A 144179-nucleotide genomic window follows, 5' to 3' on the forward strand; every position below is an offset into this window, starting at 1 on the left:
GTTTATTCTCTTTGTTTTAAATGCTGCCAGCCGTATATGATGTAAAGACGCAAGCGCGGTACGCTACTCGTTATATATTGATAGTTGGTACTTAATATTTGATTTTGTTCTCTACAACAATTAGGCTACCTATTAAAATTTAACTGGGTCGTTGCATTTTGACGATTACGGCAGACTTAGACTTAACGACTTCACTAACTATTTGTGTAAGATGAGCGATCTACCAGGCGTTAGCGCATGGCTAGAAAACTAACTGTAGAACAATGAGCATTATCTGACCATACCGGTGTAGCCTTCACACAAGCCATCAAGACTTTTTCAACCAACAAATGTTTCTCGATAGTAAAATGCTTAAAAATTGACAGCGATAGACACGTGTTTTGCTTATAAGGTTGGACTTTTCAGCAGTAGGCTACTGTTGACAGGAGAGTCCAGGGGGCACTTTTGGACACGGCTGGGATGAAATTAACTGCTCGTAACATTTCCAAAAGGCCCAGGACCTTGAAGAAACCACCACATGGCACATAGTTCTTGAATATAGCGCATTTTTCATAGAAGTGTCATAATTTGGGGTCGAGGGTTTCATTCGTACCAGGCCTAAATTATCCTTTCAACGGCCCTGTTTATCAGTGTCGCAAATATACTTGCTACATTAAACTGCCGAGAAACAATTAACTATTTGATATATTTTCTTGCCAAAAATTGCCCTGCTCATAAAAAATCCTTCTTCAGGCCTAGCAGGTAGTAGGCTGTAGCTTACCAACCTACACTTGTAGGCCTAAGTGTTTAAATGCATCAAAACGTCATTTGACGCTACTACAATTGAAATCCAAAAATACGTCAAGTGAAAAAAAGTTCATTGTACAACGTGGCGCTCTTAAATAATCTCTTAGATTTCTGCAATAGTAGAACACACTTTCCGCTGCAAATTTGTGTTTCCAAACAAGATTTCTACCCTAAGACGAATTAGTTTCGTATTTCGAAGACGAGCTAACCCCCTCATCATTTAGCCTATACTTTTAAATCTTTTAATCAGAGTGACCAGGACAGGACCTCAGTCAAATTTGTAGTTTTCCACTAGATTAAAGCTACAACTGTTGAGTAGCACTGCAATGTAGAATAATTGATGTTGACACTTGAAAAATAATTTTAGTTTCAATTCGTGCAAGCATATTCCGTGGACTACTTAGCCTATCCGTTTAAAAGTCTGCGTAACATAGACTTAACTCAAGCCAACGTAACACTGGTTAGAGTTGAACTAATGTTAAGAATTGGCCTGTTTTGCTTAGAACATCGTTTTTAAAGCACTTTCTGTGCTTACAAACAATTATCTGCTCCTGCAAACAACGACCTCACAAAGCTGTAATAAGGTAAGGTTACGTGGCCGACGCTTAAAACTGTTAAAATAAGTGTTTTTCTCCATTTTATCAGCTTTACTATACCAAACCATGCCTGATAGCTTATATAGCTTATATACAGCGTATATAAAGCGTAAAGACCGTGCACATAAAAAAAAAATGATTTGCAGACTATCTTGCTGAATATGGAAGTATGTGTGAGTTGCGTAGGGTATCATTTTTTACTTAATATGGAAGCGTAGGTGTTAGTTAGACAAAACACCAGCCTGTTGTGGAAACAGACCAATTCAACCTTGCTTTATGGCATCTTGCGCAAGTTACGTATCAACTCTACCAAATATGGCAGTGTGTACAAGCTAAACATTAGCTAAATATTTATCCAACTTAATTCACCAATGAAATCAGCGCTCTTTTCAATATTTGATTTTCAATGAGAATCAAACTTAATGGTGGGTTACTTATGCTACAATATATACGCGCTGCAGTAATCGGTAAAAAACAAATATTCAAAACACGCCTTGCCTTGGTAGATATCCCTCCACTAAATATTTTTATTTTTTTTTGCGGGCGCGTATTGAGCAAAGAGATGCTATCACGAGCGAATTTTATTGAAGTGAATTTTTCTGGTATGGTATTTCGTTTCGGTGGGATAATTAGCTTATCCTACCTGCATTCACAGCATGCAACAGTCCAAAAATTACTAAATCAGCTAAGTGTTCAATGTATGTTTTACTAGTTTTCATAAAAAGGCACGATTGGCACTATTTTAAAAATAAAAATAAACAGTAGGCTGATGCTTATTTATTAATTCATTATTGAAATCACTAGAATCTATTGAGAATTGTGGAGTGCTTATATCTTAAACAAAACAAGAATCTTATGTCGTTTACTTTTCGGCGTGGGCTTCGGAATCGCTTGTCTATAGCAACAGCAAATTTGTTTAGTTGCCTACTTGCATTACAGATCAAATATTACGAGAAAAGTCTACTGTTTGACAATGCCATACTACTGCAGACTATAGCTAGGCTATCTGCTGCCACGCGTTTAAGGTTGGTTGGTTTTGAATCTTTATCCTCGGACTGACAAAGCCTTGAATGGTTATTCCTGGTAGTTTCGCATACTTGTAGAGGCTCTTGACGCAGGGCCGGTTACCGAGATTGGTAGGGTGAAGTTTTCCGATTGTTGAAGTATTGTTGCCGGGGAATTATTCCATTCTCTAGGTGCCGTTGAATGGAGAGCAGGATTGAAGTGCGTTGCTCAAGCGCACAATCCGAAAGTCGAACCAGCGCCGCGTGATCTTGAGCCGGGCGCGCAACCACTGAGCTAGCCTATTCAGCAGGGAGTCGAACCGTTTCATTTTTCCGGTTCGGGTCCGGTTCTGGTTCAAAGATTGTTTCAAAATTTGGTTCAGTTCCGGTTCAGGTTCGAAGAAACTTAAAACCGGTTTTATAAGTTCCGGTTCGGGTCCGATAAAATTAGGCCTAGGCCTACTATTGCCCAACTAGGCCTACTAACTAGCCCAATTGGGCGTGAAAACCGCAAGGTTGGCAACACTGATCTCAACACTGCTTTGCTCAATTAACTCGCCTTTGTTGTTTGTTGCACAAGTTACAATCAAACTATATTGTCTATGATGTCACAGAACAGAAGTTGTTTACCTCAAAAAATTCCTCTCCAAAGCATCGATGTTAGTGGATCGTGTGTTACGGAATAGGCTATAATTCATCCGTACAATGTGGCCTCCAAAATAACAACATGCTACGTGCAACTTCACTTACCACAATGCGAACAATGACGTTATGCTGGAGTGAACCGCTTTTTTCAACCGGTTCGGGTTCGGTTAGGGTTTAAGCTAATTCAAATTTTCGGTTCAGTTCCGGTTAAGGTTCAGACAAAATCGCACCAAAACCGGTTTACAAAAATCCGGTTTGGGTTCGGTTCGACTCCCTGCTATTCAGTTTGCCTGAAATTGCAGTTCATAAATCATCAATAACCGCTATACTAAGAAGGGAGGGAGGGAGTAGTCGGCTTTTTATTGAAACCCAAATTTAGTCCTGGTTTTAGAATACAACAGATCATTTTAAGACCTCTGGAAAAAATTGAAATCTCCGTCCAAAAACTCCCCTTACAATGAAAATAACTTTTCGCATTTATTGTATGGACGTCACGTTTTGTTCATGGCATTGAAAGTTTAAAAATTCTTTACTACTGTTCTATAACACATTAAATATGTTGCAAGACTGTCGTAAACGCTTTTCTGGTCTTGGTTTCATTGTAAAACATGGGAAAGTAGTCACTTTGGTTTGTGCGCATAACTACGCGCATGCACAAAATGATGACTTTCACCAATGACCTATCTCCAAAAACTACTTTTCAAAAAATAAAGTCGCTTTTAGCTTGATAGTTATGATAACTGATGAAACGTCTTTGGCTTCTGTCAGCAAAAATTTACTTTGCATTTTCGATTCAAACCCTCATTCTGAGATTTTCTGTCAATCTGTTTCCACCTACTTGTCTGTTTTATCTGCTGATTTTAGTGTAATCACGTAGATTGACTTGCCTTTGGTATGCTTCTGCTGCAACAACCAATTGAAAACTTTAGGCTGACAACAGCTTGCTCAAGATGCTTCTCAACAGCAAGTTGTTGTAATGGATTGTTTGTCGACGTTGAGGTGGTTGTTAGAAAGCTCCATCAAAATGACACTAGAACTAGACAATGCACTGATTCACCAGACAACTTTCAGAAAGTCTTTCCTTAAATTCCCTTAGAATACACGGCTTTGTATTTGAGGCAAGAAAAGGCAGCACTAATGAACGAACTGTTTTTTTTTTAAACTTACCCTTTGTTTTTTGACCCACAAGCCAAATATGCATTGGCACTACTGTAGAGCTTTAGCACTAGGCCTACTGTTTTGGTTAACCTGTAAGCTACACCTCTGGAAAGCCCAGCCAACTTGACCCTATATCTAAAGCTCAACCAGCCATGGATATTGATTACCTTGACCCTGTATTCATAGATGCACTTTTGACTTGTTTTATAATAACAAGTAGGCGATTGCCATCACTATCTGTTTTAGCAATAGTAGCAACCATCGCTAATTTACGTACTGTTCCAGGCCTTCTCCTGAACATCACCTTGACTACCGGTACAACAGATTTTGTCATTCAACTTTTCACAGTGTCTGAAAAGTAATTTTTGATAGGCTACAACATATAATTAGGCCTACCATATTTTCATCGCCTAAAAAGAGGACACGTTTCGCAAGCAAGTAGAATTTTACGCTTGAAGAATCGTTTACATTATTTTAGATCAGGGGTTCTTAACCAGGGGTGCACGCACCACTAAGGGGTGCGAGATCTGTGCCTAGGCGGTGCGGGGATGCTGAATTATCAAGGTTAGTTATAATACGTATGAAGCAAAGTTGTTTTTATCAGGTTTCAACAAAAATTTCAAACTGTAAGCGACTGTTAGGCTAAATATCAGCCAATCCTAGGAGGGGGAGCTGCGATAACTGGTTGGCAATTTCAAGGTGGTGCGGACAAGGCAAAAGGTTAAGAACCGCTGTTTTAGATCGTTACAGTAGGCTATAGGTCTACGCAGCATAAGTTACCGAAAAAGAACAAGAAAACATATTGACTGAACGTTTAATTTATTTTTTTCTCATTTTTAGTGCTTCCTTAAGACAACTTACATGATTGTAAACGTATATTATTAAGAATCAGCAAAAAATGAAAAAAATACCTAATTTTTAGACAGTTTCAGTCAGACAGTCATGATCGCAAAAATCTGCAAAATGTGACAAATCAAGCACGATCTCCAGGTAGCCAAGCCTTAACTTTTTTCAACAAGTAATGGTCAGCTTTAACGAAATTGTAAAATTACTTGCAAGAAATATGATTAAAACAGTAGGCTGCACATTAGGGTGGGGTGAAAAAGTACTAATTTTGGATTTGAGCATTCTCTCGCAGATATTTCTTGTGGAGGTTTGAGAAAACATCACACAAAAAATTTCAGCGATTTTTGACAACAGGAACCTACCCACTTTTTGAGTTGAAATTTCATAATATTTCAAAATATCCCTAAAATTTCAAAGTTTTTTTCGCATTATTTGAAGTTGATATAATATTGTAATATTTCTTTTTATACCTAAAACTATTAGTTTACTAATGTGTTTTTCCCAATATGGGGCCAATAGATGCAAATTAAAGTAGGGAAATGAATCATAAAAGTGTAAAAATCTTGGATTTTTTCTAAAAATTTACCAAAGTCAAAGTTACACTATCTAGTTTTGTATAGGCCAATAATTCCCGCATTCAATAGTTTCCTCGTCGAATAGGGCCTCGTCGAAAAGTGCCGCGTCGAATAGTCGTTTACCCTTTTGTGATTGTCTGACAATTTGATAGAGACGGTCTTCTTCTTTCGTTTGAAACTAGATCAAATTTCAGGGCAGGTGGTGGAGAGCCAGGTGAGTGTAGCTTCGTCCAGCGTTGCTATTCCATGCGTTCCATTTGGTGCCTTGTAGATGGGACATTCGAGAACGACATGGTCAGCAGTTTGTTCCTCCGCGCCGCATTCGCAGGCCGGTGAGGGAGCCAAACCCCACTTGTGCATGTTGGAATGGAAGCGACCGACTCCGGTTCGGATTCTGTTGAGCTTGACCCAAGTCGGCCGAGGCAGGTCCATACCAGGGGGGCGCGCCACCGGGTGAGGTATAAAACGATGTAATTTCGTGTCGGTGGCACACCACGCTGCATTCCAAGTATCTTCCATGAAGTGTGCTGCGCTGATTGCATGATCGCTGAATGGATGTAGTAATTCAACAGCAGCTGGCACAAAGGGGTGTTTTGACTTTAGTTGCCGGGGAGATTCCTGAGGTGGGATGTTGAGTTTTGCATGGAGCAAGTGGTTAGGATCCCCCGCCCGGCGAGCCAGGTGTATTATGGCTCCCATTCGGCGGAGTTCAGCAGGTTGGATGACTGCAAGGATTGGTAAGTACTCTATTGGAGTTGGGCGCAGGCATTCAGTCACAGTTCGCAATGCGTCGTTGATTGGGCTGTCGATGAGGCGGGTGTGGGCACTGCGGCACCAGGCAGGGGCGCAGTATTCAGCAGTGGAGTGAACCAGAGCCAGGGTTGCAGTGCGCAAGGTGTCAGCACCTGCACCCCAAGTTGTGCCTGCCAGACGTCTCAGCAGGGCGACGCGAGATGTCAGCTTTTTGCGTAGTGACTGCAAACGGTATGTGAGTGACCTGTCAAGTGTAACCCCAAGGTATGTTGGTTCTGGGCAGGGCGGCAGAATTTTGCCGTTAACGGTCACTTTCAGGTCACGTTTTGCCTCCCTGTTGTTGACATGGAAGACTGCCGTCACAGTTTTACTTTCGCTGAGCTTCAGTTTTTATTGATGAAGGTATCCAGATATGGTCGTCATGTCTTGGCTCAACGTCGTTTGTAATGATTGCCAGTCTTTCGCAGAGTACAAGATGGCCAAGTCATCAGCATATGCATATTTGTCAGATGTTGTTGATGGTAGGTCGTGCGTATAGACGTTGAAAAGGATGGGAGCCAAGACTGATCCCTGTGGGACACCGTTTTTGAGTCGCCGCAGTCTACTTGGTTTTCCGGTGGCAAGGGTAAAACTCCTGTTGTGGATGAGTTCCATGATCATTTTGACCATGTGCCTGTCAGGGAGTAGGCGGAGTATCTTGTCGACTAGGCCACGGTGCCAAACAGTGTCATAGGCTGCTGTTAGGTGGATAAAACAGCGCCCGCTTTCTTTTTTGCCGAGAAGCTCTCCTCAATATCTTAAGTTAGTAGTGTGACTTGGTCTACAGTTGACCTCCGGTGTCGGAAACCAACTTGTTCTTTGGGAAACAGTGGGTCAATTATTGGTTCGACACGTGCGTAGATCAGTCTCTCAAGGATCTTGAAAGGGATGCAGAGCAAGGAAATGGGGCGATTTGCATCGTCTAGTGGTTTGTTTGGCTTAATGGCTTAGGGATTGCGACGACCAGAGATCTTCTCCATACTTTAGGAATCTTGAGGCGGCACAGGCAGGACGACAGGAAATTGCATAACCAGGACTTTAGAACATAACCAGCGTGCATGATAAGCTCTGGACCTATCCTACCTGGACCAGAGGCCTTACCAGGTTTTAGGTGCTTGAGGGCAGCATTGAATTCGCTCCGTGAGAAGGAGCTAGAAATGCTCTCCTGGTCTGGTGTGTTGATCTCCCAAAGCTTTGTCACTTTTTTGGTAACAAACCGATCGGAGATATGGTTACACGGCTTAGATATCCCCTTTTTTATTACCTGCGATGCGATCTTATTTGCAGGAATGGGACATTGTCGGGGTGATTGTCTTGATCGTCCCGTAAGGTTATTGAGTGTGCTCTACGCTGTACGGCTTGAGTGCGAGAGATTGGATGATCTCTGTCCAGCGTTCTTTTCTTTTTGCATCGAGTCTTTCCAGAAGAGCCTTGGCGGCTGAGGGTGTTGTTTGACCATCTGAAGAGCTAACAAAAGATTGGTAGAGGCGCTCGCACTCTGCATCCCTAACACGGAGTGTAGTTACTTCTACGACCGCAGCACACTCTGAAAATGTGATAATGGCAATGCTTGCGGATGACACCAGAAAAGTTCGACAAAATGCAGTCATGGCAATATTGAAAATTCGCAATGGGGCAAATATTGGTGATAGATCCGTTCGGAAGTTTGTTGTTCCAACGATAAATTATGAGGCCAACCATTATTCCGACATCACCGTATATTTATGTTATGAACCTATCTTCACAACCACAATTACATCATCTCTTATCGTGAAAGCAAAATAGAAGTGAAAAGCTATCCAAACCACTCCCAATCAGTAGAAAGAGTTGTGAAAATGGTGACTGATGCATCGTACAAAGTGTGTGGGTTTGATAGAAGACATGGATTCATCCGTGCTGGTATAGCTTCCAGGAATCTGATTCCTGCTGCAGATACAAAGGCGCACTACAGCCAAGCACATTTGTAGATACTGTTAACACTAAAATCAAGTGCTAGTATATTTGTGTTACAATTGAATTAGTGACTGTTGAATCCAATTGATTTTGCATGACTGTCATTTTATATTCCCAAAACTGATTTTAAAATGCAATAGTAGGCTATTCGATTTTTGAAAAAAATTGCATGTTTTTGCAAAAAAATTAAAGCAATCGAATCTCAAAACCTAAACAAAACTTGTATTAGAAGCTAGTCCAAGTCATTATTAGTGCAATGTAAAATAGTATATTGAACATAGCCAAAAAAAGTGTCTTTAAAGTTCTATTTTCATAAGCATATGTTTTGCATATTTTTCGAAAAAGGCAGAATTTTCAACCCAAAAAGTGGGTAGGTTCCCAAGGTCAAAATTTCCTCAAATTCGGTTTCTGGTCGTTTTATGTTGTTCCACAAGAAATATCAACGAGACAAAGCAAAATTTTTGGTTCACCCCACCCTACTGCACATAACCGTTAAGATGCTAAAAACGGCGTGAACTAAAAATCTGTCCCTTTCCTTGCAAAGCTGTAGTCCTGTCCATGCCACGATTTCTTTTGCTGGAGGCAGGGGCGCCGGAACGGTTTTTGACTGGGGGAGGGGGGCAGGATTATGAAAAAAAGGCACTTTTGTTGCTGAAAGGCCAAATTTTTTTAAACTTTTAAGATAAGATATAGCAATAATGCTCATCTATCAGCTTATCATCGAGTAATGAAACAAGTGTCCGGTATGCAAAGAACAATGGCACAGAAGGGCATCATGCTATGTTGTAATTTTGTGTCGTGCGTATTATTTTGAGGCAGAAATGAAAGATTATGATTAGGCTGAAAGCGAATAGCTGAAATTGTTATATCGTATTGCAAAATGCGCAGTAGCTTACATGACCTTAAAAGGGCACCATTGCTCTTCCTGCCCCCCTCCATCCACAGAAAAATTGAGGGCAGGGGGCATCCGCCCCCCCCCGCTTCCGGCGCCCCTAGCTGAAGGTTAGGTGTTACACACATTTCACTTATAGACACTCGTTTCGATTTGTTTCAAGTAACAAAGGAATCAAACTGAGTTGATAATCAACAATGTTTACAACCGTTCTATCAATATAAAACGTACAGTATGTAGGTAAAAGAATAATGTTTTGTGAAAGTGTGAGCATGGCTTTTAAAATGTCATTTAATATCTTACAGTGAACCAGGCAATGAACGTTCAATGACAGTTCCATAAAATGCGCCAATTTCTTGTAGAATTTATAAATTAGCATGTTACATTGGTATACAAAATGTTTAGATAACAAATAGCCTACAAGTCGTCGCTGAAACGTCATCAAGCAATATAATCCCGTTGAAAATATAAGCAAGAAAACCCAAACTGTCAATAAAGAGGACACATGAGCATTTTTTAGTGTCCTCGGAGGACAGTTCATTTTTTTTTGAAAAAAGAGGACAAATCCTCTTAAAAGAGGACGTATGGTAGCCCTACATATAATATCATTAAACGGCTGTAGTTTTAAAAAAAAATTCCTAATAGAAAATCCGACGTTGTTGTAGGAAAATTACTTAGGGCCTCAAAGTAGGCTGTTTTTATCGTGGGAGAAAGGGTTGCATAGGCTAGGCCGATTATAATTATGCTACCGTCACGGACTTTAATCTGGAGTAAATTTTTACATGTAGGCTAGCCTATTCCCACAAAAACAATGTAAGCCTGCAGAATTATTTATGCTCTACACAACAGACCAAAAAGGCTGTGAAAGTTTTGAAATGGATTTTAAGTGGATATGGTTATAGGCTATTTTTTTTTTTTTTGTTAATTTGGCCATCTCAATACAAAATTCGAAAATAAAACTTCGTAAATGAACTTTTCAATCTTCTTTTAAATTTACCGTTTTGGACGGAAATTTCAATTTTTTCTAAAGGTCTTAGATTTTTGTTTTGTAACTTAAAATCAGGGCTAAAGTTGAAATTAAAATTAACCACCCCCTCTTTCTACCTATAGCCTACACTCAATTCTAGTTTTGTCGGTAGCCTACAGTTAAAAAATTCAAAATAAAGCAAAAGGAAGTTGCTCACAGGACTGTGAAGTTGGAGCAGAAATACCTGAGCGTTTTTTGAAACGTGTCAGGAACCGACTTCCAGCACGTCAAAGTCATTCCTTCTTCACATTCCTGATTATGCATTCCTTCTTAAAAATATTTGTGATGAAACAATTTATTTTTTCGTATTTTGCAAAAAATTATCGCTATCTCTGTTTTCTCAATAAGATTCGTATGCTTCAGCACTTGGTTATTAATATTGTTGTTAGTATAAAGTAGACAAACTAGCATGAAACGATAACAAAAGCGGTAGCATACTGAAGGGGTAGCAGCAATAAGCTTACCAGTAGTAGAAGATCTTGTGTTAATAGAACACTCCTTGACGATATACAGTAATATTGACATTACAAACACTGAAATCCTTTGTCTTTTTATTTGCAAACGCTTTAAAGCAATCATTGAAATCATTGAACAGCAACTTATCAATCAAAACAGCCAGGCATAATGGCATCAAAACAAAATATATAGGCTACTTTTTGTGTCACCAAACATCTTGTGCTTTCCCGCTTTTAACTTGCTTAATGACAGATGCAAGTTTTCTGGTGCTAAAGGGGCTGACAAATGGCTATCTGCCCCAGGGGCGCTCCAGAGCCTGCTTCACTGCAAGGGCGTGTTTCTTAGTTGCCACTTTACATTTGCTATTGGCTTGAAGCTGTTGTGCTATGGTTTTAGCAGTTACAGGGCATTATTTAGAATTGGAGTTGCGGCCTGCAAGACGATTGAAAGTTTTCCATGCAGCTCTGCTTGAGTTGGTGATTCTATTAATTAAACACATTTAAGTAAAGAATGATTTTGTGTTAAGTTGTTTGATACTCCTTCAATTAGTGTAGAGACCATGACGCAACCGATTAGTATGAAGAAATATAATGGCATACATACATCGCTAAAAAAACTTTGTTTGACCGATCAAAAACTTTTTTTTCAACGTAGACTATTTTGTGCTTTTTACATGCAATCTTAAGTGTACCAAAGTGAACCATTGCAAAAAATTGCCAGAATAATTGTATGGTAGACGTGGTCGTATTTCTATTGTCACAGGTCTTCCCATTTTCCAATCTGGATCAACTGCTCAAGTTGAAGATGAAACGCCTCACTTTTAATCAGACCGAAACCCACTGAATGTTAAGCGCGGGTCCACACTAAAGCCTATTCATTCATTGTTTGTCACGTCAGTCTAAGAGCCAGATAAGAGCATTGTCTGTAATGTTTTTAGGTCATTATTGTCACAGGAAAGGCTAAGGGGGAAGTTGGTGAGGATGTGCTTCATCGTCTGATTGTCTAAGCCACAATCACACATTGGATCGAGAGTCATCTTCCATCGAAAAAGATTGCTTTTAATTCTTCCGACTTTGCAGCGGGCTCTACTAAGCAACACCACTTTTTTTCTCTCAAGGATGAGAGCTTTGTTGAAAGCTTTCGGAAGGATTTGGGATAACATGATGTTGTGTTCCCTATAGCCTATAGGCAACTCATCTGTCTGATCCGTGATCATATTCACCATTGTTGTTGATTTTATTCTGGTACGATGGACAATATCAATATACATCCTTGGTCTGACAAAGCTTTTTTTATAACTTAATCTTGACAGTTCTGCATGCGTTGCACCGCATTCTTAAATCTTGTTTTAAATATGTTTCTTTCTCAAAGTCTTGAACATGACTAACTGTTAGGCAGGATTGCTGTGAGAGTAATTTGCCCTGGTAGGCTACGAAGGAGACTCCTGGATACGTAGGCTAAAGCAACGTGCTTTCAAAAACCAAAAAACCAAAGCACCTATAAAAAAAACTATTTAGGTTGGTTTCTAAAATGAAAATAGATTGGTTGCAAACGTGGCCTATTAGAGTATTATCAGTGCTACTGCTAGCAGTCACGGTCATTCTTTGAAGAACTTAGCCATCAACTCAAGCTAAGGCTAGGACGGTTCATGTTCAAATTACTGACACAAAGTCGTCCGCCCGATAGCTCTGCTGGTTAGCGCGTGACTTTGTGAACGAAGAAGCTTCAAGATCAAGCGGCGCTGGTTCGAACCTCGGGGTGTGCGCATGAGTAACGCATTCTAAGATCTTCTCTCCATTCAACGGCACCTAATGGATGGAATAATTCCCCAGCAACAACACTTCAACAATCGGAAATTTCACTCTGTCAATCTCGATAACCGGCCCTGAGCTTCTAGGCCTACAAGTCAAAAGCTTCTACAAGTATGCGAAACTACCAGGATTAACCTACAGTATCAAGGCTTTGTCAGCCTGAGGATGAAAATTTAAAGCCAAACGAAAGCACAAAGCTTTCTCACTGAAGTTGAAAGTTGGTAGTTGCTACTTGTAGCGGTGCTACTTAATAGTTATCTTATCCACTAGATGGGAGTAGATGAATCATTGTGTTAGCAGTGAGTTGCTCAACTACACACATCGTCAGTGGCGGTTCGTGCCATGGGGCTGCAGCCCCACCTGAAAGAAAGAGAGGAGGGAAAATATGTTTTCCTCTGTGTTTGTCCGACCCGGTTACTTTTTTCACTAAAGAATTGCGGATTGAAAATTAAAATATTAGAAGTTTCGTTGGGCAACACCGATTTTGGGCAAACTTCTTTGCAGACCGAGATTCTGGATTTCACGCGGTCTGATTTTCTAAAAATTATCCTTGAAGCTCCACCTCTTTTGGTATTTTACAGCAATTTTTGAATCTGTTGGGGCTGCATAGAAAACAGCCCCACCTAACCGAATAACTCCACAGACTTTTTAAAGTTAGTTTTTATTTCGCAGAGTGGCGATGAGCCATGAATGTAGAAGTGTTAGCTGTAGAGTTAGGGTATTCAACAGGATATAGGAAGTGCTAGGGCATCTCAAAATAACTTGAACCTTGTATGCAAGGGCTAGGCTAGTCAAGATTAAGCTCAATACTACTAAAGTTTGTCTCCGAAGCAATGCTGTTAGTTTTTTTAAATAAAGCTTAGAAATACATCAACTTTTCAACAAAGTTTGAATGCATTTTTTCAAAATTTTGGGTAAAAACATGCTTAGAACGCACCAAATTTAATGCGATTTTTCTGTGGGGAGACCCACCAGACTCCCCCCGGGAAGTCGTTTGCAGCCCCACTGCTCACAAACAGCACCAGCCGCCACTGCACACCGTAACCGACCTTACATCACTTTTCGCCTTATGTCAGTTCTCAGAACCAGATGTCAGTTATTTTAATTATCGGACAATGGTAGCTTATACAGTACATACATGTTTTTATTCCTCCATGAATGATGTTCCATCTCCATCTTACCGTTTTAAGTAATTTGAGAAATTTTATTCCGAAACAATGAATAATTGGCCAACAGCTAAACTGCTCTTAAGAAAGTCTTCTATTTACTTATCTAGAATAAAAAAAACTACTTTTTGACAACAATTTTTATATTTATTGCTTGCAGTGTGAATAATAATAATAATAATTAATAAATACAACGATTTAAGTAGCTCACGTCATGTGTACGGGGGCAATGGCATGTAACGTTAAGCAAAAGCTACAGTGGTTTGGAGTAAAGTGGACTTTGTTTTAATAGATTAAAATAAATTGAAGTTAACTACTGTTATATACTAGTTATATCGAGGAGATAAATCAGGAGATAAATCAAGGAGACAGTAACCAGGAGACAAATCTGTTTTTTGTTGTATAATAGTAACCTACTCATTAGCATCGTCATTAATGCCCTGATTTAATAGCCTACTACAGCTAACTAGGCTACATGAAATCATCGCCCCGAATTGAAATTGAGAATTGTTGTGCAGCGACCTAATCTAAATCAATCTTAAATGAATATGAAAAAACTACGATGTTTCATCAAGCATCGGTTCTATATCTTTCATCCACAATTTGAAACGATTTGAAGCCAATCCTTTCTTGACAGAACAAGGTTGTTGAACCGACAAATAGGTTTGTTCGTCAACCGAGTACATAGGCCATTCTACGGATACCTTAGAACCTCTGCTGGGATTCCTAAACAAAAGCATGATTGTTGACGTAAATGTGTAACCGTAGGCAATTTGTTGTCGTTGATGCTGTTATATTCACGGCAGTGGAACCAATCAGTTAGCCTACTGACTTCAAGAATAAACAAAAGAGCAGGTGTTTTGGCTGCATGCTTTGAAATATCGAGATAGTTTAATAGGTTATTTCAAGACTGAATAGAAATTAAAATAAAGAAGACTATATGTACTGAAAACATTCTTACATTTAGACCTATTGAAAGGAAACTTAGATGCAGCCGAAGCTATTGGTATGGCCAGCGAAATTGTAGCCTAGTATTTAAACTTTTTTCTATAAACAAATTCAGTGGCCAAATATATGCGCCTAATGACAAGTTACCCGGTTTTTGCAAAGTTGGTCAGATACGTCATCCATTCTTTGCTGAGCTGTTTTTCATCCTCGGTAAACTTCACGTCGAGTGAAAGTTTTCCTTCATCTAATGGCACTCCAAAAGTAAAAAAGATGTCTTCACCGTGATCGCATTCACAAAATGAAGCTTTTATCATTTTTTCTTGACCGTATTCCAAGTCGTGAAAGCAGCGCAGCGACTGCGTCATGTTATAAAGGTAGGTGGGATGATTAAATTCTGCAATGCAACAATAGTAGGCTATTTTATAGGATACGTTTTTTCAAAATAACGTTCTAATCTTTGACAAAATAATAATTCAAAACTTGATGGCGTATGGTTATTTGAGTAGGCCTATAGTTGTGAAATCGTCGACAACTGATTTGATGGCTTTTTTATTTGGTTCAGGCATACCGGTATGCACAGTGTTTGAAGATGTAGATTAATAAGTTAGTGAAAATTATAGGATTGTTTACATACTTGCATGGTAGTTTGCGGTTTCAATAGTAGGAAAGACAAACATTCGATCTCCAAGCGCCTTCCCATACATTTTACTCCACCTCAGTTTGTCATCACTTGTGACTTCATCAGCGTAATGTTTCTTAATTTGGTCTACAACCGAATCAGGAAACTTAGTCTGGAATTGTAAAAACTGTAAATTATAAACTCTGTGCGGAGAGTATTGTAAGCAACATAGCCTCCACACTGTAGGCCTACAGTAGGCTATATACTGTATATAGTAAACTGCTGATAGAACCACTTGAAAACTAGTTGGTCAAAGTTATTGCGCTCAATTTGTTAGTGGGTAAATGTGATATTTTTCATTGTTGTCACATATCATATACAGGCGTATTTGTGTTTGTTTTTGCAGTTGTAGGCTACGATCGATTACACTTTCCTGATGAGGACATACGTAGAGTTTTGCCGAAGAATGTTTGGACTTATAATGTACTATTTTGACCAAAATAATCAAAATCGGGTAAACGAGAAAAGAAAAATTAATTTTTCATCGCGGCGATCTTCATTCTGGCCGAAGAAAACATTAACTGGCAGCCCTGTGCCGTGTTATATTTTTGATTAACACCTTACCCTGACCATGTATTCAAGAGTTGGCTTTATTGATGCAGAGAAAATTTCTTCACTGATCCCGTCAGCAAATCCAGCTGGCTGCATAACAGTCATGACACCGCAGAATTCTGTGTTGTTGCAACCAATGATCAATGGGACGGGGGACGTATTTCCTTCTTGCAACAGTTTTTGAGGAGAATCCGGTAAAAACTTTCCATCAATGCTTGGTGTAAAAAATGCACCTTTCTAGTTCAACAAGAACAATTGATTAAGCTTTGAACAAGTGATATATTGTATGAATTCATATTGTACTTAAATCAGACTATAGTTACTTTCAACAAGCCATTTCATTGAGTGATGTCACATCTTTTGAGTTGTTTAACTCTAATTGTGTAGAAAAAGTGAAAGGAACTTTGATGCCCTTCATAACTGGCTGATGTATGCACTTTATCACTGGTAAAATACGCAACTTTTTCATGGCTTCAGATAAAAACACGTTTTATTTTTTATTTTGTGCTTGCTTTATACAAATTTAACTTCATCTTTTTCAATAGAAAATGCACAACTCATGCATGTTCTTCTCTGGTCGTATAAAGTTGTTTCACGTGACAAACTGTGATGTCATTTTAAACGTCCTGTAAAGCTGTTTTATGCGACAAATTGTGATGAGAGCCAAACAAAATCCAAGCTGGATTCTGTCATAAATTCAATTTTAATTTATCAATTAGGCAACACAATGAAAATTGAGCACTTTTAACGGACTTCCTGGAAACGTATAGCGGACCTCTGGGAATCTGAGGACTTAAGGCTCTAAACCATATCAACAGAACAGCAGTCACTTGTTTACAATGCGTTAACCCATAACTTGCCTTCATTACATCTTCTTCTAGTTTAGTCAGTTCGTCAGCAGAAAGAGACTTTAGCTTTGCCACAGTGTCGGCCTGAGAGGTTTCTTTTATATTCAATGCTTCTAGGAATGCAGACATAACAGGAGCGTTATCTCCACATGGGTAACCTTTAACACATAAGGACAATTCGAGCATGTAATCATTGCTGATTTATCGATTTAAAATTAATTGTCATTCCTACTTAGCTGGTGAAATTAGCTACTTCTTCTTTAGTGCTCTATTTTTTTCAAGACGTGAGCAATGATTTTTCCAAAATTCTCTATTTATAGCAAACCTCAACATATCCATCTCGGAACACGACGTCATGCTTTTATCGTTCAACAAGCTGCACAGTCTTACTAAACAGAGAGATCACCTTTCTTTTCCCAGCATTTCTCCGATTTTTCCAGGCCAAAACAGCTCCTCCAGACCCCCCCCCCCCCTTCCGTACGAAGCGCCTCAATAACCTTATCTGACTTTGTCGTATATGCTTTTCACCAAGGTTCGGCTTGTCTTTTTTTTGTTTTTTTTCAATACTTCTTCATTAGATATTTTTTCTTTCTATGTTATTAACCTACATTTAAGCATTCTAGATTAACCTACATTAAGTTTCTCCGTTTCTGAAGGCAATGTCCATGTTAAGCAGTCATAAATATACCTCTAGTGTCTAAAAAAAATCAACTGTAGGTTACTTCACTTTTTGTTGTTTTGTCATCGTTTGACAGTTTGGAGTAGAGAATCTATAGCCTTTTAAAGTAACATCACTGATTGGGTACATCACTAGTAGGGTTTAAAAAGGCGAAAGCATCTGGTCTTTGGCCTTACTGTCCAAGACATCAAATCTCAAGTACCTACTAAATATTAGAAGTAGTAAAATGTTTATGTAGTACAAACATTTTATTTAAAAGAAGTTAGTATTGGCCATACATACGTAAAATAATATTTAGATTTATGAAAATAAGTTGGTCTTAGCCTACCACGTATCCAAGATGTTATATTAACATATAAGTTAAAAGCTGAATAAAACTTTAAATTACCTTTAGAAGATACGGTGCCACTGTGAGCGATAGCGCGATGAAATAATCCACGTGACAGTGGAGAAATCATGTGAAAGCAGACCGACATACTTCCAGCACTTTCACCAAATATAGTTACATTGTTGGGATTTCCTCCAAATTCGCTGATGTGTTCTTTCACCCACCTGGAGAGATTTGTGATTTTATCAAAATTCAGTGTGTGTGTTCTCACAGTAAATGATGCTTAAGCTGCATGGCCCAGTGGTGAAAAAATTGGTACGATTCTCATAAGGGTGCAGATTAGGGTGCGGCTGGTGCCCCCCAAATTATAAAAACTTGAAAAAACCAAGATTACTTTTTAGTATGGGTGAGGTTATGCTTAAGAAGCATAAATATGAAGTTTCAAGTAATTCGGGTAACGTTTAGGACCACCTCCCCCTCGTCGAAAATATTACGAAAACCATTACAATGAAAATGGTGTATTGGCATGTTTTAAACAACAAATAAAGTCACTTTTTTGAATCACAACGTTAAAAACCAAGACTTTGAGGGCTTGCTATGGTGTCGCTAATTAGGTGCTTCGTTTCGATTGTTCTCCACCACTTGCAGCACATTTTGATACCGTTTTTCCATTTTTGCGGTAGACAGGAAGTCAGTGGCCAATTTTACCCCTTTTTCTGCACTATCATTAACAACATGGATGTTTTTAATAATTTCCTTTCCTGCTGAGTACGATGGAATATCATCCCATTGCTCTACAGGAAAACTGAAAAAATCAGTTGGAATATTCAGCAAGTTGAAAAATTGCCAGGTTGAACTGCCAACAAGTGAGACAAGAGTGGAACTTTCTGTGACAGTGGGCAAAATTGGCTTCCCAAATCCAATTCCATGTTGTTTTGAAAAAAACAGTTACTTTTTCGAAAGTGTCCACAATTTTCTTGTTTTCTTCTTTTCATCATTGTGCACTTGGTTGCTGAACAGAGAAAGCCCTACTAGTTCCTCAGTAAGATAACAGGTGTGATTTGGCAAAGAACGAATTGCAAACTTGGATACATCTTGATCAGAATGTTGGTTACATGCATTCCACAGTGTCAAGTCATTGTGTGGGGCATCTTCAAAAAACTGAGCAGTATACCACCATGGCAAGTAAGTAAAAGTAACGAACTCCATAAACCGATTGATCTTTTCAACTTGATGACTTGCAAATATTGCTCCTTTCCGCAACTCAGTGATAATTTTCTCCTCAAAAATGATCATTTTTAAACAATATAATACAAAATTTTACACATCCAACGTGCCTTATGGAGGGCACCAGGACTTTGGATGGTGAATTGCATATTTCCACCATCCAGATACAAAATCACTAGTTCCAATAATTCTTTGTAATCACCTCTTACTGGAGATTTGCTTTGAAGTATCTTGTTGAATAATTGAATGATTTGAGGAGATCGTTCGTCTCGTGGAGCATAATTAAAGTTAGTTGAGTCACCGGCTGTTAATGATCGAAAGTTTTCTCTGAATCTTGCAAATACCAAAATTTCAGGACTCTTTGATATTTCAATTTTAAATCAATCCATATGTGGCTTAATACAACTTCCCTAATGTGGTGACGACATGCACACCAAAGAAATTGCCGATTAAACTTTTCCTGAATGGAAATGCTGCCAGCCGTTAAATGCCCAGTATTTACAGAACTTATGTCGAAAACCATGCACTTAATACAATCTGTGCATTTCCATTGGTCCAATAGATTACATGTTGCATCCGCAATCAACTTCCCAGCTCGGTCAGTACTGTGCCTCGGCAAACTGGGAACACCCAGCAGTTTTATGCCACCTTGTCCTGGATGAAAACAACATATATATGAATACAGGTGTTACAGATAGCTTTATCACTGGAAAAATTAAATGCACAAGCTGATTACCAGACACTAGAACTGGAAGTCTATCATCAATATCATATTCGGATACCAAAGAGGTGTTTAGCTTTCCATCCCAATGTACTGTAAGTTTCCTGTGGTTGGAGGAACCCATGATTTTTTAATGTTCTCAACTGTGCTATCAATGCATTCAACACGATATCTGCAGAAGCAAAATAAGTTAATGTGACCATACTGATGAGAATTGATAATTCAGAATATTATAAACTATATTTCTTTAGTTGTCTACTATACAGAATACAGTAGTACAAGTTAAAGTAATTTCGCCTGAATGATTGCGTTGCATCAAGATTAAATTTGGTAACATCTCCGTCGCAGCTACTAATAAGTGATATCACAACTGACGATAGTTTTACAGCCCTGGGCAAGTTCATTCCTTACTGCAGAAGAAACTAACTTTCGACATTTCAGCACATCATGAGGAATTAAAAGCCATTCACCTGGAGCACAGTGTGAATTTTTACAGAAATTACATTTAATATGATTTAGGCATATTGCTAAATTGCATTCATTTTCTATTTACAGCAGTATATGAGCTTATTCACTAAAATTACTAACCTGTTTTCTTCATACGGCGATGTTTTCTTTGTGAAGGGCTGAAGGCCCAAGTGAAAATTTTTCCTCTTCATTGGGTTCATTAAAATGTTCTAGCTGTAAACTACTATCTTTTTCCAGCGTACTCCTGGCTACTTCAATGTTCACTCGCTTTTGTGCCGCATTGCGTCTTACTGCTGCATTTTTATTTGGTTAAGATTTTTGTCAACACCAGCCATGACTGCCAATCTGTCTGTCTGCATTGATATAAGAAATTGTCTGTCCTCATCATTTCGGAGTGTTTCAGAGCATTTTTGGGCCAGAATGGCATTGTTTTTTCCACTGATTCTTTGTAATTGTCAATCCTTTAGGTTTTCCTGAATCGCGTATTTTGCTGGTATTTTCAACAAACTTTGCATATCCTCATACAGTTTCACTATACTGTATAGGCTACTGTGCCATTTTATTATTGGCTATAATCGGTATTCTTGCACAATTGTATATGGGGACGATATAGTGTATGACGTATAGGCTCCAATTTGAGTATTTTAATTGGGATGAGGTGGTCCTAAACATCAACTATTTTAGCTGAAACTTCATATTTTTGTTATTTGAGTAGAACCTCACCACCAAAAAAAAGTAATCAGAAAAATATTTATATGGGGGCACCAGCCACACCCTAGTGCAGATTCGATGCCGCTCAAGAGCGTGATGCGGCTGTGTCTTTGGCAGGATTCCTGATGACATGCTTGAAGGTGGACTCGAAGATTGGCTTTCTTGTCTTGCCATTTACTCGTAACTCAACTTAAATTTTCAACTACTTAGCGTAAGCCTGGATAGGACAAAAAGTGCTACACAAACCGTAAATAGGCTATGCGCTGTTTGCCAGCCATATACAATCTATAATTGTCTGCCAGTAAAATACCGTATGCAGAATTTACCCTCCCGACGTAAAAGTTGCTCTACTTGTCGAAATCCCTTTGTAAGGGCACTACAATATGGTTTCTAGAAGGCATTTGCAACATTTTTAGACCCTTCCCCCTTTCATCTGGAGTGCTTTCCAAAGAGGGTGCTGCACCTATTGTTATACTTAGCGTGTTTCTATCCTGATTTACGGAATTAGGCTACAAGATTTAATATCAGAATATCCCTGTCGTGTCTTCCTTAAGCAAGTAAATAAATTCTATAAAAGCTAAAATTAGTTTTATTTGGATTGTTCCCCGATGTCAACGGAGTAATTCTTCATTCATGCGTTGCGGTGATGACACAATATATGTAGGCTACGATTTGTCCACGGTTCCTTTATGTTCATTTGTTGAGTCGTCGTGGTATGTGTATTATTGATAACCAATGCGCCTTTGCTGATTAGACGTTGAGCTGTTGAAACGAAGAAAATTAAGTAGGCTACATAAAATTTATTCAACTCAAACGATATGTTTTAACCTATTTGCAGAGATGTACGTATAGGCCGCAAATTCTACTTTTTTTACAAGTTGCGTTGGCGCATACGGCGTATGGTTTTTCGAACGTTTGCGTTAACGCTGACGGCGTCAATACTTTTTGTATGCGCGTACATCACTGCCTATTTGTGGCCTAGAAATTTTTACTTTAACGCCATAACTTGATCCAACAGCCCCACATTTCCTGGATAATTGGAGTCTTTTCCCATACAAAGAAATCCAAAGATTCCAACTCTATAATTGGGCACAACAACCACAACGTCATGGAGTCCACTTAGTATGTGTCCATTGTAACCAAATTGAGAACCAAAAATAAATCCTCCTCCATAAATCCAAAACAAAACCTAAATTCAAACAGACATAGCTAAAAACAATTGGTTGGTTTAGAATATTTATCCTCGGAATTAAGTTATTTTTGGAAGTTTCGTATACTTGTAAAGGCCTTTGACCTCTGACGCAGAGTCCATTACCAAGATTGGCAGAGTGAAGTTCCCACTTGTTGTTGCTGGAGAATTATTCCATCTACTGGGTTTCGTTCAATGGAGAGCAGTCATTTAAACTGCGTTGCTAAAGCGCACACCTCAAGAAACGAACTAGCGACGCTTTGATGAGTAAACCACTGAGCAAATGGAGCGGAAAAGTATTTTGTCCAAAATGCCTGATTATTATATTTTACAAATACCGGTAAATTTGCTGATTTCGAAGGATTGGTTGTGAAAACTCTCAAGTGCAGACAATCTTCATCGACTTCACCATGTTTTGCATCTAGTTCTGTGTTAAACATGAAATACTTTGCAAGATTGTTTTCCATTTCCCGGCTTTGTTGAGGACCCGGTGATTTCTTTTCCCCATCACGAATGCCTGTCCATGGCTCGGGTCTGTGTGTTGAATAAAATAAATTCATTACTAAATAATGTTTAAATATCTTTGTTTGGGGAGTCTCCTCGTTTTGAATAGCTTTCTCTAATGTTGTCTACAGGTTAATTTGAATGAGTCTGCTTTGACGAGTAACCAATACTAAATTCGACTAACCAACACCTGAAAGGATTTTAAACAACTATCGACACCACGCCGACGTTGATGTTGTTGTTTGAACCTTTGGTTCTGTTCATAGCCTTTTCCACTCGATTTTATCTTTTTTTTTCGAATTGTAGCCTACTGAGAGACATCTTCAAGCCATCTGGTCTTTGATCTCTTCCAGATGTCGATAAGCAAAACTCTTTAGTCACAAAAAAACACTCCCCTCTACATTTTTTAAAGAAAGACATTGGCTTCCTTGCCTTCCTAGGTCTTTAAATGATCAGTAGTGTTGTCAAGGAGGTCAAGGGGATACTTCTAGACACAGGGGAAAAAAATCACCTCGTATTGTTTGCAGTTCTAATAATTTTTGGGTGTCTTGCTTTGGAGGCCCGTGATTTTCATTAGTACCCGGCCTAAATTATCCACTTTTGTATTGAATTGTTTTTTTATTGATCCGAGTTACAAAATCAATTGTTTATTTAGCTGATAGATTACAATTATCACAATCTTTGGGGCTATAATAGGCTATAAGCAAATTGTTTCGTTTCGAAATTAAAAAAAAAAGATACGGTAAATGCTTTATTTTGAAATTAAAAAAAAAATTTCCTCTAAATGAAACATTTTATTTTATTTTAAACTGATTTTCACAACAAACCGCTTACGGTACATCCCTACCACACGTAAAATAATTTCTTCAATCATTTTGTTGTAATAAAATATTTTTACATAGCTCAAAATGTTTTAAAATATTTGGCGCTCACTTGCCAGGAGGCTCGAACCGCAATTCTCCGACTGGTGGTTTTGCAAATGGCAAGTTGTTGTAAATGTAAACTTGTTTGCCTTCAGGTTGTATGTGAAGTGTACGACCTTTCACTTTCCCAAGCTTTGTTTCAACCACAGGACAAGTGCCTGCCATTGTTGCAAGGTAACGTCAAAGTTTTACGAACTATCGACACTCTACTAAATAGCCAATGCAGTGTTACGGTATTATTTATTGTCACTCTATAACTGCCGAGGTCTTTTAACAACAGGATTCATTTTCAATTTTTTTATCAGATCTAAGATGTTATCACAATAATACCCGACTCATCCTCACTGCGTTATACAAGAAAGAACACAGTCGGTACCGTTTAAAAGTCTTCGGTTTGACCCGACCTGGAATTGATCTCAGACCTACCAGCACTACAACCAAAGGCGAAACCTCTCGCCACTGAGATGGTAATACTACTTCCACTGTATTGTAGCCTGCTCGTATGTATTGTACACTTGGCACAAGTCGCAAAATTAAAAATCGTTGGCTGCAAGTTTTAATATTGATAAGTGCGTTTAAGCATACATCAGACTGACAATTACAATATGTTGGCTTCTCTAACGTAGTCTAGTCAGTGCTTAAATAACCTATAATAGGGGACGACTCACTTCTACTGTACAGCAGCTGCCAATTCTTTCGAGAACTCATTATGGGATAAAAAAAATCTAAATTAAAAAGGATAATCTTAGACACAAGAGAGCAGCAAAATATTCCCAATTGCACAGTGGATATACACTTAGCCTGACGAAAAAAGGACAAGGCCAAGCAACGACTGTCTAACTCTAGGAGAGTGTGCTTGATCAATGCATTTCAAAACCAACTCCCTCACAAGTCTACAAGTATGAGACACTGACAGTCTTAATTTTCCAAAAATACTTTTTCAGATTGAAAGACACCGATCTGAATATAAATAAACATGAAACCTTCAGTCTACACAGTCTACAGTTCCTTAGAAAGTCTCTCAGTTCTTGTCTGCCAGTGATATAGAAGCAATGCATAGATTCAAACATGCTTTAGCGGTAGAATACTCAGCCCACCCATTGAGAATGCAGAAAAACCTCAAAGATTGAGTGCTTCAACTTTTCAGATCTACACGTTTACAAGTAAAATGGAATATTGTCTGTTTTCCTAAGGCAAACAGCCTTCCTAAAGCAACCTTAGCAGTTTGCAGCCTAAAAGCAAACATGGTGAATCATAAAACTACCGGTAGCCTACACTGATTAAACTAGTGCGTTAAACTTCTTTTCAATTGAAGTTTGTTTGATGTAATTTAGCTTACCGCTTCACTGTTTGAATGATTCAGTAGTCTATGCAGTCTCAAAGCAGGCCCGGATTTAGGGGGGGGCAGAGGGGGCAGGTGCCCCGGGCCCCCCGACTTTTGAAGGGCCCCTCTACGTGTAAAAAATGTGATTTTGTGTTATTTTTTCTTCCTTTCAGCCTTTGAAGTTTCTGCAAAATGCTGTGCAGTGCTGGATTGATGCTGCTGTAGACGCAGAGGTATTTTTTCGCGCCGTAGGCGCGAAAATTTTTTTTGCAGGGGGCCTCCCTATCTAAAAGTGCCCCGGGCCCCCCATCAGCTAAATCCGGCCCTGTCTCAAAGTATAAAACATTAAAATTTTACCCAACGATTCAACAAATTTGTAAAAAATCAATTCAGGCTAACTGATATTTTAAGGTGTGTAGGGCTGTAGGCCTTTAGCCTACTGTGTAACCTCAAGTCCCACATCAATCTCAATGAATAGGTTGTCCAATACAGTCTAAGGCTACTAAATATGAGTCTCCTACAAGTCAGCAGTTGTCAACTGAGCTAGAAACATTTCACCAAGTGGCTGAAATTGGTAAATGATGAAACTGTGCAAGCCGAAACTTGAAATGTCACAAGTCAGTGAAATCAGTTTGACAAGCGATTACCAAGCAAGACCGAAATGAGGACTTACCCAGCCAGCTAGTCCGACGAGGACCCAATAAAAATTCAAGTGGGCACACAATGTGTGTTATTTATGGGTCACAAATGGGTTTACAAGTCCAGTTTTTCATGTTTGTTTAATAAATTGCCCCAAACTGAGCCACATCTCTTAATTTTAACTTCTTATTATTTTATTTTAGTTTGAAAAAGAAACCAAACTTTTTCATACTGGTCTGCCCAAATCGGTAGGAACTTGAGCCCGAGGACAAATATAATTGAGACCCAATCGGGCAGCCCCTTTGGTACCCAAAAGGACCCCAGTTGTCATTTCTGGCTGGGTAAATCTCATTTGCTGACTTGGCAGTAGCTGAAGTGTAGCCTACTTGCTGAGTTGTCGCATGCCGAGTGGTCCGACGACCACTAAATACGGCAGTGTAAGCAAGTTACGTGTAGATTTTTTCTTAATGAAACTGCGTGTAAGTTATACATCAACCAAATGATTGCTTACGAAACTGACTAATGAAAGGTTCGCCTAATCAAAAGCACTGATAACTTTTTAAAACAAATTGAACTTTACTCCTCCGCTTAAAATCTCAATAATTTTTTTTTTCTCCAAATTCTTGCCATATTGGGTCATAAGCTTACTTATACGCTTTTACCAGTTCAAAGTTCAACAACCTATTTTGGAAACATACAAGGTGCGTAAAAAAGTAATTCATGAATCATTGAATAGCAAATAATTCACTCAATTCAACATACGCTTGGACATTCAAAACAATGAACAGGGAAGGATCCCGTCTTTCTGTAAAATTTCTTTATTTTGTTAATGTTTCTTTGTTCTGCCATTTAGATGCCTATCAGGCAGTTTTTGCTTGTTTCGACCCGTTTGATAAAATCAGCCATGCTGACTGACAAAACGTCGAAAATAAGGCTGGTTATTATTCTCAACATCTTGTGGTAGCCTAATTGGCAGTCACTACATAATTACAAAATATTATTTTGTAATTAAATGCCTGGTAAACAGTCTTATTCTGTATTTAAACACAAGAAAGCTACCTGTCGACCTCTAAAATCGTACCACACAAAGTCAAGTGTGCATACATTTCCAAGCCTAATCCAATCACATTAAAACACGCAGAGCCATGTTGTTCATATTGTGAAATGTAAAATCTGTGACTTAAATTTTGATTTTTTGAGAGGTTTTCAATAAGAGAGGGATCAACCAGATCTTCACTGACAGAATATTATCTCAATTAAAGTCTAACTACATAAAATTTTAAATCTAAACTTGCCTACAAGAAGTAGGCTACTCTATAATTAATATGAAATGTTAGAAAAATAAGATTTTTCCTCTGAAGTCAGGGATTGATTTTCAAACTTTACAAATAGACTATGTTTTTTACTATGTGCGTAGCTATCGTATGCTAACAAAACACTCCTGGTCGATAACATACCACAATTGCATGACAAACATTGAACATGTTTCCCTTTTTATTTGAGATCTTTTCGAAGTTACTCATTGATGTGCAGTTTACCAATTAACTGCCAGGCTCAATAGTCGAAAACAATTTTGTCTTCTTTCTTGTGAGAAAACTGATGATTTGAAAGAAAAACATTTTTGTCGATTGAAAAATGCAATGAAATTGTTCAGTAGGTTTGTGAAAAAAATAGGAGAGGGTGGGGTAAGATGAACCTTTTAGCTTACGCCGCTTTTGCAAAACAAAGGTTTGCTTTGAAATTGTTTAAAAGAGTGGGCTTGAAGCACTAGAGGATTAGCTACATTTTAGATTGAGTTTGATCACCTTGTGATTTATATATTTTTTTATATCTATACTTATATGCGTATTGCTCAACTTACTCCAGTAATAAAAATGGGGTAAATTAAACAATGATCTAGGGTAAGTTGAGCAATTTCAATAAGCTGAAGGATTTCTCTGTCAGAATTTTGGTATAATGGCAGAGCATTTTGCTTTCGAACATAGGCTAGCATTGTTTTTTTTTTATCCAATAAAGCTAAAAAAAAACAAATTCAACAATTTAAACATTAAGGAAGCTAAAGTTATTTATTTTGAGTAAGTTGAGAAACTGCTCCAAGAAAGTCTACTTTAACTACTATTGCACACTTACAGCATCATGATTTTTGCGACAAAATTAAAAATAGGCCTATTTAAAAAACTAAATGTCTAACCAATCTAAACTTTTTTAGAATATCCACCCCTTTTATAACTATCAACTTTTTTTTATTTATATAGTATAGTGCGTAACAACAAAATTATTATTATTTAGTTTTGTGTAACAAAAAAAAGTTAAAATTTTCGACATAAACAATACTGTATAACTTAATTGTCTGTAATTATAATATGCGATTCTCACGGGACATAGCAAATATATTGACTGAAGTGGTATTATGAGTGATATATTCAAGACAAAGTAAAAATAAATTCCACCGACTTGTTTATCTAAAAACATGGGTTGCTCATCTTACCCCGTTGCAAACTTTACCCTAGTCTCTCCTATCTTTCTAGCAAAGAAAACAGGTCATTTGTTGTAAGCCTACTGTATGCTCAATTGCTCATTCTACAGCTTGAATGTTCAAGATGTAAATCCTTAATAAACCATGCAGCTTACTTTATTCATAAGTCCGAAGAAGAAAAAAACATTCTTTCAACTTTTGGCAAGTTGCAATTCTCTGTCAGGATTTTTGTATTCACCTGTATGAAAGTTTTTTTGCAAAATACACTCAGAGATCTCAAAATCGAGCAACCATAGTTCCACTCTCAAGTTGCTCGCTCAAGCAACACACTTTAAATAAAACATTCAATTTAGCGGCACCTCACTGGATAGAATAGCTTACAAGTAACAACACTTCAAAATTAAGTGGAAACTTTACACTGTCAAACGCAAATACTGGACCTGAGTTCTTGGTGAAAGCTCTTAGCTTGCAAGTATCCAAACCTTTATAGACCATTTTCTAAAGAGGTATTTTCAATGCGAGAATAGCGATAATATCTACAATCATTCAACAATAAAGGAAACTGATAAGTGATAATTATTGCCCGTTGGTACCACCGGTAATAAACCCATGGCTCTATTAGCCTATGTAACTTATTAAGCTCTAGGCCTACAGCAAAGAACACTTGGTCCACCATACAAAGGTAAGTCACTTTTTCTGCCAATACAAATTCTGGGTTTTAAATAAATTAAATAAACCTTACTAACCAACGAATCAGCCATTGGCACAAGACAAGGTATAATATGTAGCCTAAAACCTGTTTCAATTGTTTTATGTCTTATGAGCATGACTTAATCGCCTAAGAAAAGACGAGCAAAGCAAAATTACTTTGCACTGAAAGTAAATCATTTTTACAGTATAGCAACGTCTTTTTGCCTTGGCAAATTGCTGTGATATACATTAATTTGTGCCGTGAACCAATTGCTTCTTTGTAGCCTATTTAAGGCGCGGCGCTGGTTCAACACTACGCAAGAGCATGTGACCAGCTCAGTAGCCGAGTGGTTTCGCCTTCGGCTCTGGTGCTGGTAGATCTGAGATCGATTCCAGGTCGGGTCAAACCGAAGACTTTAAAAACGGTACCGATTGTGTTCTATCCTGCATAGCGCAGTGAGAATGAGTCGGGTAATAATGTGATAACATCGTAAACCTGATACAAATTAAAAATGAGCCCTGTCGCTAAAAGACCTTAGCTGTTGTAGAGCGACAATAAATAAAACCATAACATTATTATTATCAAGAGCATGTGGCTGTGTTTTTGACAAAAGCATGCCGTCGATTGCATAGTGGTGTCTCTTAGACTATAGCCGTTTACTTCTCTCATGATAATGAACAGTATATGTTGCTCCAGAGAAAAATTCTTACGGTCCTTCTTAGGGCTATGGCCTAGTGAACTGAACTGTACTTATACTGCAACAATATTTTACAGCAAGTGCAAAACGTTGAATTTCTGTATTATCAGACTGATTGTAAAACGCTAACTGTAGCTTCACGATCAGTAAACAGGCCACTACATTTAAACTGAAAGTCAAAAGATCATAGCGCTGGTGTATTGAAAACGCAACCAATGAACATAATTGTAATAACACTTCATTAATGTCTTGAGTCCATATCACTTAATTAAAAATCAATTGTATTTATTAGCTATTCCAAAAAGTTTTTGGCTTGCTGGAGTGGGTCCAAATACAAATCATATGTATATCCCATTGGGATTGAACAAGTAATTGATGCAAAATTCCAAAAATTCAATCAAGTGCTCAAAACTTGATTTGAATAGACAATGCAAATATGTTAAAACAACTCCCATAGATGGGCTGTACATTTACAAAATAATGCATCAAAAATGTTTGAAGAAAATTACAGTCTACCACAGTTTCAAAATAAGTTACGTAAAATCTGATAGTAACGAGATGTATTTCGTAACATTCAAGAGGATTTTTGTTTAATTCAGTCTTGACAATTTCTTTGATCTCAGCAGAACCGGACTAAGACTTCCACAAGCAAAGAAACTGTCTAAGTCGAGGTTATATGAACGTATCTCTGGGTTGCATGAAGCAGTGTGGAGGATTATTGACAAGCATTCTTTATTTAAACGTAACCTGTATAAAGAATAAAAGAGCAATAAGAATCATATTTCAAAGAGGAAAGTAAGAATTTTGGGCCTTATCAAGATCAGTATGCAACTCGAACTCCACGATTGCTTGGAACAGAGCTACAGCATAATTTGCCCTGTCGTCACAGCGCCAATAGATTCTAAGACGCAGCCTAAAGACCGTGCCGCATAAACTCGTTCATGATCTAATCGCCGTCGACGCCGCACTGCACCATTTACAACAGCCGTGCTTTCGTAAGTGGGGTTTATTCAGTTAAGAAACTCAGAGCGATGTGTGGTTTCTTAATGGTAACTTCTTAGTGTGTTCTGTAGGTTTTGTTAAGGACAGTACCATAGTAATTTCCAACTTCGTTTGCTTAACATTACCGGTTATTTGTTTATCCATTAATTTAAAAGTAGGCTATGTCTAGATTCTTTAGAGTTAACACTAAATAACTTAAATACCACTCGTTTCTAGCACTAGTTGCAACGTTCATCTGATGAAATTGAAAGTAAAAGCAACAATAAACAGGTTGTTTTATTGCTTCACTGACGTTTCACGCACCATGACAATGCGCATCCTCAGAGTGAATAACTGAGAATAAGTTGACAATTTTTGAGAACCTTTTTGATATACAGTAGCTATACAAGGACTCAGATCGATTTTCTTATTTGAAAACCTTCAAAAAGTAATTAATTTTGTTTTGTCCTATTCGTACTTCAAAAATATACAATTTACCGCTTGAAATAAGCTTTTCTACTACGAAGTATCCATATGAATCCTTCGGCCTACGTGGCCAAAAAGCACAGATGTAAACAGCATAACGAAAAATAAAGAAAGATAGCTAAAAATGCTACCAATTTACTTGTATGCTTTATCGCAGTAAAAGTTAGCTTTTGTGCATCTTACAAAAGAAAATCCTTTATTTAACAACGCCTAAGCAAACAAACAAAAAAATCAAATATTACCTTTGTGGGCCAAAGGATCCATATGGATCTCTTACGTCACTGCCAAAGACAATGACGTCATCACAAATTTTGTGAGTGAAATGTGTGTAGGGGTTCGTTAATATTGTTATACCGAAAATCAAATATTTTGCAAGTGTTTTTCTATGAGTGGCCCCTATAGAGTAGCCTACTTGAGACTATACCTGAAGACTACTATGAGTGGCCCCTAAAGAGTAGCCTACCTGAAGACTACTACAGTACTACATAAATAACAGGATGATGTATCACAAAGGTGATAATCGAACTTTCTTCTTCGATAACCATTTTCTTGAATGAAGCTCTGCTTTGATTAATCGGCTTATTTTACGATAGTTATCATCATTCAAACATCAGTACCGTACGCAAGTTTCCGCATTGCTGAGATAAAAATGAATTAAAACACCCATGAGAGTAAGCTCACATTTAATAAAATCAGGATATTTTGAATATCCGAGTACTAGACTTTCGAATTATTTTTTGTTTTAAACAACTCCAACTGCAGTTTAAGTTGTATAAGAACATATTACTCAAAACCGAAATCAAATATAGCTACGAATCTCTCACAAACTTTAACAGTCTGTTCACTCTCATTAGGATCTTCGTATAATCCTCAAGTACAATAAGGACTTAGTAATAATTTAAATACTATATTTTTAATTGAATAAGAACCTGAAAAATCCCAATAAGAGTGAAACAAGCTGTTAAGGTTTTTAGAGGATAAAGCGGATAGTGCATTTGATATCATTTGCTCAAATTGGCTTTATTGCTTGTCTTAAGCACAATTTTGTAGTATTGGACACGGTTGAATTAAATAGTATTGATAGAAGCCCATGGTATACCTGTAGCTTACCTTGGGAAAAGCCATCGAAAATTTGTTTAAACAACCAACAAAGAAACCTGCTGACAAAACTGTGCCTATAAACAAAACATAATTAAAATTTTTTTACCCAGTGTGTGCTACTGATCAATTTATCCGAAAAATATCCTTCAAACATTATGGTCATTATAATATTTATAGTCTGTTACGTCACAAATATGTGGATGTCACAGACAGGGAAATGTGCGGTTGTCACCTTTTGAAGCTTCACATTTTCGAAATTTATGAAGTTTCTATTTCAATTCTAAATTCTTTTACAAATATGGTTTGTTAATTAGGGCTGTTCGAAATATTTTTCTATAAAGAAGAGAAAATATTCCTGCTGATAAGCTCGACTCAATATCAGACAAAACAAAACTAAGGAGTTTTGGCTTCGAAACAAAGTAATTCGAAATTGCTAAAGATTTTTGTTTATAACATCCGTAGTCAGAAATGGATGTTAAAGGCTATTTTTATCACTTTGAAGTTATTGTATCTAAAGAGATTTTACACAATCATCAACGCTGTAAAAGATGCAACAAGCCACTTTTTGCTACTGTGTACGTTACTGTAGGGTATTGCAATTTGTTTCATGTTCACACACACACAGCATGCAACATCATCATTATCATCATATTCATAATGTTCCTTCCTCGTATTGAGTGTTGGATTCAATGCGCCATTTTATCTAATGTTCATGGAACAGGAGGATGTATAAATTATGGTTCAGTTGACGAAAGAACAGTGAATCTTTTTATTAGATTTCTATGTTGAGGAAAGCGGCGAAATAGTTCTTCTCTGCTTGGATGTGCTTCATCAGATGGCAAGAACGCTGGAAACGAATGTGCAACCAATATCGAGTAGCTATCTGAGCGAGGGTGCCGCATCCGAAAGGCAACCAAATAATCTGAAATATAACATACTGTATGATATAACTTTATTAAAAATGCAAAGAAATTTATTTTCACACGAGTCAGTTCAATCATATAAAGCTAAAAATCGATTTCAATCAGCTAGAAGCTAAATCATCTTCAGTTAAGCTTATTCAAATCTTCTTGAACTTTATTAGTATATTCTTCACTATCATCATTATCGCCTCGGGTATACCCCGACACCGTTATCATAATGCTTCCAAACATGCTTACGTTTTTGCACTCCAGTATCATGTTGTAAGTGGTGGGAAAAAGTTTTTCTCATTTAAAAAATAATAATCAGCTGAGAAGAAGAAGCATCTTGCCATGCATCTCAAGGCATATGTTTACACTGTCATCTGCAGCTTACCTTGTGGAATTGCTAATGCAAGCACTTCCTTCCTAAAGCCCATTACAGTATGCGTCAAATTTCCACTGATGTTGTCAATCAGATAGAAATCGATAGGACGCCCTCGGATGAAAACGTATGTATGTGCGGGAAGAACGGAATAGAAAGTGTGTGAGGTTTGGTTTTTCTGCATTGAGAAAACAATACACACCTGATTTAGACTATAGCTGTTCATTTCACCATCATTTAGTGATTTTTATATCAACTAAAAAGAATTAAAAGTTGAAAATGCCTTCATCATCTTTTATGTGTTAGCTCAATTTTAGACGTCGTTGAAATGCTGTAACAGCTTCTGAACAACGTTGAAGATCTTGGAATAAGTGCGGCACACTGGACGAACTACATGGAACACGGAGTGGCAAAACAACACCTCCCGACTCCGTGATTTCCTACCCGACGTCGATCCCCACCCTCCGGAATGTCCTTCGCAAGACTTGCGTGGGTCCGGCTTAACCGCCTACGAACCGGCGTCGGTCGCTTTCGTTCAGACATATGCAGATGTGGCCTGGCTCCCTCACCGGGATGCGAGTATGGTGCCACAGACCAGACAGTAGACCATGTCGTCCATGACTGCCCAATCCATCAACCACCACATCGAACGCTTGGACTGAAGGCCCTGGATGATGAGACTGTCGAGTGGCTGATGACCTCATGCCCGAACATATAGTCCGGAAGAAGGCAGCTCATACGACGAAGAAGAAGCTTTATTTTGAAAAATTGTGGAAAATTATTTGTATACAATAGAATGTAGCTACTGCATAGAAACCGATGTAGCTTAAATACTGATCACACAAATGTTTATTTCATAGTTTCATAAAACATTCAACATTGTATGTAAAGTTTCCTTTTTCTTGATCTTAGCAAACCTGAGGTTATCTTGAATAATTTTTTTATTATGAAATTGACAAGACTTTGTAAACTAATTCGTTAAGTTGAGAGGTTTAATTTTACAAATTATAGGTCTTTTGTTTTACACGCGTTGATGTTTCCATTTTGTTGTAACTCTCATTATTTACACTTTGGTAGAGATTAATGATTTGCCCAAATAAATGGTATTGCCCTTTTCCAAGGGAGGGTTCAGCTTTAAATTAAACTGATATGTACAAACAATGGTATAAAATTATGTATCAAAAAAGATTTCTTTCGTTTGATTATCACTTACCGCAAACAAAACATACTGGATCGAAGCTATATGTCTTTTAGTTCCTGGAAGAAAGTTGTCCGATACATCAGATGTCACATTTCCATAAGTTCTCTGCAAGGAATAGAATGGCTCCTGGGGGCCCAAGTTTAAAAAAGGTCCAAGTTGCTTGAACCAATAATTCACGTCCTGCATTATAAAAAAAGACAACCTTAACATTTATTTTTGTTACCTTTTTCCTTCAGCTGTTTCTTAGTCCGGACGCTTCTCAAACTGAGTGTCACGACGTCCAATAAATGATATTATTTCTGAAATATCTATCATTTGATGCGTCGCAAGTCCAGTCTGGCAAGATTTTCCAATGCGTCGCAACGAAAAAAGTTTGAGAACCACTGGCCTACTCAATTCCCGTATAAATTTGAAAACGTGTAAATTTTTAAGATTTTATTAATTTAGTTATTGTTTGAATAATTTTTTTTGGCACACTTTTTTGTTATTGTCAATCGCCAGTCTTATATGGTGCAACAAAAGTGGACTTAAGGTAGGTAAAAAAAGACTGCGCGGAAGCATGTATAGAATAACTGGCGATTGGTTTCAAGCTTGAAGATGTATATTACTTACTATTTGTTCAGAAATTCTTAAATAAAATCTTTGAACCTAAGATTTTGAATTTCACTTAAAACAATGATTCCTCAACGTATCTCACAAGGATAAAAACGTTTTCAATTTAAGATATTTTTCGGCTAAGTAATATACTAACTTACCAAACACAGGCAATTGCTGAATCCAACGGCAATAAGAAAAATTTTAATACAAGTAAAGTTCATTGTAACTTCTTTTCGATAAATATTTTACTTATCTTACAAAAAATAAACCTGCAAATAAAGAGCAAATGTTTCATAATCAACAAGGATGAATAAGTGAAATTTAATAGTATTTTATCTGTAAGTAACTTGTGTAGTCAATGCACAAAACACTTTGCATATTGCAGTATATAATTTGCAGCATATAATAAAAATCGCACTTTACTGCATCGAGATAGCAAAAGCTAAAAAAATAAAGTTTTTTGAACAGAATGAACTCGAATGCACAAAACTGCGCAAAACAAAGTTGTTCATGTTTATTGTAAGGAATGCCAGATATATAACTCAATGATTTTATGACTGTTAATAAATGTGAATCTCACAAAGCTTGTCTGAAATACATTTGATGGGCGACTAGCCATAGCCATTCGTAAGTTAAGCAATCACAAAATTATGCAACGAAAAGTTGTGAAACGTGCAGTCAGGAAAACGATACATTTTATATCGAAACATTATATTCACTGTTTGCAACCACAATTTTGATATCAAGCTTCATCAAGAACGATAAAGGTTCAAGATATTTTTAAACCCAAATCCACTTATAACAGTTTTTTCTTATGCATATGATGGAGAAGTAAATTTTTCAATGATTCTGGCGTGCTGTGGATAATCACGCGCAAGACTTTTTCTGTTTAGAAGAATTCTGTCAGCTATGCGGTAGCTCGGATAAGTTGTCGCAGTCATAAGAGAATAAAAGCGGAAGTTTGGTTTGAGATTTCTCCAGCCGAAGGCTGTGATTGAGCCTGTAATATGAAAGAGCGTGTCGAAAAATTCGGTGCACAAGTTTTAGTGTTACGAGTTTTGTAGATTATAGCTAGGCCTACATGATGCTATACACTCAGTAGCATGTGGCTTTCGTATGCAACTTCTTATATCATTTATTTAGTTTAAAAACAGTATAATTGCATTACTAAAACAATTTTGTTTTTATAATTTAATTGTTGGCCGCTATACAACTTTAAGGGAGAACAACTACATCCGGTGTACCTAGCTTATGTGCTCACGAAAACGTATTTTTAATAAAGAGACTTAACTTTATTTTTCTCTTTTCGAGTTTAGTAACATAACATACTGTAATATAATAAACTATATATAAGCATATATGTAATATGTAGCCTATAGTATATAATAACAAAGCATCTTATTTTAAAAGCACGAAATTGAACAACGCATCAACACATTGAACAACACATCAATCAATCAATCAATCAACACAAATTCTGATGAGTGAAACCTGCTGGAATTGGAAATACAAAATCATCTCTCCCTACACCAAGCGTTGTTTTTGTCAAGGTACCATTCATTTTGTTTATCATGTAAAAATCAACCGGGTGACCTCGAATAAAAACGTAAGCCTGAGTTGCAAGGTGTGTATGAAAAGGGTGCCACGTGTGATTTCCCTGCAAGAAGAAAATAAGTACGGTAGCATAAACCGATAAAAATATTGTTAAATTGCATAAAAGTATTCTAGGTTTTAATTTATTGTGGTAAAAAAGTCCTTTCTCACGAGTAGTGCATTGTACCAAATGGATTACTAACTGAGGGTGTTATTACATAATAGAATGTAAGCCTTGTGAATTATATAGATATAGTTTTCCACATTGACTCAATTTTTTTTTAGCATTGCCAATTCATATGTATATTAAATATTACTTTGATTAATTTTTGAAACAAGGTTTAAAGCAGTGGTTCTCAACGTTTTTGTTTTGGCGGACCCCTTTGGCACCTTCGAAGCGGTTGCGAAGCCTTAAAAAAAATTTTATCTGAAATTTTGGTATATCGCTTCTCCTATAATGGAATCAAATGTTTCATAAGTTTCGAAGCGACACACTTAGAAGAATTTGTTGAACTTGCAACGAACTAATGACGATTGATGACATTGACGAAGTTATGTTATGAATTAGGCTTTATGTTGGCACACAGCATCAAAAATTAGTAATCTATATTATGTTGATTTGATGTTTTTCAATAAATTTTATCAAAAATCAATAGAATTTTGAGACCGTTACAAACAATCTCCCCCTTTTTTCATTTCTCATCAATAGTAATTCGTTATAATCTTTTTCATTGTAAAACTGTGAGTGGTGATAGACTGCTGACTAACGTTTGCATTTCTAAGTTAAGCATTGATCAATAGACTGCTGTCTCAAAAGAATTAAGTTGAACAAAGTCTTATTAAAAAATTAATTCATTTATATGATCAAGAAAATGAAGTATCTTCTGACAGGTGTCAAACTCACAACAAATATCAATTTATATGATATTTTTTTCGTTAAGATACCAAACGTTTGTGTAAACCTTTAAACTTTCAAAGGACATCGCACAAGTTCGTTGGGAAGTACAGTTGCAAAATTACGGTAATACACAAATAAAGCACAACCATGGCCATCTGGAGATGCGGCCTGATTTGTCACATTTTGCAGATTTTGATTACAGCTACTGCTAGTGCTTGACTGATATTTTTTGAGATGTTCTTACTTTTTGCGGTTTCCTAATGACATAAAACTTTTTTGTTGCCTTGGGGAAGCAGTAGCAAATGAGAAAAAGTAAGTTGAAAAACGCAAAATCAGACTGTTATTGAAAATTAACAGTCTGACCAAAATCTTCGAAATCAAATTTTCTTTGTTTTTCAACATGTGAGGATGTTAAAACCTATTGTGTCATCTGAGGAAAACAGTAAAGAAAGCGTAAAAATCTAATTTTTAGAAAAATTTATTTAAACCTTGGCCCAAAGTTAGAAAAACCCGGAAAATTCTGCAAAATGTGACAAATCAGGCCGTATCTTTAGGTGGCCATGGCACAACCAACCAATTTTTAAATTTCGTAATTTATCAATCATGCTGCAAACTCAGAAACTTTCACAGACCCCCTGAAATCGCTTAGCGGACCCCCAGTTTAGAACCACTGGTTTAAAGTAACCGGGCAAAGTTACGCAGCATAACATGCTTCATCTCCAATTTCTTTTATTCACTTCCTATTAAACTACGCAAGCTTGCAAATATTTCATAAAAAAATCATAATAAGCTAATCATTTTTTAAAAAAGTTTGTGCATATTAAAAACTCTGCATTTTTACATCAGGAACTAAAAAGCTGCATAAAAAAATTTATAAAAAAACACTGTTTACCGTAACCAAGCAGTATTGCGTTGAACTAGCATATGAAAACCTATCATCGCGATTAGGATCAAACCCTGACGGTAACTCTAGTTCCCCAAACGGAATTGAACTGGTGTAAAATGGCCTCGGCGGAACGGGATCAAGGTACTTGTATTTGTTCCTCCAATATTTTGCGTCCTGTACCAAATGAAACGCTTAAAAACTTATTTTTTATGCTATTAAAATGTTTTAATAACAACAAAAACGATAAGTTTTTGTAGTTTTTGTTTTGTCTAAGCACAAATTTATATTTGATGATAAAGATTTAAGTGAAAATAAAGATTCAAATGCCAAGGCAAGGCAAAGAAATACACTTTTAAGTTAAATAGAGTAATACCAAAAATAATTTATGCTCTTCGAAAACTTTTTTTATAGAAACATTACTGTATATGCCCACCATAGTTGTGGAGCAAATAATAATTCTTGAATTTAATCAGACCTTTCCCGTTTGAGCCAGTTAACCACAATAATTCCAAGTACAAACTTAACTTGATGTTCTCTGAGATGTATACTTATACAGCAAAGTGATATATCATTGATTTTGATATAAGCTAAAACCGTTCTTAAGTTTTATCGCTATAATCAAATGTTGTTTATAGCAACAATTTTTTTAATAAAATAAACTTACCAGCTTTTGACATACGACTTCATGGGCAACACAAAATAAAACCAACCCATGAAAAGCAGTAGAAACCTTCATTTTCGTTCTTGCAAACTGTATGTTTGCAGCCGCGCTATCTGTCTTTCATTAATACTGCTAAGATGATTGATACTCAGTGGAACAGATTTGTCATATCTTGATGGGCAATGCGCATGTATGATGGATTATAGACTTTACAAAGGGTTGTGGTTATAATGTCCATCCGCTTACAATCGATTCAAAAACTTATTTTGGCAAATAAGCGCTCAGAAGTAAACCTGTTGATTAATAATATTAAATATCATAACACATTGAAAAATTTTTTTTTTTTTGCATTGGCGTCGGCACTTGTCCTTGTCTACTTTCGGAGAGTTGAATTCTAATAGCCTAACGTAGGCTCTGTGTAGTTGTTGTTTTCTTAAAACTACGTTTTGCTTTACAACTCGACATTTTTTTAGTAAACTTTGCAATCTTACTACAAAATAGCATGGTTTGTATTATAATAATCATAAGCTGCAGTTTACAACAAAAGACCCTTACATCAATCGTAACTACAGGACATACAAGGAATTATATGCATGTCAACATTCTGTAGGCCCATTAACAAATTTAAGACATGTCGATAGGCCGCAACATTAACGTTTGAGGTTGCGATTGTCCCTCAAACCGCCAGTGTTGCCACAGCCATTTTAAAATACAATAAAATGAGGTTTGTAGGTTAACCAATGCAGCATGGGTACGTTTGTTGAAAATTTTTAATAATACAGGACCTTTGAGCTGATGGCCTACGTGTTTATCCATGAAAATGCAGTCTTTATGTTGTATAAACCGAGTGTGCTAAATTAGTCTACTGCTGTATATGTGCTACTTGTAACTGCAGACAGTGCACAACGTTTCGGCCTGCTCAGTGTAGTAGGTACGCTGGGTATGGCCACGGAGATATATACTTCCGTGTGACGTTTTCCCACTTGTGGAACCTAAGCTCCAAAAATGGTACCACTGCCAACCTTGCCAAAGTGCTCAAACTGTAAGTAGTGAGCTTTGCGCAATGCACAGCAAGGTGCCTCCAGTAAAGTGCTCAATCGGCATAAGCCAAGAGCGTCTATATAACTGCAGACAGTGCACACCGTTTCGGCCTTCAGGCCTTATCATGCAGTGCAGTAGGTATACTGGATACTTGTATAATGTAGGCTATATATGTTGCTACCTAGGTCAGCACCTAGATGGCTTGACAGACCAAGTTTTCGAGCACAGCATGTGGCCTTGTTTTGTAATTCTTTACAAGGCATAGTCTGAATCTTTTAAAACTATTATGTAACAAATGAAATTTTGCACAAACTGTTTTTTTATAAAAATGGCCCAAAATTGTTTTACTTGCTCCGAAAATTTAAGTTGTTACCACGTAACTATAATGTAAAGGCGAGCAAGATCTACAAAAAAACGATTTTGTCTGTCTAAAGGCGAAAAGATACAACATCCAGCCAAGCTCTGTAGAAGCAAAGGGTCTTGCTATATGAGCACCTTGTGCGCTTTATGAAGTTATCGTACTTCATGACAATCACTCGTTATGATTCAGCAAGATTTGTGTTTGTCTCACCATCTGTAGAAGATGCTCCATGGTGGTGAGTTGCTTACTGAATTGTCTAATTTTTCCTACCTTTAGTCCACCCCGTTAGCTCAGTAGTTACGCGCCCGTGTCACCGTGTTCACCGATTTAAACTTTGTCAAAAACTAGTTCTATAATATCCAAAATAATCTCAGGGTATGCACTTGAGCAACATATTTTAAGGTTTGCACTCCATCCAGAAGTACCTAATGAAATATTTCTTAGACAACAACAACGATTCAAAACTTCACTTTGTTAATCTCGGTAACCGGCCCGCGTCAGTGGTTCAAAGCCTGTACAAGTATGCAAAACCGCTAGGAATAACCTATCAGAAGCTTTCCCAGTCAGAGAATAAAGATTTACAAACTAGCCAACCAAAGTAACACTTCGAAAAAGTAATAAGACTCTCAGAGATAGTAAGACCTCTAGTCTAAGGGTTGTGCTTTTACACTAACAGTTAATTATTTATGAGGCGTTTGTTTGTCTGTTTGTCGTATCCAGGCTTACACACGGTGGTTGAAGATTTAGAGTGGATGGGAAGGCAAGGAAGCCAATCTTCGTGACCACCTTCAGGTATGCCTTCAAGTGTCCATTTATGAGGCGTTCAATCTAAGTTATGTACGAATGCGGTTTGACACTCTCATGTGGCGTTTCAGTGAGACGCAGATAAACTGAAACATTAAACACTATCTCGAGTGCTTTATGTACAACTCGTCTACTGAGAGGCTTGGTACCACAACGCTACTCGAAACCACGCTGGCTTGGCTTGTCACCATGTACTTTTTGAAATTTATCAACTTATCTGAAACTAAAAAAGAAAAAATCTACTAACTAACTTGACGCAAAAAAAAAAAACATAAACAGGAATCTAAAAAGTTTCGTCAAAGATATAATTTGCTTCGAAAACAAAAAAACACTTCACAAACGTTAATATTTGCAAACATATCAAGTAACATTTCAATCAACTTTAAACGCTTTGTCACATAAACATAACTGTGCAATGTATTGCCACAATGAAGATAACCTATAGATAGTGAATAAAATGTTAAGATGAAGTAATTTTTGTTTCTAAAAATCATGAGTAGCCGAATTCGGTTTTACAAGGCTTTGTTCGTAACTGGTAAAATCACATTTGCAAACACACGTCTATTGGGTAGGAGCAAAATGGTTGGAACGCCTAGATAATCTATTCAAAAAATAAAAAGCCCAAATGTGGATACTAAGTTTCGAAAACTACATTAATTGCCTTCATCTTCAGCGCAATAAATGTTATATTTACGTGTATAAATACATGTATATTATGTATAAATATAACATTTATTGCGCTGAAGATGAAGGCAGTTGTTAACCACACAATAGGCTATAATTTTCAAAACGTTTGTTTGCTGAACATGAGTTTTGTATCTATGACTATTCTTTTTTTCGAACATCTTCCATGTGCTTTATTAAGTCTGTAATGAGATATCTATCCAGAATTTTAGAAGCAGTGACCAATCCCCCAAAGCTTGCACCAGCAAGGCCACAACCAAAGATATCCTGCCCGGTAAGGTATAGACCTGGAATCGCAGTTTCTGGTCTAAACTTCATAGCTTGTTTCAATTGAAATCGTTCTTTGTTGTGATGAATACCATAAATTTCTCCATGCATGCTGTTTAAATAGTGGTGATGTGATAACGGTGTGCCGCCATCAATATTAGCTACTTTATCTTTAAGATGAGGAAAAAGCTTCAAAACTTGGTTCCAGGCTTGATTGACAAAGCAAGATTTCAGGTTGTCATACACTTGTCCTCGATGGTTTACTTTTTCGTCTTTCCATTCTTCAAACCAAGAAAATGAAGCCAAAGTTACAATAACACAAGTTGTTTTGTTTGGAAATCTTTCATTCCAAGTTGGATCTTTGGAAGAAGGAAAAGATAGGAAAAGAAGAGGAATATCAATGTTAGCAGCATCTTCTCGTGACATTGCTAAATATTCTTCAGTAGCTTTTCCAGGATCATCAGATGTAAAGATCCAATAATTTTGATTGGTCAATCCCAACTGTTCTTTTGTCCCGTTTAAGCCAATCATCACTTGTATACAACTCACACCAGGTTCAACACAGTCCAAACCTTTTCTTAGACCAAACTTTTCACAGATTTGCTTGGGCACAAGTGACTCCAACGTGTTGTATATCCCAGCATCAGATATCACAATAGGAGCACTCAACAAATGCTCAGAGCCAGGATTGGATGTTTTATGCAAACGCACACCACAAGCTCGCCCATTTTCAATAACAACTTCTGTCACAGACGCACCAGCCAAGACAGCTCCTCCAGATTTTTCGATGCCAGGAATTATTTGAAAAGCTATTTCACTTGCTCCTCCCTGGGGATAATAACCTCCACTGCTCAGAAAATGATTAAGCAAGTTTCCGTGGATAAAAATAGAAGTTTGGGATGGCAGTGCTCCATTGTTACCGAAGCAATATGCTATGACAGTTTTTAAGTCTTTGTTGTCAGTCAAGTCATTCAAAACTTCTTCGAGCGAGGTTTGTGAAAGGTAGTTGTAGTCCTTGAAAAAGAGTTTGTCGAAGCCTAATGCAAAACCAATCTTGAGAATTGATTTAGGTAAAATCTTAATTAACATAAAAGCGCTGGAATTAGCTTTACAAAGTTCTAAAAGCTCAAAGAAGCGATTTATTCCTTTTTCTTCTTCAGGAAAGTATTCCAGCAATCGTTGTTTGAAATTGTTGATTCCTTTGGTGTAATTGTACTTCCTAACTTCCTTTCCTGGTTCGTCAATAACCACTGTATCAAATTCGTCCTTCAGAGGAACCCACTTAAGTTGATTATCTGTCAATAGATCCATAAAGCATCGATAAACTTCACCATGTTCCATTTCCCCAACATAGTGAATACCAATGTCGTATTCAAATCCTTTAGTTTTGTATGTGTGTGTTGCTCCACCAGCCCTGTCGTGTTTTTCAAGAACAAGAACTCGTTTTCCGGATCGGGCAAGCAGACCAGCACAAGCTAGTCCTCCAATCCCGCTACCGATGATGATTGCGTCCAAATTTTCCGGAACAAGGTCAGGTTTGAACATTTTCTTCAAAACTTTTTTTCGTTCCTTTCTGTCGGTAACAAAAGGACGCTCTATAGTACAGGCAGCATCAAATGGGTTTTTGGACTTCGGTTTTCTAAATCGTGCCACAATGAGCATGATTAAATACACGACACAAGCCAAACCAACAGCACATGTTGCTATGAACATCAAGTCCATAACGCCAATGATTTATTAAATTTTTTTCTATTTTTCCAATTATCAAAGAATCTGAAAAGCAAACTCTAGTTTTCAACAACATCAAGGCTAGAACAACATCTTGAACAAACTAAGGATAGCCACGTTTGCAAATCGTAAGAAGGAAGCAGTACTTTAAAGTGAACACTTAGTCCGAATAGGAATTTGAGATGAGATCTGTTCGTAACAAAACTGATTTCATGACAATAGAAATACTATAGTTAGGTATAGGCTGTATACCAAAATTAATTATGCAAAAATCTGTTGCAATTGAGATAAATTTCATCAACAAAGAAGTTCAACAGGTCAAAAGGACGCTGGCTATACGTGGCATTTAGGCTACAGTTAAGAACACTTAGATTCAACCACCACCGTCGAATTACTGTATTTTAATGACCTTTTCTTTGGAAGCAAAGCTGCATGCATAACAAATGGACTTTGTTGGAGCTTTAGTTTCTTTTTTGTTCAGTTACGCATAAACAAGATGCCAACCTCTCTTTACTACAAATGCAGTGCTGAGGTAGGCGACAAGCCGAAACTGCAACTTCCAATTTTTTTGATCTTTTATAATTTTTGCTGTGTTGGAACTTTGTGGTGCTGTCGTTCCAATATATTCTCAAATCCACTACTGTAGCCTATCTCGGATCTGTGTTTTACAAAGAATAACATTTTGTATAATTTGCGTAGGCCTAAGCCTTTTTTCATCTCATTTGCTATGTTGCATTTGAAATCAAACTTATTTCGGGCTTGAAAATATTTTGTAATTCATGCTTCGCTTGACAACACTATACACCATAACTTGTCAATCCACTATTAAATCTGCTGTAGAAACTACGCTGTCACTTCATGACTGCGTGTGTTTATTTACAGTCCGATGAAAGTGTGATACAACACCACCAATTGAATAACTAAAAACTGAAATTAATTGCAGTATTTTTTGAGGAAAGTAATGATTTTTCATTGGCATTCTCAGCAACTTTTTGAAATTGACAACGCGCATGGATAATTTGTCTGTTTAAATTTCCGCGCCGTTGTTTTGCAATGGCTGTGCATTCCGAAAATGCTGCGAATTCCAAAAATGCCGTACCAATACATAAGTAAATAATATGCCCATGTTTTTGCATCAAAGCGCAGTAAGCTATGCAACACCATTTCTGCCTTCCCTATCATCACAACTACAATCGCTGATGATAAAAATCCTGGCTTACAGAAATACTGTTTTAAGAAGTAGTTGCGTTTTACAACAAATGGGTGCCAACAGCAACTATTTGAAACTGCAGCAACTATTTGAAACTGCAGCAACTATTTGAAACCGGTTCTAGTAAACGCTCTAGCGGGCACGTACGCAAACAAACAAACTTGTTTATCTCTGCATCTTTTTTCTCATTTAGCGAAGTCAGCTAAAACCGCATAAAAATTTGTGGTCAAAATCACACAATTGAGCATTCTGCGTGCAAATAGAAACGCATAATTTTGATGTTGCTCACTTTCATGATATGAACGCCACTCACATTTTAATTGCAGCAGACACGTTTTCAGCTTCTCTTTTCTTTCAGTCATGAGTAACTTTTCACAGGCGCGCTAATTACAAATGTATCAATTTTAATTTACATGCCTAGGCTACAGTGGTATTTTTTGTCAAAGTACAGCGATTTAAAGAAGTTTATTTATTCCAGCTTAGAAACATATGTAAATCTTGCAACAACTTGTAGAAAATTTATGAATAAGTTGGTTAAAAATCAAACTAATAAATTTATTTGCACTTGTTCATTTACATCTCAAGGTGATTTTCGTGTTTGTTTGTTATTATTGTTTTGACAAGAGTTCATATTATTCAAAGAAAATGAAAGGGTGTTCCAGCGAACATCTATAAGATTATTGCTTAGCACAACTTTTCTCAAAAAAATCACACTTTCTAATTGGCGGTAAAATTACGTTTCGCTGCTGTAGTCCAAAATTAAAAATTAAATCAATTCTCATTGGCTTATTAAAATCACTGTAAGAAACCATCATCTCAAAACTTCAAGACCACTTTTCACTTTCATTTTACTGCGCTGAAGAGATCGGAAGATTGAAACATTGGCCACTGTCCTTCGTTACTTTTAATAATGTCTTTTAGACGTTATTTTTTAAAGAAATAGAAAAGGGTCAAAAGTCATGCAAATTTCACTTTGTATGGAGCTACATGTACTTGAGATTTTACTGTTATTTTTTATTCACTTTCATATTATTGTTTATGAAAATGTATAGTACGCTATCGATTCAAATGTTGTTAGTATTTTACTGAAATTAATTCAAAAACCACAATGCCACTATTTTTCACAGCATTATCTTGTGTTGAAAACCTGAAACAGCACGAAAACATAAGTAAGTTTAATTGCCTTATGTGAAGATGATAGGACAACCCTGTCTATTTAACATGAAAATAAAACATTTGTTATGGATTATTAAAAATTTTCTTTCATCGGAAAGACAAATTTTGAGTCATAAAATAATAACGTGGTTTCCTCTAAAACGCAATAGGCCTACTTTCTCCTGGCCTTATATAGCCTACATTAAAAATTACTGTAACTTGCAAGGTATTGCGTTGTTCAAAAGTGTTTTTTCTTGTCAGGCTGTTATTTTATCTTGGTTGTAATTTCCTCTACATGTTCGAATCAAATGCCATCTATTCACCGTTTTCAATTTTATCAAAAACCATTTCTCTATAATATCTGAAAAAGATCTTAGTATGTGTACTTGAGCAACGCATTTCAAGGACTGCACTCCATCCAGCGGTACCGTTTATGAAATATTTTAGACAACACAACAACCATCGGAAACTTCATTCTGCTAAACTCGTCAACCGGGCCTACGCCAGGGATTCAAAGCATCTACAAGTATGCGAAACTGCTAAGAAATTCTATCAGAATCTTCCTATCAGAAAATCCTTTCAGTGGAGGATAATGATTCTCAAACAAATCAGCAAACAGTAAGACCTCTAAGATTGTAATAAAACTTCTTAAATATAATACAACCTCTAAAGGTTGTGCAGCACAACTTGGCCAGACTCTGAGCGATTTGTAAAGATGGGCTCGCAGTCCAGAGCCTGCATGTTCGACTCCAGCCACCCACACTTGCTGTTGTTTCTCTGGGCAAGAAACTTTACGATAATTGCCTCTACCCAGTGATCGATTTCGAGTAATGGGTAGCCTACCAAATTTAAGTCATAAGTAGAGTAGACAACCGGAAACAGACATTGCAGTCGGCTGCAGCGTGGGTCAGGTGTACGTCGGAAGGCGTACACCGATGCATAGCGCTCAAGTCCGCTTTCCCGCAATGCAGGATAAAGATATTAAAAACAAACAAACAAACTTTAACAGTAACGGTTCATTTTTGATGATTTGTTCGATTTGTAAAGTCATGCTCAAACTTGGTTTGGCACTCTCAGTGTCGTTTCATTGCGGTGCAGTGCAACTAAACAGAATTAAACGCTATCCCAAGTGCTTCATTTGCAATGCACCTGATGAAATGCTTGGTAGGCTATACTCTAACGTTAATCAAAAACTCACTGGTCTGGCTTGTCACCATGCGCTTTAAAGTTTATAAATCTATCTTACATCAAAAAAGAAAGAATTTACTATAACTAACCTAACAAAAAAAAGCAAATCAGGAAAAGAGAGCTAAAGTGTTCAATCAAAGATAACGTTTAATGCGAAAACAAAAACACACTTCACATATGTTGTTATTTACAAACAAAAATTATCAATTCTAATTTATCTCAAACACGTTGTCACAAAAACTTAATTACACAATTTATTGTCACACTCAGGATAAGATACAGTAAAGCAATACGTTTTACAAACTAAAGACCCTTCTGGCATAGAAAGGTCTTCAAAAAGTTATTTTAGATTCCACAAACATGAAAAGTCAATTCAACTTTGCAAACCCTTTTTGTAGATTGTAGTGTATATCAAAGTTGCAGACACACACCTATTGTTTTTTTCGGACGTCTTCCATGTGCTTCGCTAAGTCGACCATTAGATTTCTATCCAAGATTTTGGAAGCAGTCAACAATCCCCCAAAGCTTGCACCAGAAATGCCACAAGTAAGGATATCTTGCCCGGTGAGGTACAGCCCTGGTATCGCAGTTTCTGGTCTAAAATGCATGGCTTGCTGCAATTGGAATCTTTCTTTGTTGTGATAAATACCATAAATTTCTCCATGCATGCTGTTTAAGTAGTGGTGATGTGATAACGGTGTGCCGCCATCAACATTAGCTACTTTATCTTTAAGGTGAGGAAAAAGCTTCAAAACTTGGTTCCATGCTTGATTGACAAAGCAAGATTTCAGGTTGTCATATACTTGTCCTCGCTGGTTTACTTTTTCGTCTTTCCATTCTTCAAACCAAGAAAATGAAGCCAAAGCCATAATCGCGCAAGTCGTTTTGTTTGGAAATCTTTCATTCCAAGTTTGATCTTTGGAAGAAGGGAAAGTCAAAAAGAGAAAAGGTATTTCAGTGTTAGCAGCATCTTCTCGTGACATTGCTAAATATTCTTCAGTCACTTTTCCAGGATCGTCAGATGTAAAGATCCAATAGTTTTGATTGGTCAATCCCAACTGTTCTTTTGTCCCGTTTAAGCCAATCATCACTTGTATACAACTTACACCAGGTTCAATACAGTTTAAACCTTTTTTTAGACCAAACTTTTCACAGATTGGCTTGGGCACAAGTGACTCCAACGTGTTGTATATCCCAGCATCAGATATCACAATAGGAGCACGCAGCAAATGCTCAGAACCAGGATTGGATGTTTTATGCAAACGCACACCACAAGCTCCCCCATTTTCAATAACAACTTCTGTCACAGACGCACCAGCCAAGACAGCTCCTCCAGCTTTTTCAATGCCAGGAATTATTTGAAAAGCTATTTCACTTGCTCCGCCTATGGGATAATAACCTCCACTACTGAAAAAGTGGTTGATCAACGTGCCGTGCATAAAAAAGCAAGTTTTGGATGGCAATGCCCCATAGGTACCGAAGCAATATGCGATGACAGTTTTCAAATCTTTGTTGTCAGTTAAGTCATTCAAGACTTCCTTGAGCGAGTTTTGCGAAATGTAGTTGTAGTCTTTGCAAAAAAGTTTGTCAAGGCCCAATGCAAAACCAATCTTGAGAATCGGTTTAGGTAAAATCTTAACAAGCCAAAAAAGTTTTCCACCTGATTTGCAAAATCCTAAAAGCTCAAAGAAACGATTTATTCCTTTTTCTTCATCGGGAAAGTATTCCAGCAACCGTTGTTTGAAATTGTTTGTTCCTTTGATGTAATTGTACTTCCTGACTTCCTTTCCTGGTTCGTCAATAACCACTGTATCAAATTCGTCCTTCAGAGGAACCCACTTAAGTTGATTATCTGTCAATAGATCCATGAAGCACCTAACAATTTCACCATGTTTCATTTCTCCAACATAGTGGATACCAACGTCGTGTTCAAAGCCTTTAGTTTTGTATGTGTGTGTTGTCCCACCAGCCCTGTCGTGTTTTTCAAGGACAAGAACTCGTTTTCCAGATCGCGCAAGCAGACCAGCACAAGCTAGTCCTCCAATCCCGCTACCAATAATGATCGCGTCCAAATTGTCTGGAACAAGATCAGGTTTAAACACTTTCTTCAAAACTTTTTTTCGTTCCTTTCTGTCGGTAACAAAAGGACGCTCTATAGTACAAGCAGCATCAAATGGATTTTTGGACTTCGGCTTTCGAAATCGTGAGAAAATGAGCATGAACACGTACAGGACACAAATCAGGCTAAGGGCACATGTTGCTATGAACGGCAAGTCCATAACTCAAACAATTTACTGAAAAACTTTCTATTTCACCGATTACCAAAAATCTGAAAAGCAAACTCTAATTTTCAAGAACATCAAGGATAGAATAATATTATGAACAAACTCAGGATGGTCCACGTTTTTGAGCAGCTAGAATGTAACATTGCTTAATACTGTAAACTCGTAGACGCAAATAGAGTATTTAGGATTAGGGGCGTTCTAAACGAAAAGATTGAAAAGAATTCACGGCAATAAAAATTCCCTAAAGCACATTTAGGAATAAACTATGCAAAAAATCTGTCACGATTGCAAGTGAATCAGTTGCGTTTTACATACAGAAAAGTTCCGGCCGCCAAAAAGCTGCTTGATCAAAATGGCCCACAGGCCGCAGGACTATCTTTAAATATAATCGCTACTACTGTCAAATTCTTTTTGTGATAAAAAATGTGTATTTGGAGATAAAGCTGCATAGTATATGGCAGATAAACTTTGTTAGAGTTTAGTTCAATCCTCTCGTTCGATTATGCACAAACGAAAGTGATAACCTCCTTTTACTACAAGTATAGCGCTGAGGTCGCAAGTCGAAAACTGGATTTACTTAGACCATGCAACTGTAAGAAACCATAGAACTGTAAGAAACATAAGACCATAGAACTGTAAGAAACATAAGACCATAGAACTGTAAGAGACGTGTTTGTTAGCTGGAGTAAATGTAAATGTAAAAATGCAAAATTAATGCAAATTTTATCATATTGTAGGCTCTTTGGGTAGCCCAAGTAACTTCATTTTTTGTTTGTGAAAATGCTCTACACCAGTAGGTTCTGCAACACTTGCTTGAATAATTAAAAGTTGATTTAGGATAATTTCAATTGACGTTTGATGGCCACTGGACAATAACTTTACTTTGCATGAAAGTAATTATAAAACTTTATGTTGTCCTTTGCATAAAAAGAAATGAAAGACAAAGAGTATCAACTTGATATCTGCAGAAAAACGATAGGAATTAGAAAAATAATGATTGAAATTTTGTTTGAGCTTGCTAGGGTTAAAGTTCAATGCACTGAGATTAATTTGGTATCTGCAGAAACGACCTACGTTTGAGAACTCTCGAAGGGAAGTTATATACTCAACATCGACTTAGTTTAACTGGTGTTCTAGAATAAATTTAACAACAAGCTATGTTACTACTTTTTAGCAATTGCTTTTCTACTTCAAGGTATTACCATTTCTGCCTCCCCTATCACCGCAGCCTCCAACTGCTGATAATGAAAATGCTAACATTTAGAAATACTGCTAGAAGTGCATTATACAACACTTGGCCTGCCAACATGCAATACTTCATATTTGAAACAAATTCTAGCAAACGCTCTAATAGGCACGTACGCAAACAAATAATCGTTGTTTATCTCTGCATCGTTTTTCTTATTCAGCTAAGTCAGCTAAAACCACTTAAATTTGTGGTCAAAATCACACGATTGAGCATGCTACGTGCAAATAGAAACGCCTAATTTTGATGTTGCTCACTTTCATGATATGAACGCCACTCACATTTTGATTGCAGTAGGCACGTTTTCAGCTTCTTTTTGCAATTTTCATTTATTGTTTGTTGACTAAACCAGTTTTGTTTATCATTTTTACTGGCGCGCATTTCAAAGTGCAGTGATTTCACCATTAAATAAGTTTATTTAATGCAGTTCACGAAACGTGTGTAGGACAACTTACTACTTACCACTTACTTACTACTTATTTACCATTTACTACTTACCACTTACTTACTACTTATTTACCATTTACTACTTACCACTTACTTACTACTTATTTACCATTTACTACTTACCACTTATTCACTATACTTATTTACCATTTACTACTTACCAATTACTCACTATACTTATTTACCATTTACTACTTACCACTTACTTACTACTTATTTACCATTTACTACTTACCGGTACAGAAAATCTGCGAATACGTTGATTGAAAATCAGAAACATAAAGTTTGTTTAGTCTACATCCTTCAATCACACGTTATTGCGATTTCAGTGATTCTTTATTATTCTTGATGCGAGCGTTTCATATTATTGTTGATAAAAATGGACTTTAAACCTACATACTGTACAATACATTGCTATTAGGCTATTTTAGTTTTTATGATTCAAATACACATATCGGCCACAAAATCTTGAAGTCATTGTTAGTGTTACCGCATTATCATGTTCAAAACCTGAAACAGGACAAGAACGAAAATAATTTTAATCGCTTTAGATAAAGATGGTATTGAATCCTTATCTATTTATCATAAAATATATAACATATGTTACAGCTTGTTAAAGCTATAGGCTACTGCCATCGCAAACATTAACTATGCATTATAAAATAATAATTTAGCTTTCTGTAAAACACTATCGGCCTACTTTCTTTCTTCTACGCCTTTTTAGGGCTACGGTCTTTCGCACTCTTTCATTGGATGCTTTATGTTTATTGTTTATGTTTATTTCATTGGATGCTCATTGGATACTTTATGTTTTTGTTTTGTTTTGCATCGAAACAAAAATAAACAACACCACGTCAGAATATTAAATCAAAAAATATTAATTTACAACTTCAAACATTTGTAACTTTAAATAATTGAACGAGTGCAATGAAATCGAGCGGAAATGTGTGAGGTCAAGATCCTACGAGAAAAAAATGAGAACAGTACAGACAACACGATGCGACAGCTGGCAATCACAAATTAAAAAAGAAAGATATGAAGAAGAAGCAAAAATGAAAATCTTGGGAAACGATGAAGTTGAGATGGGATGAGGTATAGAACAAAGTACGATGTGAAAGACGAGGGAGAAACCATTCAAAATGGAATTTAATTCAGTAGAGAATTTTACACTGTGGGTTGGAAAATAATCCAAACAAGCCTGCGTGTAGTTTAAATGTGTCTATTGAGTTAAACGAGTCCATAAAAGTTTGTGGTACCGGTAGCAACTTTGATGTTTTCTTGTCTTCAGGTATCCATACAAATATATTACTTTTGATGTTACATTACGTTGATATGACGCATTTTTTAGTTTAAAATAAAAGCGTGCCTCTTCCAGCCCACTAAGTCAAATAGGTCAGGAATAGTAAAATTATAAATAATAGAGAAAAATACAATTTTGAGATCATGTGAGCCAATACAACTTTTTTGACAAGTTCTCATATCGATCTCTTCAGAACCTACTTTCTTATCTTTATGACAAACTAGGACTACTTCACTTTACAGTGAAAATAAATTACAGATAAACAAGCTCTTCATTTTGTGGTCAAGCGATGTATCACATGTAAGTATAGCCTACCATGGTTGAAGTCATATATCATATAATCCAACATTTGAGTATGTTTAAGAATTAGCCTAATGACAAACCTAGTAAAGCTTAAGATATAGCTTGTTTCGCAAAGTCGTATACATGAACTAGGCCTTTTGTTGAAAATTACTTATGATCTTATATGTAGGCTAGACGTTCCAACTACCCATCAGCCTACAATAAGTTTATCTGCATCATTAACCTACAATAAGACCTGTATTGAAAATCCGGTAATCCTATTTTGAAGCATCTCGTTCCATTTGGATGTTCACTTTTTTAAAATGCTTTATAAACTTCATAATTTATAATGCTATAATCAACGGTGTTATGTACGATTTGTTTGACGCTAGTAGCCTAACTAGCAGTTTCAACAAAGAGTTTTAGAGGGGTAAAAGCGTTTTTTGAGCACCGATTATTTTCAATGGTTGAAGAAAAAGCAGCCTCTTAAAAACAATTGCATTAGAATAAAAATGTTTTATACTTTCGGAAACGATAGTATTGCGGGAAGGCTTCCATGCTCTCAAGTCCACTGCGGCAGGGATTGGGTTCCGCCAGTGGTCACTATTGTTCTACTTACGATTTCAATACATGCAGTTAATTCTGGAAACCGTGTCTTATGATGATGTAAAAGTAAAAATACTTGAATCACGTTAATTCTGCAATCTTTCTAAATAGCTGCACGAAAATTGATCTCGAGCAATATCTCGTTTTGTCATATTCTGTTTTAAAAAAATGTATTATCACGGTGACTTGAACTTCTAAACTAGCTTGAAGATGCAAGATGGGTTGTAAGTAGGCCTACACATGCACATTCACATGCAAGCAGGACCGGCGCTTCCATTAGGCGAGCTAGGCAGTCGCCTAGGGCACAGCCTCGAAGGGAGCGTAGAACTTTCTTTTTCAGAATTTTGTAACTTCTTTGCAGTCATTCTGTTTAACAAAGATTTTGTGTTTAAAAATATTGTCGCGCGAACTGCAGGCCTACACGTTATGAGATAATAAATGAGAAAGCTGCTCTGATGTTTTAGCCGCAAGCTTGGTGGGTTCATCTAGATTCTAGAAATTAATACAGACTTGCATTTGCAAAGTCGTTGCAAGAGCTTTGAAATTGTTGCAGTTTGTTCAAACCATTAGTACAATTAAGCAGGCACATTGGCACAGATAAGTTGAACTGTGAACTAACAGCATAACTAAAAAATCCTGAAATCTGTGACACCTGAAGATGTGCTACCATTTTTGCTACAATAAAAACTTTGAGACAATATACTAAATGCTTCAATGCTTTGCAAATTCCAATGACGTTTCCAGCATAAGTGGCAAACGCTAAACGAAGCTTTTTAAAGCTAAAACTCATCAAAACGATTCTACGCTCTACAATGGTAGACTTCAGGATAGGCGCCCAGTCAGCAAATTTGTTCTTTTTTACATTGATTCAACGTTTGAAAACAGGATATCAATTTAAAAAATAACAGATTTTCTGTTTAAACGATGGCTTACAGTAACCTAGTTACACTGAGGGCCGGTGAGATAACTAGTCGGGTCGAGTGTAATTCCGGACCTTCTCTGAAAAAGTAAGATATTTCTAAAAAGAGTTTTCTGAGAAAAATTATGTGTTTGGTACCTCAGCCATTATACTGCAAAAATGAGGACATTTATAAAACTTCTCGGGCCTTTCAGCAAGTTTCTAGGCACCTAAAATGCTCTCAGGCCCCGGTCCAAAAGCAAGCTACTCAATGAACAACCAATGTCAACGTTAGTGGCTACGATGTACATCGAGCCTAGCTATGCTTTCGCGATCAACATGGTGGAATTGGTAACAAGACTTGCATATAAAAAAAGTAAGTATGAGAAGTAAGACTGTGACTCAAGCTGTATTAGTGTAGGCCTACCAGTATTGTGTAAATTTTGACTATCATTTATTTTTTAAATACTACTTACTACTGCAAAGTAACTTAACCAACAACATTTTGAGTTACAATAACCAAAATAAATTGCACCTTTATTTTTTACTTATTCCAGTAAAATGTTGAGCAAGAGGGCATAGAAATTGAAGCTTACCTAGGGTGCAAAATAGCCTTGCACCGGTTCAGCATGCAGGTTATAGTTTGATGTGTGCAATGTTTTATGCATTGATTTGGCTTGTAAGGTTACGTAATAGTTAAAATGCTCAAAGTGCCAGTTTAATAATGATTAAAAAAACAAAAAAAAATTTTTTTTTATAACGCTGTTTATCATTTGCATTTGGTCCGATTGCCTTATGTCGTAGCAAACTCGTTGTATTATTTTATTAAACATATTCGTGAATTACTGTAAAATTGCTTTAGACATTACTTCACAAATCACTTTTGTTTTTAACTGACTTTTAAACCTTTGTATGTTCGTTTAAAAGAAAAATACTCATTTTGTTGTATTTTGTTTTCTTGGCATTACTAGGAATGTGCATAAACATAAAAAGTTGTATTTCTGGAATAACGTGTTTTATTAAAAAAATGCACTTGGTGCTCAAAACTGTGGCTTTTCGTCATTGAAAGGTACCTCTCGCTCAGCGAAGTTACGTGAAATTCAAAAAGAATTACCTTGCCAAATTCTTTTTTTTTGATCAACAACGACGTCAAAATGATGTACAACGTCTTATTAATGACCTGGTGGTACATTCACGACAAAACAGTATTTTTCTTTCGCTCCAAGTGCAATTTTCGTGTATTTTCTGTTTTCAGGGTTGAGCAGATACACGTGAACAGGGCTGCCACGGACATGAGTGATTGTTGATTCTCCAGGATATTTACTGAAGCGAGCTTTACAACCTGCCTGAAAAAGCAAATGCATAAATTCAGACTTTATAACTGAAGGCACACCTACCGTTCTACTATCTGTTTTTGTTTAAATATTAACAGTTTTACATACAAGAATACTAAAATCTGCAGTAGGCCAATCCACAAGTTCGTCTTTCAAACACAAGTGTTAGAAATTGTGCTGATGCAAGCTGCAACTGGATCATTGGGCAAGCAATTAAGATAAACTAGGAACATAACAAATCTACATTATTGGGCTTTTGGCGACGTAACCCACGTAGGCTAATAGGAAAAGATACAAGCTTCTTCTAATTTGTTCTTTAACAAAGCAAAATTTTTAAATTTTTTTCGTTTGTTTAGCCTAAATCATCAAATTAAAATTGTGAAACCATTAAATTGTTTCTATTTTGTTTTCTGATAAAGCAAACTTATACGAGTAACCAAGGATTCTATTTTAAATTTAACAAACTTTTTGTAATTTTTAGCACTAAGTCTTTTAGCTGCTCGAAATAAAAAATATATTTTTATTCAAAAACGAATTTTTCTGTAAAGAACATTGTGCGATTTCTAATTTGCAGTAGGCTATGTCTAACTGGAACCATTTGATTTTAGCTTCAATGCTTACAGGCTTTATTCTTATAACTTGTTGTTTCACTTATTTATACATTTGGTTGTAGATACACAGTACAGTTAACCTTATTCAATTAAACACGTTCAAAAGAGAAATAGAACTGTTAAGTAGCTTTGTACCCGCCGTGCCTTGAATTTAATTAACTTTTTGTTCACACCATCACGTGTCGTTCCTATATCCGTTTTGTTACGTAATCATTTCCAGCATTTCCGGTTTCAAGGGAGCAGGGAGCAGTTAGATTAGATGACTATATGTCACTTCGCTGCTTCCTGTCGTCTGTTGTATCGCATCTGTGATCGCAGCAGTGCACTGTTTGTTATCGCAATGGGCGCAAATAAAGCACTATTAATATTATTATGCTAGTATCTACATTTTGAAGTAAGCAACGATCATGCTGCTAAAAGCGAAAATCAATCTACTGCATACCTGGTATACGTTTCATTATCTGGTTGACTTTCAATAAAACATATTTTCGTATGAATGTCTTCTGGCCAGAAAGATCCTTTACTATACTGCTTGTCTTCCTATGGTTTTGCACATACAAAAGCCAACATGGTTGTAAACTACACCCAATACTGTGCCATATGTATTAATTCCATAACTTCAACAAATTTTTCAATCAGAGACTTGGCTCTTGCAAAAGTCTAAATCATGTTCTAGGCTTAAGCCTCCGTACGACATTCTAATGAAAATAGTTGTGTCTAAATTAAGAGCAGACTCTCGAACTAAAGATAGATCACGTTTGTTTGGAATAAAACTCATATCATATCAGATGTTGTTGGCTTAACACGAGGTTTCTACCTCATTAAAATGTAGTTTGGAAACCATGAAATGCAATTTCATAGAAAAACATTAATTCTCTAGTAATGCACCAGATGTATGCAAATGTAGCCTACACTACCATTAAAGCCAATCATGTACACTTCCAAACGATTGTATTACCATTGGCGATAATAGAATTATGTGCTAAATTTACTTTTGTCAAACATGCATTACCTTTTTGTACATCTTATATGTTTCCAATTCCTCTATGAGCAGTGAGCACATGCGCTGAGTAGTCATGTCTTTGCTTACAGTAACCTTAAAATTTAAATAAATTAAATTTCAGGCTTCTGAGTTTATGAGGTATTGGAATTTTCGCTTCCATATTCAACAAAGCAACAAAAGTTCTACTTCAAAACTGAATAATTAATTTGTGCAAAAGATACCTGTGTGTGTGGTTGGTTGTTGTGGTTGTTGTATGTACGTTGATTCCAACGTAAATTTTCATGAAAGACAATAATAAGAATTGTGTTTTAATTTGCGCCCATTGCGATAACATACAGTATCCTGCAATCACAGATTACAACAGATGCAACAGACGACAGGATGCAGCGAAGTGACATATAGTCTTCGAGTCTGCCCTTATTTTGGCTTGCCATTAAGTGTCTTTGCAAAGACACAGCCGCGTGCTCTGGAGCGGTGTTGAACCCACGTCCTTTCGAATGTCGAGCAGACGTTCACACCGCTCGGTTACGCAACAATCGATAGCCTATTTAAATTTCAAGTCATTAGGATTTCTTTGTTTAGTTTTGTACTAAATATTCCACAAACATAACTTTTGATATATTTAATGACTCTGATCCACACATCTACGTAATGTTGAACTTACAAAAAAGGAACTCTGTAGGGACACATGCGACCACATTTTTTCAATATTTTATTTTAATCTTCTATACTGTATTATGTTAAGTCGTAGGAACATAAGCGATACACTGCGAAATTTAATCAAACCATCTTAAAAAGTTGAGTGATATAAGAAAAACTAACCAAGTGCAGCTTTAAGATAAGTTAAATGAAAAAAAAAAAGAAGATAAAAAAATGATCTGATAATAATAAAGTGAAATTGTTTTTAAAAGTCGACAAACCTCTTTTTCAATTCTCTTTTCAATGCATGCTAATGGTTTATAAATTGAGCAAAACTTGTATTGGTTGGTTTTGTTTTTGAATTTTTATCCGCGGACTGACAAGGCCTTGATTGGTTATTCCTGGTAGTTTCGCATACTTGTAGAGGCTCTTGACGTAGGGCCGGTTACCGAGATTGGCAGAGTGAAGTTTTCCGATTGTTGAAGTGTTGTTGGTGGGAAATTATTCTATACACTAGATGCCGCTGAATGGAGAGCAGTCCTGAAATGGTTGCTCAAGCGCACACCCCGAGAGTCGAACCAGAGCAGCGTGATCTTGAGCCGGGCGAGTAACCACTGAGCTAACAGGGCGGATATCCCCTGTGTATGATCAGGTGTGTCACAGTAGCCTAACTTTATATATACCGAAATTGACAGAGTGAAGTTTTCTGATTGTTGATTGTTGTTTTGATTATTGTTGATTGATTGTTTGATTGTTGTAATGATTTAATAATGATAATAATACAATTCTTTCCTCCACACTTGCTTGGTTTCCTGTGTGTAGTGCAAGAACAAACAGCGAAATTCTATGAAAATCTTCGTACTCATGTTATCGTAAGTCGTTTATTGTTTCATTTTTTTTCCACTAACCAGTTGAAGAGTTTTTACTAAACAGTCTTAGTGTACATTATGTTAACATGACACTAAAACATGTAGGAGGCTATTTATTGCATGGAAGAAAAAACAAGAACGAAAAAAAACGAAGGTTTGAACGTGTTTTATCACGACCATCAAAGCTTACAACTTTGATATTTGAATTAGACAACAATGCAGCCGCAACTGTTTAATCACTATTATTGGCCTTTCCAATCGTGAAACAAAGTTACACGTCCTAGCTTCATAATGCTTTTTGTAGAATCATTGGCATCTTGCCATCCTATTACAACTTTGAAAGGAGACTTTTGACATGTCGATATGAGCTCATTTTATACACTTAATCGTGTACCTTCACATAAGGCAACCAAGCAAATCTTTACAATAGACATGTTATGGTATGACTGTGCAGTCTTTGAGTATAAGATATTTATGTAGCCTATACTTCATGCAGTTATACAGTACTGTACCTTTGCTACTTTTTGTTTCTTGGCTCAAACTGCATTCTGCAACATAATTGCAGAAAAGAATTAAGTTTTCAAATTGTTCTTAAAATGAATGAAAAAGTAATTGATTACGCTCGTTCTGTGAATAATCTGACCAACTGAGATTGCCAGTTTCTTTGGATTGAATTCAAAATGTCTGTTTTTACCAATTATGTTTTTAAAAGTCCCAGTAGCCCATTTCTTTTGTTGGTATATTTGTTTGGCAATAGTTACAATGTATTTCCGCAACGCTAATACAATCAAAGCAACTAATGTCTGTACAAAATGTCAACAATGTTTTGAAATCTAATTGAATTTAATACAAAAACTGCCTGATTTCAAAAACCGAGCTAAACTTAGCTGTCAAATTATTATATTTTTTATGCTGATTAATTGATTAATAATGGTATGTAGACTAATAGGAAGTGACAATTAGTATCTTATTACATTGAAAGGTGGAAATAAAAGAGTTGCAGTCTAGACTTAGACTCAGTAAATAGACCATTTCATATTGGCTTTAGAACGTGTTTGAAATATTTTTTACACTTAGTAATTTCAAGACAAATGCAAGAGTAGGCTACAGCAGGGCTTCCCAAACTGGGGATCGCGTAACGAACTGTCATGCTGGACAGGTAGTCATTACCTGATCTAGCTCCCTAAAGAAGTCAATCGTATCTGACTGGCAAAACTTTGGAACAAGTAAAAATTATTACACGAAACACCTTGTGATAGCTTAGCTTAGTTTACACCAGGAGCGTATCATTTTATTAAACTATAGCAAAATGTTTTCCTTGTGATGCGCTTTCATACGAAAAAAAAACTACTAAGCATGATCATTTGATTTAAATTCGTTCAAATCATCTTTGTTTAGGGCTCTATAAGGTTATATTTCTACTCAGTACGGTATTTTTTTATAAAGTGTATGGAGAATCAGCAGATATGGCATATGCATTTCGCTCTATTACTGTAGAGCTCTACTACTCTACAGTCGTTGAGCGAATGCATAAATAGGGCTCTGCTGATTCTACATGCACTTTTAAATAAAAGAATACCGCGCTGAATAGATAGTTGATGGAGATTCGCCGACCTGCTGCTTCTTAGTCAGGAGATCCCCTATCCTTAACGCAACCCAATAAATGTATTATATTTCTATATTTTTACTACTCCAGATTATCGATATTTTCGAGATGTCGCCGAAAGCCTATCCATGAGAGAAGCCTCACTTTGGTCTCATCATTTCACTTTTAAACAGGCAAACTTTTTGGCAACTTTATAGACGGAGAATAGTAGGCTATATTGGTTATTGATTCGGTTTTCTCCTAGAGCCACTCTCCTATGAAGATATCAGTTCCCATCACTGCGTAATTGAGCGGAATAGCTTGACGACAGTATCAAAACAACTGGTATGCATTTCCCCTGTCTTTTAAAGAATATGTCGACTGGATGGGGCTGTTAAGAAAGAATGTAGCTTCACTGTATTTTATACCTATTTTGCTTTCTATTTGCATTTCGTCTGAGAAGCAGCGGATACTTTTTTTCTGTCAGTTTTACTGAAGAGAATCTGAGCTTCTCGTTAAATGAATAATTGTAATGTGTAATTGTAATTCTACTCTTATAATGTGTAGGCCATAAAGCGACACAATTTGCTACACTTAGTTATTATACTGGTTGTTTTTGACTCTTGATCCTCGAGCTGACAAAGCCTTAATAGGTTATTCCTGGTAGTTTCGCATACTTGTAGAGGCTTTTGACACAAGGCCGGTTTACCGAGGAATTATTCCATACACTATAGGCGCCACAAAATGGAGAGCAGTCCTTAGAATACGTTGCTCAAGTGTGTCAGTATTTTATTTCCACAAAAGTTGGTTTCATTGTTGCAAATTTATATTTAAGTCAGACTACAAATCCGTTCAAAATATCGCTTGTTACATAAACTCGTGGTTTAATTTGCTTTTAACAAAGTCATGGTTTTAGATTACTGTTAAATTAACAAAATCCTAAAAGTTACAAAGTTTACAGAAAAAAATTGAGAAATTTCAACCCTCAATAAGCTAAGAAACTTGCTGAAGAAATGATTATGGTTAACATTTAAAAAAAAGTGGCCACCACTGTATCACGACTTTACTTTAACGCAGTTCTGAAACATTTATTAAAGCAAGTGGAGTACTATAGGCTAAAGCTAGCAAAAAATTGGTTAAAGCGATTGTTGGAAATTGATTGCTTCACTGCAGTGCTGTAATTGGGTAAAATAGCTGGAATATGTTGCATATTGAAACCAAGAAAGTAAACATTTCATGATTTAAACACTCTTGAATCAAATAAAGAAGTTTTTGCAAATAAATTGAAATTTAAAACGTATCAACATTTCAAAAAAATTACATTCTATCATCGTTATCATGTGATCATTCTGGGTAGGCCTGTTGAGATTCTATCTTCCTTCGTAAGTTAGCTTTCGAACTGTTCGCCGGTCTAGCTTTGAAGTTCCTCTTGGCATGTCACTTCTGCTGAACAGCGCAACATCACCGAAGTCCGGCGCTGGTGTAGTCGTCATTGTAAGCAAAGCGTAAGGATTCGTTGATCCTGGTCTCTTCAAGCGTATAGCCATGTAGAAGCCTACATTATAGATGAATTGGCTGTAAAACCTAATGAGTTAGGCTATTTGCTATACCATAAACAGATGACTGGCAATACAGTAATCTGATGGAATAACAATATTCAAGTATGACATAACAATGCTACAAAATAATCTGTTCCACCCTACACTGTTTGGTTGACAGTCATCTACGTATATGAAAAATCCTATTTATTTTTCTTCCCAAATACTTTAACATATTGTGGATATTTTTAATGAACGCTTAATTAGACTATCGGAAAAGTCAAGTTGAGCAAAACCAAAAGATACAATCTTCAGTATCGTTCCAAGCCTTTGCAAACTAGAAGAACGTGGCACTCCTTTAAGACGTGCAATATTAACTATGGAAATCGTATGTTTTTATTCATGGTACGCTTTGCAATATATGGAAAACATCCCAAGAAGTTAACAGTGTTTTTCAAGCTACCAAGGGTCGTCACTCACTATTATTCTGCTGAATTGTTTATAAATCTTTTTACGTAAAGTGTACAAGGGTTTACTCTATCAAAAGCCATTTCGGAGGTTATAAGGGCCGCTCTAATACAGACGAGTGACGAGAAATCGTTTAGAAAGACACCACGTTCTTTTCCTCTTTATTTATCCGGTAGATTTTGCCATGCATTTTAAAGTAACAAAATATTGCGAAGATAACGTTTGCGAGGTAATGTGAAGCCGGCAGGTTTAACCTGAAGAATCCGTGATCTGTTTCAATGCAGACACACTCCACGACCTTTGGCGCACCGAAGATCGGACGGGAACGCAATGTATTGAGAAACAACATGTTCAAATTTTCCTTTTGAAAGACGCTTAAACGTGTTATTAATCTTTGATATTATTAAGCTGTGTGTTTTACTATTGTTTTTGTCATCAGCTTACTAGTCGAGTCTGTTGTTCGGTGGTATGGATAAAATTTTAATCAAAAAGCTTTACTATGAGATACTTTTTAATGGTTATTTTTTATAATGAATTATAAATTTCACAGAAGAATTAGCTACAGGAAATCTTTTTACAATTTGTTGAAGCGGGTGGGAGTTTTTAATTAACTTTGATGTTTTTTTTCCACACGATTTTCACATTGGCCTGATTGGAAGAGTGCCCTACTGTGATAATACAAACAAATAGTTATCTCCTTTATTGCAATAAGTTGACTAACAACAATTTAGGATTTACAAAAAAAAATATCTTAATACATGCCTGCTGGAACAACTACAGCAAAGGTGCTGCCTCTTGGACCAATCGTTGTCTTAGTTAGCCTTCCGCTTTGTGGGTCCAAAACATACACGTTCACGATTCGTCCTCTCACATGGTTAATGATGCGATAACCAGAAAATTTTGAAAAATATTCTTTATTGCTGCCCTAAAAACAGAAGTTATGCTATAAAGATAACTTCTAATTTCACACACTATTTTTAATTTTACTAAATTAGCGTTTCACTTTGATACTGCACATTTATGATCTAACCAGGTTAAATTTGTTAGAGTAGATGTATTCAATCAACCAATCAATCAATCAATCAATCAATCAATCAATCAATTAATCAATCAATCAATCAATCAATTAGTGGTTTATTTCTCAGAAATTAGAGCATAATACATGTTTGAAATATGCAAGTAATATACACATTACACAACGCAAAAGTAGCACATGTTCCCATAATCACAGGGAACAACGAGACGACCATATCATGTTGACCCATTTCAAATTTTGATATTTTCTCACTTCTAAAAGAATGTACGACCACGACCCATATTGTCTAGTCTCTCCTGGAAGGTAAGTGTCCGGCAATGCATCCGTGAGGCTTCCGAATTCTTCTGGTTGAGAGACGTATGATCCATTTTCTAAAAGTTGAGATGTCAGTCCCAGCTCACTTATCCAATGCTCTGCTGTCTGAAATGCAAACAAAGAAGAATCTCCTTTTATTTTTGTCGTCGATTTGGGAGTGAGCATACGTCATTTGAAACGATTTTGTACATACAGTATGTTTTTACTAGTCAATTGACTGACTTAGTCTCTCGTGGTAGAATTGAAAGTTTAATGCTTTTAAAGCAATCGGCTATGCAGTAGCCTACGTTTATCTAACCGTTTCTACGAATGCTTGGAAATAAAACCTAACCTTGATATCACTACGCGACTACCCTAGAAACTCCGTTTCATTGGTTACCATATTCAGTAGTCAAACTATTGCGAAATCGTTTGTACAAAAATTATAAATTACTTGATGTATGTATCAATACAAACTAAAACATTGCAATTTTCGAATTCTTTTTTTTTTAAAACAAATCAAACAACGCTTACTTGCAGGTGTCGGTTAAATTTACATCTGACATTTGATGACCAAATATGCTGAGATTTTTAAAGAAACTTTAAGCTGATAATTTGTTTAAAAAATTAAAAAATCTTACTAGATCAGATAAATCTGTGGTTAGGTCATCACCGGACTCCACGGCAGACAAGAAATATGCAAAGAAAAACAAACAAATCAACTTCATTCTGGTACAATAAAAAAACTTGTCAATAACAGATACGTACTGGTCCACACTGCGACAACTCTATGACAGGTAATAGCCGGAACTCAACAATCCACCGCTTTTAAGCTGTAACTACTTAAAAATGCTAGTAATGAAAAACGTGAATTACTAATAACACGAGGTATGTGCTCTGACATTAGCGCATAATTCTTCACTCACTAAACGCAAAAAGTACAACATTTTTCTGTTACGAGAAAAAGTTTAAAACATGTTTTCCACTTCATGGAAGTTGCAGATAAAGTCGCACTTACGCACAGAAATGTTAAACAGCATTGCTTCTTTACTTCCAAAGAGCATACATTTTCTCAAGCATTAGCTATGTATTCAATCACCAGTTTTTCAATCATACTGAATTTTTGCTTGTTCTGTACAGTTGTACAGTATACTGTAGTTCTTCGTCGTGCAAGGATATCGACAAGGATATTGCAACAGTGGTTACATTTCTCCCAGCTATTTGTACAATGCGACTGTTATAAGACTACTTAAAGTTTAGTATCGCCTGACAACAAGTGAAATGCATTGTCTCTGTTTGTAATGATGTAATCTGACGGAATTGAATCTAAGTTGATCCGACAAACATCGCAAATACCGCACAAAGTTGTTTGGAATTGGAACTATTTAGGTTCAAACCTAAAGTTGTTAATGCCGATAAATTACTATCTTTTATGGCACTTATGTTTTAAAAAAATCATGTTGGTAAATTGTATGTGGAATTTATTATTCTTAATGAAAAATCACTCGAAAAAGTATCGCATTTGTACATACATATAAATATAGTCATAGGCTACTAAAATTTAACTGCACATGGGTCTTAAAAAAGGAAAAGGTTACCATGGTTCAGATTGTGTTGGATGGTCGGTGCACTAAAGGTCGTTGGAGTGTGTCTGCATTGAAACAGATCACCGATTCTTCAGGTCAAACTGGCTGGCTTCAGATTGCCTTGCAAACGTTATCTTTGCAATATTTTATCTCTTTAAAATATGTGGCAAAATCTACAAAAAGAAAAAGAAAATGCAAAGTAAGAGAACGTGTTATATTGAATGATTTCTCGGAACTCTTCTGTACTAGAGCGACCTTTGCAGCCTCCGAAATAGCCTTTGATTGAGTAAACTTTTGCTCGTTTGACGTGAAAAGACTCATGAATGATTCTGTAAAATAATCGTGAATGACAACTCTTGGTAGCTTAAAAATGAGTTAAAAACAATGAATGATGGCTACCAGGTAGCAGTCAGACCGTTTAGTTTCATCATCCAAGACACACAGACCATCATCTTCTTTTGTCGGAAGGGCGATGGCGCAATCGTTTAATAGCTCATCAATTGGCATCATTTGACGCGTGATTTCATGACTGCACACACCACGTAGAAATGAAATTTCCATCAATGTACAGGTGTAGCGCTTTAAAAAAAAATCATTTTGCACAAACAAATAAGTGCATAGAGCAGACATTTAAAATAAATATCGCAATATTATTTTAAGTATTTTGCCAATACACAAATTATAACATTTTATTACGTTAAAAATGCTAGATAGAAAATACGACACTCAATTGCTTTTTTGTCAATTTTAACTTGTGCATTCTGTGCATTGTGCATTTATTCTATCATACACAAAAACTGAACAGATAAAAGTAGCCTATGGCTGGATAACTATCTTTGCAATTAAGTTTGGTGTTGAGGAATAAATGTGTTGGATCCGGTTGTATTTCTTTGCTTTCAACAGCAGAGCTTTCATGACTGTGTGACCAAGCCCATGATGCGAAAAAATTTGCTTTCTTCATTGAAACTCACCAGCAGAAAGCTGAAAACAAACCTTATCGTTAAACATTAGCAAGATCCATCAAACTTTCCATCTGAAATTCAGAAATTTTTAAACGAAATACAATACTACATCAATCTAATTATTCTGGTGCCATCAATAAATACATGTGGTATTTTGTGTGTTATTTTTAAACTATTGATCAGATTATTGATCAAATATGGACTAAAAATAAACATCAACAAAACTAAAACTCTGGCAGTCTCGAAACGTCTTCCTGAACCAACAATTTGCGAGTACTGCAATGATAACAAAATTGAACAGGTTTAAAAATTCAATTATTTGGGCTCAAAACGTAATCCAAGCACCAGATGTGAAGAAGAAATTAGACGACGCATTGCATTATCAAAGACATGTTTCAACACCATGGCAAAAATATTTAAAGATCGAAAGCTCTCCAAAACCTTAAAAATTCGTTTGTTAAAATGCTTTGTTTGGTCAATTTTGATGTACGGATGTGAAACCTGGACGCTAACGGCAAAAACCCGAAAAAAGCTTGAAGCTGCAGAAATGTGGTTTTACCGAAGAATTCTTAAAATTCCATGGACAGCTTTTCGAACCAACAGAGCAGTTCTCCAACAGATGGGCCAGGAGCAGCAGATAATGAGATCTTTAGAAATGCGGCAGCTGAAGTTCTTGGGTCACATCATAAGGAAAGGCGAACTTGAAGACTTATCTTTAAGTGGAAAAATACTAGGAAAACAGTCAAGAGGAGCTCAAAGATTCACATTTTTGCACAATTTTCAACTACATATCAAAAACCCTACTAAAATTTGGCAAAACGCACGAAATCGATCAAACTGGAACATCATTGTACATCGAGGGCTGTATCAGCTATGATACCTACACAGAGAGAAAGATTGCTCAGATTAAATTTCATCAATCCATTTTAATTAGCCTATAGCTAGATTTTGAACTAGGTTTGATGGCCATGCCAAATTTGTATTCATCTACACACATACTTTCGATCTACTAACAGTAGCCTACAGTACATCGTATGGCGCTGGTTTGTCTCTCAATCTGTGCGCTTGAGCAACGCTTTTCGAGGACAGCTCCCTATTCCCAAGAGCCACCTAGTAGGAGATGGGATTATTCTCAGACAGAAGCACTTTAACAATCGGACACTTCACTCTGTCAAATCTCAGTAACCGGGCCTGCGTCAATACTTAAAGCCTTTACAAGTATGCCTAACTGCAAAGAATATCATATCAGTTACTTTCTCAGTCTTAGGATAAAGATTCAAACCAATCAACTAGTGAGTACGTCTTTACCACTAAGATTTTGCAAGCTTTGGTTTTGTTTTTTACAACATTGTTTGTTTTGCATTCCGACAAAGAAAGGCAGATTGAATTGAGCAAAATATCATAAAAAATGAAGAGAACGGATGTGTTAGTGGAAAATTAGTAGGCTACGGTTCGCCGAGACGTTTCAGATAAGTTTAAGAAAACAGTACTTGATTTTGCAAAACAGTACATCACTTAAAATCGTGATTTTACACAACGTAGCGCCAAGTCTTTTGTGTCAATAACAGAAATGACTCCGTAATGTTACGTGCAATTGCTTACAAAAATCCGCGTGCCAGCTTCCTATCAATACCATCTTTGTGCTTTTATATCAAGGATACGCTTCATGGTGGTGCACCACTTTGTAAAAGCAAGCTTTGAGTCAAAATGATTGCCAGCACAATGAAAGCGATTGGGTTTCTTTTCATAGTTATGCGGCTTCATTTGATGCAATATGCAGAAGCTAAGAGTAAAGAAGAACTGGTAAGAAGTTAACTTGTTGAAAAAGACTTGATGTTGTCTGCTTTGCTTTGGTATAGGCCCTACTATCATATGGCCTAAGCATATAACAGTCTTGTAATTCGTAATACATAATCAAGTGACTATTTCGGAAAGCCCATATTTTTGTCTGAGCAGCTGAAATTCGAATTAAAAAAATTATTCTCAGTTGCAGTGAAAATTTCTTTTATACATAAAAAATTAAGCTTGCAGTAAACTCTTCATAGTTGCTTTTCCGTCTCTACGTGTTGCCTAAGTCTATATGACTATTACTATATTCACATATAGACACAATCAAGATAGGCTGCCATTCTGCATTTTTAATTTAATGTTTAAACAACTGTCAATATACATGATTTTCTTCATCAATACCAAAACTTCGAAGGGCTAATGTCGTCTTCAATAGAAGATATTATAAAAAGGTAAAACTAAAAATTAAAAATATTTACTTCTTGCGTAGGATGGAAAGTATTGGATTGATCAATTTGACATGGTCCCACAAGGGAGCGACGATGAGCCCCATATATCACCACTGACACGTTTTGGTGGGCTCACCAGCAACCTCCCAGACACCTACCCACCCAATGCAACTAGATACGTTGGCTCTTGGTCTTATGCTTTGTTTCAGGTAAAAAGTTAATAAATCTGTGCATGATTGAGTTGCTCTATGTTCATTCATTTTATTTTTCGTCATTAACGCGTCCGGGACGAAAAAGATACTAACTACAAAAATCGATATAAACCTACCAGCACGTTAACGAACGGGAAAAGATGGCAAAACCTTGAAAGGTTTGTTTCAGGTGAAAAGTTAATAAATGTTGACCTTTGCTACTTTGCTAAGAGGTCGGTAAATACATGTGAGGTTGAATATGATTCAATGGAATATTAAAATCTTAGTGACTATTTAGTTTAGATGGTTGATTTTGAATCTTTATTCTCGGATTGACAAAGCCTTGATAGGTTATTCCTGGTAGATTCGCATACTCGTAGAGGCTCTTGACGCAGAGCCGGTTACCGAGATTGGTAGAGTGAAGTTTTTCGATTGTTGAAGTGATGTTGTCGGGGAATTTGGTTCCGCTAAATAGAGAGTAATTCTGAAATGTGTTGCTCAAGCGCACACCCCGAGAGTCGAACCAGCGCCGCGTGATCTTGAGCCGGCGCGTAACCACTGAGCAATCGGGGCGGACGTTTATTGTCTTTTATTCTCATTGAATAGTAAAATTTTTGACAATGAAAGGTACCTTCAAGACAACCGTATAGGCTACTTTAAACGTAACAGATGTCTTAATAAGATATGGTGTTCAATATTGTATTAAAATATGATGGTATGAAGATTTCATTACAAATCTTGCAAGAGTTAAAGGTCACATAGGCGTTCTGTGGTTTACACCAGCGGTCCCAAACCTGTTTTTGATCACGCAGCGGTTTTGAAATAAAAATAAACTCGAAGACTTATGTAAAAAAATAAGTAACTTAATATGAATTATGTAAAAAATTAAGGTTTTTTTATTCCTGTTCTACCTGATTTGCATGTACGAAGTGCCTTCAATTCAATCGGACGACGTACTCATGCGGAAGCGCATAATGCATGAAAGATTATCTGAAATATTAACTCCACATTATAAGACAATAATTCAGGTATTTTGTAAAGGAAAATGACACCGCTCCGTTTGTCTCTTTTCCTGGTCGCTTGGTGATTACACTTTTACGCGATCGTCCGTTGGAAGTGTACGTGATCGACCCTGTCTCTGGAAACCTTACAACAACTACGATCGGTATAAGGATGCCTGATGGCTTTGCTGCCATAATACCGAAAGGTAAACACACAACGGGTTGTGCTCAACTTTTAATATTGATGCAATTGAGAACACTCGCAGAAAAACAACCCCACTAAGCTGTGCAAACTACATCAGGTGTGGTAAACTCTCGGCTACGATGTAATTAAAAGTTAGTTAGGTGGTATTAAATTCTTTTTTGACCTGCCCTGCAAATATGCTGCACCATTAAGTTGTAACCAACAATACACTTGCATAAACTAATGAAACAATACTAAGATCAAATTATAATACAATTATGGTAAAGAGGTGACTTTCTTCAACCATAGACAGATAAAACCAAGCAACCACAGGGCATTTAACATAATATATTAAACTGAACATAAACTATAAACTACGAACGTTTTCGGCCATACACAATTACACATGTTAGCCCTTTTCAAGTAACGAAAAAATGACTGATTTTACATCTACATTGAAATAAATAACTGATCTACACAATAAACTGAAAACGAAATGCATAAGAATGAAACGGATCAAAATATAATACTGTACAATGTTTTGCAGGTTGTCGTTAAAAACGTTAGTTTTTGATTTAACAATTGAAAGTTTCTTGAAACAAACTTTGCAATAAATAAATTGATTAGTCTGACTGCGAATTGTACCGATTAATTATTTTTGATTTTGGTAAAAATGTGCATGTGGGTTTGGCACCTTTGATAAACAATCATTTATTTATGTTTTGATTTTAAGATTCTAGAAAAACAAAGGCTGCGGTTTACCAACTCAGAAAATCAAACATCGGTAAAAGACCTTTCAATCTACTTAATTAAAAAAAAAACTATCTTAAAGACAGTGCCTTGGCTTCCATTCTTTCCTGTTCTTAATCTAATTCTTCCATCGGGCGTCAGACCAAAAAAAATGAGACCAAAAAAATATGACAATTTGCATTACAGGATCCTATTTCGGTTTGAGATTAAAAAGACGCATACTTCCCGGAGGTCAAGCTCTTGTTGGCTATACTGCATTTCCTGAATTGAATCCTGATGATGTTACTACTCTAGATCCTAAAAAGCTGATGAAGAGGTTCTCAGAACATAAGCGAGCCATCCGCCGAGTCAGTAAACCAACAAAATGAACTTCAAATCTCAATGAATTCTTTAAAGTTTGAAGCTTTAAGAACTGACATCGTTTCGTTTAAGCCATCAACTTATCAGGCAATAACAGCAAATCACCTTTAATCCTGTTTTGGATGATCGTTTGTTGCATCATTAATTTGATAAAGGAATTCACCTTGAAAAAATATACAATCATAAGTTCATAACAATAATACAGCGCAATTTGTAATTAACATCGTTTTAAAGGTGGTTGATGCTGTGGAAATATGACTTTGCTGATTTTGTTTGAGTATCATTTATATTGCAAATAAATGCATTTACTGCTTTACATTGCGATCATTCATTTGGCCAGACACTCAGATATTGCTCAGTAAAGGTGACAGACAAAAAGATCTCTTGCTTTTCAAACAGAACACAAAAGGAAAGCAAAATTAAGAAGAAGTACAGTCAGGCCCCATTCTTTCTTCATCACACCCCAATGACACGTTCCTTTCAAAACACGGATAAATGCATATTCTATCAAACGTTTTAATACTGGCGTCAAGCTATTCCGCTTTACAGTAGGGGAGACTGGGGTAAAGTGTGCAATGGGGTAAGATGAGCAACCCCTGTTTTTGGAAAAACGAGTCGGCGGAATTTTTTTATTTTTATTCTGAATGTATCACTCATAATGCCACTTCATTCAATGTATTTGTTATGTCCACTGAGAATTGCATTTTACAATGGCACGCAATTATATCAGATTATATTGCTTATGTCGAAAATTCGAAATTTTTATTTTTTTGCCAAAAACTGAATAACTTTATTGTTACACTATGTAAATCAAATCTGTTTTTTTGTATTGGTAAGCATAAAGTGTGAGGATATTCAAAAAAAGGTTCAGGTTGGTTAGTCTTGTAGTTTTTTAAATATTTGTAATTTTGTCACAAAAATCAGGATGGGGTAAAGTGTGCAATGCTAGTTGAAGTACTGTATGTTGGAGCAGTTGCTCAACTTACCCCAAAAGAAATAGCCTTAGCTTATTTAATGTTTGAACTGTTGAATTTGTGTCTTTTTAGGTTCGTATTGGATAAAAAAACAGTGTTGTGTTGTGAAGCATAATGCCTCGCAATTATACAAACAAACTGACAGGGGAATGCTTCAACTTAATCGAATTGCTCAACTTACCCCAGGTCATTGCTCAATTTACCCCATACAATTCATGCCGGGGTAAGTTGAGCAACTCGCGAATAAGTATCAATATAAAAAAATATAAAAATCGCAAGGTGGTAAAACTCAATCTAAAATGTAGCTGATTCATTAGTGCTTTAAGTTCACCCAAATAAAATTTTCCAAAACAAACCGTTCTTTTGTAAAAGCGACTTAAGCAAAAAGATGCTCATCTTACCCCACCCTCCCCTACTCACCAATGTGAACTGACATCTTCGTGGGAGGGTGGCACCAAGGAAGAGAAACCAAAAATCAAATTATCAATCAGAATAGCCTACTAGTCACCCTCCATAAGTTGCCAAGAGTTTTGCCAATTTAAAAGTTAAATGAAAAGATCAAAATGATGCTTCTCTCTTGGAAACTTTCGGTGTCATCTCAGGAAATATCGACAATCTGCTGGAGTGGTAAAAATATAGATCTATAGCTTTAGTTAGAGTCTCAAATAAAGACCATTTGAATGTGTTCAAATTGAATGATCATTTTTTTCTTACATGAAAGTAGGCTATATCGCGAAGCAAAATAATTTGTGATAGCGTCTGACTTTAACTTTGAAAACGATTCTAGTTATAAGAAACCTGTAATATTAAAGTGTCGTTGGTACTAAGTCAGAGCATCTTTCAACAGAAATGGCTTTCCGCTTTTTTCTGTTGTTACTTTAGCTTGCACAAGTGAGGCTTTTACGCTCTTGCAGTCATGCCAAAACCAATTAGGGTAAACCATGTTTCAAGCACGTTCGCCACTTACGTGAAGGTCTTCCTACTACACCTTAGTTCTGAGTACAAAAACAGACGGCGAGAACTTTTTCATTTCCACTTGAGTAATTATGTACCAAATGTCTCTTCGTATTTGTCTACTACACCATTTTCATTGATTAATCAGCAGCACAAGAAATATAATTATTTGTCAGCTATATTTAGCTCGGCTCAAGAAACTTTGTAACTTTTGCAGTTAATTCAATTAGATTAAAAAAAGTGTTGACATTTTGAACAGAGTACAGACATTAGGCTAGTTGGTTTGGTTGTATTAGTGTTGTGAAAATACATTGCAACTATTGCCAAACAAATATACCAACAAAAGAAGTAGGCTAGTGGAACTTCTAAAAACATAATTGGCAAAACAGACATTTTGAATTCAACCCAAAGAAACTGGCAATCCCAGTTGGTTAGATTATTCACAGAACGAGCACAATCAATTACTTTTTCATTATTTTAAGAACAAATTAAAATCGTAATTCTTTTCTGGAATTATGTTGCAGAAAGCAGTTTGAGCCAAGAAACAAAAAACTAGCAAAAGTGTAACTGCAGATACTAATATCTTACTCAAAGTCTGCACAGTCATGTCGTGACATGTCTATTGCACAGATTGGCTGGTTGCTTTAAATTAAGGTACGCCATTAAGTGTATGAAATGAGCTCAAATCTGTCAAAAGTCTCCTTACAAAGTTGTAATAGGATGGCAAGATGCCAATGATTCTACAAACCACATTATAAAGGTACTAACGTGTCATTGTGTTTCACGATTGGAAAGACCAATAATAATGATAAAACAGTTGCGGCTGTATTGTTGTCTAATTTAAATATTAATATTCTAAGCTTCGGTGGTCGTGAGGAAACACGTTTAAAAAACCTTTTTTTTTTTCTTGCATGCAATAAGTAGCCCAACTCTTTAAAGTGTCATGTTAACATGATGTAAGACTGTGCTGTATGGACATCTTCAACTGGAAAGTGAATTAAAACTGAAACAATCAACAACTTACGATAACATGGATACGAAGATTTTCATAGAACTTTCACTGTTTGTTCTTGCACTACGCATAGGAAACCAAGCAAGTGTGGAGGGAAGAATTGTGAGTTGTTTTTTTTGCATAACTTTAGCAACATAGAAAAAGGCATATAGTAAGATTTTGCAGGCTATAATTTTTTATTTAAAATTTATTTTTTTTACTTTCCATAGATATGTTGTAGGTTATTCTATAGTTTATATTGAAAAAATGGCTGAATAAAAATTTAAATAGAGAAAAACAGTAAAAGAACGTTAAATAGGAAATATTCGAGAAAAACCACGTGGTTGCAGAAAAAGAAAATTGTCTCCTTGTAGCACTGCAGAAAACAACTTTTTATCTCATGATTTAGCCATAGAGAGCTTGTCAGCGTGTTTAACCTTAATGTCATCGCAAGCCTTTTCGCAGCGCAGAAATCACTACAAAGAGTGAACGACTTAATTACAGTACATCAGTGTTGAAACTCGTTCATTTGCAGTGTGAGAGCTAATGCAAACTGACGACACCAACTGAGACAGTTTTATCATCTTTATCATAAAAAAGTGTAAAACTAAAACTCCCACAAGCTGATTTCTTGCAGTAGATGAAATTAACCAGTTGCAGTAGGCTAGTTTATAAAGATTTTGCTGTCGTAAGAGAGGCTTTCTCTACATTTTATTCCAACCTATAATAAAGAAAACCGTTTGAACGGTGGCACAAGCGTTACAACAAGTAAATTGTACAAGTCGCTGAAAGCGTTTGATCTTACTTGTTTGGTTGCATTTTCATTCCGGAAAGTGAACGTACAGCAGGCTTATCGCCCTTGACCGCTGAGAACCCAGAATCAAGGTTAGGAGACCTAAGATTGATCTTTGAATGCTGAGGATGCGCATTGTCATAGTGCACGAAATGTCATTGAAGGAATGAATTAACCTGTTCGTCCTTGCTTTTACTTTCACTTTTATCAGATGAACGTTGCAATTAGTGTTAGAAACGAGGTTGTACTTTATTCCTGAAAATATATTTAAATAGTAGCCTACTCTTTAGTAGTAGGCTACAACCACTTTATAACAAAGAGTTTGAACGAAAAGAAGATTGAGAGATCACTCGATGTCATCTTGGCAACACTCTCTCAAATGAAGTGTTTCAACATGGACACTAGTTCCTGCTTAACATGTTAGAAACAAACACATTACCAACATATTTCTGTCTGTTCCATTAAAATTATCAAATCATAACTTTTACTAACATTGCATTGTACTGTATAATAACAACATTACAAAATTTCTTTGCTAAAAGTTATTTTAAATGTTTCAGGTGGCATCAGACCTCATAGAAAGTCTCCATCTTGTGTCAAAAGGACCACGTCGACCCTACGTGTCTGGTGTCAGTGGTTTTGGAAATTGGACAAGCAATCTACCTGAAATGTTCTTTCCTGGCTCCGTAAGAAGACAAGGAGCAGTATCATACACGCTGCTCATGGTGAATACATTGATTTAAGTTCAAGCATAGACAAACTATTAGATTACAACAACCAACAATTAGCTTCCAAACGTTTTTTGGTGATCACTTCTAAAATTAATTTAAAACAGCAATTTTTTTTATCTGAAATGATGAGAAAAATAAAATCAACTTTTTCGAGTTTTGAACGACCAATTTTGAAGTGCACGTGTGACCGGTGGTATTTGCTTCTACAGGCAGGTTGTAAAGCTCGCTTCAGTAAATATCCTGGAGAACTAACAATCACTCATGTCCGTGGCAGCCCTGTTCACGTGTATCTGCTCAACCCTGAAAGCAGAAAATACACGAAAATTGCACTTGGAGCGAAAGAAAAAGATTGTTTTGTAGTGAATGTACCACCAGGTCAGTAATAAGACGCTGTACATCATATAGACGTCATAATTTTTTAAAACGGAAAAATAAAAATGAAAAATAAAAATGGAAATTTCTGGTAAGTTAACGGTGCTGGTCATGCTTTTCCTTATCAAGACTGAAGTGCTTTGTTCAAACTATGTTTTATTTTATTTTTCATCAATCATTATTAAACTTGCATTTTAATTATTTAATGTGTATCCTTACAAACCAGATCAATACAAAAACATTGTACACATTAAGCTATAACCTGCATGTGCTTGTGCAAGTGTACTTGTAATCCATCTTGCATCAATAACATACAGGTCCGGATTTAGGGGGGGGGGGCAGAGGGTGCAGGTGCCCCGGGCCCTCCGACTTTTGAAGCCCCCACCTACGTGGAAAAATGTGATTTTGTGTTTTTCTTTTTTCTTTCTTTCTTTCAGCCTTTGAAGTTTCTACAAAATGCTGTGCACTGCAGTGCTGGATTAATGCTACTGTACACGTAGAGGTCGTTTTTGCACGAGGGCACCCCAATCTAAAAGTGCCCCGGGCCCCACATCAGCTAAATCCTGCCCCGATAACATACAACCCTGAATAGACGTTTCACTTACCGTGATAATACATGTTTGCATAACAGAACACGACAAACGGGATATAGCATCGCAAACAATTTTCTTGCAGGCACTTGTATAGATTACAGATTTAACGTGATTGCATCACGCTTTTACATCACCGTTTGTCACGATCCATTTACTGATGTCAGAAAATAACTGCAAATATTGCAATATTGAGTGGAACAATGGTGACCATTAGTGGGAACCAAACGGTTGCTGTAGTGGAATGGAGGAGGGGCAACAACTGTCATCTAACAATCTTTCTCTCAAAACTAATGTTTTCAAACTAACACACTAGTTCTTGGCCCTTTTTGTAAACCATTAAAGCATTTGCCTCTCAAAAAAGGTGTTTTTGTCTACCTAAAATTATTATTTATATGGAACTACTATACTTAAGTTACTGATTTGTAAAGTTTATAAAGGATCTTCGGTAAACCACCTTTAAATGGAAACGAGTTGCTTCGAAATAAAATTATAAGATTCTCAATACATAGGCCTAATGATGTAGCTAAATGTCGCTGGAACTTGTACCCAAACGATTACAAAGTATTTGAAGCAAAAAGTCTACGTAGGTCTAACCATGGCCGGTCTACCTGTACTTAACTTCATTTTACTTTAAGTACTCTTGCTGATTTCAGGCGTTTATGTTGCTTTGGAGCTGAAGCATTTGGATAGGCCTCGTCAATTCGCATTACTTTCCCTGCTCATACTACCCCAGTTTGAAGAAATTGACATGGAAGCAACCAACCAGAATGAACTGTACACAATGTTTCCTCAACAAGCTTCGGTGATACATCGCTTGACCACAAAATGAAAAGCTTGTTTATCTGTAATTTATTTTCACTGTTAATAATAATAATATTTTGTGTTTCTATATAGCGCTGTATGTATTGCAGAATGCGTTGCTGCTCAGCGCTTTACAAAGCAGACAGTGTCAGTGCAGCAGTAGGCTATAAATAGAGGTGCAACCAAGTAGGGCTACATTATTATCCTGAATGCATTCCGTTGCTGAGTACCAATCAGGAATAAGATTCAGTACCACTTTTCAAGAATTCTTTGGTGTAACTGCTTATTGAACCCATGCCTACCGATTCAGAGGCGAACATAGGCCTACTACCACTAACCATAAAGACAAGGAATTACTGTAGGTGTTGAAAAGATTGATAGGAGAGTTTGTCAAAAAAGTTATATTGGGTCACATCACCTCAAAATTGTTATTTCCTTTATAACTTATAAATTCTCCATTCCTAACCTATTTAACTTCGTATGCTTAAAGACACGTGTCACTTCAGATTACAAACTATGTCGTATCAACGTGATGCAACATCGAAAAGAATATACTTACATTATATCCTGACAAGAAAACAAATAAAACCGTTATGTTAAGAGAAAAAAAGTAAAACATACTGTAGGCTGCATTATTTCAAATAATAAAATTAATCAAAAGATGTTCGAGCAGTTACTTTCTACACTGAACAACATAAAACTGTCAAGCAATTAAACAAAAGGCCGAAGCATTTGAGACAAACGAAATACTTGATAGGAAACTCATTTGTTTTTACTTATATCGTACTGCAGTATATTTGCTCTGAGGATGCGCATTGTCATGGTGCGAAAAACGTCAGTGAAGCAATAAATCAACTTGTATGTTTCTCCATTACTTTTGCATTCATCAGATGAACGTTGCGACTACTGCTAGAAACTACATTTTTATGATTAACGTTTACAATTTTGTATTGTTCATGCCAGTAAAAAGGGAACACATGAGTGTTTGAGCGTTAAAAAACTATAAAAAAAAACGAAAACGAGTTTGCTGCTAAACTGTCACACAGTAGGCTAGGCTAGGCACAGTAGGCTAGGCTAGGCTTCACTGACGTTTAGCCTAGCGGCCCGCTAGGCTACTACAATACTGTAGTAATCAAAATGAAAGAAGTCATGTTGTGAAAGTGAAGTATGAGCAGTGCGTTTATTCTATTTTCACTCGCAATGCTTGATCTCATGATTTCGACCACTGTTATTCATACATTTTTGGCTTGATGAAGAAACAGGAACTGAGGTCAAGTAGCGTATAGTTGTGTATGAACGATGCCAAGTAGAACGTTTGCTAGAATCTGTTTCAAACGTAAAAATAAGATGCTGTAATTTAACAGCTGTGTGTTGGCATGCCAAGTGCTGTATTATGTGGCTTATTTTATATGCAATGCTTCTGAATGCAAGCACTTTTACAGTGATGTACGCGTATACAGAAAATATTGACGCCGTCAGCGTAAACGCAAACGTTCGAAAAACTATACGCCGTACGCGTCAACGTAACTTGTAAAAAAGGTTGGCGGCGTCAGCATCAGCGCATGCACTAGCGTAAACTCATTCAGTTTACTAGGTGCCAAACATTCACACGGTATAAACCACTCGAAACAAACAAGTTTTATTTTCAATTTCCACGAAGAAACACAAGCATCTGAAAGTGTTCATTTGATATTTTGCTGCGTTTTGGTTTTAATACGTCTTTGCCCATTGAAAACATTCTTTCAACTGCAAAATTAAAATGCAAACAACAGCTAAGACATTAAAAAGTATACGTTGACGCTATACGATAAAAAAAACACGAAACCTTGACGGCGTAGCCTCTAGCGACAGATATCTAAAAAAATGTGGCCGCAAGCGTTAGCGTAAACAAAAAGTCTACGCCGCAAGTCTACGGCGTAGAATTTGAAGCGTATACGTACAATCGTACATCTCTGCATTTTTATCATCAATATTGTAGGTTGGGTTTAGGTCTAACTTATAGCAGTAGTTCCCAACCTTTTTGTTGTCACGGACCCCTTTAGACAAATTATTAATTCTGCGGTTCCCTACCTAAATTTTGGCTGAAACTCTATTAACATACTATTGACTATTGTAATAATTATGCTACTCAACTACTGTACTGTGTCATATTGCATTGCTGCTATGACTCCTGCGGCAAATATCAGGTTAAACAGTTTGCTCAAATAAGAAAATGAATGAATTGGTCAAGAAATGTCAGCAGTACTTGAATATTAAGGTGACCCAAAGTGCCATGCCGAAACTTTTTCACCGTAAGCAAATTTAATGAGAGAAATGAAAGTAAAAAGATCGCTTTTCTTTTTTTTTCTACAACATTCATCAAGGTAATCACGGACCCCCAAGAGGTCCGCGGACTCCAGGTTGGGAACCACTGATATAGGGTAGGCAGAAATGGTGTTACCTTGAAATAGGAAAGTAACTGCTAAAACGAGTTAGGTTAGCTTATTGGTAAACCATGGTTAATTATATTCTGTTGTGAATTGCTCTAAAACTTGCCTGAGTTCACTTGTATTCGTTGATTGACACGTTTGTTTCACTCGTTCTGTATTATGCCTGTGTTCCTTGTTGTTCCTGTGTTCCTTGTTGTTTTCACTCACTCTGCGTTGACCAGCTCAGTGGCCGAGTGGTTTCGCCTTCAGCTCTGGTGCTGGTAGATCTGAGATCGATTCCAGGTCGGGTCAAACCGAAGACTTTAAAAACGGTACCGATTGTGTTCTATCCTGCATAGCGCAGTGAGAATGAGTCGGGTAATAATGTGATAACATCGTAAACCTGATATAAAATTAAAAATGAGCCCTGTCGCTAAAAGACCTCAGCTGTTGTAGAGCGACAATAAATAAAACCATAACATTATTATTATCACTCTGCGTTGACTAATCAGTTCGTTACAAACCCGGTCGATCAGTTGTACAAGTGTTTAGTTGCCAGTCAGATGCCTAATTCTATTCTCAGTTATGTGCTTTATTTTCAGTAATTCTTTGTGTTTTTAGATGCTTCACTTCTAAGTTAATTAAAGCTTTCAGTAAAAAAAAAGTTTTACCACATATTCTATTCATAACAGCCAGGGGTCTCAAATCACCAGGTCGCTATGGGTTTTTTGAACTTAAGCCGCCATAGCAGAGAAGCTTATTCGGGAAATATAATTGATTTCTCTTGGCATCTTTGCATAACATTATTTACTTTGGCGTTGCCGCATTGTAGGTAGCCTACAGATCCGATCCAGTTGTGTTCACAGAAGCGTTGCAAGCTTCCACTCTACAAGGCACAAATTCTACAAGGCTTCCAGTCTACAAGGCAGCTTTTTCTTGGAGCAAACAGCAAAAAAAAGTTGCGAGCAGCACTGCAGCAGTAAATTTAATGGTCACTTCGTCAGGTGCACTTTCCCCAAAAACTGAAAATCATTATACAATTTTCCCGGTTTTGTAAACGGTTTCTTTCTTACTACGCTTGCTTGTACAATCACATTACGTTTACCTGAAGTAGTTAGCTCAGTGGTTACGCGCCCGACTCAAGATCACGCGGCGCTGGTTCGACTCATGGGGTGTGCGCTTCAGCAACGCATTTCAGGTCTGCTCTCCATTCAGCTGCACCTGGTGAATAGAATAATTTCCCACCAACAACACTTCAACAATCGGAGAACTTCACTCTGCCGATCTCGGTAACCGGCCCTACGTCAAGAGCCTCTACAAGTATGCGAAACTACCAGCCAGGAATAACCAATCAAGGCTTTGTCAGTCCAAGGATGAAGATTCAAAAACCAACCAACCAAGTAGCCATCGACTAAGGCGTGTTTTAAATCATCAGCAACGGAGCTAAGTGGTATTAATTTGGTCATATGCCACAAACAACGCAATATTCTGAAGGTTGCTTTATTGCATCAGATCAACAATTAAATGAACTTATTCCAAGGGCGATAAGAGATAAAATATACCTTCTATATTAATATTAGGCCTATAACTATACAGAGTCTTACAGACAGATGAATTGTCGACATTTTACTGCTTTAGAAATGTCACTCTTCCTTAGAAACTCTGCTTTGTCGGAACTGTGGTACCTTAAGTTTTCTTTGTTTTCAAATTTGTTTCTATCAACGTCTCCTGGAAGCTGGAATCAATCGATTCTTAAAAGTTGTCTGTTTTTCCAGCAAAGCTATCGTATTTTGACAATCTTGCTTAGCCAACGGAATGCCAGCATTCTCACGTGCTCAATCTCAGTGTCGTAGACATGACTCAGCGTTTATCGGTTGAATGAACAGTGAACAAAGTTCAAACTGGTCTTGGCAGTACAAGCGTAAGCTTTGCATTTCGTTCGCGGCAACTTAGTTCCCGGAAACGTACATTTCTAGTAGACAAGTAGAGCAACGCAGCAGTTCAGCAAGTGAGCAGGCAAAGTTTGGTCTCAGCAGCGAATGCCATAAATCTTAGAAGTCTGCGCACATCAAAGTTTCGTATATTAAGTATGTTATGAGTTGAAGTGTAGGATATTGTATTGTAAAAGTGCTTCTAGATAAAGCAGCACATTCGTTGACCAGTTTCGTATCGAATTGCGTTTCATACTTAAAATTTGTTGTCGATGGCATCAGGAACGCAAACCTGAGTGAGCTAAAAAAAATATATATATATAATGATATTGGTTAGTGGCTACAGTAAAATTAAGGTTTGCATAAATGTTTCGAGTGGGTTTCTTTTAGCTTTATTTGCTCCACCTAGTAGAAACGCAACTCACAAATCTTAGTATGATCCCTACTACCAAACGTAGGCTACTTCGAGCCACCAAAACTGCTACCTCATCAGTGAAATAACAGAACCAGAGTTTGTTGCCCAGCCAGTGTTTCTAGTGTTTTTGACAAATTGACAATGAAATCGTTTCATCTTCCATATTTAGAGTTGTATCATCTCGCTGATATGTAAGTAGCTTAACAGCCTTAACCAGAAAAGTCGGTCTGTTTTAGATGGAATTAACGTCTGCAGCCGTTACAAAGTAGCCTACAGAGAAGCTCCCCAGCAACGGAAAGTTTTTAAACACGGCAATAACTGTGCACCGCTCCAATAAACCGCTAACGCCACTCACTGAGCCAGGGGTGCCAAACGTTTTTTGAAATTAAATCTACTTTTTAAGTGCCACACAGGTTGTTGTTAATCATCAACATGAGAAATAGTCGTTATTTGACATGTCTGCGTATACTTATTGAGACGTTTACGATCAGATCACGTCCTTCTCTTTAGCAATACTAAAACCAGTACTGATACAGATTATATTGTACAGGAAAACTTGTTACGGTAGTCATATGCTGTTCAAACGAATAACAACATGTTGACCGTCCAGCTTTACCAAAAACTACGAGTAAAATCAACACTACAGCAGTGGATATGTGCAATGGAACGAAACTTAATTTTTTCTGCCCAAGTGAAAGACCTGAAATGAGGAAACTAGGTTCTCCTGGTTAGGAGTATAGAGCTGGTTGCAAGGCGCAGCCAGGCTGCAAGATGGTCATCAGTCATTGTTGAACTGGACAGGATGATATTTATAATATTAATATTAAAAGTTAATAATATTAAAAGCAAATTGTCACTGTATACATCTTGTGATAGTTTAGCTCAATTTGCACCAGTAGAACATCTCCTATTATTTAATTACAAGCTATGTTACTGCCGACAGCAGCATGTAGCAATAAGAAAAGTTCAAAGCAAATAATTTTGTCGAAATGAAACGACAAGTTTCACATACAAGACAGTCCGAAACAAAAGCTCTTCATTACAATTGAAATTTGTAACAATAATCAGATTGAAAAATTTAGATGGCACAAAATTTTGTTTTAAATTCTTACATTGGGTAACATTTTAAGGGGGAAACAAGATAACCGAGAAATCGAGAGCTACAACAGAGAGTTTTGCTTTGCCTTCCAAAACTCAGTCCAAGATTCATGATGTAGGCTATATGATATTGTTTTCGTACATTGGAAACGTACGAAAACAAACGTTTGTTTGCTGTTGGTTCAGCTGTTGGCTCAACATTTATCAACTTTCTTGAGTCAATGGATCACTAAGCCTATTACTGAATAGTAGCCTATAGGCCTAGACTCTCAGAAACCAAAGGCCTCAAAAGAAAAAAATTCAAGCCAGCGTTTAATTTACAGCCATCGTAAACAGTGTGCCTGAACAACATATAATCGGCCCGAAGAACACATATGTCGGCCGTAACAAACATTTTAGTATCGGCAAATCTTTTTGAGATAAGTTACATGAATTAATTTGATAACATATGGTATATAGTACCGTAGTATAGACCTACAAACGGTGGTTGTAATTGTTTTCTGTCGTTTCCTGTCATTGGTAAAGCTATCAACTGAAATGTGTATGCAGCTATGCATTTACGAAAATTTTCAATTGACAGGTTTATGCATACTGCTGTCCATAAAATGCGCTTAAACTCTTCTCAGTTAAATGTAACTACAGGTTTGTGCTAAAGTTTAATCAGACATTTAAAGCAGGTCATTTCACCACTTTTTAAACAAATATGTTTTACGCAAGATTAAAAAAGAAAGGACCAGTTGTTGTATTTAGAATTCAGAAGTCCTCAACCTGGGTAACCATGCACCCCTAAGGGAAAATTAACTAGGGGTGCACAGGATTTTTCTTTTAGCAGTCATAAAATATGGAAACAGATCTACTCTAAAGTAGCTTAGAGCATCAGCATCAGCCAAGAGCAGTTAGCTACCGGTACTCTAAAGTAGCGTAGTAGTGGTGGCGGATCCAAAAAGCCTTTAGAGGAGACGCTCGCTGTAACCCAGCTTCAGTCGCCTTCACATGCAATGTATTTTTCTAAAAAGGACATGCGCCCATGTTAACAGTTTTAACCAGATCCTACAAAAACCCATAGACTAGTTTTCTCAATAAGATTCTTTTTATAACAGTAAAATTCGATTTACGTTGTGATTATCTAATATCATATCTAACTTTAAAAAAAATGAATCTTATTTTTATGTGAGTTAGCCTATACTTCACGTCAAAAGTAGGCTACAGGTTTGTATGGCTTGAAACGTTGTTAGCTATAGTTGCTCAGCCAAAATTCTCTGCTACTGTAGATCTGCAATAAAGCTGTTTTTAGGAGCAGCGGCGTCTGCAAAAGAGCAATAGAAGAGACTTTCCTTCCAAAACCAACTTTAGTTCGGTTGTTTTTATTTCTGACCATCACAGCAAAAACAATGCACGTTAACATAGCAGAGGTCTAGAAAAGGGTAGAAGCGACAAAAAGCGAACGTTAAAACGTGCTGGCGACCGAAATAAGTTACAAAGTTTCAAAACACGGCACGGTCGCAACAACTTTTGTTTGCTTGATATTTTAAGCTTTTTATCAAAACGATGCAAGGTGCTGAAGACTTTGTCAGTTTTCATTCAAAGAAAACGGAATTTTTTCTCAAAAAAAAGAATTGCACGATTTTTGAAGTGGTATGAATTTATCTTTAAAGTTTTTTATTTTGTTTTCCACTTTATCCACTGATCAACGTGATTGATGGATGCACTCCTGCTTGCGATGGCTGTAAATTAAATGCTGGCTTGATTTTTTTTCTTTTGAGGCCTTTGGTTTCTGAGAGTCTAGGGCCTAGGCCTTTACAATTCAGTCATATACTTAATGGTCCATTGACTCAATAAAGTTGATAAATCTTGAGCTAACAGCAAACAAACGTTTGGTTTCGTGCGTTTCCAATGTAGCATACATTATTTTACACAAAAGATATACCACCCTCTCAAATTACTTAAAGTGCCCTCGGCCCATAGAAACATTCAAGTCAATACATCATTTGGGATTCTGAAATGGATTTCATGATAGCAGCTTTAACGTACGAAACCCAATAACTCATTCCTCGTACTTTTAGACGAAGAATCAAAGTACCTAACCATGGACTTGTAAATAGTAGCATCTGGACTTGAAACGCAGTGGGTAACAGTAGGCCAAACAGTTGGTACAACAGTTGGCCAACAGTGGGCCAACAGGGTTAGTTACTTGGCTGTTGGCCCACTGTTGGCCAACTGTTGTACCAACTGTTTGGCCTACTATTGCCCACTGCGTTTCCAGTCCAGATTATACTATTTAGAAGTCCATGACCTAACATTTAGCTTGCTTTTCAAACACCTTATCATTTTGAGCGGCGTTACCAAGGGTTTAAGCCAGAAGCAGATGAAGGAAAAAAGAGGTTCACCATGGCCACCTAAAGATACGGCCTGATTTGTCACATCTTGCAGAAATTTCCAGGTTTTTCTAACTTTGGGCGAACGTTTAAATACATTTTTCCAGAAATTAGATTTTTACGCTTTCTTTATTCTTTTCCCCAGATGACACAATACGTTTTAACATCCTCACATGTAGAAAAACAAAGAAAATTTGATTTCGAAGATTTTGGTCAGACTGTTAATTTTCAATAACAGTCTGATTTTGCGTTTTTCAACTTAGTTTTTCTCATTTGCTACTGCTTCCCCAAGGCAACAAAAAAGTTTTATGTCATCAGGAAACCGAAAAAAGTAAAAACATCTCAAAAAATGTCAGTCAAGCACTAGCAGTAGCTGTAATCAAAATCTGCAAAATGTGACAAATCAGGCCGGATCTCCAGGTGGCCATGGGTTCACCAATCGCAATGCTGATACAAGCTCATAGTTTTGATACAAAGTGTACGTACTCTGAAAATAACTTTCATTCTTTTTATGTCATTGTTTACCGTTTGCAAGTATACTTTGATCGTTCACGACTTTGCTAAACAACCCGAAAAACGGAAGATAACTCGAGAATATACTAATGACAAACGCATTTTCCCCAGACAGCAAAGAAACCGATTTTCACATTGATTCAACGTTTGCACACGTTGAAACAATATAAAAAACGATTGATTTGCTGTAAGCCTATGGGTCGTCTGTACATCGACGCGGTTGCGTGCCACATACAAGAGCAAACAATTACAGACTCCAGTAACATTATACTGTACAATGGCTAGTTTGGAATACCGTATACCTCAGGAATATCGGACAGAGCTTTCGAAGGCAAAGCAAAATTGTCTGCTGTAGCTCTCGATTTCTCAGTTATCTTGTTTCCCCTTAAAGTGTTACCCAATGTAAGAATTTAAAGCAAAATTTTGTGCCATCTAAATTTTTCAATCTGATTTTTGTTACAAATTTCAATTGTAATGAAGAGATTTTTCTCGGACTGCCTTATATGTGAAACTTGTAGTTTCGTTTCGACAAAATAATTTACTTTGAACTTTTCTTATTGTAACATGCTGCTGTCGGCAGTAACATAGGTTGTTAGTATTGAAAGATGTTACATTTTATTTTTAGGCAATGTGTGCATTGCTTTTACATGGACTTCTGAATAGTAGCATCTGGACTGGACACTCAGTGGGCAACATGAGGCCAAACAGTTGGTACAACAGTGGGCCAACAGCCAAGTAACTAACCCTGTTGGCCCACTGTTGGCCAACTGTTGTACCAACTGTTTGGCCTCATGTTGACCACTGAGTGTCCAGTCCAGATGCCACTATTTAGAAGTCCATGGCTTTTAGTTAAAGGTTGTAAATTAATCGACAAAGTCAAACGTTCAGTGTGTTTTTGTGCTCACCTTAATTATTATCAACTTATAATGATAAACCACGATAAAAGTCAAAGTGTATGGCAGGAATTTCGAAAAGTGCTAATTAGACCTTTCATTTCAAGGTGGTTTTCATTCCTCAACCAACAATAAGCTAACAGCCTTGTTTTCACCATTGTATTGTTACAGAATGTAGGGTCAGCCTAAGTAGGCTGTTTTTAGCAAAATTTCAGTTACAATTAGATCATCCCTTAGCATTGAAATTGAGCAAGCGTAGCCTACTGTTCTTCGATGAAAAAAAACAGGCTTGTTATCAGCTACATCGGCTTCCAGCGCGGGATGTCTTGAATGTTTATGTAAACAACTCTAATTCTACGGAAATTTGACACTAACGAAGTTCCTACACGCGCGGGGCGTTTCAGGAAGTTGCTGAAAATGTAAGCGAAAAAATCACTATAGCCTACAGCTTGCTCAAAAAAGACTGCGAGTAATTTCAGTTTTCAAGTTTTGAATTGGCAGTGTTGAGTATCATATTTTCTTGAGACAGTATTAGACAGTAAATGAATAGACCAACGTTAATCTTAAAATGACAGGGTAAGCTTCTCAGTCAACAGTGGATCAACAAAGTTGCAATGTATTGTCGCTCTGCAACTGCAAAGTCCTTTAGCAGCAGTTTAGACTAAGCTACTATTTCCAGTTTGAACCATCAAACGAAACCAAGTTACAACACGGCATTTAACATTGCTATTAATGAAAGTAAAATTTGCGAACGTTTTCAGCTATACATCTAGCCCTTGTTAATAAGCCTTTGAAGAAGAAAAGGATTTGCTCAAATAAAAAAACCTTCGAGAATAAACCGTAATTAACGTGGTAATGTTGAGAATTTTGTTGGTTTTGTCATGTTAAAAATGCCGTGTTTTTCTTGTTTTTATTTGTCTATAGTTTAAAAAGCCACTTATATCTAGATCTAAACTTGTTCTTTGCAATTCCTTAGCATGGCCTTATTTGGAATTGAATTGAGACCTATGAGAATCAAATGAAAAAGCACTATAATCATACTATCACTGAGCTTGTTCAACTGACAATGAACTACGAGTACTGTACACTACAGTGCATGCAGTAAAAATGGCTTGAAAACAAGAAGAAAAAAAACATTGCATACTCTTTGGATCTGGAGCATTTTTCTTAGAAGTACTGTATCTTAATTTGTGTCGGAGAGGTTTCATTGGTATAGGCTGCCGGGCTCAGATAATCGTACAGTCCTCGTCTAAGTTTATATAGTTTTAAGCTTGTATTTCTGCGCCGCATTGGTAGTAAAAGAGAGCTTACAGCCAGGTTTGTGGATAATTGAAAGAAAAATAAGCTAAAATTCAAACATGCTTCATTTGTCATGCATGCCGCCTTACTTTCAAAGACACGGTTTTTTACCATTGAACTGATTCTGCAATACTATAGTATAGCGGTTAGATCTAAATGCTCTTATCAGTGGCCTGTGGTTCACTTGGAGGTATCTACTTTTTCACCCTCTGAACTTCTTTATACAGTATATGTACACTAGGGAGGGCCGTCAATGCACCTTTTTCTCAAATCACTTAGCAACTCGGCTCAGATAGGAGACTTAGGTCACAAACAAATAATCTGAAAACCTTTTTTAGATCGGGCCGCGGGAAAATGCCGCATAAAAAAATCAATATCACCCAAATAAAATAAAAAACGTTTTTTTTCACGCCCCAAAAAAAAACGTAATTAAAAATAGAAAATACACAAAACGACGCTAAACAGTCAAAAAATCAAAGAAGGGTTTTATCCTTTTTGCCGTTAAAGTAAAGGCCTTCAACTATTGTGCCGAGCGAACTGAAAGCGAAGTAATTCGTCTCTAAACGAAGCCGTTTAAGTGAACGAACGAGCTTGTTTTTGTGGACTACACTCGTCGGATTGAAATCATCTTTTGTGTCCAGTAATGTTGCGGTTGCGAGGGCAGCTGCTTCTCGACTCGGAATTCCATACCTTTCCGCCTCACTCGCAACTGTACGAATATCAAAAGTACGTCGCTCCTGCTCTTTTTCGAGTTCTTCTCTACTGATCGAGCACTATGAAGGGAAGCGCCTTCTGAGAGTTTCTTCTGTATTGTCATCATCCGAGTCATGAGTACATTCTTCGCGTTCCTTCCGCTCGTTTTCTCGCTTCTCTCTCGAAAGCAGCTGCTCCTTCCGCACTCGTCCCTCTTCTTCTCAGATTTTACCGCCTCCCAATCGACGTTTCCAATGAAACCAATGCATGCTCCGCGTTGGTCCATAACGAAATCAACCTCGCGTGAATGCAGCAATTTGTCGTCGTCGTCGTGTGAGCGTCTGGGGCCGAGGGTCTATTCTTTTACCACCCCAGATTCACGATGTTCCCCGACTACACTGGAAGGCTACTAGAGAGTAGCCAGTCTTTGGTTTCATCATCCATGACACGCAGACCTTCCACTCCGGTAGGTGGCTTGAAGATGGAGCAGTCATTGATGATGTGGTCTGCGGTCTGTTCCTCGGCACCACATTCACAGGAGGAGGAAGAGGCCATTCCCCATTGGTGCATGGTTGAGCGGAAAAGCCCGACGCCCGTACGGAGACGGTTGAGGCGCACCCATGACTGTCTTGCTAGTGTTAGACCGATTAGGCGTGTGTCGGCGTCGGGGATGAACGAACAGAGTCTGGTAGCGGTTGACTTCCATTCAGAACTCCACTTATGGTCCGCCCAAGCAGCCGCAGAGATGTCTTGTACATCAGCTTCGTTGATAAGAAGTTGAGCGGCTGGCACGAATGGGTGTCTTGATTTCAGTCGACGGGGGTGCTCGTTTGGGAGAGCAAAGATCTTGTGGTGGAGAAGGTGGTTAGGCTCCAGTGCCCGTCGACCGAGGGACAGAGTGGCTTCTTCGCGACGAAGCTCAGCGGGTTGGATGCCAGCGAGAATGGAGAGATTGTCCAATGGTGTGGGACGCAGGCATCCGGTCACTGTGCGCAGGGCGCTGTTTATGGCAGTGTCGATGTTATAGCAGTGAGCACTGCGGCACCAAACAGGTGCACAGTACTCTGCTGAAGAGTAGACAAGGGCTAAGGCTGCTATACGCAAAGTGTCAGCCCTCGCCCCCCAGCTAGAGCCTGCCAGGCGCTTGAGTAGCGCAGCGCGGGATGTGAGTTTCTTGCGCAGTGACACCAAATGGTGGCGGTATGTGAGTGATCTGTCCAGTGTTACCCCAAGATATCTTGGTTCGGGGCAGAAGGACAGAGATTTGCCGTTGTTCTGGACGTGTAGCTCACGATGAGCTTCCCGATTGTGGAGGTGGAAAGCTGCTGCCACAGTTTTGGTTTCGCTGAGTTTCAGTCGCCAGTTCTGGAGATATGCTGAGAGAGTTTTCATGTCCTGGCTCAAGGTGTCTTCTAGATTTTCCCACGACTTTGTCGAGTGGAGAATTGCCAGGTCGTCCGCATAAGCGTATTTTGCGGAGACCGTAGTTGGCAGGTCATGGGTGTAGATGTTTAAAAGTGGAGCCAGGGCCGATCCCTGTGGGACGCCGTTTTTCAGGCGTCTCAATCTGCTTCGCCGTAAGCTACCAGTGGTGAGGGTGAAGCTTCGATTCCTGACAAGTTCCATAATCATATGAACCATATGTCGGTCAGGAAGCAGGCGAAGCAGCTTGCAAGTAAGGCCGCGATGCCATACGGTGTCATAGGCAGCTGTAAGATCTAGAAAGACAGCGCCGGCCTTCTTTTTTGCCTCAAAGCAGTCCTCGATGTCTTGGGTTAAGAGTGTGACCTGATCTACGGTGGATTTTCCGCGCCGAAACCCAGCTTGCTCTTTTGGAAGGAGCGGGTCGATGATTGGGTTGACGCGTGCGTAGATCAGTTTTTTGAGGATCTTGAAAGGAACACAGAGGAAGGATATCGAACGATAACTCCTTGGGTCCTCTGGTGGCTTGTGAGGCTTATGGATCGCAACTACTAAAGCTCTTCTTCAGATTTTTGGGATTGTGAGGTGGTGCAGGCAGGAAGAGAGGAATCTACGTAACCAGGACTTTAGGGCATGGCCAGCATGGAGCACAAGCTCAGGGCAGATCTTATCCGGCCCTGGAGACTTGTGTGGTTCACTAGGCGGAGGGCGGTGGCGAATTCCTCGTGGGGTGAAGTCTCCAGAGATTGCTTCCTCTTGTGGTGTTTCCACTCGCCAAAGGGCAGATACTTCCTTGGCAACAAGGCCGGATGCCTTGCGGTGCTTTGTCTTGTAGACCCCGCTCTGCACTAGCTGGGAAGCGATGGCATTAGCAGAAACGGGGCACTGACGAGAGAGTTTGCTGAGCGCCCAGTGAGGTTGTTGATGGTGCTCCATGCTTTGCGGCTTGAGTGTAAGAAGTCGATGGTTTGGACAGCTTCGTTCCATCGCTCAAGCTTCTTTGTGTCCAGCCGCTCAAGTAGTCTGGTGGCGGCGGTGTTAGAAGCAGCACCACTTGTGGCGCTTAGGTAGGAGCGATAGAGAGCTTCACACTCAGAGTCCCAGCATGGTGTATAGCTGGTTCGATGGCCACGTGGTATTGTGGCCTTTGCCGCAGTTATTATGGCATTGCAGAAGTCCTGGTATGCCTCGTCTGCGTTGCATGTTTCAGGTGATGGTAACTTTGCAGCAGACTCATTGGGTCAGGAGGCTGTATTGATTCCAATCGGCTTTTTTGAAGTTCCGTCGCTTCACCGGTGAACTCGGGACAGGAGCCACAAGTTTTGGGGCGATGATGAGGTACGGCCGGTGTTGGGACCGCGGAAACTTCTCAAGCACACGTCTGTCTGGAAGAGAGCTGTCGACACTCGCGAAGGCCAAGTCAGGGTTTGTCCCTGTTCCCCAGCGGCCGGAGTGGAAACTGGCTGGTTCCTTTGGGTTGAATAGGAGGGCAAGATGGTTGGTAGAGGCCCAGTCAGCCAGCAATTCTCCGTCGCTGCTTGTGTTGTTGTAGCCCCAGTCGGTGTGCTGGCAGTTGAAATCGCCAACGTAGAGACTGGGGGAGGGGAACGTTGGAAGGGATGGTGGCAACATTCGCGAGGGTGGGGGCTTGTAGATGTTAACGATGTTGTAGTCTGAGATACAAATGCACACCCACTCAATCTCAGCATCAATTGGAGATTGGTCGACAAAGGTCCACTTCAGGGTCTCATGCACAAATGTGGCAATGCCGTGCTTCCTGCTTAAGGTAGACCCGGCTAGCGTGTAGTTGGGAATAGCTAGCCTATCTGCAGAGGTGCAGTGGGTCTCTTGGAGGAGGATGACGAGCGCCCGGTTGATATGGGCAAGCTGCTCCACAACTTTGATCTTGCTTTAAATTTGTCGTCAACGACGTGGAAAAAAGTATCGAGGCAAAGACTGGCCTTCATTGAAGCTTTCCATTCAGCCGTCTTTCTCACCGTGGGGATTTTATTCTTCGTCTTATCCAACCATGGCCCATTTCTTCAGAATCTTCTTGATCACTCCCTCACGCGTGATGATCGCCATTGTGTCAAAATCTTAGGTACTTGTTATCTTAGTCGCCGCTGCTTCTGCCATTTCGCCCAGCCCCATTTCCTCCTTGTAATCTCCGGTATCCTTATTCTTCATGATTTTGTATTCTTCTTTTACTCGAGCGCAATATCGGAGAACGTCACTACTGGTTGGAAGAACCAGCTGATTCATTTTTTGGCAAAGCCGAACACCGGATCAGCAGATCGAGTATATGCGCCATTTTATAACTATTACAGACCAATTAACTGCAATTAATTGATAGACTGCCACCGGTAGCCTACTGCTTGTCTGTATTCAATCAATCAATGTAAAATATGACTGGCAGTCTGGTAGGCTACCACTACGAATTACTGTAGGCTACTGAATACCTGTAATAAATTGCGAATTGTGTTTTAAATGTCCCTAATTCCCTCCACTTCACTATTGTGAATAATTTTTTCACTGAAACAGAACCCAATTATACTAGCTTCAGTCAGTAGGCTAACACCATACCTGTTCTGCCTTCTCTGTGCCCTGATACTTACCTGACACCTGAGTAGTCCATATACCTTGCCTTCACTTTTATACCTACCCAACCTGCAATGCCCAAGCTACCTAAGTTTTAGTAGCTTACTTACTTGCATACCACGTATTCACCTTTTACAGTATATAGGCTACCAAATGGCTTATTTACTTGTATCCCATGCCTTCACTTTTTATATAGGCTACTAAATAGCCTACTTAGCCTACTTGTATCCCATGCCATCACCTTCTATATAGGCTATCAAATAGGCTACTTGCATACCCTGCTTATTTAACCTTGTTACCTAGCCCTATAGCCTAGCTTACTCTGAATCCAGGCAACCCTGCGTGCCAGGAGGGTTACAATTGGACAGTAGCCACTTTTAACATGTTATGATTGGTTGGTGGTGTCAAAGCTGCAATTAGGGTCTTACTGGGAATTCAATTCAATTCAATTCAATTTATTTTTCTTTGTCGGAAAACAACAGCAATGATAAAGTTACAAATAGTGAACGGGAACAAAACCAACAAAAGGAAAAGGTAGCAAAACTACAAAAGTTTAAAACGTGCGTGCAATGCAAATTTAAAGGTTACGTACACGAAAGTAAATTAAGCACGGCCACCAAACCTAACAGTTTAAAGTAGATGAATTAGTTGGAAGAACCAGTTAACATGTTTAAGTAGCTACCAGCTATGTGTGTTTTAAGATCTGAGCACACATGTTTCCAATATATTTTTTCGCAATATATTTTATGTTTTACAGTATAACAAGAGACAGTGAAAAACTGGACTGTCATGCATTCCAAGCTTTATTACTGACTGAGTTTAACTGTATGATGATTGATGAATTAACCATGCTTGATGGGTGTTCGGCGCACACACCCTAAATATACGCCAATGAAATATCCCTAAAATGGGGTGATTTACTGATTAGTTGGACCCTGTTGTGCACCGTCTTCCTGGCGTTCAATTTAAAAATGGTTTTCGATTTCGCCATTTACTCGACAAACCTCCTAAGAAACTCGAGTTGCTAAGAGATCTGTTCTCGACGGCCCTCCCTAATGTACACTTGTAGCCTACTATTATATATACTACTATATTATTTATACTACTACTGTATATATGTACACTTACTCTCAATTGCAGCATATAGTAGCATAATTTATGTCTACTTATAATGTGCTTTAACTACGGTATTTTTTCTTGTTAGAATGTTTTTTATCTTTTGTTTCGAACACCCCTATTCTCAAATACCCAGGCCTGGATTAACCATTGTGCTAGGGTGTGCTAAAGCACAGGGGCCCCGCAGACAGAGGGCCCCACTTTTCCTAAAAATGAAATAAATAAAATAAAATAACAAATTTTGAATAACAAATTACAATAATTTACAAAAGAGTTGCTAAGAATTTCTCGTTTTTAATTGATTTTTATGCATCAAAGGAACAAATTTTACAGAGTGTCATGAATTTAGCGAAAGAATTTCCTACTGATGTTGATCTCTGTCTTGTTGATGAACTTTTGAATTTCTACCTGTATCTTAAAAAGGCTTATGGAAATAAAGCAAGTTTTAGTCATGAAAACATGTACCAGATAATAAAGAATGGCAAAGTTGAAGCTGCTTTTCCTAATGTAGAAACAATTCTTAGATTGTTTCTTTGTATGATGGTCACTAACTGTTCTGGAGAAAGATCATTCTCTAAGCTGAAAAGAATCAAAAACGTACTTCGGTCTACAATGACACAAGAGCGGTTGGCTAATCTGAGCCTTCTCAGCATAGAGTGTAGGCTAATAAACTGCGACCTCAATTTTGATGCTATCCTTACAGACTTTGCAGCAAAGAAAGCCAGAAAAAAGTCGTTCGACTGAATTTCATGTTAGTTTTCTAAATTCTATTGGTAGTTACAGTAGTAGTGAATGAAAGAGCAGTTTAGAATAGAAATTCAGAATAACCTTTCATTGCAATTTGCAGTGTAGTGTGCAGTAGCCTACTAACAGTGGTCCCTTGCTACAATGTTTTCCCTTGCACGGTTTCGTTGATTTAACGTGTGTGATTTTGCATCCATTATAACGTAAACATTGTTGACTTAATTTGCACATGCTTATTTAAGCATCGATCACGTGCTATTTCAAAGTTATCTAACTTACCTAAGCAAGGCTCGGTTTCCTCTGCAAGCGAAACCAGCTTACTTCCATTACGCTCCACGTAAGCTGGTAAGGGCCCCCATAAAATTCATTAGCACAGGGGCCCCATTTGACCTTAATCCGGGCCTGCAAATACCCTACTTGCGACATATGAATTTACTTTAAAGTATTGCTTCATCCATTGCAGTTTAAAAACGTGGACCATCTTAGGTTTGGCTAAAAGTAGGCTTTTGTTATAGCCTTGATGTAGCCTATAAAAAATCATGCATTTGTTTTTCAGATTGTCGTTGTTTGGAGAAATAGAACGTTTCTTGATTTTTTGCGTTATGGATTTGCTTTTCATAGCAAAATGTGCTGTTGGTCTGATTTGTGTCGTGTATGTGTTCATGCACATAGTGGCACGATTTACTAAATCGAAGTCTAAAAACCCATTTGATGCTGCTTGTACTATAGAGCGTCCCTTTGTTACCGACAGAACTGAACGAAAAAAGGTTTTGAAGAAAGCGTTTAAACCTGATCTTGTTCCGGACAATTTAGACGCGATCATTATCGGTAGCGGGATGGGAGGACTAGCTTGTGCTGGTCTGCTTGCGCGATCTGGAAAACGAGTTCTTGTTCTTGAAAAACACGACAGGGCTGGTGGAGGAACACACACATACAAAACTAAAGGCTTTGAACACGACGTTGGTATTCACTATGTTGGGGAAATGGAACATGGTGGAGTTGTTCGGTGTTTCATGGATCTATTGACTGATAATCAACTTAAGTGGGTTCCTCTGAAGGACGAATTTGATACAGTGGTTATTGACGAACCAGGAAAGGAAGTCAGGAAGTACAATTACATCAAAGGAACAAAACAATTCAAAGAACGGTTGCTGGAATACTTTCCTGAAGAAAAAAAAGGAATAAACCGTTTGTTTGATCTTTTGAGCATTTGTAAATCTGGTACCAGCGCTTTTATGCTGGTTAAGATGTTACCTAAATTTATTCTCAAGATTGCTTTTGCATTAGGCCTTGATAAACTTTTTTTCAAAGACTACGACTACATTTCGCAAAACTCGCTTGAAAAAGTTTTAAATGATTTGACTGACAACAAAGACCTAAAAACTGTCGTCGCATATTCTTTCGGTGACTATGGAGCATTGCCATCCCAAACTTGCTTTTTCATGCACGGAATATTGACCAACCACTTTTTGCGTAGTGGAGGTTATTATCCCCAAGGAGGAGCAAGTGAAATAGCTTTTCAAATAATTCCTGGCATCGAAAAATCTGGAGGAGCTGTCTTGGCTGGTGCGTCTGTGACAGAAGTTGTTATTGAAAATGGGCGAGCTTGTGGTGTGCGTTTGCATAAAACATCCAATCCTGGCTCTGAGCATTTGTTGAGTGCTCCTATTGTGATATCTGATGCTGGGATATACAACACGTTGGAGTCACTTGTGCCTAAGCCAACCTGTGAAAAGTTTGGTCTAAGAAAAGGTTTAAACTGTATTGAACCTGGTGTGAGTTGTATACAAGTGATGGTTGGCTTAAACGGAACCAAAGAACAGTTAGGATTGACCAATCAAAATTATTGGATCTTTACATCTGACGATCCTGGAAAAGCTACTGAAGAATATTTAGCAATGTCACGAGAAGATGCTGCTAACATTGATATTCCTCTTCTTTTCCTATCTTTTCCTTCCACCAAAGATCCCACTTGGAATGAAAGATTTCCAAACAAAACAACTTGTGCGATTATAACTTTGGCTTCATTTTCTTGGTTTGAAGAATGGAAAGACGAAAAAGTGAAAAAGCGAGGACAAGTGTATGACAATTTGAAATCTTGCTTCGTCAATCAAACATGGAACCAAGTTTTGAAGCTTTTTCCTCATCTTGAAGATAAAGTAGCTAATATTGATGGCGGCACACCACTATCACATCACCACTATTTAAACAGCATGCATGGAGAAATTTATGGTATTCATCACAACAAAGAAAGATTCCAATTGCAGCAAGCTATGAATTTTAGACCAGAAACTGCGATTCCAGGGCTGTACCTCACCGGGCAAGATATCTTTGCTTGTGGTTTTTCTGGTGCAAGCTTTGGGGGATTGTTGACTGCTTCCAAAGTCTTGGATAGATATCTCATTACAGACTTAATGAAGCATACCAAAGATGTCCGAAAAAAGAAATAAATGTGTGTCTGCAACTATGATATAGCTTACCTTACCGTCTATGGAAAGGGATTGCAAAGCCGACTCTGAGTTTTTGTAAAACCAAACATAATTTATTGAAAACCGTTCTTATATGCAATGTGATTTTTTACTATAGGCTATCTTTAGTATGACACTAAATCGTAGCCTACAATCAAATGCTGTGACAGTGTGTTTACATCATTGGCGTCCAACATGTGGCACATGATACGCGTCCAACATGTAGCACGCGTGCCAAATGTAGCACGGTTTGAAAATGGCACTAGAGCTTTTCCAAGAATTCATGCTGAAGACTAAGATATTTTACACAACCAATTGTTGTTTCACTGTTTATTCACAGTGCAAACAAATAAGCAGTCACCACAAATTAACATTTACTTCTGAAATGTGTTTCAGAACTATAGTGTAAACGTGCACACAGGTCAGTTGATAGCTTTGACGTTATCAAAAATGTGAAAAATCGGTCCATTTTTTGCTATGTTGAATTGTTGATACTGTAGTGGTAGTCTTGTAAATGGTTTGCATTTGTACCATTTTATAATTTGGTGTGCAAAAGTAATATGCAGAAAAAAAATGAGCCGGTATAAATGTTTCAAGATAAAAATGAACGACGGCACGGGGATAAGTTATAAGACAAAAATTGGCACCAGAGCGTGTTTGAGTTGAACAGTGTACACCTCTGGACTAAATTAGATAATTACAGTTTACTTTATGTGTTTCTAAAGCCAAAATTTGTGGAATGCTATTTTTGTGTTCGAACAGAGTTCATCTTTGATTAAAGATTCAAAGAAAATGAAAGGGTGTACCAGCAAACATCTATAGGATTGGCCCATGATACTAGAGAAGGATCCACAGAGGATACAAACTGATTTGATTAAAGAATTGACTTATTTCCGTGTTTTGTTATGTTTTACGGTAAAATTCGTTAGTACGTACATTAGAGTGCATCAGTTGCCCCTTTATTTTTGAAAAATTGCAAATTCAACTCGGCCCTTAATAGTTTTGTTCCCATTCACCAAAAACGTCATAGCCAAAATTTTATTGAATTTGAACTTCATTAAAGGGGTCAACAGTGAACTCGAAATTTTAGAAAATTAACGCATGCGTTATCACAGTATATGTACAGCAAGGTAAGGGAAGAAAAGTGCTATAAATACACAGTTACACTGTAACTTCCATATCCATATGGATGGTTATGTGTCATAGCAGCTTCTCAGGCTGTTTAAATCGTAAATCAGTGTGTACATTAAACAAAATATAAGAGGTGGAAAAGTTGAAGTGATGTCATCAAAATTAGAGAATTGAACGTCAGTGAAGCACTTGACTAGTGACTATATGCTCCAGGCCTGTGAATGCGTTACATAGACCAGACTAAGTTTTAGTAAAATTGTTAATTAAGCTCAGACATGCACATATTTCAAAGCAAACTTAAAAGTTCACACCAACGTAGTTACCAAATTCATCATTTTTACTACGATTCGACATTGTCGAACGTTGAATTTGTGCAACTGTGGTCACTTCTCTGAACTGAATCGATGTAAAAGTTAAGACTGTCTTATAAAAGTTAATTTACCTTGCTGTGGATTTTCTGAGATTTGGTTTCTCTTTTCTCTGAAACTCCACTACTTGAAGAATGTTTTGATAGTTCTCTTCCTTCTTCGCAGCTGAAATGAAATCGGCACTGAGTTGAACGGTCCAAAGTCATCATAATTTTTTAGTTCCAGTGTGAAGAGGCACGCATTGGCGGTGTCCAGTTGCTTTTAACTGATGTAGCAAATTCCTGTCCAACTAAACGTCGAGCTCTGTCAGCACTCGAGTACGAAGTAGCAACTTGTGACGAATCTCCTCCAGCTTCCTCTATAAATGCTTTGGCAAAAGTAGATTGCTGAGATAGTGTCATTTTTAAACGAGTAGCAAGAGATGCCAATCTGGTTCAGCGAAGGATGTCATGTGGTATATGAGAAATGGTTCCTTGTCGTACAGTACGACGATGTCTTCTTGTGGATGAGCTACCTTTTGATGAAATTGCTCCTTCCAGAGTAGTATCTTCGTCAGTGTCGTCACTACTGCTATCAAGCTGCGCCTGCGAAGAGGCAGCTTCGGTTTCTTTCATACTTATCTCTTTTCTCCGAAATTCATTATCTATCCGTGCTCGTTTGCGGGAAATCTTGCAAGCTGAAGCTTTATCATAGGATCCTAACGATGCTTTTCGGTCGCTTTTCATCGATATAAAAAAGCAAGATCTTCAGGATTTTTTATATCACGTTCCACATTAAGAGGCCACAGCTGACACGTTTTTTTCAGATCAACTTGATTTTTCTCAGGTTTAGCGATAATTGAAGGCTTTGAGCGACGTTCTAAAGGTATTTCACGCAGCTTCGCTTTACACTCAGCCACTGCAATTAGCTTTTCACATGCCTTTTTGTGGGTGATCATTGGTACACCAGCTTTACTGTAAAAAGGGATGATTTTGTCAACGACAATCTTAGCAATTTCTCTTTTAGTCTTTAATGATGACAAGCCTTCACTTTGGTGAAATCTATAACAACGAAGCACTTGCTCGTTTGTGGGTAACCTTGTGCCGGATAGGCCTATCTCTTTATCAGCTTCAGTAAGCTTTGCTCCAAGCCCAAATCTAGCAGCGCCATTGCGTGTTTGCGGTGCTGATGAAGATGCTGATGCACCTTTTGACATGCTTCTCATCATAAGTAAAAAAATCACAGCTTCAGAAAACTAGCTGTTTCAACAGCTAGCTTCTTATATATCAAGCTTCTATCTAGCTAGCTTCGAGAAACCATTAAGCAAGCGTAACTCTGACAGCAAACGAATCAAACAACGGTGATTTCAACTACATATTATACAGCGACTAGTTTGTTGATTGTTCAAAGACAATAAACCATTGTGATGTACAATGGGCCAGATTGCAGGGAAACTCCATAACGTGACCGGCGGAAATTCACAAAATAGCTTTAAACATCAAACTTTGACTTGGATGTTGACCCCCTTAACCAACTCCGATTGACAAAATATTTCAGATCCTGTGTTTTTTCATTATTTGGAACAAAATTACCAAGGGCCGATCAAAAATCCCAACATCGGGGCAACTAATGCACTCTAACTCTTTCGCGCCCAGCATCATTTTAAAATAATTTGCAGTTTAATGCGAAACGCCCAGCATCATTTTAAAATGATTTGAGGTTAACGCGAAACGCCCAGCATCATTTCAAAATGATGCTGTTTGATGCGTGATGTAAAACTTTGTCTTTGTAGCAGAATATCTATAAATTTACTGGTCCCTTGTAAAATGCTTATTTTATTGATATTCTCGTGTTTTTAAAAAAAAAAATTGCTCAAATTTGACAAAGTGTGATTACTTTAGCCAAGAGTTAAAGGAAAAGTATGTACTAAAGAAACAAGGCATGTTTGATTTTTCCTTGACTTTACATATCATTAGGAAGTCCACTAAAAAAAAAATCTTTTTAGGTTCTATGGAAAAGGTGAGAGTATTTTTTTTTGTAAGATGCTATCATTTTCACAAAATTTTTAACAAAAAAAAAGTTAAAAGTACACATTTTGAAAATACTGCATCTTCAAATCTGTTGTATTAGGAAAGTAGGTTCTAACAATTATAGTCAGAGCTTGAAATTATTTTTCCAATGAGATATTCCATGTCAAAATACACAATCGGTGTCACGCGTGTCAACTCGTTAAAGTTAGAGAAAATATAGCAAGAATGCCTGGGTTTTGCGGTCAAACCGTGCAAAATCGCTGGGCGCGAAAGAGCTAACGTACATTCCTTCCTTTGATGTGAAATAGATTTCTAAACTTCAACGTAAGGGAAAAGCAGGTGAGCTGATAAGGAAGGTCAGTTGATACACCCCTTGATACACCCCCCCTTCTAAAGAACATTAAACCTTTTAAAAAAAGTTATGCCAGCTAGCGATAATTTAGATTACAAAATCACATTAAAAGCACAATTAAATGAATTTCCCCAAATGACAATGATGTCATTCGATAGAAACAAAATGTTTAGTCTGAGTAATTTTTTTAAATATTTTTTATCATCGTCTTGCAAAAACCAGAAAACCTTTTAGATAAAATGAGATAGTGTTTTAACTTAATCAGAATAGAGGTTTTAGGATAATTTTATTTTTTCGTTTACCTGCATAGATAAACATCACAAAAGGACATTTCATTATTATTTATAGGTACAGGTCAGTTTAGTTGTTGTTTGCGTGACGCAAACCAGACATACATTGGTATGTCAACCAGACATTTGTTGACAAGGGCCGGGGAGCACTTAAACCCAAACCTAACAACTAAAAGTGCAATTAAAGAGCACATCGCCTCTTGTGAAACGTGCACTGACAATGTCTCAATCGACCAATTTAAAATCATCTCTCGAGGCAGATCTGATTTTCAGACTAAGATCATGGAAGCCTTAAGAATCAAACGTAACAATCCATCTCTCAACATGCAGTTATTCGCCTGTGGCTCATCGTTCCTTTTGTGTGTGTTCTAATTGTTTTGTCCAATGCCTGTAGTCTACACCTCACGTGATCTGTTTCCCACCGCATAATTTACTCGCAATCATTCTCGTATCATTTGTTCAGTTTGTGCTTTCAGTCCAGAGTGTCGTTACAGTTACAGTGCATAGTCAAATTTATCTTACGATTTTTCATTTTATGTATTGCAGATTTAATTCCTGATGAGGACACACGTACGTGTCCAAAACGTTTGAGTTTATTTTATTTAATTATGTTATATTTTGTGTGAAATAAAGTATGCTAAACCTGCTAAAGTTACTATGTTTTATTTCTCTATGGTTCAACAAAGCAAACTCTCTACCAAAGCTTTATACTTTTATTCATTGTTGATAGAATTTACACGATCTAATAATCCTCAATGCATCAGTTCTATAAGCTGGAGTGTAATTGTTTCCTCATTGTCCTGTGATGTTTTGTTTTTGCTTGCGTGCAAGACATGTTATAAAGATACTTATATGATTGTATTTTAAAAGTCATTTTTAGCATAGTATGCAGTCTATGTGGTGTATCAACTCACTTACGGTGGTAGGTGACTTGATACACTTGAGTACACCTTTTAAACTGCGTGTTATGAGTAAACTGTAATCAATACAAATCTAATTTTTTTTTAATAAGTGAATGAAATAATATTTTACTAGACCTGAAAATTTTAAGCTTTTATTGTGTTTACTTTTTGCGCAAAGCGAAAAAACGTAAAAAGTGTATCAACTGACCAGCCCTTCCCCTACGTATGGTGGTAAGCCAGACCATTTGTTGGTATTGTCCTATCCAGACTTACGGCCGGTGATTGAAGATTTAGATTAAGTGGACGGAAGGCAAGGAAGCCAATCTTCGTATGCACCTGTCCTTCAGGCATGCCTTTAAAGTGTCTTGCCGGAGACACAGCAACATGCTCTTGAGTGGTGTTGAACCGACCTTTCCAGTGCAGTGTCAAAGCTCTTACCACTCGGCTATGCAGGTAGCAAAGCAAAGCCAGGCCAGTGAAGTTTCCGCCAGGGTTGTGGTACCGTACCAAGCATAACATTAGGTGCATCGCGAACGAAGCACTTGGGATAGCGTTTGATCTTTTTAGTGCATCCGCGCCGCAATCCAACGCCATTCGTGGGTGACTTGACAGATTGAACGCCTCCTACAAAATTAAACAGTGCCTGCAAAAGCACAACACTTGGAGATCTTACTGTCTCTCTTCTAGTTTTATGGAATCGATATCTCAACACAGCTTCTTTTATTTTGCAGTAGCAATAGCACCATACCGAAACTGTTACTTTTAACTCGCTCTGCACTGAAGCTGCGAATAAGTTGTCTAAGTGTGGGGTAGCTAGTTGCATAATAAAACATTTAATAGATCAATTTGTTACAAAAGTTGATATCGTTTCTCAGGATGAACTCCAATTCTACTTTAAAACAAACAGACTATCCAATAGTTAATGGCGACGTCTTGCGGTAATCACGTTTTAGCCTATTGTAGTTTACCTTTTGCTATGTGCAAGCGGAAATAGTTTTCAAAGATATTGATAACTCACTCTGGTCAAATAGACTGATAGGCCGAATTAAGTTGCAAGAAAAATTACCACACAAAGTTTTCATCATTTTATACTATAGCAAACTGTTCGATGTTTTATCCTACAAAAGTGAAAAAAAAACTAAAGAGACAAACGTTGCCTAGCCTACGCTCTTCGAAAGATGTTGCAAACTTTTCATGTAAAAAGCAGAGCTACAATGAAACTATAGTTTCTTTATATGTCAGATTATGCAGTCCCGGTAAAGAAATTCCTCCGCTGAATTGAAAAAAAAAAACTGGGTACCGTATGAAAAAATATCTGTAGCCTATGTCTAGTTGACTATCTATTTCTGCCCTATGCAATGCTTTACAGATACAAAATTTGAGCAATCCTTCGTCTAACCCCCACTTCAAAAATGCTTCCCAATTAACGATAAATAAGTGAATGATACTTTAAGCTAAGTAACAATTTATAGACGGTAGGATGGCTGTAAACGTGTGGAAAAGAAATGCGTCGCTCAAATCCAAATAAGTAGCCTACCTGACTTTGTTTACAAAGAAATTGCAAGGTCTAAAACCAAGGTTCCAGCCTAATCTGGGCGTGGACGTGAGCAACGAACATCAACGACACGTTTGCACTAATGGCATCTAGCGGATAGATATTTTACAGACAACAAAATTACACTTCCACAAGCGGAAAACTTTACTACGTCAATTACCTGAAATCCATTCCTTCGTTGAGCGTCAAGCAGGATTAACTATATAGAAAAGTCTCTGGTAACACCCAAAAGAAAGGTAGAGTGTTTCAGACGCCCAATGAAAGTTGACTTAAAATCTCATCTTGTTTGACTTTGCTTGGCTGTTCTGTGTGATTGCATGTGTTACAGACGGTTGTTCGCCTGGTCAAACGTCATGTAGAAACCGTTCGGGTCTACTGAATATTACGTCATGGAAATTCCTAAAACATGAGCCAAAATTGCACCATCGTCCGTAAGACTCGTGTCAGACCGGTTTAAACCTGTTTCAGTTTGAGACCTGTTTGGACATGAAATATTGCGTCACGAACTGCCGGCGTGCCCTTGAGTTATCACAAATTTTTCTGATTCATTCTCAAAGTTGTTTGTTGGAAGTCGGTCGCACATTTAACTGGTTTATTTGGTGCTTGCTAGCTGGACAAATTCTCCGTCTTTTATCCAAGTAATCTGTATCGTAGTGACAGTTTTTTAGAGGTGTAAGGCATTGCACCAGTCATTTCGATAGCCGCGGGCTAATTTTACTGGAATACACTTTGAATAGACGTTTCGAAGGTGTGTTTATTTTTCGGTCATTACGTACAGACAAACGGATCCGGGAACTTTATGTTACAATTTTCCCACGAAGAATTATGGTTTACCGCTGTGACCAGCATGTACTGTGGAACATACATCCAAAGCTTTAAAATTGTCCGTTATATTTACCCAACCAGCAAGGGCTGTTTTTGGGACCCACTTTGAGAAGAAGTTCAATTCAACATTAGAACCTTTAATTGAAATTATTGCTGGCGTTTTTTTGCAAAACTTGTTGTAATACAACAACTAGAGTGTAGTGTAACACACGATTAGCTTGATAAAACCATTAGCGCGATAAAACCATATTTGTTTGCGAGAGTTCGGTCATTTAAAAAAAAGTAAAACCAGGATAATTCTAAGATGCAGTGTAAAAAATGCAAATCTATAAAACCACAATAGACCACGTAATATATTTGTGTTGTATTCGTATTATTATTATGTATTGTACAGTAATAATCGCAAAGACTTGCCTGTGCACGGAATGATTAGTTGATTACTATTCGAAGAAGAATAGAAAGATAACTGACGAAAGATGCTGCTGCTTGTAAATTTGTTAAATTGGAAAAGGGACAAACTTTAAAAGAGAAATTATGACTGCAAGGTGGCGCACTGCGCTACTATTAAGCTATATGATATTCGTACGTGTAGCAAAATGATGATGATTATGTGCCTGATCTGATACAGACGTTGGCGATCATGGCCTTCCAACTTCTCTGTAGCAAAATAAGAATGCTTGAATTACCGTTGATAAACATATAACTTCTTATTGCATACAAACTATTGTAAAGCATACAGACAAAAGTCGACTTCATATTTGAAATCAGAACCAAAAAATTATTCACAATCAGTTGGGAAACGTCATGCAGCATAAAATATATACCCCACTTTTAAAAGGATGACTAATACTGTCATTTCGCTGACGACACGATGAATCGTTTGGCGTAACGTAGTTTGATTGTCTTTGGACACAAGTAGTGTCACCGTGTGCTAAGTTTCATATACTCCGAGGTGTCCCTTATAGAACATCGGCATGAGATAGTCAGTTGTCCATTTGTGTCCCACTTCACACTTTGACATTTCATATTTCTTTGTTTGCATAACTTCAAGATTTGATTCGGTGAAGAATAGAATTCAAAATCTTATTTTTGTCTGAATTACTTTCTCTGAAAGAATGGGCGAGTTTTGTTGACTGAAATGATAAAGGAGCAACGTTTATGGACAATACGACTGGACAATTGGACAATACGACGATTATGGACATTATGGACAATACGACTAGTAAATCAATTTGGTTTGGTTTTCAAACAGCCACTTTTAACAATGGCTATCATGTTGCCGCAGAAATACAAAAAAATTCTATTACAGCTTTTAATAGAAGAGAGGAATAACCTATTAAGTTTGCATGATGCATTGCATAGGATGAAAAGTCGTGTTGCTTTAATATACGGTGGACAGAGATCTCAGCTATATTAATGTTCCACTGCTGGCCATAAACAAATCCTGTTGCGCGGAATGAATTTGTCTTATTTTGCCGGGTCATTTCAAACGAGCAGCTACAATATAATATAAACCAATGAACTTAAATTAAATAATCAAACTAATATTATTTGTAAAGGAGCGAAAATTGAAATTGTCTCCAGTCTACATAATAGGCCTAGGGTAAAACTGAATAAATACTTTCATATTCTGCAAAATGCATCTGGGGAAGCAATCCTTTACCAGAAAAAGAGCTACAAGTTTTCATTAAACCTAATTAAATTTTTAACCTACAGTACAGTAATTCTTTCAGTTATTTTGTTGTAAAATGCCAATCTACAACACACGTATGCTTCTAAGTTCTACATACGCTAACTAAATTTGCAACAAATTTAATGTTAGTTAGTTGGTCGTATCCAGGTTTACACCTGGTGGTTGAAGATTTAGATTAAGTAGACGGGAAGGCAAGGAAGCCAATTTTCGTGTCCACCTTCAGGCACGCCTTTAAGTGTCCTGCCAAAGACACAGCTGCATGCTCTTGAGCGGTGTCAAAATTTAATGTGAAGTCATATTTGCAGCTCGTTGAGAAGATTGATGTTTTACATAAACGCTTTGCTGAACAATCCACATTTTGCCATCGAAGCACATTCTAGAAGTTGGGTTCCAGCAAATAACCTTAGGTGAGCGATGTCACCAAGTCTAATTAAATCCGACTTTGCAAATGCACATTGAATGTAAAGCAACTTTTCTGTGTTTAACCCTTTGTCCTGTGGGGGGGGGGGTCGGGTGGGACTTGGCGCTTTTCAAAGCAATATCACTAAAGAACTACGCAATCCACACCTTTGAAGTTTTTTGACTTTTCCTAAAAATTATTCAAGTATTTATTCCGCTTGAAATGGCATTGCTATTGTCTATAGTTTTAGAGATATGACATGATTTTCATAACATACTCGGATATTTTAGCCTGCTATTAGCTAGTCCTTTTGTTTTCTAATTATACGGATTAATAGGATTACTGAGCGCCGTCGTGCGTGGAACTGCGACGCAGATATCTCGTGAGTTGGCTTTGTTGTAAAGCATTCGACCGTAATGATTCCGCCTTTTGTTTGCAAACTCGAGTTTTGAGTTGCTTTGATTAATCTTTTAATTACATCTGGGTTTCTTTGAAATTATATCAGAGAGTAAGTATATATACGATAAGCCATGCTGAAAAAGATGTAATTTTACATAGTTTTCTATGGCCAATACATTTTGTTTCTAACTTATAACAAGAAGCCGTACGAAAATTTCTTGACAAAACTCAGTCTATCTCACAAAACAAACAAACTGATGTGGGAAGTTTTTTGTTGATTTCTTGTCGGAAAGCAACAAGGAGTGAGTTTTTGACCCGCCAATAAACTTCTGCATGTACCTGTACACTTATATTCACATAAATATTTATGGATGTTGTTAAAACGTTTTTATAAAAACGAGAGATTGAAGGATACTGAAAAGAACTTGACATCGTCTATCTAAACTGCTCTGCTTTTGTGGAAAAACACGCGCAGCGAAATTGTTGTGCTTTGACAAACATTGCACATACTGTATTGTCAGCAATGAATCTTTACCTAAATGGTAATTTTGCAGTTGCTTGAGAGATTACAAAATTATTTTTTCTCTACGAGGATTGAAAAGTTTTGATATATCTCAGCAGAAACACTATTAGGACCAACTCAATAATTTCAAACTTTGTTTTCAAATGTTGATCTTCAAAAGCTTATTTTCACAAAAGCTTACCTCAAAAAGGTGTAGGCATATATCATTTTCCCAATAAATTTGGATGTTTATGTCATTTGGAGCAAAGTTGTTTGCTTGGTTGAAAGAATCTGAAATCAATGCCTTGTTTTTGTAACGTATCGCAACGTAACCTATCAGTCAGCCGCTTTTGAGCCTTTTTGTTTTCGAATACATTTCCGTGACAAAAGATTGGCTTTTGTAATAACGCTATCAACCGCGAAGTTGCATTCTCTGACTGCATCTAAAACGCGATACCATACTCAGCAATTTTTCTAAAAAATTGTTGCACGAAATACATATCTGACAAAATAAGGGAAATATGTTGAATTGAATTATTTTTTATACGGATTGTTTTCCTTGTCTCCTAAAAGTAACTAAAAAAAATAAAAACGATTTTTATCGTTTGGCATAAAAATATGATATTGAGGTTCACCTTGGTTTGCATGATGAAAAATGAAAATCATAACAAACAATTGCTCGAAGTGATTTTCACAGCTATTTGATCCTTCGCGATGATATCAATTGTAGTTTCTATTACATGAAACCTGTTCAAACTATTTTTTTTTTAAAACTGTGGTTGGTTCAAGAATATAATACTTTGTAAATATAACTTACTTCATTTTTGTGTTTTTACTTCGACTTTTTCACAAGCAAGACTTTACACAAAACAACTTCAGTGTGAGCCTACCCAATAATGTCGATAAGTTATTTGCAACGTGAGTCGATTGACCAGAGTAGCCTCAGTGGACCAGAAAGCTGTGGCCAAAACTTGATTACTTTTATCAAAAGGTTTGCACATAGGGAACAGCAATCACTTTGTTTCAAATCAGCAAATCACTTTTTGTCACTGGTTCAACGTCTGAACTAATATACAACAAAATTGGTTTACTGGGTCTTTGGTTCGGAAAAATATCATTATGATGTATTGTTACGTGGTCTATCAGCCAGCAGTAGTTGATGCGCCTTTTGTTTTTGGTTATGTATCAATTACAAAAGATGGCTTTTGCAGTAATGCCGTCAACCGTAAACTGCATCTAAAAAGTTATTTCAAAATTTGAAGAGAAAGAAATCTTCTAATGCGTAAGAAATAGCTTGACACAAAATGCATGTCCAACAAATTAGAAAAACATGTAGAAAACCTTATCTTGCAAATCTAGTTGACAACATAAAAAAGCCGTTTCAATCGCTTAGACATAAACGTGCATTTTCAAAATATCAAAAACCTTCAATTTTGCCGAAGAAAAAAGTCAAAATTTTAGTGATTTTTTTGTATGATAATAACAATCAGCCTAAAAAAGATTTTTTTTGCAAGATTTGATATCTTGCTAAATGTATTTATTTCTCCTATCGTTATGCCACGACTTTGAGTTTGTCACGCAGAACGGGAGTTCCCTTTGGCAATGTACAAACGACCTTTTCTATAGCCTACCAATACGATTTGACTAAACGATTATTATCACTTCACTTTATCAAAATTGTTGCAAAATTATTTCATTCAAAGTGATCATTGTTGGTAGGTATGGAAACAAATCAGTTTTGTAATGCATCGTGACATAGTTTATCAGTCAGGAGTTCTAGACACTTTTTGTTTTTGAAGTGCATGAAGGTCCAAGTTGGAACGAGCTCCTATCGAAGCAAGTAACTACCTTTGGATAGGTTGTGGTTCAAACACCATGTGACACCAATAGGCTACCTTTCTTTTCTGTATCAACCGCTAGCTAGAAAGCAAATCAGATACTTTTACATCAATTCAACGTCTCTAGACGTTGAAACAATGTTAAAAACAAATAAATAGCTCCCTGGGATGTGCTGTAAACTGCAAAGTGTTTTTTGATCATGTATAACCAAATTGGACAGTATGAGTGTGAAAAGAAAACTGAACTGAACACAATTGTTACAAATAAAATGTTTACTAAAGCTCATTGCTTGATTTAGTTTTAATATCAAGCGATGACAGTACATTTGAAAATGTGTAGACTATAACATATGGCTCAAAAATGACTTGAAACAGTTTATTTTGCCGTGATTTTGTCTCATTCTCTGCAAATGTTGAGACAAAGCGAAAGATTTTTGCAATGCCTCGGGCAAAACAACAAGCAAACGCAAGTCAGACGCCAATTACGATTTCATTGAAGCGTGGACGACGTCCACGCGTAAGAGATTAAAATCCAACACAATGGAATTATCCCGTCACACTAAATTATAAAGTAATTAAGAAACGATTTCTCAAGTCAAATAAAAAAATATGACCAACCATCAAATTATTTGATTTTTCAAGTTACGCTGTTGAACAAATTGCAAAAGATTTTCGATGCTATGTTGTCAGATAAATTATCTGCATCATGTGAAAATTTGATTGATCTATTTTGCGTAGTATTTGAGTTACACGAGCTGAAAGTGATAGTGTCGCACCGACCCCCCTCCGCAAGTCAACTGGCCAAAATACGTCACAGGAAATAGGGTTAAACAGAGGAGCGGGGTAATCAATCCAATTGCTCTCCCCGGTAGCCTATCTGCCGCTGGTAAAAAAAAAAAACAAAAAAACAAGCAAAAAACACAAATGACAGAAATGAGTTCAAATCAAGCAATATGTAAACATGACAGGTCGTGGATAAAGATTTTACTTCATTTGCCGTGGCTCGTGCATTTGATTTTCAGCTGGGTTGCCTTCGTGTCTTCTTTTTTAATTGCATTTTCTTTAGCGGGAAGTTGTGACTTTGTTCGCAGAGATGCATAATTTTACATTTGAGCAAAAAAGCCATTGGTCTTTTGTCACAACTCTTTAGCTAAATATTAGATATACTGTCAAGTTAAAACTACATTTATCAGGAGTGTTCAAGACAACGTTTGCACATTACAACAGGTTTGGACCAAGGTTCAAGCAGAATTAAGTGAATGTTTTTTTACTTAATGACTTAACAGAAATGTTTATCGATATCGTAGCAATATTATATCACAAATCAAAAGTCGATTAAAATTTAAAAAAAATGTATATTAAGTCTACAGTTTGTCTTCTCACTTGAAACGGTTGGCGCAGTTATAATCGTACCTGCATTAGATCTACCTTGATCGACTAGTCATTACTGACGAACATCATTTTATCGCATCCAACAGTTGTGAAATTAGCGAAAGTATACCAGTGGTTATAGGTAGGCTATCGTCGTGAGAATTTACAATTGACTTTCATCTTCCTAGAAACGTCGATAGTACTCGGAGCGGAAAAATAAAGATTTCTGAAAGGATAAATTGATCTGCACTGAAACCTAATCCATAGATGCCTTTCCATCTATTGTTAAGCCCAAATTAGTTGTGTAGCTTTCAATAGCAGCTTTGTTGCAGAAAGAAAAGCGACAAAATACACAGTAGGCTTCTTTCAAAGGTTTCTTGTTTGTCAGTCATACGTTTCTTAAAGAAATTGCTCGGTGCTAGTGGTGAGGTATGAAGTAAACTTTATTTCATAGATGGACTAAAAAGTCATTGTACTCGACTTGCCAATATGCTAGGGGAAGGAAAGGTAGTTTGATACATTTTTTAACATTTTCGCCTGTTAACTGAAAATTACGTGACACAAATTATTGATTTTAGACTGAAATAAAAGTCTGATCCCTTACACTTTTTAAAAACTTTTTAAAAACATTTTAATTTTTTGATTTTTGTTACTTTTTTTAATTGAAATGTTAAAAACGTCACCCAAAGGTATCAATTTACCTTGCATGGAAGGTAAATTGATATACTCGGAAGGTAATTTGATACAGTAAAACTAATACGAAAATTCCTTTTGACAGCAAAGCAATAAATGAAAATGTAATATGTGGTTGGCGTGCTTAGGTGCAAGGATGACTGTTGAGCAGGGGCTCTATCCACTTTTAGAATTCGGGGAGGGGGGGTGATTTTTAGACAATGGGCTAACATCGTGTTAGTCATTCCAAACCACTACAATAAGTGGGAGGGTGATCACCCCTCTCACCCCCCCCTTGGATACAGCCCATGCTGTTGAGGCCTATGTATGCGGAAAAGCTTCTGCTGCAGGATGGACATGGGAAGGATGATTGGCTGGAGTTCTTATTCATGGTTCAGGCCTTACTCAGTTCTCCTTTTTTTGTCAGCAGATAGCATGTACACTGTACAGTAGGCCTACGAAAGCCTATGTAATAGCTGTTTCCCAAAGTAGCAGGTCTGGTTAAAAAAAAAACTTATTTAAATCAACTAGATCAACGACAGCATTTAATACAGTCATAGAAGGGAATTTAATATACTGTATCAATTTACCTTCTACTCATGTATCAATTTACCTTTGTAAAAAAATACAGTATATAAAATTCGGATTTTTGTATGCTTGGATGCACATTACAAAAATATCGTAACATGCTTTTGAAGCCTTATCAACGAACTGTCAAATGAGTTTGGTTTCATTTTTCTGGAATTTTCCAGACCAAAATAATCATGCAACTAGTTCAGAAACAATTGTATTGGCATTACTAAAAGCAAGTAGCCTATGGCCAATGAAAACATTTGCACCACAACTGAAAATTCAATGTCAAACAACCAAACCATTGCCATAGCCGCTACTGAATTGAAAGTTGGTAGTGCAAGCCTTGTGGAATTTTAAAAACTCAATATTGACCACAAGTAGAGAAGCACTTTGAGGTACCAGTTACTGTAGCCTCCCTACATGAACAAATTTCAAGCGCAATTAGCCTACTAAAACCCTTACGTTTTTGATTGGGTGGCAAACTCTTGAAAAATATGCTGAGTTTGCAGCCAGGTTAAGTTTTAGAAACTTTGACAGTGTCAGTGTTTGGAACACAAAAATATGAAGAAGAAAATTTCTGGATGTACCAAATCTCAGAGATTATTTTGGTGTATCCCAAGCAAGAGCATGACTTGAGTTGCTCAGCGTATGGGACCTAAAGAAAGTAGAGTTGCATTGGTAGATTATACATATGCTAGCAACAATGAAATTCATAAGAGTGCTGCTGAGCGCATGGAGGAAGACCTGGATAGAAAATTGTTGCAGTTAGCTTAGCCCCCACATGGGCAGGAGAGAATCGTTGGTGCAATGTATAGGATATTGTTTTTGTAAAGTAAAAAGTCTTGAAAATCTATGGTGTAAAGAACTTGAAGGCAAATGGTCAAAAAACAACAAAGAATGCCCATGTGAAGAGAGGGGCGTTCTTCCCGGCTATCAGCACAAGGCTGAGCACTCGCTAGTACAGCGAGCAGCTGCGATTCGCTAACCATAACGGTGTAGCTTCCACGCAAGCCATTCAGACTTTCCAATCAACGATATGTTTCTCGGCAGCCGATTTGTAGCAAGAATTGACAGCGATAGACACCGTGTTTCGCCCATGAGGCTGGGCTCGTCAGTATCGCACCACTAATTCTGCCACAATGATATTCGACCACCGCTTTACCAGTCAGTTTAACTCTTATCTTTGTGGAAACAAAGAAAGAGCCAACAAAACCAGCAGGCGCCAGGGCAGAGGACATGTGAAGAGAGGGGCGTTCTTCCCGGCTATCAGCACAAGGCTGAGCACTCGCTAGTACAGCGAGCAGCTGCGATTCGCTAACCATAACGGTGTAGCTTCCACGCAAGCCATTCAGACTTTCCAATCAACGATATGTTTCTCGGCAGCCGATTTGTAGCAAGAATTGACAGCGATAGACACCGTGTTTCGCCCATGAGGCTGGGCTTTTTTTTTTTTTTCTCTTTTTTTTTTTTTTCTGTTCGCGCAACGCTCAGAGTTCAAGATGGATACCACTACATCTTGCAGGTTTACAAATTGTCCATCTGGAATGGATTTGTTTCCTGTCTCATCATTAGTGCGTCCGCTCCGGGAGCCGTCCACACATCCAAACACTCAGCAGGCACACCATACTTACATGGAAGATACCTACCAGGGAGGCGAGGGACTCACTACGACCGAAGGGACCCACCGCGGTAGATGGTAATCTGTGGATGTAAATGTTTGGTTAGTGGCTGCCTCAAGCTGATCTGCCTGTCTCAACTTTCCTCTTGCTGATCTTGGAGCAGTCTAGGAGATGGCGGGTCAAGCTCAAGAACTAGCGCGTTTTGTCAAAGAGTTAATTTTAATTTTATTTGTAATTGTTTATGTGTGTGTATCTTCTTGTTGCCCGCTTGAAGAAGGGCACCTGCTTGTGGGAGACGGGCCACTGCAGTCTGACACCTCATTTGGCGGAGATGCCAGAGAGGAGCGGCCAGAGGGAGGGTAGCTTTCGCTGACCCCAGAGTCGTCTTGGAATGGGCCGCTGCAATCCTGTCATCCCAGAGCGAGTGGGACAACGGAGAGGGACGGTTAAAGATCTCCCGCTGCAATCACTCTTCCGGCATCAAGCCGTTGCAGATGAGTGAGAGGGACGGGTTAAAGGTGGGTTGTTACGCCCTTGGCTGTCTAAAACTTCTTCAAAGATGATCTACGACCGTACTGTGCTAGTGAGACCCACCGCTGCAATCAGTCATCCCTACCACCGAGGACGACTGAGAGGGCGGTTGAAGAGTGGATCTCGACTGTTTCTTCTTTCTTCTGACCGTAGGAGGAGGTTTAGAAGGAGTAGAAATGTCAGATGACAAAGGAATGTTATGCTTTTGTGTTATGTCTTTCGTTTTTGTCATGATCACCCACAGGGCTTGAGTGGTGGACCGTTTTGTGTCCTGTATATATGTGTCGCCTATGTCCAGAGATTTCTTCTTTTGGATGATGGTGTGCTTGGCGATATTCATCATGGTCAGAAGGATCAGGTTGTTCTTTTGTCCTCCAGGGAGTTGGTTGTAAAGGATCATGTCCTTTGTTATTTCTATGTCTTCGTTGATTAGGTCAAAATATTGTTGTTTCAGGCGCTTCCATATTCCTTGTGCAAAGGAGCACTCGGTGAGGACGTGGGTCACATTGTCTTCTGTTTTTCTGCAGAATTTGCAGTTTGTTTTTCTGTCTGAATGTATTGATCTATTAAAATCTCCCCATTTGTATCCTCCATGTGCAATCCGAAAGGACATGGAGGATAGGTGAGGTGGAAGGAAGAGTTTGATTCCCTTGTTTTTCAAGAGGATCTCATTCCAAGGAATCTTCTTTCCGTTTTCATCAATCTTGTCAATCTTTTTTTCATTTTGCGTTTTCAGATTGATGTAGATATTTTTGTAGGAAGTATTTTCCCAGTCGTGTTTCAAGCCTTTGAGTTTGCAAAAGGACTTGAAGATGTCCGCATACATTTCGTTTGGAATTGGGGCATGCGGAATGCTGTTGGAGAACAGATGAGGATTAATGTGTCTCATTCTGTAGCTCAAATTGAACATGGCCCATTCGTGCCAGATTTCGGTGGCGTCTTCTAGTGAGAAGAGGTGGCGAATTCTGTCGATGCGGCTTGTTTGAAATTTTGACTGGATGTCCACCATGTTGATGCCTCCATCTTTGACAGGAGGAAACGTCTTGCTTCTCTGGAGCTGTTCGAATGGTGAAGGATACCAGAGGAAGTCGAAGAGGATTTTGTTTAGTTCTTTGATGTGTTGTTTCGTTGGCATCAGCACTCTACTGAGATGCAAAGTGACGGGTACCAAGAGAGTGTTGATGATCGAGATCTTTCCGTAGAGGGAGAGTCTTCGTGGTTTGTGGATGTTGGCGATCGTTTGAGTTTTCTTGATGGCGGTATGCCAGTTCATCTTGTCAAGTTGTGTTTTGTTTGTGCCTAGCCAGATGCCCAGGATCTTGACGTTGTTCAAGATCGCAGCTTCTGGAAAGAGTTGCTGAGCTCTTTGGGCCAGGTCAGGTTTGGACGCCAGGATCTGGGTCTTTCCCTGGTTCACTTTCTGGCCGGACATCGTCTGGTAGATGGCTAGTTCTTTGTTGATTTCCTTGAGAGATGGAATGTCTCTTGTGATGAATGTGGTGTCGTCCGCATATTGCTGGATTTTGATTGTCAGCTTGGAAAAGCGAAAACCGTTGATCAGATGGTTTTTCTCTATGCGTCGGGTGAGAACGTCAGCACAGATTATGAAATAGAGCATGCTGAGGGGACAACCTTGTCGTATGCCCCTTTTAACGTTTATTCGTTTTGTTAAAGCTCCATTGATTTCTATCTTGCTTTTTGTTTTGTGGTAAACTAATGACAGGTAATTCATCATTATTGGTTTTACTCCGAGTTTCTTCAAGATTCCATAGAGGAAGGAGTGACTAACTCTATCGAAAGCTTTTTCAAAGTCAGTTATCATGACGTACAAGTCCCTGTGTTGTGTTTGAGAAGCTTCCAGGGCAGCTTGTATATTCATTGTGACATGCTCTATTCTGCGGTTTGGCAGTCCACATTTCTGATTCGGACAAATCAGGTTTGTGATCATGGGTGTGAGTCTGTTGGAGAGTTAGTGAGCATATTCTAATATGCTGTTATTGATTTTGTATGAATATTCACCCCATTTGGTGTGTTGTTGATATTGGAGATGAATTATTGGTAATGTGCAGTGGTCTGATGATGTGAAGTATTCATGTTTGATGTTATGATAATTTTCAAGTGCATGTTCATTTATGTATATTCTATCTATCCTGGTCTTACTGTTGTGGTTTTGGCGCGTGAACAGTCTTTTGTAAGGATATTCTTGTCTGAATATGTCTGTCAATTGGTTATGATGTATTAATGTTCTAAGTGCTGTTTTATCCGGTGTAGTGAAGTAAAATTGCGGCTTAGCAGTGTCCAACGGATCAAGGATCACGTTAAAATCACCAAGTAAGACCACATGTTGATGTTCATATTCCAGCATAGCCTCGGAGAGCAGTTCAAAACATGACTTTCTCTCTCCGCTGCTCTGCGGAAGGTATGCATTGAATATGTTTATGTTATTTTTACCACATTTGATGTTGAGGTGATGTATTCGATTTTGTACTATGGTGTGATGTGTGATTTCGGACCTATCGTGTATGTCCTTCTTTACGATGAACATTGTCCCTGCATAGAAGGGGGTTCTATCAGGTTCTATGTTGTTGTATGTTATGTAATTGTTATGTTGAGCCCACTTCTCGAGTTGATCGGTGGGGATTCTGTGTGTTTCCTGAATTGCCAGTACAGAGAGTCTGTGAGATGTAAAGAACTGTTTGACATCTCGCAATTTCTTGGATATTCCGTTGATGTTCATTGAGCCAACCTTGAGGTTACCCAGTCCGGCGTCCGAATCGTCACTCTCCGTATCTGCGAACATGATTACAGATAGGGAAAAAGCAGGTTAAAGTTTAAGGGGTTGGACTAGACCGTGTAGATGGCTGGGTCGTCGCCGTCTGAGTCCGTGAGCTCACCCACCGAACAAGACATTTCGATGGGGAGGAGAGGTCCCGGGCAGTCCAGCCCGCAGAGACTCTCTCGAAGAAACGGACTCCAAGTCAGTTGACGAGTTGTCATTGTCAACTGAGACCGACGCATCCTTGGAGCTGGCGTGGGATGCGTCATGATCTCTGGGATTCATCGTCTTCGGAGATTCAGGTTGGGTAACCGATCTCCGCGTGTGTGCGAGTTCTTTTGGAGTCGATGTCTTGGACTCCATGTTGGACATGGGCTTATCCAATTCAGCATCTGGCGAGAAGATGCTGCGCACGTGGGTTTTGGGTTTGTGTTTCCCTCCTTTGCCCACGGTGGTAAAGCCATCATCGCTTGTGGGGGGGGGTCTTCCTCTTCCTGTTGTTTGGGGCGGGGGGGGTTCTGCCTCTTCCTCTTCCCCTTCCTCTTCCACTACACATTTCCCGGAACTTTTCTCTTGCGTCACATCCAGGCTTGTGAAAGTCTGTTGATCGGCAAACATGGCAGAGTAGACGGTACCTGGCCGGTGACGAATCCCGGGAGCGTTTTGAGTATTCTTTGTCGCTCCTGTCCCGGGAGTGTTTTGTTCTTCTTTTAGGCGTCCGGTTTCTGGTCGGCTTGGACGCCCGGTCACGGGGTGGATCAGTTTTGGACGCCCCGTCTCGATGTGGATTGGCCTGGGTCTTTTTCGGTTTCGTGGGGCACTTTGACGTTAGGTGTCCCCGAACTTTGCAAATCTGGCAGAGTGGCAAATGTCCTTCTCCAGGCTTGGTGATGGAGATCCATTCACCAAACATCTGCACCTTCTCTGGGATGTTATCGAGTTTAGTGTTCTGCAGGTAAACATGCAGAAACTCGTTGCAGATGGTGGGGTGCTGCTTGTGTTTACCTTTAACCATCTGGTAAACATTTCCCCAGTTTGCTTGGCAAGCAAACACATTAATTAAATCCAGATGCCACTCGTCTGGCACTGGATATAATGTGATCACGTCGCATGGTGGCATCGGTCGCCATACTTTGATCACGTAACCTACTTCCTTGTGTGAATAGGTCACGGGTGACTGATGGTCTAGCGCCAGCTGTTCCATCAGCACAGATTTGGTTTCGTTCTCAGAAGCTGAGAACGTGACGGTGAAAATGTGCTGCCGCAGGCTCTTGGCACGCACAGCTTTTAGCTCCTTTCCATACTTTGCAAGGAAGCCATCTTGCATAAAGAAACTGATGAAAGTGCTTACATCAAGCCAGGTCTGGCTGGATGCTTGCACAACCAAGGTTCTTTGATACTTGAATTCATTGGCCTTAGAATCGCCCATCATGAAGTAAGTATTGTTTGGAGATGTTTATTTAGGTAAGTAAGAAACAAATTCAAAAGGACTTACCGAAATTCAAGCTTTAACAGTTTCAAACTTTCCTTCTGAAGGAAAGTTCAGCTAAATTCTGTCTTGACCACACCCTAAAAGCTGGTCACGTACTGTCTAGACTCGCTGTAGCTAACTAACTATTCTCACCTGACCTTTCTACGTGGCAATCAACTAATTCCCCTAAGGGGAAAAGGCTGATTCCAAAAAAAAGACTAGGGAGGGAAAAAAAAGCTAACTACTCGCCTAGATCAGTGGTTCCCAGCAGGGGGCCACTGATCTAGCTGACTTAGGCTATTTTCTAAACTTTCTAGTTATTTATTTATCTAACTGACTTTTAAAAAAAAATCTAAAAAGGCTGGTAAAAGTTAGGCCGGTGTCGCTTTCACTCGCTCGCCCTAGCGAGGAAAGCAAGGCTTGCTTGTTAAACGCTTTTTGGCAGCAATGTCTCCAAGGCCACCAGGTTGCAGATAATCGTTCGCAGTGAATAAGGCTCGTGAGACTTACCTTGTATTCAAATAGAATGGCAATACTGGCAACGATATGTTTCTCGGCACGAGCCCAGCCTCATGGGCGAAACACGGTGTCTATCGCTGTCAATTCTTGCTACAAATCGGCTGCCGAGAAACATATCGTTGATTGGAAAGTCTGAATGGCTTGCGTGGAAGCTACACCGTTATGGTTAGCGAATCGCAGCTGCTCGCTGTACTAGCGAGTGCTCAGCCTTGTGCTGATAGCCGGGAAGAACGCCCCTCTCTTCACATGTCCTCTGCCCTGGCGCCTGCTGGTTTTGTTGGCTCTTTCTTTGTTTCCACAAAGATAAGAGTTAAACTGACTGGTCGAATAAGTAAAGCGGTGGTCGAATATCATTGTGGCAGAATTAGTGGTGCGATACTGACGAGCCCAGCCTCATGGGCGAAACACGGTGTCTATCGCTGTCAATTCTTGCTACAAATCGGCTGCCGAGAAACAAAGAATGCCCACAGTTAATGAAAGTTAAATCTGACGAAGATTAGGTGGCTTATGGTTCAGTGAAAAAAGAGAAGAAACACTGCCCCCTTCTGCGTGAAATGTTGCAGAAGCCGTCATCCCCAAGAGCAGACAGGGATGTGGCAGAAATAACCATGTTTCTGCTGGGTGAAAATCCACCAAGAGTTGCCATTTAAAAGAGACTCCTAGCTACTTGTCCGTAGATCCCATACGCTGAGCAACTCAAGTAATGTTTTGAAAAAGTTAGTTAGTGATAGCTACAGAACTTAAAAATAGCAAGTAAAAGGATGCTCATTGGTTAAAGCTGCAGATTTTTGTCTGACTCTCTTCACGAGCTGTCGTCAGAATAATACGAGTCGAATGTGGTGTGTATTTATGGAAGAAGGAAGAAGAAAGAGGAAATGCGAATTTAGCTGATCAAAGTAATTCAAACAAACGAAGGAGCTTCAACGTAGTGTGCCTTAAATCTCCTTCGCTTGGTGTCTCAGACACTGATACTGGCAAAGTTTCTGAAGCCTGACCTGACTTTTAACCCAGTATATTTTTCAAGAGTTTGCCGCCCAATAATGAACACAATGCTTTGGTGCTCGCTCCTCTCAAAATTGGTTCATGTATGTTTGGCTTAAGTGATACCTTAAACTGATTTTCTTCTTGTGGTCAATATTGGGATTTTTGTACCACAATAAGCCTTCACTAAGCCTAAGACAGCGACTCTGGCAGTGGTTTGATTGTTTGACATCGAAAGATGATCAGCAGTTGTGATGGAAACTTTTTCATTGAACATAGGCTAATTGCTTTTGGGAATGCCAATACAATTGTTTCTGAACTAGTTGATGGCCTGCATTCTGTAACATAGTCATCTCGACTGTTATCAGTCAAATCTCTATTTTCTCACGAAACATTCCACGGCCTCATCTTCAATCATGTTGCCATGCACCGAGTCACAAAGCAGACAAGTTTAAAGCAGCAACATTGTGTAGCATTGCATACTATTATTTTTATGTGTTTTAGTAATTTTTAGCTATTATTTATTTTCTGAGCTTTATTTTTAGGGAGAAAATTTAGTTTGTTTTGAAAAACGGTACGGTAGTGTCTATATGTTACACCACTTTTTCTTTTAGAGTGAGTTTTTTTTTGCGCAGTTCAATTGTTTTCACTCTTGCAATTTAACAGGGATAAAAAGTAGGAATAACGCAATGCAGCCTCTTAGTTTTACTGTCTTACCTTAAAGAGTTATGAGCTAATCTCTTGCCCTTCAATATATCTTTATAGTGCAAATTAAAAAAAATAGGATGACGTCATCATAATTTTTATGAAATCTCCTTGATGCGATCATCAGGAATAAATCTGAGGTATTTTTTTATCCGACTAGACGCATTGAGAAATTTCATAAAAAGCGTACAGGTTGCTTGAAATAAGCAAAATGTCTTTTCACCACTAGTGGCGCTAAGTGCTGCTTCTCCAACTTGTAAATCTCCCCACACGTCTCAAAATTATGCCAAATATGCAAAAGTTGATTTTCATTTGTGAGTTATCGGTAAGCAATAAGCATTGGATGAAAGTGTTTTCAGTTGAAATAAACAGTTCTACCGTTAAGATCATGGCCTAACACGTTAAAAGTGGATGATTTTGGTAAACATGAAAATGTTTAGGTCTCTTGAGGCAGGGTATCCCATAATGTGAGAGCAAAATGGTTTTCATTTTCGGAATCATCATGGTTAAAATCATGAGAAACAATGCGAGAAGCTAAAACACTTGAAATTTTTTGAATTTGAACAGGTCGCCAGGGCAAGTGAGACTATGCCTTCCATACCATGAAGTGGTCTGTACATTGTACAAATGTACATTGTACAACCGGGAATCCTTGATTCAAAGCCTCTACAAGTATGCGAAACTGCCAGGATTAAGCTCTGCAAGAAGCTTTCCCAGTCCGAGGATAAAGATTCAATCAATCAATCAATGTTGGCTGCCGTCTGCATTCCACCACACTCACAGGCAGCGCTCTCTGCTATGCCCCAACGCAACATGTCTGTACTATAACATCCAACACCGTGAGTAAACGGTTACGCCTTGATGAGGCAAGTCTAGAGAGGCCTTGATCCAACTGGGTTCCAGACGGAAATCCAAATACTTGGCAAACTAAATAAAATTAAATTTGCTACAAACTGTCGCTATAAAACTATAACCTTCGGTCTAATCAACTTATACAGTAAAAGGGAGTAAAATGGGAGTAAAATGAGTAAAATGGAGAAATTCTACGTCTCTTCCTTGTGTTTGACTACATTTTCGGTTACTTTCTGTTTTGTTTAAAATTTAACAATTTTTTTTTCTCTTTTGGCTGTGATGACTGATGAGCCTGTGACGCCATTATTTTACTTAGACTACGTCTTTTAACATCAAAGTGACTAAATTTACAAACTTTTGTGCTGACTGCTTGATAGATCACTTTTCTTCTACACAAACTCTGCTACATTCTTTTTGAAATAACATAACTCCTTGTAGTATACGACAAGCGGAAAATCAATCTTGTTTCTGTATGTAGGCTGCTTGCATTACTTTTAGGGCAATAAACTAAGACTGACAATAAACAATGGCAAGATACAACCGAAACAAGCAGAAATCGTATTGCTTTAGAATAGCAATGCTTTTTATGGTTGTATTTTTGTTTTGGAAGATACCTTCTTTTATAAACGTAAGTACGAAGAAGCTTATTTATTGTTTGTAAAGTCTTAGAGGACTTCAAATTTATCAAAATGTATGTCGTTTAATACAACAGTTCTTATGTATGGCCGTTTTTGAAATTTTTGCAGTGATATTAACTTGACCCATCACACTTAATCTAGCCTACCCTAAGCCAATACAAAGTTCTGCTTGAAAAATTCTGGCTTTAACGACCTACAATGTTTACTGAAACCCCTGCAAAATTCTTGAAGTAACCTTCAACGCATTTACAGCGTTTATGTGGCAGCAAGTATTTTATTGAAATAAATAATAAATTTTTATCCAACGTTTCACTGTGCTACAAGTTTTATAACATTTTACCATTTTTTATCGCAGCTTCGAAAAATTGAAAAAAGCAATGTGGATAACTGGGTTTATTCAATTGAAGTTCTCCAAGAGGTAAAGTTCCTGATACCCTGCAGTCAAGTAACATTTAAAAAATAAAAACTAGTTGAAAACCTCAATTTAAGAAGTACTGTGTATGTGTCGCAATTTTGGCAATTTAAGTACATGCTAGAAATGTTTACTTCGATGGGAAAGCGTATTTTTCTGTTAAAATATATTTCGTAAACAGATTGATTTTATCACACTCATCTGCACGATATAGTTCAATCTTATTATTTAAAAATCCATCAAGCTTGATCAGCTGCGACCTCCTTTATGAACCCTTTACATTTTGTTTTGTGTTTCATTTTTAGTTTATAGAAGGAAATAGTCTGAAATTTTAAAAATTATAGTTGTGGGGTATTTAGTTCTAACCATCGCAGTATCTCGCAATCGGAGATTTTTGATCTTTGGTGAAAGTAATCTTCCGCCTATAGCATCTTAATCTGGCTTCATTTTTCAACTTTTCTCGGAGCACTTCCGGTGAGACAAGAAAACTATCCCTGAGATGTTAGAAATTTTTCTTTTTTTCGGGTTGCCTTTTTTTCGAGTTATATTTTAACAAGTTTGCTAAACTTTTGAAAAACGTATCCCCTTTTTGCTAAACAAATTATTTTTGTGACTTACAGTAGGTAGTCCTTTAATTCAAGTCTTTAATTAGAATTTTCTTTTGTACTGTATCGATAGAGATGATTTAGTTGAGTGCAACCTGCACTAAAAACAATGTGTGTAAAATAACGGGCTGAGGATGTCAAAAAGAAAGAAAAGATTAAAAATTCGATTTAGCGACGTCATTGGTAAAAAAAAGTTGCTCTTTATTGCAAGCTCACAATAATTTACAAGTGATCTACAGTAGGATTCTAGGTGTTAACTTTTCACCGAAAGTTTTTTTTTTAACTTAAGATATTCAGCTTTATTAAAGCTTAGATAATGATGGTCAATGGTTGTCGACAACAAGCAGCCTAATACTCAATACCTGTGTTTCATCATTAAAATCTTACTACAGTAAGTTACTACAAATACAGTATAATATACATTATACAGTAAACGAATTGTAACATAGCCTGGCTTACACCTACAAATGTATGAATTAAAATGAATTTATTCTACAACCTTACTCATAGATCGTTTAGAGCGCCGCTGAGAATGGTTGATCAATGAACAAAAAGATCTGTTTTCTTCTGGTAACATTTTTGTGGCTAGATAATTTGAGGCAAATATTGCCTGTCCTAACGTTGCCAAAATTGATTTGCTATTTACTGGATTTGCGCCCACCGACGTCGAAAGTAACGTCAGTCCTTCATTTCAAACAACCTAGTGGAAAATTCGGTAAAGGGCACACCACCAGTAGAAGATTATTTGGTGTTAGAAGCTCATTATCGCGAGGGTCAAAGTTACCGGTACCGGAAAGATAGGTCTGGAGTTTATTATATTTTGATTCCAGGTGTCTGTTTCAGGTGTCTGTTAAGGGAGAGGGGTGCTAACCATCATTCCTGCTATAGGCTACATTAGCATTGCATTATCAGTATTTTTTGTTAGATATAGGTTAATGTAGACTAAGGGATATCTCACCTTTCATCCCCGGGCTCCTCACCCCCACCACTAAGCTTTTTTCTACAAAATGGGCACATGTTTTGCAAAGAAAATCAGGTGCAAGCTGTATAAGTTATACTTTTCTGTATAGTTGCGTTGTTGTTAAAAAACCTCACAGAAAGGTTCAAAAAAAACTTTTCGAAAAGAACCTTTCTGCAGGGTTCTTTTCGAAACAAATGCCGAAAAAGAACCCTAGGCTTAATTAGGATTCTTTTGGCAAGCAAAGAATTATTTTTGCAATAAAGAACCTTTTTTGTTATAAGAACCCTAAGCCCAGGGTTTTTCTCGAAAAAACAACCCTAAACGAACCTTTTTCATTTACAGTGTAGTGCCGAGTTTATCCTGTGAAATTACTACATATCAAACAAGAAGTTAGACATTACGATAGCAATGCAATATAACTAAAAAGGCCAATCAAGGAATTTTGTTCAGAAAAAAAAGATGTTCCAAGACTTGAATTATACAATAAAAAATCATTCATATTTTAGAGAAAAAAATTATAACCCTACTTAGTGGAGGTTACAATTATCATGGAGATATGGTGCTTCGACATTAAAACATTAATCTTATTCAGTTAGCTTGACTGATAGAAAAGCAACTTTGATTAAGAATTGAATGTATCAATAGCAGATGAGCAGAATTGCAGATCAAGCTAATCGTCTGAATAGGCAATTCAAAATAAGTTTGCCTGAAACTCATTCGTGGTTTAGTGATTGGCAATGATATTGATTTTAAAAGATCCATGCTGTTCATTTAAGTAGGTTGATAAAAAAAGAAATCTTCACATAAACTTTACCCCGTTTCTTATATTCATCCACCTAAATCTGGTTGGTTGGTTTTGAATCTTTATCTTCGGACTGACAAAGCCTTGATTGGTTATTCCTGGTAGTTTCGCATACTTGTACGGTAGAGGCTCTTGACGCAGGGTCGGTTACCGAGATTAACAGAGTGAAGTTTTCCGATTGTCGAAGTGTTGTTGCCGGGGAATTATTCCATCCATTAGGTGCCGCTGAATGGAGAGCAGTCCTTAGAATGCGTTGCTCAAACGCACACCCCGATAGTCGAACCAGCGCCGCGTGATTTAGAGCCGGGCGCGTAACCACTGCCACTGAGCTATCTGTTTATTCATACTTATCTGTCTAATGTAAAAAGGACGTATATTGATAGATAAGTAGAAAAATAAATAAATGCCCAATTTTCTTTTTGTTATTCTACTATACATACAGTATAATGATCAATTAAAGTAATTTGCGTTCTTCTGGTGACTATTTACTAGGTTACCTCCTGAACGCAAACGAGAACGTGGTTACCTCCAAGAACGCAAATTACTTTAATTATCAAATGCCTGGTGAACAGTCTCTCTCTGTTTTTACTACCATTATAATGATCAATATTTTTCTCAAAATATTTAATTTCATATTTCTTGTCCATTTGTTCGTTTGCCTTGTACCATCCCAGTCAACATTACATTTTACAACCAAATATTTTAAATGAAATATTTTGACAATATCAAGAAAAATACGGAAATGAAAACCATGCAGAATTATTACTAAAAGGGAAAGACAAAACAAAATGGAAAGAGTTCTTATGAAAGATCACAGCTGAGCAAACATGATCAATGTGTTGAAGAGAATTATTCTCAACTATTATGTATTAATATGACTTTTTTTAAATTAAGAAACATTGTAACAAACAAAACTTTAAAAATGTATATACCTACACAGAATGAACTACAGATTAAGCCAATCTGCTGATTAAGAAAATTATTTCAGGAACTAATTTTATTCCTGGGCACCAATCGTAATCCTCTACCACAAATCGACGCTTACTGATCAACAGAAAAACTCTGCCCAAACGGATTATTTTATCAGACATTTGGCTTAATCGGCCTCTTAAAAGATCCGGTGTTGGTGCACCCAACCTTGCATGACGATTTTGAGATAAACAATCTTTTTACAGATCAGGTCCTCAGTGCAAAGCCCAAAACTTCACAGCAGCCAAAATGTAAAAGAATATTTTTCCTGGCCCACTCCGCAAAATCCATCAAGACCATCTGATACGACAGATCCAATGCAATCATCGTATTCCATTCGATTTGCGGATCATGTTTATACAAATACCCATCATGTGAGTAAAGACCATTCATTTTAAGATTATATTCCCGGAACATAGTGAATCTACGCCCACATAGCCTACTATGCTCTTCGTACAAACACGAATATTCTTGATTTGGCAATTTGGTATACTACGGTCTTTGCTACGAACAAAACTTACAAAAAGCCTACTCTTCCGAAGATATTTTGTTCATACAAAGACATTTTGTACGTCATAATTATTCAAAAATCTTCGTTGAATGGTCACTTTTTTCGTGGATTTTCTCGATTGGTAACTTTCACGAGGATTTTTTATAAGTAAAGTTAAGCTAGACCCAACCATGATTGCTTAACCTCAATGCAGTTTTTAAGGTATCCAAGCAGGAAAGATTTATCAGCATATTTGCAACAGCATTTTATACTCCGTTTTTTTTTTTTTAGTAAAAGATATTACGATGTAGAAATAGGAGAAATAAGCAGAAGTTAAAAACTCATCATTTTGAGTAACAAAACTAATAGTATAATTATGTTACTACATTTATTTCTTTAGAAAACCGTTTTCAGGACATTTTTGACGTTTTTAACCATCATAACTTTTTTGATCACTGAGCTAGATGAAAAACAACTGCAAATTTATCCAATACATTTTATTAAAATTTTAGAAAGCATGCTTGTTCTTGAGTAGGCTTTTTATTGCTAATTGTAATCATTGTTTTAGATGTATTGTCATCATTACTTGTTATTAGGCCTATTATTGATTACTTATTATTATTATTACTTGTCAGTTCAACCACTTCAAGTGGACAATTTGCTGGGTTGGTTCAGAAAAACAGAATTTTTATTGCACTTGTTAGTAATGACGTTTTTTCGTAAGCAAACTTTTGCTCTCCAAATGTACGAAAAAAACTTAGGAAAACGAACACGAAGAGTTTTTATGTTAAAAACACTTGAAGGATTTTTTTTATTCGTACAATTATTTCAGAGAAATTTTGACTGTTCGTAAAATATTTTGTTAAAATTAAATTTTGTGTGTTTCAAAATAGTCGCACAAAGCTTTCCGGAGAAAATATTTACACACGAACAGCTTACGAATGAAGAATAATCGTGTTCGTACAAAGAGCATAGTAGGCTATGTGGCCGCTGAGGTGGTAAAAGAATAGACCCTCTACCTCAGAGGCTTACACGACGATGAAGAAGATACAATGCAAAGGCCGACTACTTTCATTACTTTTCTTCAAAGTGCTGATATTTTGCAAAGCAACATTGTCATCTTCGCATTGTTGACAACTGTGACACATTGAAATATACCTTTCACCAAGCACGTGTAATTTTGAGTAATTTGATAATCTCTTCAAGAACGGCAATTAATAATTACTGGCAGTTGACAGTGCTATGTAATTGATCACACAACAGTGGGACTATATAAGTTTAGGAACAAAGAATATCCTTTATTTTTGCAATATTTATAGGGAAAAAAAGTTTTTTAATTTTTTTTACAGCGGATTGGTAGCAATTTAACCATTGAAATCGTTGCTCGAAATGGAAGAGGGGAACAAAAAGGGTTTGGAGGGGATTTCTTCAAAGTCATCTTAGCTTCAAACAATTTACATAATAGCATTGTTGGATCTATAAAAGACCACGATGATGGCACTTATACAGGTAAAAACACAGCCTAGAGTGATTGTAAAAAGATGAGGATGCATAGATTTATAACAACCAAACAACTCAATACATTTAAGTTAATACTTGTAAAGGCTTTGAACTACTATAGCACAGGCCCGGTCGCGAAAAATTTTTTCCCACGAGATTTCTGTCTCATTTACATATTTTGGTAAAAGTTTGTATTAAAACCGTGTGAATGCAACATTTTCTCGTTGGCACGGTTGGCTCAGTGGCTTCATAACCTGCCTAGTGATCGTGAGAACGAGGGTTCGACGCTCGTCGAAGTCAAACTTTTTTTTTCTTTACATTAATTTTTGCGGTGCACAAGAGCTTTTCAAAAAAAGTAGGGTTAGGGAAAGCTTATATTTTATTATCATTGCAGAATTTCATTAGCAAATAGTTATTTCGCAATCTGAATCAACCAATCTCTCAAAACACTTTCGGAAAATCTTACTTTTAGAGTGACTAAAATCAATGAGACAGAAATCTCGTGGGAAAAAAAATTTCGCGGCCCGGTCACGGAGATCGACAGAAGTGAGGTTTTTTAATTTTGCAGTGTTGTTGTCCGTAAGTTTTTCCATTTGTTAGGTGCTATTGAATGGAGAGCTGCTCTTGATATGCGTTGATCAAGCGCATACAACAAAAGTCGAACCAACCCAGTTTAATCTTGCAGTTTCTTCGTGAAGTCTTTGCGCTTAACCGACCGAGCTATCGGTTCTGGCTATGACACTTTGAGTAAAAAAATAAAGTTCTACGTCACCAATTTGTGCTCTGGCTTGTGAGACAAAAATGATAGAGCAAAATTGAGGAGTTTTTGTCGCGGCAAAGGTAGTTTCTTCATTATCATATTTAAATAAAAACCAAACAAACTCTGCTGAAATAACACACCGATGGAGCCACTTTTTTGATAGTAAAAGCTTTATAAAACATGAAAGTTACCGAAAATATAACTGATTTATTGACTAGGCCTGTGCAGCAGTATGATACATTTTTGTCAGTTAAAAGTGTTTTTAAAAATCATTTTCAAATGAAAAATGTAAAACAGTGATTGTAGCCTACTGTTGTAGCCTATACTGTATCTATTTACATTTTATTGTTCTTAACTTCTTATGCATGAGAGAGCAGATAAAAGCACAAAATGAGTGCGGTTGCTAATAACATGTGCAAATATGAGTTAGCCTATCTTCATTCCTTTTGATTATTTCGTTTCAGCAACCATTCCTCTTCATTTTTCTGGACAAGTAAACTTGCAAGTCACTCTTATTCATCCCAGCGAATCCATAGATTTACTCCGCCGAGTTACGCTTACCAAAGGATCGCCTGGATTAATATTTTATGGAGTTTTCCAAGATAAAATGTCCCAAGAGGAGACAGAGTGTAACGTCTGGTTACACTCAATGAAATCTAATACAACAACCGTGCCAAGACAACGATATTGCAACTTCACACACAAAAGTGGAGAGCCTTGGTTTTGTGAGAGACCAAGGTTTCTTGACTGTTCCAGTATTCAGAGTTTCAAGATCAAACGAACAAACGACCTTGCCGCTATATTGGATAAGTCAAGCCTTTTTAAAACGTGAGTTGTTTCATTTGATCACGTACAATGTATTTTTTTTTTGATTGATTATTAGACTGTCAATTTAACAAGTTAACATAAAATACAATTGCCATAGAATTTAATTGGCGTCAAGGCAATCACAAGAACAATTAAAATTTTGACAAAAATATTGAAAGTCTTCTCTTCTTCAACGTGACCTGGCATCAAGTATTTGACCACCTTTAAAACCACTTTTATCACATATAGGCAGACTTTTCTGAAGACATGTCCCAGACTTAGGTAGAATTAGATATTCAAGCCATTGTGTCTGGTCCTTTTTCAAGGCTAATTTTGCTTGCAATACTTTATTTGACAACACTGTGGGCACCATTATTTTTTACATCAAATCCATTATTGCAAACCAACTGTTAAAATTGCGACCGACTCCAATGCACCTTGTTGGAGAAAATTCAATTGTTTCTGCTAGTCACAAATTGAGTAGACTAGCAAAGCTCACTAAATATTCCATAATTCAGTTCAGTAAGCCATAGTCCTAAGAAGGGCTGTAGGCAATTCTCACTAGAGCAGCGTACTGTTGATAATTATGAGAGAAATCAAGGGCTTTAGTCTAAGAGGCGCCACTCAGCAATCGACCGTATGCCTTTAAGTGTTTTGCTAAAAACACAACCACATACTCTTGAGTGGTGTCGAACCGGTGTCCTTTTGAAAGTCGGACCAGGTACCAAGTTTGATTGCAATGGCACAAAGTAAATTCAGTGGAATGATATTAATTTGTCTCAAACAGGTTCTATAATTTATACCGTAATAAAATATGAAACAACTTACTCTACGAAGACTGCAGCAACAACCTATTTTGATCCAACAACCTGTTGTTGATACACCTTTGATATTGTTTAATTTTAAGACCGTGTCTGGTCAAACCGGTGAGAACCGGTTAAATCCCACCTCAGAATCCCACAGACGCTAATTTAAGCATCATTTCACATTTTTTTAGCATTGTTTTGTAAAATAACTTTTGCGTTAATATTGTACATATCATCTGAATGTGCAGATCTCTAAGCTTTTTATTTTTAGTGAAAACACTGTAACGTTAACAAACTTCAAACAGCTAACCAACTTCAAACTTTAAAAATTAAATGAGGCTGTTCATCAGGCATTAAATTAAATAACATGAGATGCTCTACCGGTGCAAATTAAGCTAAACTATCACAAGATGTATACAGTGACAATCTGCTTTTATTCCGACGTTTCGTCAATCAGACACGACTGACTTCTTCAGGGGGCTAGACCAGGTAGTGACTACCTGTCTAACATGGCAAAACACAGGACCATGTTGCTGAAAACAACTAAACATGCAAAATGAAAATTCAACTTTTAGACAAAAAATTATCGCGCGCAAAGTTTGAAATAAGTTAGAAAAAAGAGAGACTTAAATGTTAATGATCAACAAGAAACTTAAATAACAACAAGATAGGAGAGTGAACGGCATTCGTCATGAATCGAGTTTTGTACGCACTACTGCACAGTTTTACAATCAGCATGAAACCAATTTAAAAAACGTAAAATAAGCACTTACAATAGTTTTTTGCAGATAGCAGGAAAAGAGATGCCATCATTGCGATTCATTACATGAGGCTTTTGATTGATGAACCAACTTTCAGAAAACATTCGTTTTCTATAATCAGTTTCAACTTTTAGAATTGCTCCAAGTTATTTTATGATCTGAAGTTATGGCATGCATGCAAGGAGCAGAATGTTCCGGGCGTTGATATTTGAAAGCTCTTTTGTGTTCATTAATGCGAGATTTAAAATCTCGTTTTGTTTGGCCAACATAAAACTTTTTACACTGATTTAACCTATGCAGAAGTTAAGCCAATGTAACAGAACGGGTTTTCATTCACCTGGGTAAGAAAATAAGCCAAACAAAACATTTGTAAAACCGTGACGTGGACGGTTGAAAAAGTTATAAAAGCCTTTGTTATGAATCCCATAGGCCTACTCATTCATCACAAATCTTCAAATTAGAGCTTAATAAACAAAATACGCGATACGGATGAGCGTAAACATAGCGGTTAACATCAACATGGTATAGTTGGTAATAGTAACTTTAATAAGGAGATTACACACTACAACTTACAACTAATATTACAGTAGAATTCGCTTGTAGTGACTTTGGCTATAGTGACACTTCGCCTATAGTGACACCTGTTGCAAAGTCCTGTTTGCATACGCAACAGTTGAGTAGAATTCGGCTATAGTGACACTTCGGTTATGGTGACACTTTTTCCGCGGTCCCTTCAGGTGTCACTATAGGCGAATTCTACTGTACATGCAACTAAAATATCAACACAACTAAACTGTCAGCTGTATGCATCCATCCTGGTAAAACGCAAGTAAAATGTTACGACAAGTACGTGATTGTAAGCAAGCACCACGTCATAGTCCCGCAAGGTAAAACAACAGAAATGGTTTGGTATGAAGCAAAATAAGAATGATCTTGTAATCTATAACATTCTCCTCTACCAAGCAATCGATCGTGTTCAAGCCTCATTCATATGTCAAATGATCAGGAAGGCCCCTTAGGCGGGAAGAACGCCTCAGAATTGGCTCTTCTCGCGTATTAGGCTCTTAATTCATTAACTTCAGAATGATGATCAACATCGGTGTTCGACTTAACACTCCTCACATTGCTGTGATGCATTGTATCAACGGGTGAATCGCTTGCAATGGTTTCATCTTTATACGATTGATCAGTAATGAATTTAGAGGGGTCAGAATCAGTTACCCCGTTTTCGAATACATTTCTCTCTCCTACTGAAGCGACATCACGCAATGATACAGTAGTATGACGACCGTTTGGTAATCTCGCAAAAGCATACGTCGGAGTAGCGGAAATTATCTCTACTTCATCTACAACAATTTCATATTTGCTCATACGAACATGGCGCTTCAAAAGAGCAGGACCGGAAATACTGAGCCATGTAGGACTTAATGATCCAGCATAGAACGACGACAAGTTCAGTTCAGTTGTTTTTTTATTTCTGACCATCATATCAAAAACAATACACGTCAACATAGCAAAGGTCGAGAAAAAGGTAGAAGCGACAAAACGCGAACGTTAAAACGTGCTTGTGACCGAATAACTTCAAACTTCATAAAGCGCTCGTAGGGTGATACCATGGGTGATACATTGATCGCAGTACAAAGCAGGGAACATACCGAATGTAATACATCAGGAAAAGCACTTTCCTACTATGAAATGGGCAAGTTGCGCGTTCTGAATGTAAGCGGCACTGTGGTTGAAACAATATTTTTATATTTTTTTACATTGACCGTTTCAACGAGGCTTGTATATAGAAGTTCTACTGAGAGCTATTTCTTTGCTGTGCGCAAACGATATAAATTCGTTTGACATAAATGCTGGTCCTCTGTCAGAATGAATATATGAGCAAAGGACTACTAAAGAAAAAAATTGTGATAAACAATTGAACATGAAATAACGGTACTAGCATGCCTGTTGGCACAAGGAAACCCAAACAGAAATCTCGAATACTCGTCGATTATCGTCAACAATATTTGTTTTTTGAGGCTGAAGGCAATGGGCCTTTAAACTCATTATTTAGGCGCTTCATAGGTTGGGTGGCTTTTGTAAGAGGAGTTTGAATTGGCCTATGAAAACGAGGTTTAATTTCAGAGCAAACGTTGCAATCTGAGATCATCTTACGTATCTAACCGAGCGAATGAGACATATTCTTTGTTTTGATGTAGTGACACATTTTTGTTACGCCAGGGTGGCAAATATCGCATAAATGTTGTACAAATAATCGCTAGATAAACTTGCGCAATACCCGCTCGACAAGGTATCGGGAGTCCCGTTAAATTTTCCTGATTGACAAACTATATCATATTCACACTGTGAAAGTCCAACACAACATTCAAAATTTTATGGTTTTGAAATGTTGTGTTGGCTAATTGCGATAACATACAGTACACTGCAATCACAGACTGCTCCCCTTATTTTGGCTTGTCAGTGTCTTTGTCGAGACACAGCCCCGTGCTCTGAAGCGAAGTCGAACTCACGTCCTTTTGAACGTCGCGCAGACTTTCTCATCACTCAGCTACGTACAACGTAGGCGTCGAAAGCAATCTTAACGCTTAGGCCGAGTTTTAAGGACAAAAATGAGTGTAAAGTTTCACGCCCGCCAAGACTCGCAAATAGCGAAATGCGGCCCGTGGCTATAAAGCTTTGGGCACCCCTGGTTTAGGATTTATCAAACAGCAGCTTTCAAATGAGACGATGTCTTTTGCTGAAGTTTTATGATTGCAACGTCTTTTCAACGAAACGCTTTTATAAGCAATTTTGCCTCTATTTTGTTTGCTTACGAATGTCACCGCTGAGCGCCTTCGAAAACAAAGTGTTAAAGCCTTTTTTTTTTCATTTCTTTAAGTCAGTGCTGAATATCAGAATACCAAAAGCATTGTTCCTTAGATCACTTAAAAAGAGAAATAAATACAGTAATACTTTTGTTGCCGGGAACTATTCAATGAGAATGAAGTTAAATATAAAAACTCAAACAAAGCAAAATAACGGTCACTACTGTACAGTCACTCAGCGAAGCTGAAAGATTTTTTTTGTCACTGGACGACGACTCACAATAGAAAACAATTCTTAAAGTATTTGCTGAGCACGCCCCTTCACTGAAGCCACAAATTGTGCAAACTCTGCAGCATGGCTGAAGACGGATTATTTTTTGGAAAGCTTAATATTGTGAAGTGACTGTAAAGTACATTAGGCTACATACCTTTCTGAAAATTAACCAGATTGTTGCAATATAATAAAAAAAAAAAAGAGACCAAAATCTAGATACTAAACGTTCAGCAAACTTTTTGTAAACAAAGCTGTTTTCATCTTCAATTAGTTTTCGCGATGTAGGCTATACTGAACATGAGTTTAATATCTAGATTTTGGGGTCTTCAATTTTGAATTAAATGGACCAAGCGTGGCCAGCATTTTGCTCCGTTGGTTGTTTGGGTATGCATTTTTTTATATTATTGAAGGGTCCATTCTAAACGAGGTGCTGGTTGTACCTTTTGGGCAGTTCACGAAACTTCGTTTCTGTAAAAGAGAAGTTCGTTTTGACAGTCATACCGCTATTATAAACAAAAACTTTCCAAAATGTTTTAAAATTACGGAAATTTATTTAAAAATATTTTTAAAATGTTAAAGCAAATTGTCCTTGTTGGTATTTTGAGTAACGGTTAGCAGGAGTAAGCTACCGTTTCTTACACTTAGTATATAAGTTGGTGTTCTGTGTAGAAACTGTTCTCAAATTTTTATTTACTTTATTTAGAGGAGTAAATTTGCGAGTTCAAGTTGGAAAGACGACACAACTTGTAATAGGCGAAAAAGGTAAATTTTACAAATTGTTTATTCTATCATAGTTTTTATGGAATTTTAGGAAATTGTGAATTTAAATTTGTGGTGCGAGGTTAGCCTACATTTTGAAAGTGTGTAGCTTTCTATTTTGAACTTACTTAGAAAAACTTGATCGTTTGAAAGTAGTTTTCAACAATAATCCGTAACTTAACACACAGAGAGTTAGGAACCATTTTTAAAAGATAGATGTGTAATTGCAGATTTTCCTGAAAAAACCTTCAGCACTTTTTAAAAGAACATTGATAAAAAAGTAATTACAAAGTCTAAAATTTTTCTGTTGCATCTGTTTTGTAATGTGGCCTACCGTACGTAAAAATAGGAACAAAAAATACTATTATTATTGTAACGTAGCCTAGCCTATGATATACCTTTTTTTCTAAGTTGCTTATCTTATCAGCAGCGATGTAATGTTGTCCATTACTTTTATGAAACATTGCATGTCATATCCTAATTTAAAAAGGCCAAGCACCGTAGTGGTACCGGTATTAAAAAGTGGAAATGTAACTTTGTTTTCTTGCATGATCTTATAAAAATCACCATACTGTTTTGTCGTGTAGGTTCAAATCAAATCCTTACCAGCCCACCAAAGTGCATATTAAAACCAGCTGGCTCTCTACCGCCTCGACCCGGTGGATATTTTGAAAATGATGCTTGGCGGTCTCGACATTGCGCATCAAAGAACTTCGCCTCTTCTACTCAGAGAGCAAAGTGTCTTCAAAATAAAGTGGTAATAATCCTTGGTGATTCCACGATTCGACAGTGGTATGCTAATCTTATCACAACTCAAGAGCCTAGTATTTTTTTCTACAAACTGCTACACGGCCTTGGGTTTGCAACGAAAATGGTAGCAGTAGAAAAGACCATTACACCAACAGTGTGGGAACCTCGTGTAGCTGCAGATAGCACTAACAACATTACAATAAGTTTTTCTGCACACGGTCCGCCTCTTCAAAATGGAGGTACACCATACAGCATGCCGTACATTGCGGATCGGTTGGACTCACTTCCAGGAGGAGCAGACACTGTTGTTGCCATTACCATCGGACCTCACATGCTTTTGTACAATCCAAGTGTGTACATTAGAAGATTGATATCTATCAAAAAAGCCATCGAAAGACTGTTACATCGTGCTCCACAAACGCTGATTTTTTTCAGGGGGTTCAATGTTTATTATATGGACGACTTAAGTTCAAATCAATGTTGTTTATTTGATTGGCTTGCATACAGACTGGACATAATAGCAAGAAACCTTTTTCGTAATATGACAGGCGTTATATATTTGGATATGTGGGACATGTCCGCTTCGCATTATTCTGTGCCACTGGGGCTTCATGTGCAACAGCATGTGGTTGAAAACGAATTATCACTCTTTTTGTCTTTTGTTTGCCCCCACCTATAAATTACTGGAGCACACACTAGAATCAATTATTGAGCAAATGTTTAGTGGTAAAGGTTTGTGCCTTTTCAATTTATCATTGTACGTATGGTATTTGTCGCTATGAACCATCCAAACGATTTTTTCTTCAGTAGTAGCCTATTGTGCTACGACACGCTACTATACTGTAGGCTACATATATACTGTACACTATACACTATATACTATATATACTATACTATACTATACTGTACAATGTACATATATACTATATACTGTATTATATACTATATTATATGCAATGGTTGTTTTCTTGCTGCTTTAGTCATGGTTGTGAAATTACATGAAAATCTAGTTCATTTTCAAAGGTTTCCAAAACGTTTCAAAGTGACAAACACAAAGTTAAGAATTTTTGCATAAACAAATATAATGTGATCATTAAAATGTAAAATTACTTAACTGCTTCCAAGTAAAAACGTACTGCATAAGCAGTGCTTCCTTATCAGATGAAAATGCTCATGGTCGAGGGGCAGTTTAGTCTCGGATCAGCCGTTTATATTTTTATTTATCGGATTTATTATTATTATAACTATTAAAAGTATATATTGTAAGTATATATATAAATTATTATAACTAGTTATTTAAAAATGCACTAAGAGACTTTAATTTTAAGCCTTTCATGCTTGTCAAAAAACTTTTTAAGATGTGTTAATTTTACAAAAAAATAAATTATGAGAAAAGCGTTGTTATAGACTACATATTATGCAGATAATAATTAAGGGAATGCATTGTACTATACTTTGTAGATGTATGATTTATATTTCAGTAAGGTAAAGGTGCACTGTTAATCAAAAGGGTGGAAACCTTGGGGTGGAAATCTCTCTCGGCAAGGGTGGAAAGCGAAAAGAATGGTGGATATTTCCACCAACTATAATTCAATCTACCCTAAACTGGTTCATTGAATCTTTATCCTCGGACTGGGAAAGCTTCTTGCAGAGCTTCTAAACTGTGGAAATACACACGCTATGTTAACAAATATGTATGGGACTGGCGGCCTTATATGGGATTCATGAGTCTCATACTTGATCCAAGCATTGGAAGATGAAAAGGCAAGTTTCTCATTATGCTAAGCCTTCGGCACTAACGAGGGTAGGGTGGTCAGTTCCTTTCTCTCGGCCGCCTTTACTTGAGCAACTACGCCCACCCAACTTATTACACACTGGGTAGAGGTAAACGGTGTTTTTCAACAACCAGCTTAAGCCGAGAGTTGAACCAGAGTTGCATGATTGGAAAGTGAGCGCCTTATTCACTGGGCCATCCCACCGCCAGTACCAGCTGCTATTCATCAGATTAGATTTCATTGTAGCCTATGTTTTTAAACAGTTTACATGAAGCAAAATTTATGTTTGTTATAATATTGCAAACAAACGTTTTATAGAATATATTTATTTTCGTTATATTTACTTTATGTTAAAACAAATCGATTGAGTTTCGATCGAAGCCTTTTTATGCCCCACTACCTATGCTATGGGGATCAACTTTATGTAAAAATCAATCTGAAATTGAGGTTTGAATGCAATTAATACACGTTTTGTTGATTAAGCTAACCCATGTTTTCTCAAACAACCTTTTTGAAAGTGATGTAATGTGTAGTTAGAAATTATAAAATCGTCTCAGAAATTATATTTATTGCTTTTTAATGTTTTTGTTTATGAAAACCTATTGTCAAATAAATTGAAACTAATCCTAAAATTTTTGAAGAAATTGTTATTTTGCAGTAGCGGTAAAGGTAACGCAAAATGTACCCGTGAAAAATAATTCCAAAATTAATCTAAAGCGATTTTGCTATCCACTCGTCAAACTATCAAACCATTAGCAAATTTAATTTGTATTGCAGATAGAACATCACTTAAAAAGTCGTTACAGGCTTTTGCACTTGAAATATAAAGCTATATAGCCTAAGCCTAAGGAATACCAGTTTTGTTGAAAATTTGAAAAATACCTTGCGGCACTTAGACTACAGTATATTCAAAGTAGCCTACCCTTCTCTTGGCAAGCAGTTCGACATCCTGTAGCCTATACTTCCATAAGTTCCTGACTACGTTAAAGTCACTTTTATTGTATTAAGGTAGCTCAGATGAAGTTTGTGTAGATTGCATAAGTGACATCTTTTGATTTTTTTAATGTTGCCTAGTCCTTGTAGACATAATAAATGTGCTTTTTCTTTATGTTGCCAGATTTTTTTCTACCCGCTATTTCTTTTCACAAGCCTGAGGTAGGTGATCACTGGACAGGACCGTTGAAAATGTATCTTAAGCCTGGTAACAATGAGATCTGGAGGCCCCCATAGGTGACCCTTTACAAATCATTTTAAAATCAATAATTCGGTCTCAGCAACTCACGCGTTAAGATTAAAGTCCAAGGGAAGCTGATTGAATAACTTAGTAAACACAGCAGCCTGACCAACCTTACTGCGTGTTCTTCGACAACCTAAAACGTTGAGAGAAATTGTTCCTGTGCGCTCGGCGGGAAGAAAACATGGTTTGTTTGTTTACCTCTGCCCGAGTGCAAAAAAGATAAAGCGACAGTCGATTACCGGTGACTTTTCTCCATCGTAGTCTATGTCACTATTTGATTCGTTGTAGACTAGTTCAAACAAACGCAGACGCAGGACACCGGTTAGCAGTCAATTTACAGCTATCGTAAGAAACTACGTAGACTAGTAGTTTATTAACTGAACTTTGAATATATTGAAGTAAAAGTATCCATATTAGCAGTCTATAGCAGGGCAATGGGCACACGTAGGCAACAGTACTTTGAATGTTGGTGTGGCCTGACAGAGATAGCGATTCAACATTGATTCGATTTTATGTGGTTTGATACCAAATTTGAAGGCCTCTTTATCATATACGAGAAATGCTCCTAGCCAGCTAGTTACATCTGTTCTTTTTCACATTGATGTAAGTTCAACTCCATGTAGACGTTTAATCGATGTAAAAAGAACGAATTTGCTGAGCCAGAAAACTAGCATTGCATAGGATCTCACACTGCTTATGAGATTTGTGTGGGCCATTGAAATTTATAAAAAGACAGTCAGGAAAATCAAGTAGGGGAAGGCTTATTGAAATCATATTTTTAGAACCAACAAATGTTTTCTTGTAGCCAGGGTATGGGATGGAATGGAATGGAAGACGTTTTTTCCATCTTCCATCCTGAGATTTTCTTTCATTTCATCTCCATTCCATTTTAGAAATGTTCCATTCCAGCTTCCATTCCATCTCAGAAATCTTTTCCATCTTCCATTCCATCTTCCATCTTCACATTTTGTGACCTCGCGTTGAATATGCTACAAATAAACCTAAAAACCATAGGCTACATTTAAGCTAAAAATTTAACATCAGTATTTTTGCCCAGTATATTTTGTATATTATCCAGTATATATCAATATATTTTGTATGCAACATGCATGAAACATGTATAAAGGTAACAGTTCATGAGAAACAGGTGTACTTGCCACTCCTTAGCAATAACGTAGGCTATAACCTTAGCAATAACCTTAGCAATAACGTTAAGTCGACAGGAAATTGAAGGTCGAAGTCAATGGTTGTCAGTTACCGTTCAAGAGTCAACCAACTTATCTCGGGGTGAAACTGGATAGGCAACTGACGTACAAGCAGCACATCCAAGGCCTGCGTGCAAAAGTAACTGCACGCAATGGACTTTTGAGGTGCTTGGCCGGCACAACATGGGGGGCAAAACCATCTACCCTCCGCATAGGTGGCCTGGCGCTTGCCTACAGTGCCGCGGAATACGCAGCTCCGGCATGGTGTCGCAGCAAGCACACCAAAAAATTAGACGCCTGCCTGAACGAGACAATGCGCATTATTACTGGATGCTTAAAACCAACACCACAGCAATACCTTCCAGTGCTGTCAGGTATCCTACCCGCTAATGTACGCAGAGAAGCGATGGTGTCTTCGTTGGTAAATAAAGCCTGTGCTGATCCGAACCACATACTACACGATTGCGTATTCACTCTCAATGTCCCAATCATACAACGCCTACCATCACGGCGCCCTTTTGTAAGGCATGCTGCAAAACTCCAGCTCGCTGATTTCAGCACGTCAGATGCCTGGTCCGAGGAATTGAGCACTGTGCCAAAAATAAAGTCTCGCCTCGTTCTATTTGATGTCTCTCCTGCCTCTTCACTCCCACTTGGTTCTGAGCTTCAGAGAAGGGAGTGGGTGACACTGAACCGAATAAGAACGGGAGTTGGCCGCTTCAATGCTTGCTTGACACGCTGGGGCATAAGGGACTCTGCTGCTTGTCAGTGCGGTGCGACGGAGCAAACAGCTAACCACATCATCTTTGGGTGTCCCATCTATTCCCCTCCCAATGGAATAACAGGCCTCCGTACACTAGATGACTTGACGAAAAGTTGGCTCCAAGTCCTTCCATTCGGCTGACCACAAACTTTCTGCTTCATACGAACGACGACGACGTAGGCTATAACTAAAATAACAACAAATCGACAAAACAAAGCAAATTTAAACGCTTTGGGTGTAGTATTAATCCCCTCTGTTCTGTTGTGTTATGCGGCGAGTTATTGCGTGAACTTTTGCATGTATTTTGTGAAAATTTGGCGCGACCATTTGCTTTCATGTTGTAGTTTGACGCTGATTATGCATCTTGTGACTCGCAACAAAACATGTGCAGATGACGTAATGGCTTAGTCCTACAATAAATAGGTTTTCACTCGTGCCGATCATAAGCTGCGCTGAGCAACCACTGTGATTTACTTTACCCGCCTGACGAAAGAGATTACAAATGAACTTATATATACCAAAGATAAGATTCGGTTCAGTATTAGTTTGTCTTTCTCTGACCAGCAAGTTTGCAGGATTAAATCTAATATTGATAGATAAAAATTGGATCAAATTTAGACATAGTTTGTTTTCGGAAACGCGGGTGTTGTTCTGATAACTAGCTAACTAGAATGTCTATTCTCTAACGATTCCTTGAAAATAGGCACTTTTATGTTCTGAAATTGTCTGAATTCACTTTCGCTTTTGTTTCAAGCGCGTAATCATAACTGAACTAACTTGCTTTTAATATATCAAACCGTAGACAAGCAGAGTAGATTTCCAGAGCTACAGAGCGATTTTTTTCGAAAGTTTAGGCAAAGAAACGTTGCCCTAATTTGCGAGAAAATGATACTTTAAAAAGCTTGCATCAAAGTTAGCAGCAATAGGTCAGCTTTTTGAATTTTAAATGACAGATACTAGTTTCTGCATACTCACACAGCAAATCAATCGTTTTGTACATTGATTCAATGATTGCAGACGTTGAATTAATGTAAAACAGCTTATGATTTGCTGTTTGGGTATCTGCACACAACAGGACGTACAATAACAAGTTCTCTTTTATTCACGTTTTCAGACATATTGTTAAACATTAAGTGTCAAGTATTAAGCTTTAGATTTTAGGCTCAATGTCATTTCGACGTTATTACGACAGTGTAAAGCAATTGAAGAGAAAAAGAACCAAGTATGGCCTCCGTGCAAGATGGCTTTCTTTGTTTATACTTTTGTTGATTCTCGAACTTGTAATCATTTACTTTCGAATACACGACGTTATTTTAGTAATATCTTTGCACCTCAATATTAAACTTGACTGGATTCGGGGTCTTGAAACAAATTGTCAAGATTTGGAAAATCAGATGAATAGAAATCTACCCAGGCTCAAGTCCTTGCCTGTTGTTGGGGGTTCCTGTCCTGAAGAGCCTCCTAATCTCATAGGAAAATTAAACCTGGGAAGAGAAGAAGAAGATATTAATATAAATCAACTTATTTCTAACTACACTTGGGTAAATAAAGGGGGGAGACACAAGCCTTCTGAATGCATTGCCAGAGAAAAGGTTGCTATTATTGTTCCCCATAGAAATCGCGAGACCCATTTACGTCACTTTTTAAAAACTCTTCATCCAATGATGCGTCGACAGCAGGCCGATTATAGTATTTTTGTCGTTCAACAATCTGGGACAGAAACTTTTAATAAAGCAAAACTTCTCAATATCGGCTACAAGGAAGCGTTGAAGGAAGATAACTTTAATTGTTTCATATTTCATGATGTCGATCTGATAGCAGAAGATGACAGAAATCTCTATCGATGCTCCGATGTTCCACGCCACTTATCTGTTGGAATTGATAAATGGGGCTACCAACTTCCTTACGATGCTCTTTTTGGGGGCGTAATTGCAATAACTAAAAACCAGTTTGCTCAGGTAAATACTTGTACAATTTTGTGTGGATTGTGTCACTAATAGCTTGTAATTCATCGTTTGTCATATTTTACCAACAACTGTAGGCTATACATAGAGCATTTTAAGTTACAAACTCATATACCATACGCTTAATTATTATGAGCAATAAAATTAGGATTAACAAAGTGGCATGTCCAAGCCTAGTCTATAGGCTACCTTAGCATGGTACAGTAGAGTACCGTAATTAATGTATAGCCTATACTATTAGTTGAATAATGTTTCAATGCACTATGTTATTGGTTAGTTTATAACGTTATATCATTATGGTCTTGCGCTGTCAAGTATGAGATAAAAACACAAAATTAGTTTCATGACATTTTAAGCTACCAGCTTTAGCCTTACAGATAAGTCTAGGTCAACTTGTGATTCCGAATATGCAACAAAGCTCAATTTCATATGGAAAGTCCAGTTTTGAAGGGTTTTGTATCACCTGTCCTACAGTATGTTCACCTCTTTTTGTAAAGTAGTATTGGACAAAACAAGTTCGGTAGATAAGGTTTTGCTCTTCATTCAAAATGAATGCTTTTTTTTTAATGTAAAGAATGTAAGTTTCGCTAAGCACGCAAAAAAAAATTTGCAAAAATACACGAAGGAAAGGAAAATATGCGCTATTATGACAAGTTGTTTCAACCACTGTACCGGTACTGTTGTTTAACTCGTTGGATTGACGTCGCGAACAATTAGATAAATTAGTAGATCTCAAAAACTACTGTAGAACACTTGGTAATTTGTGGCAAGAATGAAATGATTGTAGGCAAAAGAAAATGCGTTGACGACCAAGAAAAACATACAGTACTTAAAAGAACATGGAAAATTTTGTAAGCGGGTGATATGCCTGAATTAGGCAATCGCATTTGAAGAAGAATAAAACATCACAGAATCTGTAAAATATCTAATTGACTAACAACGTAACGTCGGCCTTTAGACTTTTCTCAGACAAAAAGAAGCTAAAACAGATTTAGATTATGCAACAACAAATGACAATTTACTTGCTCAAGCCTTTGGCACAACGCTACCATAGGCGTAGCCAGGGGGGAGCGAACGGGGCCATGCCCCCCCCCCCCCAAATTTTCAAAGTTTGGATTCCGAAGTTGAACCCTTTGTTGAAAATATAATATAATTTGTATAAATTTATATTGTTTTCCAAGACATCTGGCTATCAACACCCCCCAGGACTTGTTTTAGACACACAAAAAGACACCAATAAATTTTGCAAATCGTAAATCGCGCAAAGTTTACGCAATTTACGCTTCTTTTAACTAATCTGTGGAAGCAATTTCAGAATCGCTTATCCTGTAGGGTTTTTGTGTAGCTGAGTTTTTTGTGTTCTCTAATTTTAGCCGCAGTTTTTGCCCGTTTGTGTGTAGATAAGAGCTACCTTTAATAAGTTAATAGCTGTTTATCTGCTAATAAGTTTCATACAAATATTACCC

General features: G+C 37.5%; 9 protein-coding genes, 1 long non-coding RNA gene and 2 pseudogenes across 11 annotated transcripts in view; 5 read left to right on the top strand and 7 right to left on the bottom strand.

The window, feature by feature from the left end:
* Positions 1 to 13858: 13858 nt before the first annotated feature.
* On the bottom strand, positions 13859 to 23686 carry LOC145771838 (pyrethroid hydrolase Ces2e-like). Of its 2 annotated transcripts, none has more exons than XM_082583573.1 (9): positions 23495 to 23686; positions 22396 to 22591; positions 21861 to 22057; positions 17802 to 17965; positions 16747 to 16892; positions 15899 to 16123; positions 15290 to 15446; positions 14803 to 15049; positions 13859 to 14433 (listed from the first exon to the last, which is right to left on the bottom strand). In XM_082583573.1, exons 1-9 carry the CDS (start codon positions 23647 to 23649, stop codon positions 14265 to 14267), a joined length of 1656 nt encoding a protein of 551 aa, XP_082439699.1. In that variant the 5' UTR covers positions 23650 to 23686; the 3' UTR covers positions 13859 to 14264. The 2 variants fall into 2 exon arrangements, with proteins under 2 accessions (XP_082439699.1, XP_082439707.1); XM_082583581.1 differs by having other exon boundaries at positions 15899 to 16119; positions 16743 to 16892.
* Positions 23687 to 29481: 5795 nt separating this feature from the next.
* On the bottom strand, positions 29482 to 32346 carry LOC145780479 (uncharacterized). The gene is made up of 2 exons (XR_014290659.1): positions 31889 to 32346; positions 29482 to 30058 (listed from the first exon to the last, which is right to left on the bottom strand). It is a non-coding gene; the product is annotated as an uncharacterized LOC145780479 (long non-coding RNA).
* Positions 32347 to 32613: 267 nt separating this feature from the next.
* Positions 32614 to 35197, bottom strand: LOC145767280 (uncharacterized). The gene is made up of 4 exons (XM_082579073.1): positions 35120 to 35197; positions 34377 to 34544; positions 33176 to 33341; positions 32614 to 32801 (listed from the first exon to the last, which is right to left on the bottom strand). The coding sequence occupies exons 1-4, from the start codon at positions 35180 to 35182 to the stop codon at positions 32614 to 32616; spliced, it is 585 nt and encodes a 194-aa protein (XP_082435199.1). The 5' UTR covers positions 35183 to 35197.
* Positions 35198 to 35239: 42 nt separating this feature from the next.
* On the bottom strand, positions 35240 to 39074 carry LOC145767290 (uncharacterized). The gene is made up of 4 exons (XM_082579084.1): positions 39003 to 39074; positions 38345 to 38512; positions 36453 to 36618; positions 35240 to 35961 (listed from the first exon to the last, which is right to left on the bottom strand). Exons 1-4 carry the CDS (start codon positions 39072 to 39074, stop codon positions 35774 to 35776), a joined length of 594 nt encoding a protein of 197 aa, XP_082435210.1. The 3' UTR covers positions 35240 to 35773.
* A 2421-nt stretch (positions 39075 to 41495) lies between these two features.
* LOC145767298 (all-trans-retinol 13,14-reductase pseudogene) lies at positions 41496 to 43878 on the bottom strand (annotated as a pseudogene).
* Positions 43879 to 47868: 3990 nt separating this feature from the next.
* LOC145767308 (all-trans-retinol 13,14-reductase-like) lies at positions 47869 to 49716 on the bottom strand. The gene has a single exon (XM_082579106.1). It carries the CDS (start codon positions 49714 to 49716, stop codon positions 47869 to 47871), a length of 1848 nt encoding a protein of 615 aa, XP_082435232.1.
* An 11427-nt stretch (positions 49717 to 61143) lies between these two features.
* On the bottom strand, positions 61144 to 64659 carry LOC145776818 (uncharacterized). The gene is made up of 4 exons (XM_082588041.1): positions 64520 to 64659; positions 63837 to 64004; positions 63311 to 63473; positions 61144 to 62097 (listed from the first exon to the last, which is right to left on the bottom strand). Exons 1-4 carry the CDS (start codon positions 64604 to 64606, stop codon positions 61913 to 61915), a joined length of 603 nt encoding a protein of 200 aa, XP_082444167.1. The 5' UTR covers positions 64607 to 64659; the 3' UTR covers positions 61144 to 61912.
* A 3450-nt stretch (positions 64660 to 68109) lies between these two features.
* LOC145781988 (uncharacterized) lies at positions 68110 to 71459 on the top strand. The gene is made up of 4 exons (XM_082593713.1): positions 68110 to 68229; positions 68705 to 68872; positions 69896 to 70061; positions 70976 to 71459. Exons 1-4 carry the CDS (start codon positions 68134 to 68136, stop codon positions 71155 to 71157), a joined length of 612 nt encoding a protein of 203 aa, XP_082449839.1. The 5' UTR covers positions 68110 to 68133; the 3' UTR covers positions 71158 to 71459.
* Positions 71460 to 74101: 2642 nt separating this feature from the next.
* Positions 74102 to 77386, top strand: LOC145767317 (uncharacterized). The gene is made up of 4 exons (XM_082579114.1): positions 74102 to 74191; positions 75422 to 75586; positions 75802 to 75967; positions 77211 to 77386. The coding sequence occupies exons 1-4, from the start codon at positions 74108 to 74110 to the stop codon at positions 77384 to 77386; spliced, it is 591 nt and encodes a 196-aa protein (XP_082435240.1). The 5' UTR covers positions 74102 to 74107.
* An 18049-nt stretch (positions 77387 to 95435) lies between these two features.
* Positions 95436 to 100677, top strand: LOC145783066 (all-trans-retinol 13,14-reductase pseudogene; annotated as a pseudogene).
* A 21489-nt stretch (positions 100678 to 122166) lies between these two features.
* Positions 122167 to 136597, top strand: LOC145779107 (NXPE family member 3-like). The gene is made up of 7 exons (XM_082590682.1): positions 122167 to 122293; positions 122659 to 122721; positions 126259 to 126426; positions 127892 to 128051; positions 129267 to 129630; positions 134964 to 135022; positions 135607 to 136597. Exons 1-7 carry the CDS (start codon positions 122192 to 122194, stop codon positions 136446 to 136448), a joined length of 1758 nt encoding a protein of 585 aa, XP_082446808.1. The 5' UTR covers positions 122167 to 122191; the 3' UTR covers positions 136449 to 136597.
* A 5279-nt stretch (positions 136598 to 141876) lies between these two features.
* The window catches only part of LOC145783073 (beta-1,4-galactosyltransferase 4-like), a 9360-nt gene continuing 7057 nt past the window's right edge, over positions 141877 to 144179 (top strand). Inside the window, exon 1 of the mRNA XM_082594850.1 lies at positions 141877 to 142707. Coding sequence (XP_082450976.1) covers positions 141916 to 142707 — 792 coding nt within the window. The 5' untranslated portion in view covers positions 141877 to 141915. The remainder of the gene's footprint in view (positions 142708 to 144179) is intronic.

The sequence above is a fragment of the Aplidium turbinatum genome, chromosome 1, assembly GCF_918807975.1.
Source record: "Aplidium turbinatum chromosome 1, kaAplTurb1.1, whole genome shotgun sequence".
Lineage (NCBI taxonomy): Eukaryota > Metazoa > Chordata > Ascidiacea > Aplousobranchia > Polyclinidae > Aplidium > Aplidium turbinatum.

Coding starts and splice junctions, on each gene's coding strand:
- LOC145771838 (XM_082583573.1), bottom strand. CDS start 23,649: ATGGCAGGCACTTGTCCTGTGGTTGAAACAAAGCTTGGGAAAGTGAAA. Junction 16,893..17,801: donor TGGCACCGTATCTTCTAAAG/GTAATTTAAAGT, acceptor TATGTGTTAAAG/GTTACCCATGTGGAGATAAC. Junction 16,124..16,746: donor TAGAAGAAGATGTAATGAAG/GCAAGTTATGGG, acceptor TTGTTGAACTAG/AAAGGTGCATTTTTTACACC.
- LOC145767280 (XM_082579073.1), bottom strand. CDS start 35,182: ATGAACTTTACTTGTATTAAAATTTTTCTTATTGCCGTTGGATTCAGC. Junction 34,545..35,119: donor TCAGCAATTGCCTGTGTTTG/GTAAGTTAGTAT, acceptor TTTATAATGCAG/GACGTGAATTATTGGTTCAA. Junction 32,802..33,175: donor TGCATTAGCAATTCCACAAG/GTAAGCTGCAGA, acceptor GTTATATTTCAG/ATTATTTGGTTGCCTTTCGG.
- LOC145767290 (XM_082579084.1), bottom strand. CDS start 39,074: ATGAAGGTTTCTACTGCTTTTCATGGGTTGGTTTTATTTTGTGTTGCC. Junction 36,619..38,344: donor CGCAATACTGCTTGGTTACG/GTAAACAGTGTT, acceptor TTCTTCTTGCAG/GGAAATCACACGTGGCACCC. Junction 35,962..36,452: donor TGTATTTCCAATTCCAGCAG/GTTTCACTCATC, acceptor TTCATATTACAG/GCTCAATCACAGCCTTCGGC.
- LOC145767308 (XM_082579106.1), bottom strand. CDS start 49,716: ATGGACTTGCCGTTCATAGCAACATGTGCCCTTAGCCTGATTTGTGTC.
- LOC145776818 (XM_082588041.1), bottom strand. CDS start 64,606: ATGAAGTTGATTTGTTTGTTTTTCTTTGCATATTTCTTGTCTGCCGTG. Junction 64,005..64,519: donor CCACAGATTTATCTGATCTA/GTAAGATTTTTT, acceptor TTTGCATTTCAG/ACAGCAGAGCATTGGATAAG. Junction 63,474..63,836: donor GGTCGTACATTCTTTTAGAA/GTGAGAAAATAT, acceptor TTCTGTTTTTAG/GGCAGCAATAAAGAATATTT.
- LOC145781988 (XM_082593713.1), top strand. CDS start 68,134: ATGATTGCCAGCACAATGAAAGCGATTGGGTTTCTTTTCATAGTTATG. Junction 68,230..68,704: donor CTAAGAGTAAAGAAGAACTG/GTAAGAAGTTAA, acceptor CTTCTTGCGTAG/GATGGAAAGTATTGGATTGA. Junction 68,873..69,895: donor GGTCTTATGCTTTGTTTCAG/GTAAAAAGTTAA, acceptor TATTTTGTAAAG/GAAAATGACACCGCTCCGTT.
- LOC145767317 (XM_082579114.1), top strand. CDS start 74,108: ATGGATACGAAGATTTTCATAGAACTTTCACTGTTTGTTCTTGCACTA. Junction 74,192..75,421: donor CAAGTGTGGAGGGAAGAATT/GTGAGTTGTTTT, acceptor TAAATGTTTCAG/GTGGCATCAGACCTCATAGA. Junction 75,587..75,801: donor TATCATACACGCTGCTCATG/GTGAATACATTG, acceptor TTGCTTCTACAG/GCAGGTTGTAAAGCTCGCTT.
- LOC145779107 (XM_082590682.1), top strand. CDS start 122,192: ATGGCAAGATACAACCGAAACAAGCAGAAATCGTATTGCTTTAGAATA. Junction 129,631..134,963: donor AAGTCAAGCCTTTTTAAAAC/GTGAGTTGTTTC, acceptor TACTTTATTTAG/AGGAGTAAATTTGCGAGTTC. Junction 135,023..135,606: donor ACTTGTAATAGGCGAAAAAG/GTAAATTTTACA, acceptor TTTGTCGTGTAG/GTTCAAATCAAATCCTTACC.